The 132,343-nt window shown below is 50.1% G+C and overlaps 3 protein-coding genes across 4 annotated transcripts; all 3 read left to right on the top strand.

Annotated features, from left to right (window-relative positions):
- The first annotated feature begins 18,180 nt into the window (after positions 1 to 18,180).
- On the top strand, positions 18,181 to 60,742 carry SEZ6 (seizure related 6 homolog). Of its 2 annotated transcripts, none has more exons than XM_048518897.1 (15): positions 18,181 to 18,323; positions 28,187 to 28,379; positions 31,140 to 31,325; positions 31,737 to 31,905; positions 36,063 to 36,229; positions 39,300 to 39,494; positions 43,467 to 43,605; positions 47,399 to 47,595; positions 49,066 to 49,260; positions 52,225 to 52,416; positions 56,029 to 56,226; positions 57,476 to 57,514; positions 57,712 to 57,832; positions 58,121 to 58,223; positions 59,769 to 60,742. In XM_048518897.1, the coding sequence occupies exons 2-15, from the start codon at positions 28,280 to 28,282 to the stop codon at positions 59,799 to 59,801; spliced, it is 2,034 nt and encodes a 677-aa protein (XP_048374854.1). In that variant the 5' UTR covers positions 18,181 to 18,323; positions 28,187 to 28,279; the 3' UTR covers positions 59,802 to 60,742. The 2 variants fall into 2 exon arrangements, with proteins under 2 accessions (XP_048374854.1, XP_048374855.1); XM_048518898.1 differs by having other exon boundaries at positions 59,785 to 60,742.
- An 8,849-nt stretch (positions 60,743 to 69,591) lies between these two features.
- PHF12 (PHD finger protein 12) lies at positions 69,592 to 104,424 on the top strand. The gene is given in 19 exon segments (XM_048519073.1): positions 69,592 to 70,984; positions 71,074 to 71,405; positions 85,716 to 85,788; positions 87,881 to 88,041; positions 88,043 to 88,100; positions 88,102 to 88,276; positions 88,552 to 88,675; positions 90,203 to 90,335; positions 90,745 to 90,924; positions 91,335 to 91,496; positions 92,890 to 93,399; positions 93,402 to 93,566; positions 93,569 to 93,647; positions 97,303 to 97,449; positions 99,475 to 99,618; positions 101,227 to 101,325; positions 101,605 to 101,687; positions 102,189 to 102,327; positions 103,176 to 104,424. Coding segments are annotated over 19 exon segments (3,195 nt in total). The 5' UTR covers positions 69,592 to 70,918; the 3' UTR covers positions 103,541 to 104,424.
- Positions 104,425 to 107,593: 3,169 nt separating this feature from the next.
- On the top strand, positions 107,594 to 117,293 carry DHRS13 (dehydrogenase/reductase 13). Its single transcript, XM_048519071.1, has 5 exons — positions 107,594 to 107,794; positions 112,903 to 113,021; positions 115,094 to 115,217; positions 115,429 to 115,740; positions 116,771 to 117,293. The coding sequence occupies exons 1-5, from the start codon at positions 107,671 to 107,673 to the stop codon at positions 117,058 to 117,060; spliced, it is 969 nt and encodes a 322-aa protein (XP_048375028.1). The 5' UTR covers positions 107,594 to 107,670; the 3' UTR covers positions 117,061 to 117,293.
- Positions 117,294 to 132,343: the final 15,050 nt, after the last annotated feature.

The raw sequence follows: 132,343 nt of genomic DNA on the forward strand, positions 1-132,343 counted from the left end.
CTCCTTCCAGATTGCAGACTCTCGGCGGCGTCCGTGTGTCTGCTGCAGTTCAGCGAAAGGAAAAGGGGGAGGGAGAAAGCCGTGGCGGCATTCGGCCCCTTTTGTTGTGCTCTTTCTAAAAAAAAAGGATGAACAAGTTGCCGTCTTTGGTGACAGCTTGCAATCTTCCAAGCCAGACAGGGAGCTGAATCAGATTCCCCGTGATTGAGGTCACGCCCTCGAGCGCTCTGTCCTTCGTACGACTGGCAGCAAACCAACCAGGCGAAAGACGCGGACAAAATTACACCCAATGTTTTGCAATATGAGAATGGAAATATGCAAATTGAATCAACAACAGCAACAACTTGGGATTATGCGGTCTTTGCGTCACGAGGGAAGGGCCCGCAGTTTGTCTTTTCGGTCAGAAGGTAGCAGACAAATGTTTTCAAACCCCTGTTTTCTTCTGACAGTCCCAACGGGCCTGTCAGTCCAGGTCACAGACTGAATCCTCATTGGGCAGGGGTAGGGAACCTGCGGCTCTCCAGATGTTCAGGAACTACAATTCCCATCAGCCTCTACCAGCATGGCCAATTGGCCATGCTGACAGAGGCTGATGGGAATTGTAGTTCCTGAACATCTGGAGAGCCGCAGGTTCCCTACCCCTGCACTAGGGCATGCTGGAGTCAGCGTGGTGTAGTGATTAAGAGCAGGTGGGTTCTAATCTGGAGAGCCGGGTTTGATTCTCCGCTCTGCCACTTGAGTGGCAGAGGCTTATCTGTGCAGATGTGTTTCTGCACTCCTATGTCCCTGCTGGGTGACCTTGGGCAAGTCACAGTTCTCTCAGAACACTCCCAGTCCCACTTCCCTCACAAGGGGTCTGTTGTGGGGAGAGGAAGGGAAAGGAACTTGTTGGCCACCTTGAGTCTCCTTACAGGAGAGAAAGGTGGGCTATAAATCCAAAATCATCATCATCATCATCATCATCATCATCATCTTCTTCTTCTTCTTCTTCTTCTTCTTCTTCTTCTTCTTCTTCTTCTTCTTCTTCTTCTTCTTCTTCTTCTTCTTCTTCTTCTTCTTCTTCTTCTTCTTCTTCTGTTTGCTGAGCTGCAGTATAGAGATGGCCTGACTCCTTTAGTTTAGATCTTTAACAGCTGCAAGGTGTCAGTGCTACACATGGGCAGCCAGAATTGGAAGCAGCTTCCTGTTGAGTGTGCAAAAACCTGGGTTTGTTGCTGGAATGTTTGAAGTGGCACACCACGGACTGGTTTTAGTAGCACCGTCCACCACTTGTGAAACTCCACAGCTCCGAAGTCTCCCTGGCCTGGTCTTCAGACCAACAAAGCAAAACAGAAGGAAGAAGAAGAAGAGTTTGGATTTATACCCCACCTTTCTCTCCTGTAAGGAGACTCAATGTGGCTTACAAGCTCCTTTCCCTTCCTCTCCCCACAACAGGCACCTTGTGAGGCAGGTGGGGCTAGGAGAATTCTGAGAGAACTGTGACTAGCCCAAGGTAGTAGGAGTGCAGGAGTGCAGAAGCACTCCTGTAGGAGTGCGGAAACACATCCGGCTCACCAGATAAGCCTCTGCCACTCAGGTGGAGGAGTGGGGCATCAAACCCGGTTCTCCAGCTTAGAATCCAACTGCTGATGGGAAAGATGGGGTTGTTCAGTGGCTGCATTTGCACATTTCCTTCAGTACTTCAACACACCAAACAAAGCTGAGCTTCATGGATTATGTTCCAACAGTAAGGTTGCCATCCTCCAGGTGACACCTGGAAATGTCCCACTGTTACAGTTGAACTCCAGACGACCAAGATCAGTTCTTCTGGAGAAAATGGCGGCTGTGGAGATTCCTTCCCTCCCCAAATCCAGCCCTCCCCGGATCCAAAATCTACATGTATTTCTCCTCCAGAACTGGCAACCCTATCTGTCAATTCAAGCTATGCCCTTAATAGCCTTTCATCCCCATTGTGGATAATTTGTAAGATGCTGCTTGGCAGGGGGAAAACCAGCAGAATCCACAACGGCGTTTTGGGTTTCCCAAGCTGTGTGGCCATTTTCGCTCCTAGCGTTCTGCCGGCATCTACGACTGGCATCTTCAGAAGTGTGTCACGATAAGATGTGTTCCTCTCCGCAGCACTGTGTGACGTGACGAGGTTCAAAACAAACCAGCCAACGAGCACAATTGTGTAGTTGTTCCTTTTTTAAAAAATTGATCCAGCTTTTAGGAAACATCTCTACAGGTGGGTTGTTTTTCTAGATAGTGTTTGGTTTTATTAGAAAAGGGGGGATTTTTTTCTAATGCTGTCCAGGCTAGCCTGAACATGCCAGATCTTAGAAGGCAAGCAGGGGTGGACCCTTGTTAGTAACTGAATGGGAGGCCATACAGCACAGGTGTCAAACTCGCGGCCCTCCAGATGTTATGGACTACAGTTCCCATCATCCTACAGTTCCCATGATGAATCCAGGGGATGATGGGAACTGTAGTCCATAACATCTGGAGGGCTGCGAGTTTGACACCTATGCCATACAGGAAGATCAGGTTGTTGCGGGTTTTCCGGGTTGTATGGCCATGTTCCAGTAGTATTTTCCCCAGACGTTTCGCCTGCATCTGTGGCTGGGATCAAAGAGTCGCCCTTTGTCCCACCTGTGAAGACTGACCCAAGATCCAGAAGGTCTTTGAAAACCCGAGCACCGGTCTTTGTCAAAGACCCTCTTGACCTTGGGTTGCTCTACGCAGGTAGGAGAACCAAGTGGTACAGTCCTGAAGCGAGCTGACTGGATTGTACCACTTCAGCCCAACTTAGGCATCCTTCTGGGTGGGTAACCAAGTCCAGTGGGGATGTCTCCTTGCCAGCCTCCCCCACCAGCCAACTCCTGACTCGGAAGCTTCCCTTGGGATCAATCCCATCTTTGGATTGTTTCAGGAGCAGAGACTTGTTTCAGGAGCAGAGGCTGCCGCACTGAGCGGTTGTCTGGCCGCTGATTTGTGGCTGCCTTCACCCACGCAGCTGGTGCAGTCTTATTAGTGCCCCCCACTATCACCTGCCCAGCCTGCCGATTTCCTAATGCCTCCTTATTATCCTCCAAATGGGGCCATTGCTTAGCGCCTGCCGGTTGCATCCTGCCCAGACCGAGCAGCTCCCTGGACAGGCGGTGACAATGATGGGTGGCACAGGCCCTCTTCCTCAGAGACAAGCCGGGCAGATTGACTTCAGCATGACGTAGTGGTTAAGAGCAGGTGCACTCTAAGATGGAGAACCGGGTTTGATTCCCCGCTCTGCCACTTGAGCTGTGGAGGCTTATCTGGGGAACTAGATTAGCTTGTGCACTCCAACACATGCCAGCTGGGTGACCTTGGGCTAGTCACAGCTCTTTGGAGCTCTCTCAGCCCCACCCACCTCACAGGGGGTTTGTTGTGGGGAGAGGAAGGGAAAGGAGATTGCAAGTCTGAGAAAGGGGGATATATGGAGAGATACAGGAGAGAAAGGGGGGATATAAATCCAAACTACTACTGCTGCTACTACTCTTCCTCTTCTTCCTCTTCTTCTTCTTCCTCCTCCTCCTCCTCTTCCTCTTCTTCTTCTTCCTCTGGGGCTGATGGGAATTGTAGTCCATGAACATCTGGAGAGCCACAGGTTGCAGACCCCTGAGGCAAACAGGCGAATGCCATGCTCCCCCATCTGTGGCAACGTTTCCCGTACATACTCCCTTGCTTTGAGCGCATTGTCTTCTACCTTTGTCGCCCCCTTTCTGCATTATGGGATGTCAGGCCTCAGACAGGCTGCTTCTTTGTTTATTTGCAAGGCTTTCCAACTATATAATCCCAGTCCTGTGGCAATTGCGCACTGGATATCTTATGATGCCTGACGGATTTTTCCCCCCCTATTCTATAATCTTCCTTATCAGTTGCTGTGCATGAGTGACATAAAAGTGGTGTGACATGACGTCGGAATGGCTTGAAAGAACTTGGAAAATTCACCACGGCAACGAAAACGGGGGGGGGGGATCGTGACCCACAACAAAAGGCCAGCTCCTTCCTAAATAGGAGCTGGTCTTTTGTGGCTGGTATTGCTACCTGGCCGCAGGTATCTCTTTTATATCGTCCAGATTACTCAAATGCCTCTCCTCCCTCAACTCTCTCCCCCCCCCCCACCCCTGTACGAGAACTGGGCTGGGGCCTCTGTCTGAGAAGCAGAGACTCATGCAGAGACCCATTGGGGAGCTTCCCGTGAACACATGAAGCTACCCGACCTAGGCTGAGATTGTCAGGTCTAATTGGAAGCAACACTCAGGCGGAAATCTGTCAGGTCACCTCCTACCTGATCCTTTCTTTCAGCTGACGTGTCCAAGTTTGAACCTGGGTATATATACTCAATGTTTCCTTTATTTGCTTGCCCTGCGCTGTTTAGAATGACAGAATTCTCCCAAACCCTTGCAGGATCCAACCCCCTCTGGAGTGCATTGGTTATACCAGGATGGTTCCTTACACAGGAAGTTATTGCGTGGTCATTATCTCTCTCTCTCTCTCTCTCTCTCTCTCTCTCTCTCTCTCTCTGTCTCCTAAAATCTGATTATGCAAACTGCTAGTTTCCGGGAGCTCCGTTTGCCCTTATCACAAAGGATTTTGCAGCAGAATCTCTTAACTGAAGGAAAGGGAGTGATACTGGTAGAATTCCTAAGGCAAAAGGGTTGTCACCTTTCTTCTAAGTCTTGCTCCAACGCCTTCACCTGCCACCCTCATCCAGAGAGATTAACCTTCTTTCCCACTCTCTGTTCCTTCTTTCTTTTCATGCTTGCTGCCTCTCGGAGTGTTAAAAGCAAAGAGGGAGCCGAGGCTGCTGCCAGTGCGCAGTTTGGAATGTGGTACAGTCATTGACACAACTGTGTGACGCTACCGACTACTCCATCATCCCATTCACTCAGAGGCGGAGTGAGATGCCACACCCATGCCACACCCCTCTCGATGGCCCGGCCACGCCTCTGTTGCTGCTCCATCCGGGGCGTTGCGTCCCCTGCCCCATGGGCGCTATGCCACTGCATTCACTGCATGCCCTGTTTTTTCCCTAGAGAAAGACAAAATGTCCGCACTTGGCCCCCTGTCAAGATGGGGCCTGACGTCAATGAATGGGACTAGGTGCAAAGACTCACACTTGCCTGTGTGTGGGGGGGGAGCTGTCTTCACCTCTGATATGTTGATGGATCTTCCCTGTTCTTTCATTTTCCCATTGATGCTTGTCACTGTAGCTAAACTAGAAGCGACCCTGGTGCCTTCCCAGCAGCGGGAGGCGGCAGATAGCTGAACACGATCGCTGCGCTGTCCTTGAGATGCTCGACTCCCAAACATCTTGCTTTCCGTTGTGAGAATAATTACACATTCCATGGGAAACAGGGAGGGGGTTTATGGCAGGAATTCTAAGCGGAAAAATGTACCTGTGCTTCCATAGCCCAGCCGAACTGGCTTTGCAAAAACCAAGTACTTGCTGTGTCCAATAGAGACTTCTGATCAAGAATCTAGAGTGCGTTTATTGGCTTCAGTCTGAAGTCCTGACACACACACACACACATCCCTCTGCAACTTGTTCAACTTGCAATCTGCGCCACTAGGAAATGCAGGCCATTCTCCTGCTTTCTCTGCCTAAGCAGCTACGTTGGGCTTTCCGTGTTCAGAAGCAGTCTACCTGACTATCAGGTTGCTGCAGTGGGCAGTTCAGAGCCCGCCTGTGCATTTCTCCGGGCTGCGTCCTGCGACAACGAGAGCACTGGACCTTGCAGATCTTTGCAGCCGATCCTGCAAGACCTTCCTGGTCTTTTTAGACACTGCGTTCCTTGCAGCTGGCAGGTCTGGCATGTTTGTTTTCGTGCTGCGCCGTTCGAGCTGCGGCGGCTAATGCTTCTGCGCACATCTGGGTCACGGCGCCATTCTCTCCTGATGGGGCCGTTATTAGTATTTCAATTTATTTACCCGTTCTCCCAGCACACAAGTGCCCATTCAGTAGTTCCATCTCATTATCAGCGCTATCAAGGGAGCAGCGGGGAAAAAGTTATAGCAGTGAGTGATGGGGGGGGGGAGGAGGAGAGGGGAGGCTGCAGAGTTGTGGGGGAAAGGGAAGAATCCCGCACTGGAGGGGGAGGGTATACGTTCCCCAGAGGCCAGCTGTTCTTGGACCCAGATGAACAGGGAAAGCTTTCCTCAGCAGCTGCCAGTGTCTTGCAGATTGATGCCACAGGAGTATGGAAATGGTTAAAAAAAAAACCCGGCACCCCTCCCCCTTACCTGTGCGCCAGGTGTGACTGCCCAGCACCCAGCTCAGCTGAATTTCAGAGATCCCCTTCCGGAGTTTAATTCACACCGTGAGAATGTGCAAACCGTAGCCTCAGAGCTTGGTTTGAACGCCAGGACTAATGTCAGAAGCGGGGACGAAGCCCTCACCAAATTGCCTCAGAGCATGTACAAAGTGCACTCACTTGGCCCACAAGGAGCCGAAACCCAATCCAACACAAGGGTTGTGTGGCTTTTAGACTAGAGGGAGAGTGTATTTTGGGGGAAATGTGTTTTGGGGAGGGGGTATTTAGCCCCTGTGCCTGTCTGTCCCCTGCCCTAGCACATGGACATTTGTTGGGGACTTGCACGAGAGAGAGAGCTGGCAAAACACCCCCCTCCCCCGTTAACAAGCCGGTGGCAGAGTCTGGGACGCTGTGCTAATCCCCTATTAAGACCTTAAAAGGAATGCTGGCGCCTTTCCGTATAAACTCATTAACTTTTATGGGGTAATAAATGGATTCTATTAAAACATAATTCCCTCCATGCTGGGGGCAAGTTAACCTTTTTAAGCATCAACTGCAGAGTGGATTCCTCCCTGTTTCGCGGTCATGCAGGGATGGCTGGCACCATCTTGGTGGCCTCGATGTCTGTGAGCGGCGGTGGCGCCTCTGGCTGCCAACTGAGGTTGCCACCATTTTTGAGCTACTGGCTCCTGCGCCTGAAAATTTTGCAAGGGCAGTTTTTCCTGGCAGGGAAAGGGAAGTCCTGGAAGCCGCTGCACATGTTGCTGCTATGATCCCGTTCTAGAAGGAGCTCTGAGCCGCTCACCTGCCTCTCTCAGGTACACTCTAATCTGGAGAACTGGGTTTGAGTCCCTGCTCTGCCACTTGAGCTGTGGAGCCTTATCTGGTGAACTAGATTAGCTTGTGCACTCCAACACATGCCAGCTGGGTGACCTTGGGCTAGTCACAGCTCTTCCGAGCTCTCTCAGCCCCACCCACCTCACATCGTGTTTGTTGTGGGGGGGGGAGGGAAAGGAGATTGTAAGGCCCTTTGAGTCTCCTTCAGGAGAGATGTGGGGAGGGGATATAAATTCAAACTCTTCTTCTTCTCTGCTTGGAGCAAGGGATGGGCAAATTATTCCGATTTCAAGTTCTCATTTTTGTAGTTTTTCCATTTCCATGGCTCAAGTTCCCAAATAGTGTATTGAAAATAAAAATGAGTTTATTGAGATGCTGACCTACGTGTCAGCACCTCCACACCACAGCAATTGCAGCTGCCTAGCAGCTTTACAACAACTTTTATACACCATCTCCCGCCAGGGAATCCGGGAGGGTACAGGACAACCTACAATCATTCATTCACAAATACATGGGAACCAATCATTCATCTACAAATACATAGGAACCAATTAGAGTCCAGAGGGCAGTCCCTTCTCAAATTTCGCGGCAGAAGCAGGGTGAGGCAATGACGTAGGCACAGGCGGGAAAAACACAAAAGAGTCCTTTGGGTGCTTGGGGCTGGGCAACGAAACCTAATGATGACGGCACTCTTATCTGCCTGCTGGCGGGATTAAGGCAGATGGATGTGCTTCTTCCGGGGTCCCTTTTGTCAATCGTCCATTCATGGTGTTTGCAAATGAAAGGGACATGCCCAGGTGGAGCAGAGGTGGATTCCTGCCTTGAGCAGAGGAGGTTCCATACAGATATAAATACAAAATACAACAGTAATTCCTACATTCTACCTAATACAACTTGTTCCTATCTAACTTATAAAGAAATAAAACATAATTTCACCTTTATTAAAGAGCAAGATCAGAAATGGAATAATTCATTTCTGACTCCACTATCATATGTATGTATGCATGACATGCCAGCTGGCACAAAAGAAATGCATCCATTATACAACTGCAATTTATGCCAGTGAAACATGGAAGATCACCACAAGAATAGCCCCAAAGCTGAACGTGTTCCAGCAGCGTTGCCTTCTCAAGATTCTTGGAATCCCAGTGACCCAATTACAAACGAGGAAATTCTGTGCAGAAGTGGTATATGGAGGCTGCAGGACACTGTGACAGAGAGACGATTGTGTCTTGCTGGGCACATCCTACGCCTGCCAGGTCACCGTCACCCGAAAACAGTGATGCGATGGGTACCATCTGGAGGGAAGTGAAAGCGGGGTAGACCACAGAAGACACAGCGCCAGACCTTCAAAGAACACCTAAACGAGGCTCGCATCTCATGGGACAAAGTTGAACTTGTTGCAGCTGGCCAAATTGTTGGAGCGTGCTTGTTGCCCAATGTGCCCAGTTGCACAGGTGGAATGCAGGTTCTGCAAAGAAGAAGAGTTTGGATTTATACCCCACCTTCTTCTCCTGTAAGGAGACTCGGGGTGGTTCACAAGCTCCTTTCCCTTCCTCTCCCCACAACAGACACCTTGTCAGGTAGGTGGGGCCGAGAGAGTTCAGAGAGAGCTGTGTCTAGGCCAGCAGGAATGTTGGAGTGCGGAAACACATCTAGTTCACCAGATAAGCCTCTGCCACTCAGGTGGAGGAGTGGGGAATCAAACCTGGTCCTCCAGATTACAATCCACCTGCTCTTAACCACTTCACCAAACTGACTCCTGTTCTGTGCATGCAACATGGCCATGGGCGGAGTTATGTTGCCCTTGTCCTCAGTGCACTGCTTTAGAAGTGTCTGGGCCTGAACCTCGGTGGCATCCAAACCAGTGAGCGTGCCCAAGAAGAAGGAAGGCAGGCCAAAGTTCTGTGAGACGTCTACTTCCGAAAGGGATTGTTGAGGAGGACATTCCATCTTGCGGAGGGTCCCCAGGAAAATCTGCAGGCTTGGGTGCCGTCCAAGACATGCAGGTTCTTAAAAAACGTGCGATAAGGGGGAGAAGGAACGCCAGAAGTGGGATGGATCCGTGTTCAGCGGTTAAGCAGTGGAGAGTTCTTGCTGAAACCTTGATATTGTGTGTGAGTATCATGCGATTAATTGACCGTGGGGATTTCGCCATAGGCTAGTTTTTCCTGATCAAATGGCCACCCTGCTTGGAAATCGTATAGGAGATGGAGAGGGTCTCAGTTCCACACATAACTTGATATATACCCTGGGGTTGCAGTGGCTGGAGAGATGCCCCCTACAATCTTTGACCAGGCCCAGGGAACCACATGCAAGCCACATCTGTCAGATATCCCGCAGGGCCCAGCTGTCCGGGCCCTGCGGGACCTTGGTGAGTTCCGCAGGGCCTGTAAGACGAAGCTATTCCACCGGGCCTTTGGAGGGGCTGGCCGCGGTTCTATCGCCCCCCATTGACATTGAGGCTGCCATTTTCTTTCTTGGCTGGGCCCTGACTCCATCCTGGGCCCTGCCCACTCCCTCCCCTTTTTTGGCCTTTAGATCGGGCGCCTGTTTTTAAACAACTTTTAAACAACTTTTGTTGTTTTAACTTATTTAATGTTAATAACTGCTGCTTAAGTTTTAATGGATCTCAGTTTTATGTTGTGTTGGTTGCTGTCTTGGAGAACAGCCATGTTGTGAGCCGCCTCGAGCCCTTTGGGGGTGAGGCGGCCTATAAATTTGATGAATAAATAAATTAATAAATAAACAGGGTTGCCCCTAGTCTGTATTTGGATGGGAGACCATCAAGGAACACCATGAGTCTACGCAGAGGCAGGAAACCACCTCTGTTTGAAACCGCCTCTGAGAGCCAGCGTGGTGTCGTGGTTAAGAGCAGGCAGATTCTAATCTGGAGAACCGGGTTTGATTCCCCACTTCTCCACCTGAGTTGCTTATCTGGTGAACCAGATGTGTTTCTGCACTCCTACATTCCTGCTGGGTGAACAGCCACATTCATGCCTGGTTCAGACATGCGGAGGAATAGGGTTGGGAGAGAATGGGAGAACCTGCTGTATCCCTTAAGACAGGGGTCCCCAACAGGGATTCCCCACATTTGGAATCCTGGCAAGGCAGGGTGGACACAGCACCAAGATGGCTGCCACAAAGTGGCAACTGCGGGAGATGAAGCTGATTGTATTCCAAACAATGATCGCCACGGCTTGATGACAATAACACAATGCAGATCCTTGAATTGTGGTGGTGGATGCCAAAGCAACCTTAAAAGCAATCTGCGCAGCCAATCAAATCTCCGATAGTCAATTGAAACCTTTGATGGATAAAAGTCCTACTCGGCCTCACCCACTTCCTAAGAGCACTGGTGGGTACCACTAAACATGTCAGCGGGACCACGGCACCCATGGAGACCACACTGGGAACCCCTGCCTGCCTCCGATGGAAGACACCAGCTTCGGATACCCCTTCCGGTGACAGAAAAAGGCCCTGCAAACAGAAAACCAGCACAGCAAGGAGGAAAGGACTCCTCCCGCTGTTTGCTTGTAGTACTGGCTTTCCGCTTGCAGGGAGCTTTTTCTACATCCAGAAGAAGAAGAAGAAGAGTTTGGATTTATATCCCCCCTTTCTCTCCTGTAGGAGACTCAAAGGGGCTGACAATCTCCTTGCCCTTCCCCCCTCACAACAAACACCCAGTGAGGTGGGTGGGACTGAGAGAGCTCCGAAAAGCTGTGACTAGCCTAAGGTCACCCAGCTGGCGTGTGTGGGAGTGCACAGCCTAATCTGAATTCCCCAGATGAGCCTCCACAGCTCAAGCGGCAGAGCTGGGAATCAAACCCGGTTCCTCCAGATCAGAGTGCACCTGCTCTTAGCCACTGCTCTTAGCCACTACGCCACTGAAGCATTCTCAAATGTGACCAGTGCTCTCTGAAAGCCACCTCGTTCTCCTGCACGGATGAACCACATCTGGCCAGACTGACTGGAGAGATCCAGTCCCACTAAAGGGGGGTATGGCTAGGGGTCCAAAGGTAGATCTCAACATCTGGAAGCGGGAGGGAATCTAATGCCTTCTACCTTTTCCGTTCTCTTTCCCCCGGTGGTGCCATGCAAACAGCGGGTGCTCCAGCGGCTGGGCCGGGTCAGGTCGGGCATGTCATGGGGCGAGGGTGCCCTGCGGGCTCTCTGCGGCGCCCGCCAATCTGCGAGGCGCAGCACGGCGAAGGAGGCCAACCCACCGGGGAGGCATTTTCGATGGCTCATTAAGGGCTAATGAAAGCAGTCTTCCATTTAGTCTAACAACTCTAAATGGCTCTGTGTGCATAGCTTAGTTAGGAGATAATGTGCCGGGATGAACGGCAGCGGCACCAGGGAATGAGGCTTGACACCAGGCGCAGCCTGCGGAGCGGCGATAAGACGTTTCCCCCCCACCCCCTCCTTCTGTAAGGCGACCCCCTTTGGGGCCACCCTCCCCTCTCCTGCCCTGCCCTGGCGGTTGTCAGATACTTCATTTATGAAAACAGTCTCCTGCACCTTTCCTTTGGGGCTCAAGGCCGTTTTCCATGCCAAGATTAAAACCTCACACAATTTTGGGGGGGGGCAACCTTAACCCCCGCCCCCCAAGAAAAGCCTAGGGCTTAAGCCCCATCAGAGGACTCTGAAAATAAAATCTCTCAGGGTCTTCCGGGTGGAAGTTACTATGGGGAAAGGACTGAGCTTGAATAGCTGGCAAAGAGGCAGCCTGAAATTTCTTGATTTGTTTCTTTGGGAATTTGGGGGGGGGGAAGTTTTGCGGAAACTGCAGGCGCCGTGTGACGTGAGGCGGAGAAAGTTTAGACACGCAGAAATGCATTAAATATGTGTATATTGTCATATTTTGATTTGTAATACCATGTACAAAACATAATTTGTTTTTTTTAAAGTTGAAAGAATAGAGAAAGGAAAATGCAGGCTTATTCTCTGGTACAAAGGGAGGGTCAAATTTTTTTACGCGGATGTCCAGATCGAGGGGGGTGGCTGTGCTCTGAAACCCAGTGATGAGGAAGGGATAACTGTATTTATTGCGTACCCTGCTCTCCCAAATCGGAACCCAAGTGGCTTATATTGGGCTCTTCTCCTCTTGTATTCTCACAGCAACCTGTGAAATGGGTTCCGCAGAGAGTGCGTGTCTGACCCAAGGTCACGGAGCAAATTTCTATGGGGAGGTGTGGGGAGAGGATGGGAAAAGGAGTTTGTAAGCTATCTCAAGTCTCCTTATAGGAAAGAAAGGCAGGGTATATATCCAAACTCCTCCTCCTCTTCAGCATGGTATAGTGGTGAAGAGCAGGTGGATTCTAATCTGGAGAACCGGGTTTGATTCCCCACTCCTCCACCTGAGTGGCAGAGGCTTATCTGGTGAACCAGATGTGTTTTCACATGCCTACATTCCTGCTGGGTGATCTTAGGCTAGTCTCAGCCCACCTACCTGACAAGGGGTCTGTTGTGGGGAGAGGAAGGGAAAGGAGCTTGTAAGCCACCTTGAGTCTCCTTACAGGAGAGAAAGGTGGGGTATTAACTCCAAACTCCTCCTCCTCCTTGTCTTAATTCATCCTCTCTCCTAGTTTAGGACCAGCCTGGTTCTCTTGGGCTACAGCAAATCCCAATGTACTCAGACTGGCTCCTTTTCCACCCAGATCCAACCCATTTTTTTTCTTCACTTAAACAGCAAGGCAAAGAGCTATTTTCTTCACTTAAACAGCAAGGCAAAGAGCTATTTTTCTCCTTTGTGAGTCCCTTAACTATGACCTGTAAGACATCTCTGGACGTTTGTCTTTGTAAGCAGCTGCTTTTGATTACTTAGAACATGGCCCCGTTAGAAAGTTTCAGCCTCGGGGACCACATCTATAGAGAGGCCTGGCCATTTCCCCGAATTATGGTTACAGAGTTGTGCTCAAAGAAATCACTGCTTAATTGCTTATTGAACTTCGGCGTCGGCAGAAGAATGCTTTGTAGAACTGTCAGCATCTGGGCTCTGTGTGTGTGTGTGTGTGTGTGTGTGTGTGTGGGTATGCGCACGTAAATCATGCCCTGTTTGTACCCCCGTTTCAACCTGCTTGTCTCGGTTGTTGTTTTTCCTTGTTCTTTCCCTTTGCCTGATAAATGAGAAAATTATAATTGTTTAAATGGATTCCGCGTCGTGTTCCGGAGCTTACCGACCAGAACAAAAGCTGCATTGTACTAAAATCTGGTGCTGAAGTGTGAAACGGAGCACTGTGGAATCTGTAACAGGTCCTCCCTACATTTTTTTACTCACCACACTAACGGGGCGAGATTTAGTGAGGGCTTTGAGCTTGGAGGGCCTTTTAAAGGGCTCCCGTCTGCTGAGAAAGAGGACTGTGAGCCAGGCAAGTGAAATGTCCATCCGTCTTCGGAGAAGGCCTTTTAGAGATAACCAAACATGGGCTCAGTCATGGTTGGGCTTGCAGCACTCCAAGAGGCATCGGTCTGTCTGTAGATGGGGTCGGGGTGAACCCAAAAAGGCAGTTCTGAAGATAAGACATGTTATGAAGTTAGGGATGCCAGGTCTGGGTTAGGAAATACCTGGAGATCTGGGGAGTTAATGCCTGGGTAGGATGAGATTTGAGCAGGGAAGGGACTTGAGAGCCAGCATGGTGTAGAGGTTAAGAGCAGTGCACTCTAATGTGGAGAACCGGGTTTGACTCCCCACTCTGCCACTTGAACTGAGAAGGCTTATCTGGTGAACCGGATTAGCTTGTGCACTCCAGCATGTGCCAGCTGGGTGACCTGGGGCTAGTCACAGTTCTTCGGCGCTCTCTCAGCCCCACCCACTTCACAGGGGGTTTGCTGTGGGGTGGGGGAGGGAAAGGAGATTGTGAGCCCCTTTGAGTCTCCTTATAGGAGAGAAAGGGGGGATATAAATCCAAACTCTTCTTCTTCTCAGTGTGGTATAAAACCATACAGCCCACCCTTCAAAGCAGTTTTCTTCTCCAGGTGAACTGACCTCGATCATTTGGAGATCAGTTCTAATTTGGGGGGATCTCCAGACAGCACCTGGAGGCTAGCAACCCAGATACAAGAGGAGATGCCAAAAATGGAACCCGGGAGGCAATCACCTGCTCGACCATTGTGCCATGGCCCCTCCTTCTCCCACCTGTTATTTATAGGTGGTCCATTGTGGGGCTAGTGAAATTGGTACTGTTACTTCGCTTAATCCTACTGTATTATAATGTTATTGCTTATTTACTATGTTTTGCACCACCCTGAGCCCTCCGGGGGAGGGCGGTATATAAATTAAATATCTATTTAAAATGTTTCCCCGAAAATAAGACAGTGTCTTATATTAATTTTTGCTCCCAAAGATGCGCTATGTCTTATTTTCAGGGGATGTCTTATTTTTCTGTATTCTGTTCGTCGGGCATGCTTCCAAACAAAAACTTTGCTACGTCTTATTTTCAGGAGATGTCTTATATTTGGGGAAACAGGGTATCTATCTATCTATCATCTATCACCGTGGTGGCGAACCTTTGGTACTCCATATGTTATGGACTACAATTCCCATCAGCCCCTGCCAGCATGGCCAATTGGCCATGCTGGCGAAACTGATAATATGATCCCTGTATCCTGAATACCAAGGACCCTTCCCTGATCTATCTATCTATCTATCTATCTATCTATCTATCTATCGATCGATCTATCTATCTATCTATCTATCTATCTATCTATCTATCTATCTATCTATCTATCTATCTATCTATCTATCTATCTATCTATCTATCTATCATCTCTATTGGCGTCAGTGACTTAACCATGTCTTTCCTTGTTCTAGGCCTCTCCCCTCAGGAGGCTGAGAGATCGCAAAACTCCGAAGCTGATGGGGAGCAGACGGTGCCCCCCACCCCCGACGAGCCGGAGCGCGAAGCCCACTTTGTCACCACAGCCCCCACCCTGAAGCTGCTGAACCACCACCCGCTGCTGGAGGATTTCCTTCATGAAGCGCTCTTGAAGAAAGACTTCCTGCGGCAGATTCCCTTCATGGCGGCCGGCCTGGCCGGCCCTGGGCCCGTCCTGCCCGATGCCGACTTCGCGCTAGCCCCCGCTAACAACATGGCTGGCCCAGACCTCTCGGGCACCACCATGGAGCCCTCTGTGGTATCCATGGTGACGGCGACTACTCTGGCCCCAGCGGGCAAAGCTGGCAAAGGCTGGAATTCCAAGAGGCCCCCAGAGATGGCCAAACCAGCGTTGACAACCGATCTGCTGACCACAGCTATGGGATCTCAGGCTGAACTGGGCCAGGATGCACCCCAGACCAGCCCACTGCTCTCTGAGCATGTGCAGCCCTCTTCCACCCCTGCACTGGTCTTTCCCCAGGGTGGTCTCTCCAACTCGGGCCCAGCCACTGTATCCACAGCCTCTGGTGACAACAGCCGCCCCTCCCCTGCCACCCTCCCGGCACAGCCGAAAGTTGTCATCCTCAATGCTGTAGCTGATGAAAAGGAAAAGAGGGCAGCGACCACCATTTCTACCACAACAGTGATCACCGGTGTCCCTGTGGCAGGTACAGGTGAGCGGGTGGCTCCAGAATCCTGGCAGCCCGGGAGAGGAAAGGGACACGGTGGCCCAGCCAAGCTGATCTTTTCGGTGGGATTACATCTTCCCCTCGTTGAGTCTCTGTGTGCTCCCAAACTACACATCAGAAGCATATTGGGGGGGAAATGGCGCCTGGAGACAAATTTTCTCCAGGCGCACCCCCCGTTCCTGGGGGCAGGGCTCTGCCCCCCCACTGCCACCCGTGCCTGGGGCCACACCCCCACTTTGCCCCCAACCTCAGTGCTTATAAAAGCAGGTCTCAGAGGCCAAGGGACAGCAGAGGGGGGGAGGCCAAGATGGGACGCTGCCAGCTGGGGAGCCCAGCTGGTGAAGGCGGCTTGGCAGAACATGGCAGCCGGGCACTCTCGACCCTGCCCACGTCAATGACAACATGGGCAGGGTCAAGGGTGCCCGAAGACGACGAGGCAGCAGTACTTCCTGCTGCCTTGCTGTCTTCCTGGTCACGTGGGGGGGGGGGGGGATTTTGCACCCCCCACGTGACCAGGTTAGCAGTATCCGGGGACAGAAGGTACTCCTTGTCCCTAGGCAAATACGCCACTGCTACACATTGCTGATAGGGGTTCTTTTGCCAGTTGCAGAGCAAGTTTTTCTTAGCTCTCACCTCCCCTCATTGGGGACTTTAAATTTGACAGATGGTTTGGAAAGGGTCTGGATTTTAAACTGACTAATTCTGAAAAAATCCAGGATCAGCCGTGCGAGTGAGCTGCAGAGCTCTTTGAAACAGCCTCCTCCCTCTCTTTGGTTTTTCTCCCCGTTGGTCTTTCTTTTTCTTTTTTTTTATATTATCGTTATGTTTGTTCTTTGTTCTTGTTTATCTCTCTTTTCATTTGTTAACTCCCTTTTCCTTTCTTGTAATTCCTTGTTGATAAAATAAAAAGTATTCGAAACAAACCAACCAACCTTTGGCTAGACAACTCAGAGCTAGGGTTTTGCCCACTGTGAGCTGTTAAGCAACGTCCTGGTAACTTGCCGCCAGTTTAAGGTTTAGCAGTATAAGGTTAAGGACTAGCAAGTGAAGTCTGGCCAAGCTTTGTTTGTAGGGTTGCTGCCAGTTTCCAAGTGGAATAGAGTTGCAGGGTCCCCATGGCCACTGATGTGATATGGGGAGGGGTAAAGTTGCTAGACCATCTGGCACCCACCCACTTTCTAAAAACACATTTGATTGGCACCCAAAAAGTTGTCCAGTGGACATCATGGTATTCATGGGCACCGTGTTGAAGATCCTTGCTGTAGTGGGTCACAGAAGACATCCTGTGCATGCAGTGGACTGTGAGGAACGCTGAGAAACTGCAGAGCGAAAGTGCTAGTTGTAGAATGCACGTTCCTGAGAATCTTGGCCTTCTTTTCCTTTTAAAAAATACAAGTTGCTAGTCCTCATGGTAGAAAACACGGGCTTTCATTTGTGGGGGTCCTGACCAGATAGGTCTTGGGCAGGAATTTGTAGACAGCTTTTTAATTTCCTTTTGATTTGAACCGTGGATCTGACCTCTTGTCAATAATTTTCAGGAAAATGTCACTCCAAAACCCAGTGAGAAAAAAGGCAGTGGCAGGATTCATAAGTATTGCTGGTGATGAAATCACTCTCTGCTGCTGGGATGGGATCCATTGTCTCCCACACCATGAAACCCCCCCCCCCACTCCTCAGATTGCCCCCCAGGCCCAATGGCACATGGAAATGGGGGCAGACCCACATTTAAAGACAGGGCAGGTGGCCTTCAGTGTTGGGGAGCAGGGCCAAGATATGAAGCAGATCGGTTGCTCAGAGAAGTCAAGGGCATCTATGTGGAGGCCCCATTGTGCAAACGGTGAACGTGGAGGGGTAGGAAAGAGTTTAGGTCCAAGAGCATCTTGCAGTTACATGTGGGGAGGGAGGCTTTATTGATGGTTTCTGAACCAAGCAAAGGAGAGAGCAAGAATTTCAGGGCTTCTTCTGTCTCAGTCCTGTAATTGTCCGGTGGGGAGAGGGAAAATCAGGAGGAAGAGCCCAGAAGCAGCTTGGAGACTAGGCAAAATCCCCCCCCAGTCTTGGGGACTAGGCAAAATCCCGCCCCTGAAAGCTAGTGTAGTGTAGTGGTTAAGACCAAGTGGATTCTAATTTGGAGAACTGTGTTGGATTCCCCACTGCTCCACCTGAGTGGCAGAGGCTTATCTGATTAACCAGATGTGTTTCCACACTCCTACATTCCTGCTGGGTGACCTTGGGCTAGTCACAGTTCTTCGGAACTGTGCCAGGGTCACAATAATTCTTAAGCAGGTCCTGGTGGGACAGCCATTGAATCCTGTTACCCAATGGATATGAAGCCTCCCTTCCTCCCCTCCCTCCCTCCCTTCCTTCCTACCCTCCCTCCCTTCCTTCCTACCTACCTGCCTGCCTACCTACCTACCTACCTACCTACCTACCTACCTACCTGCCTGCCTACCTACCTACCTACCTACCTACCTACCTAACTTGTTATTCTCTCTTTGTTTGCGGGTCCCTTGCGGTTTGGAATCTTACACTGCACAGCCTGAAGGCTCACTGGCCTCCCCATTTACCCTTCCGGCATACCCTCTGAGGGAAACATCCTTGAATGCGCCTACACCATTTCCGTGTATCCTGGCTACGGTGTGGAGATCCGGGTGAGTGACCAATAAAGGGAAACCACATCAGAGGGGGGCAGGATCTGTTGGACAGGCTGCTGAATTTTGCCTGCCGCAAAAGTTAGACTGATTGTAAGAACTGAAAAGTTGAGGTTTAAAGAAAAAATTAAAGGGGGGGGGGGCCTGGGATGTCCTGAGTTCGCAGGAGAAGGATCAGCAAGGGGGAAGAGGCGGAATCATTCGAAAGGGAAAACTGTAGGGCTGACAGTTCTGGATCTTGAGTTCCATGATAGAAGAAAGACAGGATATACATGTAGCTAATCCATATAATCCATATACATGTAATAACTAATCTATCTGCAGGCGATGTCCCAGAGGAGAGCAACCAAAGGAAATGGTAAAGGTCTGGAATCCATGCCCTACAGAAAGAGAGACTGAGGACCTAGGGATGTTTAGTCTGGAGAAGCAAAAGGTTAAGGGGGGGACATGATAGGTATGTTTAAATATTTGAAGGGACGTCATGTGAGAAGAGAGGGGAACAAGCTTGTTTTCTGCTGCCTCAGAGACTAGAGTCATGGAGAATAATGGATTCAAAGGTGTAGGAAAAGAGATTCCACCTGAACATTAGGAAGAACTTTCTGACTGTCAGGGCTGTTCGACAATGGAATCCACTGCCTCGGAGTGTGGTGAAGTCTCCTTCTTGGAGGTTTTTAAGCAGAGGCTGGATGAACATATGTCGGGAGTGCTTTGATTGTGTGTTCCTGCATGGCAGGGGTTGGACTTGATGGCCCTTGGGGTCTCTTTCAACCAGTGATGGGATCCAAACATGTTAGTAACAGGTTCCCATGGTGGTGGGATTCAAACTGTAGCTTAGCGCCAATGGGGCTGGGTGGGGCACGACAGGGGCGTAGCCGGGCATTCTGGGGGCGGCGGGGGCACCTGGCGGGGCGGCACAATGGCAGGGCGCAGCCACTGTGCTGCAGTCATAGGGCGGGAAGCGAATGCAGCACTTAGGCGCCAGGCTGCCAGTGCACCTCCTGCTAGACTGCTTCACAAAGTTCTGCAGCTAGTGCTGAGAGAGGTGGGCGCATTAACTAAGACCAAAAATCGCATTGGCAAAAATCACCAATTAGTAACCCCCTCTCGGCACACAAATAATGAGTAACCTACTCTCGGGAACCTGTGAAAACCTGCTGGATCCCACCTCTGCTTCCAACTCTATGATTCTATGAAAGAGTCAGCATGGTGTAAAGGTTAAGGTGTCAGACTAGGGTCTGGGAAACCCAGTTTTGAACCCCCACTCGCACCATGGAAGTTTACTGAGTGACCTTGGGCCAGTCACATGCTCAGCCTCAACTCTGGCAAGTATTTAGACGGGAGACCTCCAAGGAATACCAGGGTCGCGAGGCAGAGGCAGGCTGTGGCAAACCACCTCTGAAAGTCTCTTGCCTTGAAGATCCTGTGGGGACTTGATGGCTCTTTCTATCAAGAGCAGCAGTGGCGTAGGAGGTTAAGAGCTCGTGTCTCTAATCTGGAGGAACCGGGTTTGATTCCCCGCTCTGCCGCCTGAGCTGTAGGAGGCCCCATCTGGGGAATTCAAGATTAGCCTGTGCACTCCCACACACTGCGTAACTGGGTGACCTTGGAGCTAGTCACAGCTTCTCGAGGCTCTCTCAGCCCCACCTACCTCACAGGGTGTTTGTTGTGAGGGGAAGGGCAAAGGAAGATTGAGCCTGTGGAGTCTCCTGCAGGAGAGAAAGGGGGGATATAAATCCAAACTCCTCCTCCTCCTCTTCTTCCTCTTCCTCCTCTTCCTCCTCTTCCTCCTCCTTCTTCTTCTTCCTCCTCCTCCTCCTCTTCTTCTTCCTCTTCTTCCTCCTCTTCCTCTTCTTCTTCTTCTTCTTCCTCCTCCTCCTCCTCTTCCTCCTCTTCCTCTTCTTTTTCTTCTTCTTCTTCTTCTTCTTCTTCTTCTTCTTCTTCTTCTTCTTCTTCTTCTTCTTCTTCTTCTTCTTCACCAGCAACATTGACTTTTATCAGAAGGGAGAAAAAAATTCCTTTTTAGAGCCGCTTCGTTCAGACTAGCTCGAGTCTGTCAGATCTCCGAAGCCAAGCAGGGTCGGTCCTAGTTAGTTCTTGGATGGGAGACCACCAAGGAAGAACAGGGGCTGTGCTCAGAGGCAGGCAACAGCAAACCACCTGCTAACTTCTTTTGGTTTGAAAACCCTGCAGGGTCATCGTAAGTCAGCTGTGACTTGACAGCAACAAAACAAAAAAAATCCATAGGAGCCGAGAGATAAGAAGGAGACAAAGTCTTGAGGACATGAAAGGAAATGAGTATTTGCTGATGTAGAAGTTGGCAATTTGTGTGTGTGGGGGCAGGGGGGGGGGTTGTTGACCAAAGTGGGGAGGGGAGTCACAAAAATCAAGCCGCTGGTGGAATATTTTGGCACACTTTGGGATGGACTTACATTTTTCTTAAAGAACTAGCAAATGTCAGCCTTCCCAAATGAAGCCCCCCAGCAATATAAGATAAGCACCTTTTGCAGCAACAGCTGTGGGGATGACAGAAGAGGAAGGGGGAAGCATGGGGGCCCTTCTGCCCCCACCCCCACCCCCCACCTGCCGCTGCGAACCGGGGCCTGGCCTGCATTTTAATAAGCACTTACAAATACAGACATCTCATTTCAGGGATGCAGCCAGCCATCCCGTCGCTGAAACACATCACAGCAAATGTCAAATCAATATACGTGGCATTTGGCCGACATTTCCACAATACCTGTTTCCCCGGTTCCCCTGGGGCTTCATTAGGGCTGCTGAGAAGAAGGCTTTGCTCACTCAAGGGCAGGAGCGACAGGGCTCGGGTCAGCAAGATCCACCACTGCTGCCACGTCTGACCCAAAGGCTCCAGGTAGAGCCTCAGGTGAGCCTGGAAGGTGGGTGGCCGAATGCAGCCCTGACAAACTGGGGTTGGCTGTTCCTTGCATTTTCAGCCAAACTTTTGCCTGAAGTCGGCAGATCAAGAGACTCGGGTTGAGACACTTTTTAGCAGCAGTGGCGTAGTGGCTAAGAGCAGTGGCTAAGAGCAGGTGCACTCTGATCTGGAGGAACCGGGTTTGATTCCCCGCTCTGCCGCTTGAGTTGTGGAGGCTTAGCTGGGGAATTCAGATTGGCCTGTACACTCCCACACACACTAGCTGGGTGACCTTGGGCTAGTCACAGTTCTTCTGAGCTCTCTCAGCCCCACCTACCTCACAGGATGTTTGTTGTGAGGGGGGAAGGGCAAGGAGATTGTTAACCCCTTTGAGTCTCCTACAGGAAAGAAAGGGGGGTTATAAATCCAAACTCCTCCTCCTCCTCCTCCTCCTCCTCCTCCTCCTCCTCCTCCTCCTCCTTCTTCTTCTTCTTCTTCTTCTTCTTCTTCTTCTTCTTCTTCTTCTTCTTCTTCTTCATCCCACTGAGAGGCTCTGGAACATCCAAATATCTGTTTTGCAGGACACAATACGTTCCCAAAGCCAGTGAAGAACAAGAGTTGGGTTTTATACCCCACTTTTCTCCACCTTTAAGGAGTCTCAAAGCAGCTTACAATCACCTCCCCCTACCACCACCACCCACACACAGAAACAAGGTCACCCTTGCTTTGAAGGAGCAAGGAATCAAATGCAATTGGGGTCTGCAACCTGCGGCTCTCCAGATGTTCATGGACTACAAATCCCAATAGCTCCTGCCAGCATGGCCAATTGACCATGCTGGCAGGGGCTGACTCAGAACATGTAGTCCATCAGGTATCTGGAAGGCCACCAGTTGCCAGAACAGATCAAAGGCTCTGCTGCTCATGTGGAGCAGTGGGGAATCAAACCCAGTTCTCCAGATTGGAATCCGTGCTCTTGCCCACAATGCCATGCTGGCTCTCTGCCTACTTGCCAGGTTTCCCTAAGTAAACTGTACTCTCTGACAGCCGTGGCCATGGTGATGGGGCAGAGGTAAGGTTGACCGAAGGGACTGTGCCACTTAATCCCTATTCCTGGGGAACAGCAGCATAGGGAGCCTTTGGTGGCCCACCCGGGAGGCATCTAGTGGGAGGAGGAGGAGGAGGAGGAGAAGAAGGAGAAGGAGAAGAAGAAGAAGAGGAGGAGGAGGAGGAGGAGTTGTTGTTCTTCTTGTTGTTGTTGTTGTTTGGATTTATACCCCACCTTTCTCTCCTGTAAAGAGACTCAAGGTGGCTCTTCACTTTTCCTTGTTTACCTGTGAGGAGGTGCCCCATTGCCTTCTGCGTGGCCTGCCTGCCCTCCCTTCTGGTCACTCCCCGTCGATCGCAAGATTGCCAGTGTTTTTTTTTAAGCCCTTTAAATTTTATATTGATATTCTTTGATTTGTATCAATATTCTTCACAGCACTGTTGCAACTCCTCGTTATTATTCATTTTGGGGTTTTTGGAAAAAGCCAGCCATCGATCCCCCGGACATGTCTGCGAGGAGCGGGGAGAGGAGAGACCCAAAGGAGCAGAAACCCCAAAGTCAGGAGAAAATCAGGATTTGCCCACTCTTGGGAATCACAGGGCTTCCAGGATCTGCAGCGCTGTAAGCGTGAGCCCAGCTGCAATGAACACTCTGCCCCAAAGGAAACATACCCTTGCTGCAGGGCAGAGCACCAGTGTATAATTGTCCATTCTCAGTCTCCTAATAATCCCCTGTATTGTCTGGGCCTTTTTTATCCTTGCCACAGGTTTATATTTTCATTGAGCTTTCTGGTGTATTGTGGTACACCACTCTGAGTCCGTTTTACAAGGACAGCAGTTTATCAATCAAAAATAACAATAGAAACAACAGATGACCCCAAGATCCCTTTTGATCTCGGTCTTAGCCAACTCAGACCCCATCTTTGCATATTTAAAGACAGATGTTTTTTGTTCCAATATGCCAGGGGTCTGCAACCTGCGGCTCTCCAGATGCTCATGGACTGCACATCCCATCAGCCCCTGCCAGCATGGCCAATTGATGGAAATTGTAGACCATGAACATCTGGAGAGCTGCAGGTTGCAGACCCCTGCAATATGCATTACCTTACACTTACCCGTAGTGAACTCCGTTCGCCCCATTGCTGCCCGCTCACTCAATTTCCAGAGATGCTCCTGCAGCTGTTCATGATCCGCCTTGGTTTCCAGCATCCTGAATAATTTGGTATCGTCTGCAAACTTGGCCACTGCCCACCTCCAATTCCAGATCGTTTATGAACAAATTAAACAAGTGTCTCTTGTGAGACCCTGCTGCTCATTTCCTTCCATTGCAAAGAATGTCAATTTATTCCTTTCTGCTTCCTGCCATTTAGAAGGACAAGAGTTTGGATTTATATTCCTCCTTTCTCTCCTGTAAGAAGACTCGAAGGGGCTTACAATCGCCTTCCCCTCCCCACCAACAACAACAAACCCCCTGTGAGGGGCTGAGAGAGCTCCGAAGATCTGTGACTAGCTCAAGGTCACCCAGCTGGCACGTGTTGGAGTGCACAGGCTAATCTGATTCACCAGATAAGCTTCCACAGCTCAAGTGGCAGAGCGGGGAATCAAACCCGGTTCTCCAGATTAGAGTGCACCTGCTCTTCACCACTACACCACGCTGGTGGTGAATGTGGGTTTTGCAAGCAGTTTGAGAAATTGTAGCATGCCTTTCTTGCCACCAAATTCTACTGCTGTTTAAAACAATGTGCCCCCCTAAAAAGACCCCTCCCAAATCTTCCAGCGTCCCTGAACAGGAAAAATATTAAGAAGAAGAAGAGTTTGGATTTATATCCCCCCTTTCTCTCCTGTAAGGAGACTCAAAGGGGCCTACAATCACCTTCCCCTCCCCCCACAACAACAAACACCCTGTGAGATGGGTGTGGCTGAGAGAGCTCCGAAGAACTGTGACTAGCCCAAGGTCACCCAGCTGGCACGTGTTAAAGTGCACAAGCTAATCTGGTTCACCAAATAAGCGTTCCACAGCTCAAGTGGCAGAGCGGGGAATCAAACCCGGTTCTCCAGATTAGAGTGCACCTGCTCTTAACCACTACACCACGCTGGTGGTGAATGTGGGTTTTGCAAGCAGTTTGAGAAATCATAGCATGCCTTCCTCACCACCAAATCCCTTTTTGCTTGACCGTTGGGGTGTAGCAACTTACAGCTGTCTGCAGCAAAAGGGAGCCGGGCATGAGCCGTGCAAAAGGTGGGGCACCCATGGCAGCCTCCTCCTCCCTCTCTGAGCTGCCAGCCCATAAATCACACGGCAACCTGAATGATGTGCCCACAGAGATGGATCTCCCGCACCAGCCGGCTCTCCCCATATGGTTCTTTATCCCCCTTCCCCGCATTCACTCTTTCTCCGCTGTACCCATACATCTCTGGCACCTTTGGTGTAATTAACTTGAGGAGGCTCCTGCCTTCAGCCGTTTATCACCTAGCGGTGCTGGTTTAATTACCGTAATTAATATATAATCACCCCTTTAATGAGAGACAGCAGCAGAGGCTCATTTATCAAGATAAGTTACTCCGCTGAAACCGTCGCAGGATGTGGCCGTTCTGGACATTGCTGGGGTAGGAACGAAGTTGCTGCCCAGTCCGACAAGGCCTGGAGCCGAGGCACAATTCTGTGGCATGGGGCCCCAGACAGTCGTCTCTACAGAAGCCAAACACCTTCCCTTCCTCAGGGAGCAATTGCAAACAATCTTCATCAAAGTGCCAAATTATATGGCAGAAACATTCCTCACTCCTCTTAGGTGCTGTGGTAAAGGCAAGAAAGGGAAGGAGGGAGAATTCAAAATGCAGGGATATTTTGGGAGTGGTGCCTGGGGAGGGCGGAGCTTGAATAGGGGAGGGGCCTCAGTGCGGGAGAAAGCCACAGAGTCCATCCTCCCAACCAGCCATCATTTTATCCACAGCAATTTATCCCTGTCATCTGAAGATCGTTTGTAATTCTGGTAGATCTCCAGGTCTTACCTAGAGGTTGGCAGCCCTAGCTCAGCCCTATCAGTTGCCCAAAGGGGGTGCTGTGACTCTGCCCCCAACTGCAGCGTCACCCACAGAGGTTCTGTCCATGCCGGATCCAGCAATCGGCTGCATCTCGTATCCCGGCTGCCCTCCTGAGCTGAGGGTCTCTTGCTTCCTTAATTGGAGATGCCCTCTATGTAGAGGCATACCATGTTTTGTCGAAGGCTTTCACGGCCGGATTCAACTGGTTGTGATGGGCTGTGACACAGTGGGTAACAGACCTCCCTTTGTGATACACCTCTGAAGATGTCAGCCACCACAACCAAGATCTTATATTAATTTTTGTTCCCAAAGATGCGTTAGGGCTTATTTTCAGGGGATGTCTTATTTTTTGCGCTCCGGGGGGGCAGGGCAGGCAGGGGTGTGGCGGGGGCAGGCGGGGGCGCAGGGTGGGGGCTGTGCTGGGGAATCTGTAACTAGGGCTTATTTTTTGAGTAGGGCTTATATTTCAAGCATTCTCCAACAATCCTGAAAAATCATGCTAGGGCTTATTTTTGGGGTAGGTCTTATCTTTGGGGAAACACGGTAGTGGGGGGAATGGTGCCCAGGGCAACACCTGCTCCAGGCGCGCCCCTCCCCCCACACCCCACTTGCTTTAGGGAGCAGCAGTGGCGTAGGAGGTTAAGAGCTTGTGTCTCTAATCTGGAGGAACCGGGTTTGATTCCCAGCTCTGCCGCCTGAGCTGTGGAGGCTTATCTGGGGAATTCAGATCAGCCTGTGCACTCCCACACACGCCAGCTGGGTGACTTTGGGCTAGTCACAGCTTCTCAGAGCTCTCTCAACCCCACCTACCTCACAGGGTGTTTGCTGTGAGGGGGGAAGGGCAAGGAGATTGTAAGCCCCTTTGAGTCTCCTGCAGGAGAGAAAGGGGGGATATAAATCCAAACTCTTCTTCTTCTTCTGCTTTAGCCAGTGCCATCTGGCAATGGCCCAGCCAGGCTGCTTCTTCAACCCACAGAGGCTCGACGGGGCCAAGGGGAGGGGTGTGGGGGGCGATTCTCTGCCCCCCCCACGTGACCAGTTGGCACGCACCCGGGGAAGTGTGACCCCACATGTCCCCATGAGCGCTCCATCCTGCCTCTATGTGTGGCGTGGGCTGGCTACCAAAGATCCTCAGGGGCCCATCCCACATCAGACCAGGGGGAAGAAAGATTCATCTGTGTCCAGAGATGCTCTGACTCTCTGGCAAAGAGGAGGCAAATGGAGGTTCAAATCTTGACCAGGTGCTGAGTCCTAATGGTCAGATCAGCAAAATGGCAGGGGCAAGGTGTCAGCACGGCTCTGCTCCCTCCCTTGCAATTCATTCCTGCTGTCTTTTGCCAGGAGTTTTTAGTGCCATCTCAGAATGTCCCAGGCAGGAAGGATGTACCAGGGGGCTCTTTTCCGTTCCTTTGTCTTTGTACACGTAGCGCCCTGGTGAAGTTTGCGTTGCCTTGTCTGCTGGAGGTCTTGATTCATTTGTTTCCTTCGCGCCATTTTTACAGCATTGATCTGTAATCGACACAGAAGTAAAAGGGAAGATTTCATTGCCGCGCTTTAATGGGAGAAATTCAGCGTGAACAAACAGAAGAGGCCCTGGGAGAAGAAAAGAAGGCTTGCGGGGTGGGGGTGGGGGGTGGCATGAGGGAGAGATGATACGAGAGGGGGAATTTTCAAGCTGAGCCAGCGGAGAGTTAAAAAATGCATCAGCAGCCCGAGCAAAGAAGGGCTGAGGGGACCTCTTAGAAGATCTTTCTTTTCTCTCGCGCGGCTGATCCTAAGCAGCTCCCGCAAATATTTCCCCGTGGCCACAGGAACTGTGATGTCAGTTTAGCCAGCCCTGAGCAGCATAAATACCCCAGCACAGCCTGAACTTGTCAGGTGATGGAAGCGAAGCAGGTTGGGCACAGTTAGTACTGGGGTGACAGGCTACCAGTGTCACTGGGGGGTGGGGGGGAAGCAAGGCCCTGGGAATAAATTCACCAGAGGTGTCCAACTCTGGGGATTCAGAAGTTCATGGACTACAGTTCCCATCAGCCCCTGCTGGCATGGGAAGTGTCGATTGATGGGAATTGTAGTCCATGAACATCTGAAGCACCAATTGGCCATGGCAGCAGGGGCTGATGGGAATTGTAGTTCATGAACATCTGAAGCGCCAGAGTTGGACACTCCTGAAATACACCCTCCCGGTTCAGCCAGTGTGGTTTGAGTATGTGTGAAATGCCAGCACGTCACCGCCACCTTATGGCAACCCCAGCAAAGGGTTTTCAGGGCAAACGAGGAGTAGAGGTAGTTTGCCATTGCCTTCCTCTGCAGAGTCTTCCTTGGTGGCCTCCCTTCCAAGGACTAGCCTTCTTATCTTCTGAGATCTGACGATTGGGCCGTTCCACGCCACCGACCCTCCCAGTGCGTGTCTGTGTGTTTTGCTATCAAGTCACAGCTGACTTACAGCGCCCCCTGGTGGGGTTTTCAAGGCAAGAGACGTTCAGAAGTGGTTTGCCATTGCCGCCTCTGTGTCATGGCCTGGCATTCCTCCGAAGTCTCCCGATTGAATACTTGACAAGGTCAATGCTGCTCGGCTTCTGAGACATGGCAGGAGTGGGCTAACTTGGTCTAGTGTTCCGCTTTTTTCAGGGCTTTCGACGGGTATTGCAAAGCAAAAGTATTTGTTGGCAGTCCAATGTCTGACATAATTTTTTCCAGGAGTTTGGCGTGCCTTTCTCTTGCAGTGATGCTGTTCCTGGCCATTTCCTTTGGTTACGCACCCCCAGAGAGCCTGCTGGTTACGGGAGAAGCTCTCCTGGCCAGGCAGTTCTTGAGCAGGGCAGAGCTCTCCCTCTAGCCCCCTGGCCCCAGACACTCAGAAGTCCATCACTGTGCCAAAGCCACAAGCTTGCTTCCTTTGCAGGTCCAGAATATCAGCCTCGTGGAAGGAGAGACGATCACCGTGGAGACCCTTGGAGGGGTGGAGCCTGTCGCCTTGGCCAATGAGTCGTTCCTGATGCGGGGGCAGGTCATCCGGGGGCCAAACAACCAAGTGGTGGTTCGCTTCCAGAGCCCGGCACCTGCCAACCCCGGCACCTTCCATTTCCATTTTCAAGGTGAGGGGGGGGAAGGCATGTCAGGATCTAGAGCCTGCCTGCAGATCCTTTGGCTTCCACTAGGGGGGGACATTGATCAGACCCTTCGGAATTAGGGGGTGGAGTTGTGTAGTAGGAGGGGCTTAAATGAGCAATTAGCTTATGGAATTCACCTCCACAAGAAGCAAGGAGGCGGTTATCTAATGATAAAAAAGGGCAGGCCATAGTGCTGGGTCAAGCTATGATCATGCAGATCGGGGCTATGTGGGAAGTGGGGGGAAGAAGATTTAACCCCCAATTCCTGCTCTTAGCCTCCCCTCTTGCAGTTCTAGGGCAGAACCCTGCAGAGATGGCAGGAGTAACCTCTGACTCGCCTCCTCACAAACACCCAATTCAAATCAGAGCTGCGCACTAAGTTAAAGATGCTAGAAAAATCTGTGATCAGCATTTGCCTAATTCCTCCCTTAGAGTCTTAAACAAAGAGGGAAAAATTAGACAAATTCATGGTAAACGGTCTATCAAAAGCTGTTAAGCCATGACAGCTTAATAGAGCCTCTGTATTCAGGGGCAGTATACCTCCGTGACTGATATGTGGCACAGGGAAACCTTCCTTCCTTTCCTTTCTGGGCTGGGCTTGTGGGCTTCCCAGAGGCATCTGGATGGAGAAAGAGCCTTCAGTCTAATCCAGGGGTCTGCAACCTGCGGCTCTGAAGATGTTCATGGGCTACAAATCCCACCAGCCCCTGCCAGCATGCCATGCTGGCAGGGGCTGATGGGATTTGTAGTCCATGAACATCTGGAGAGCCGCAGGTTGCAGATCCCTGGTCTAATCCAACAGCTCTCTGCGCTGTTGAGGGGAAGAGATGGGCAAAGGGCTCCCTTCTGCTACGGGCTCCCGCCAGTGCCACAACTATTGTGCCTTCCCCGCCCAGCCAGCACAGGGGCCGCTGCAGCCCCAGAGGTTTCCTTGCAGCTGCAGCACAATTAGCTAATTGGGAGCTTGCTAATCACTGCCGGAGCTAATCGCTGAAGCTGCCAGGTTAAAGCGGGCACCCACCGAAGAGACGCTTAATGGGGAGCTAATTGGTCCCAGCAATTAATGTAATTTGCATGGAGCATGGGCGGGGGCCCTGCTGTCACGTCTCATACCGTGGAGCCTTGCTGGTGTTGGTACCCGCGCACCTTCTCAGCCTTCTTGCCCCCTTGGGTGCCCCCCTGCCAGGCGTGTGCCAGTTCCTAATGCCGGGTGTGGACACAGCCCATGCTTAGAACTCCACCAGGGATCCCGGCAAGGCCTTCCTGTGGAGCACCCCTGGCCCTCCTGCGAACCCACCCAAGGCACAACCTATTGATTGGCTGACTTTGTTTTGAGCCTGTCTTTCTCGCTGGGTCTCAAAGGAGAGGGTCTCGTTTCATTGCCTCTGGGCTGATGCTTCCCTTGGGCTGCCTTAGGGCAGGTTGGGAAATTCCTGGAGATTTGGAGGGGGGGGATCCTAAGGAGGGGAGGGGAGTTCAATGGGTTATAATACCAAAGAATCCACCCTCCAATGCAGCCCCTTTCTCCCGTGAAACTGACGTCTCTCGCCTGGAGATCAGTTGCAATTCCAAGAGATTTCCAGGCCCCACCTGGAGGATGGCAACTTCACTCGTGCCCATATCCCCCTCCCGCTTCATTATCAACCTGTCCCCATTTCATCAGCCTTCATGCTCCCACCGCTGCCCCTGCGCCTTGCTGGCATGTACAGGGGAGTTGGCATTGTGGTGAACAGGGAGCATACTACATCCACATGTGGATAGAATGTAAAAAGGCTAATGTAAAGAGCTCTGCCGCTTGACTTGTGGGGACTTATCTGGGGAATTGAGAGTAGTCTGTGCACTCCAACTCATGCCAGCTGGCTCACCTTGGGCTAGTCACAGTTCTTCGGAGCTCTCTCAGCCCCACCTACCTCACAGGGTGTTTGTTGTGAGGGGGTAAGGAAAGGAGATTGTAAGCCCCTTTGAGTCTCCTATAGGAGAGAAAGGGGAGATATAAATCCAAACTCTTCTTCTTACCTTGCGTGTGTGTAAAGTGCCTTCAAGTCATACCTGGTGTAGTGCTTAAGGCCCTTTCCGCACATGCAGAATGATGCACATTCAGTCCACTTTCAATGCACTTTGCAGCTGGATTTTACTGTGCGGAATCGCATTATTCTGCAGTTTGAAGGGGCCTAAGTGTGGCTGACTCTAATCTGGAGAACCGGGTTTGATTCCCTGCTTTGCCACACAGGGGGCAGACTCTTATCTGGTGAACAGGATTCGTTTTCCCGCTCAACCACATGAAGCCTGCTGGGTGACCTTTGGCCAGTCACAGCTCTCTCAGAACTCTCTCAGCCCCACCTGCCTCCCCAGGTGTCTGTTGTGGAGAGAGAAAGGGAAAGGAGTCCGCAAGCCCCTTTGAGTCTCCTTACAGAAGAGACTCACGTCCAAACTTGTTTTTCCTCTTATGTAAAGACATACCCAAGACAGGCCAACTCAATGCAGTGTTAAGCCTGAAAAATAAAGAATTATTCATTCTTGCCCAGCAGGTGAGTCAAGAGTTTCATGGGAGCGTGGCTCTGGAGATGCAAACAGAAGCCCTCTTGGGGCTTGGCTGTTGCACAGAATCTCCTCAGAGTGAGGCAGCAAAGCCTCTCGGCAGTCAAAACCCCTGAGGCGACTGCTTTCGCCCCCTGGCACATCACATCCCAGTCACATTCCGCTTCTCTACAGCTGCCCGCCTCAATCCTTTCTTCCTCTCTTCAGCCTACCTGCTGAGCTGCGCCTTCCCCACACGTCCAGCCTACGGCGACGTCTCTGTCACCAGCTTGCATTCTGGGGGCAGCGCCTACTTCTCTTGCGCCACTGGCTACCAGCTCATGGGTCCAGCCCGCCTAACCTGTCTCAACGCAACACGCCCCTTCTGGAGCAGCCAGGAGCCAACATGTGTCGGTCAGTGAAGGTTACAGTGGGCCACTCTGTGAGCGGGGTGAGGGAAGGGCTCGGGGGTTTGGAGTCTTCAGCATGGTGTTGTGATTAAGAGCGGGTGGACTCTAATCTGGAGAACCAGGTTTGATTCCCCACTCCTCCTACACGTGAGTGGCTGACTCTTATCTGGTGAACTGGATTCGTTTCCTTGCTCCTCCACATGAAGCCTGCTGGGTGACCTTGGGCTACTCACAGTTAGTTCAGAACTGTCTCAGTCCCACCTACCTCACGAGGTGTCTGTGGGGATAGGAAGGGAAACGAGTTTGTAAGCCCCTCTGAGTCTCCTTACAGGAGAGAAAGGGGGTGTAAATCCAAACTCTTCTTCTCCTTCTTCTTCACCCATCTGTCTTTCTCTCCACCCTCTCGCATTTGCAGCCGCGTGTGGTGGGGTGATCCGGAACGCCACCGTCGGACGCATCGTCTCCCCAGGCTTCCCTGCCAGCTACAGCAACAACCTGACCTGCCATTGGCTGCTGGAGGCACCACCAGGACAGCGGCTACACCTCCATTTTGAGAAGGTTTCATTGGCCGAAGACGATGACAGGCAAGTGTGCCGGGAATCTCCCATTCCCCAGACGGCTATTGCGAGGCCGCCATTTTGAAGCCACTCAGGTGGCAAGATGGCTGCTTGTTCAGTAGGCAGTGGCCTGCTTCTTTGTGTGAGAAGCTGGGGCTCTCCCGCCCCTTCCCAGAGGTGGGATCCAAAAATTTTAGTAACAGGTTCCCATGGGGGTGGGATTCAAACTGTGGCGTAGCGCCAATGGGGCTGGGCGGCGCATGGAGGGGGTGTGGCCGGGCATTCCGGGGGCGGGGCTGTGGCAAGGACGCAGCCGCTGTGCCGGTCCTTGGGCGGGAAACGAATGCACGCAGGCGCAGGCTGCCATGCACACCGGTGGACCTCCTGCTAGACTGCTTCAAGTTCTGCGTGCTACTGCTGAGAGGAGGGGCGTAACTAAGGCAAAAATCACGTGGCAAAATCACCAATTAGTAACCCCCTCTCGGCACACACAATTAGTAACCTCCTCTCGGGAACCTGTGAGAACCTGCTGGATCCCACCTCTGCCCCTTCCCCTTTGCATTTATGTCTGTAGCATCTCTTTATCCTGCTTCTTTGATGCCGTCCATGACCGCACATCTGGACTAAGGACGATACATGCATATTGTCGAAGGCTTTCACAGCTGGAATCAACTGGGTGTTGAGGGTTTTCCAAGCTGGGTGACCGTAGTCTGGTAGTTTTTGCCCCAGCCGCAGGTGTGGGCAAAACGGTAGGATGAGACCTGCCTTTGAAAAAGAAGACTCTGCATACAAGTATATCAGCCCATAAGGACCACTTTCTGTCCTTCTCTTTCAAGGAGGAATTGAAACCCCCACTTTGGATAGTCCCAGCAGGAAGCCGGTGATATGATAGCAGTGTATCCAGAGGTGGGATCGAGCAGGTTCTCATCAGTTCCCGAGAGTGGGTTACTAATTATTTGTGTGTGCCGAGAGGGGGTTACTAATTGGGTCTGCTTTTCCATTAGGAATTCCATTAGGTCCAAACATCATAAAGCCCTGTTGTTTCCTATGTGGCTGGTTAGCGAAGGTAGAAAACGGGATAATTCTCCCTGTTGGGCTATTTTAAAAACATGTTTTAGAAATATGGTAAAGTTCCTTGTTTAAGGAAAGTCTCCTTCTTTTAATTTCTAGAAACAAAATTAAGTATTTGAAAGTATTAAGTATGTGACAGGCAGTCAATTCGAGGAGAAGTAGTTGTTTCTGTTGGCAGTAGACGATAGGACTTGCTATAATGAGTTTAAATGATGGACAGAAAGTTACCAGCTGGAAATTAGGAACTTTTTTTTTACAGTAAGAGTTTTTTACAGTAACAAATAAATTATAAATGCCCCGCCCCTGAAATGCCCGGCCACGCCCCCGTCATGCCCCGCCCAGCCCCATTGGTGCTACGCAATTGTTTGAATCCCACCCCCATGGGAACCTGTTACTAAAATTTTTGGATCCCACCACTGAGTGTATCCCCATCTTACCTCTGTTTCATTCTTGGAATGTATAGACAAAGATGTTAGATGATTCTGGGACTGTCTTGTGCAAGATAAAAGTAGAAACAGGCTCTGAATGGAAGCAAGGCCAGAGAGAGGATTGAAGGCCACCCCATGTCTCTGTTCCTTTGCTCCCCATGGCACAAGAGGTTCAGTATGGGGGCATAGTTGGGTTGCAATTAACAATAAACAAAAAAACACCACCACTCCTGCTGCTTAAGAACACAAACACACACAATTGAAAAGTGAAAATAAATGCACTATTGCCTAAACCAGCGATGAACATAAATACAAAAAGTTACAAAAAATACAAACCACTAACAGTATACACATACGGAAAATACAGTGGAACCTCAGTTTTCATTGCCTTCGGTTTTCATCGGTTTCAGTTTTCATCGATTTTTTCAGTGAAAAATTTGTCTCAGTTTTCATTGATTTGCCCCGGTTTTCATCGATCTGCAGTAAAGTGCAGGGGTTTGTGGAGAAAAATCACCCGGACAAAGCTGTTGCAGGCCGTGTCTGCAACTTGTTGAATGACAATGTCTTTCAGACAAATCTTAAAGAGGCGTCAGACACAGACCTCTTTGGACAGCTTTCTGATGCGACATTGGTCCACTGGCTCTGAAGCTGGTCCTAGTGTTATTGTTTGTTACTGTTTTCAGCATTAAACACTATGTTTATTCACCAAAAAATGTGTTTTTGGTATTTTTTTGGAGTGCCTAGAACGGATTAATTGGATTTACATTGATTCCTAAGGAGAAGTTTGCCTCTGTTTTCATCGGTTTTGGTTTTCATCGATTCTTTTCGGATGGATTACCAACGAAAACCGAGGTTCCACTGCACAATTGTATACATAGGAACAATTATGATCTATGAATTCTTTTTGTTTTGGGGTGCTGTGTGGTTTCCGGGCTGTGTGGTCATGTTCTAGCAGCATTCTCTCCTGACGTTTCGCCTGCATCTGTGGCTGGCATCTTCAGAGGATCTATCAATTATGATCTATGAATTCTTTTTGTTTTGCTGTGTAATGAAACACAGATTGAATTTAAAGATACAGTCCTTTACTGTCAGCATACAGGAAGGACTCAGTGGTTGCAGTAGCTGTACACCTTCTTTAGGAGTGCAAAAATATCCAGAATAAGGCATTCTAAAACACCATTCGGGATAATGAGACGTTTTCGTGAGCTCTTCCTCAGTAGACTGCTGTGACCATTATGTACAGTAGTAGTTCTCTGCAATTAGATAATTCAGCGCCACATCAACGCAGCAACTTCCAACAGTTCCTAAAGCACTGAATACAGGACACAATCAGCTGTAGCACAGTGGCAGAGTTGGGTTCCCACCATTAACACCATGCACTGTTGAACAGGCAGCTTGGATTCCCTGAAGTGACAAAAGACGACGTCAATTATCTTGCTCCAGCTGTCAAGTGTCTTTGTGTGAGGTCACCACAAAGAATTGCTGCTAGACTGCCCCTTTTTCCTAGCCCTGTCAAGAGGAGGCTGGGATATAAAACAGCAGCTTCTGGAACTTTCCTTGTGTCGAGGCACAGGGAAGACTTAAAGAATTGTTAGAATTGCCTCCTACGCTCCAACGTAGCTCGACCCACAACTTGGCTATAATTTGTGCTGGTGAGATCGGACCTTCCTCGACTCTGAAGTCTCTAGCCCTTTCTTTCCTGTCTGACAACAGTATTTTAACTTCCTTCCAGCCTCAATACATTACTGGCTTTTCTTTTTAGCCCAGGTAAATGCATCACCTTGGGCAGAAACAGTGGGCTGGCTGTGGTGCCGGAGTCCCTCTAGCCCCGAGTTCGTGCCCTCACAGAAGAGCTGACATTGAATCATTAACTCATTTTCCCCCCTTCCGTTGTGATTGATATTCCACTCAGAGGGCTGGTTTTTATAACACCTTTTGCTGTTAAATTTCCTGTCTGCCTGCATGATTTTCACCTTCCACTTCTTTTGATTGGTAGTGAGAAGAGAATTACACTCCCCGGAGTTAAATTTATTCTTTCTGCTCTTAAAATTAGGAGCTGATATGTATTATCTAAACCCAGGGGTTGAACATTTTTATTAAACGTTTAATAAATTGGGCCTTGTTTTTTGACTCGCCCAAGTTCTTTGGCACACGGGTGCTTGAATTTCGGAACAGGAACAGGCTCTAACGTTCCCCTTCTAAGCTTCTGGATTTTGTAACTATCACTTCTTCCCTTGCCGGCACACTTGCCAAGCATCTACCTACCCTGAACCGAGTCCCATTCAGCTAGGTTTTCCTCTCTAGCACACTGCTCTCCTGACTGCCTATGTCCCTGTGTAAAAATCCCCGCCAGTCCTGTCCAGCCCCCCGCTGAGCCATCCTTTCTCCCAGCGTGGTGTAGTGGTTAAGAACTGGTGGATTCTAATCCGGAGAACCGGGTTTAATTCCCCACTCCTCCACCTGAGTGGCAGAGGCTTATCTGGTGAACCAGATGTGTTTCTGCATACATTCCTGCTGGGTGACCTTGGGCTAGTCACAGTTCTTCGGAACTCTCTCAGCCCCACCAACCTCACAAGGTGTCTGTTGTGGGGAAGGAAGGGAAAGGAGCTTGTAAGCCACCTTCAGTCTCCTTAAAGGAGAGGAAAGTGGCGTATAAATCCAAACTCTTCTTCTTCTTCCTTGCAGGCTGATCATTCGGAACGGAAATGACATCGAAGCTCCCCCTGTGTATGATTCTTATGAGGTGGAATACTTGCCGATCGAGGGGCTGGTCAGCACGGCACGCGGCTTCTTCATTGAGCTGACCACAGACAGCAGCGGCGTAGCTGCTGGCATGGCGTTGCGATATGAAGGTGAGTTGGGAGGATGGTTGGGAAAGTTGTTGGCAGACGAAACTCCAAGATTTGGGGAGGTTTCAGTCAGAAGAACAGGGTGCTAGAGAGGGAAACCTAGTTGAATGGGGCTTGAGATTCAGAAGAGTATTAGGCAAATAACAACGAAATGTGCACTAACGAAGGGGAGAAGTGATAGCCTCTGGCATAACCGGGACCAGCTATTTGGTTTGCTTATGAGACAGCACATGGGTGCACACACAGTTCATGTGTCCAGTATCCTATGAGATGACAAACATCAGGCTATGGCAGAGAGTATGTGGGGAAAATGTAGCCTGGTGCAAAATCTGAGTTTTCTGCCCCCACCCCCACCCCCCACACATCCCTGTATGGGTGGCTCCAGTGGTGGGATCCAAAAATTTTAGTAACAGGTTCCCATGGTGGTGGGATTCAAACTGTGGCGTAGTGCCAATGGGGCTGGGCGGGGCGTGACCGGGCATTCCAGGGGCAGGGCATTCCTGGGCAGGGCTGTGGCAAGGACGCAGCCGCTGCGCCGGTCCTTGGGCGGGAATCAAATGCACGCAGGCGCAGGCTGCCACGCACACTGGTGCACCTCCTGCTAGACTGCTTCAAGTTCTGCGCGCTACTGCTGAGAGGAGGGGTGTAACTAAGGCAAAAAACACGTGGCAAAATCACCAATTAGTAACCCCCTCTTGGCACACACAAATAATTAGTAACCTACTCTCAGGAACCTGTGAGAACCTGCTGGATCCCACCTCTGGGTGGCTCCCTCCCCCACCATAACCAAACAACTTTTTTGTGCACCAGGTCATCTCAAAGTCCCTATCACATTATAGAACCCAGGGGGGAGGAGGAGGGGGCTGGGGGGCAATTTTCCACCCCCACCCCCACATAACTAGATGGCCGCATCCCAGGGACATTTGACCCCATATGTCCCCCTGGGTGGTATGCCCCTGGGCTATGGTTAAGGAGGAGGTGCCCTGGATGTTTTAATTTTTTTTAATGCATGTGTTGCTGTTGTCGCTACTTTTGGTTTTTGTTGCTGTGGCCAGTAGTTCTTTTTATGCCACTAAGACCCCACCGATGCAACAATCATGCTGAAAAACATGCAAAGTTTAACTAGAAATTATTGGCGCAAGAAAAGTGAAGCCGGTGCAGAAATTAAGGCCGGCAAGGTTGTTTCTTGTGAAGGGGAAGCAAAATCAGAACAGGGAGGCTCGAGCTGGACCGGACACATGTCTTCAAAAATCAAACCTTTTATTGGCATAATAAACAGTACAGATTAGTAGTGATCACAGAGTAAAACAATTATAATTGCAACTTAATGACATAGCACAGGTACTTAGCCACCGTTTCAGAGATAACAGAAGAATCATTGTTTAAAAGATTTTTTTTTAATTGTTGATCTGATAGACCTTCTTTATTAGTGAGTAGAGGGGTCAGCAAGTTGGACCTGATTGTCTAATAAAATGGGCAATATAGAAGCCAATGAATTACAGATTCAGTCTGCTTCATGCTGCAATCGCAGTTTCCGTCCTGGTAGGGAATTTTTAGATGTTGTTACAGCTGAAGGAAGCATATTGTAACAATCTGAGCCCATACAATAGAATCTTCTTTGAAAACAGAAATATCTTTATTAATATGGCTAGATTCATTCAGAGCCCTTGCGAGAACTGAAGATCAAAGTACAGACAGACTTCAAGAGAACTCTGGCCCGGCCCACTCAGACATGTTCACATGCCAGGCCAGGCCAGCCTGGGAAAAGCGCCAAGCAAAGATAACACAAAACAGAACAGTGAAAACCTCAACAGGTGTCTGTACTGTCAGCATTCCAATCTCCTCCTTACACGTATTGCACCTTGCCAAAGAGAGAGCTCTTCGCTGGTTGGGTAAGGTTAATTGACTCAGGTACTTGGCCTCCCCAGCTATATTAAAGGGCATTCCTTTAAAAAAGGGGGTGGGAGAGCAGGACTTATTTGCTGCACTGCTGAGATACTGGAATTCCTGATCAATTAATCTTTGCTTTAAGGAATGAAAGATTTAACAGGTAGACACATGTCTTGTGCTAAGCAGCCACCATAGTGAGGGCCAGGAAGCCAAGGATGCAGGCGCCATCTTGGTAGAGACATCCACCAACCCACAGTGGTGCACTAGCCCCTCTGCTGACTAGGTGAAGAAAGAAGGAGGGGCTCTGAGTATTTATATAGGGCTTGGCCAATCCAGACGCTTCATGCTTCCTGCCAATCACACAGCTCGATGTTGCAAGCTGCTGTTCCTTTTTGTGCCTGAAGAGGGCTCTAAGCAAGCTCTGACCCTGATTACCCTCCTGTTGGGCCAAAAGGGTCAAGCTCTCAAGCCATTGAGACCAGTAAGGAAGACAAAGGCTGAGGGTTTGGACACCAGGCTGCCCCTTGCTGTCTCTCGCTACATGCCTATGGCCAGATCTCCCATTCCCCACACCTGATACTAGTATTAAGATAAAAAGATGCTTGACGGAACAGACGAAAGGTCCATCTAGTGCAGCATCATTGTTGGCACAGAAGACAACTAGAAGGCTCACAGCCAGGAAGCTAAAACTGTCCCTTGTTTTTATCCCTGTCCCAGCAACTGGCATTTAGAGATAAACAGGTTCCATTTGTCCGCTGTGGTTAGTAGTTTTTGACCGACCTCTGCTTCTCTGTGAACTTGCTCCATCCCAACATATTGTTGAAGGCTTTCCTGGCTGGATTCAACTGGTTGTTGTGGGTTTCCCAGGCTGTGGGGCCGTGGTCTGGTAGATCTTGGTCCTAACGTTCGCCTGCATCTGTGGCTGGCTTCTTCAGAGGTGTATCACAGAGAGAATCCCCTCTGAAGATGCCGGCCACAGATGCAGGCAAAACATTAGGAATAAGATCTACCAGGCCATGGCCACTCAGCCCAGAAAACCCACAGTTGCTTAATCCCTTTTCCAAGCCATCAAAGCTAGTGGCAATGAGTCCTGCAGGTCCACTGCACGTTGCGAGAAGGTCCTTTTCTTTTCTTTTTTCTCCCTGTCCTATTCCCTTTCTCCCTTCTATTCTTCCCACTGTAGCCTTTGAACCGGGGCATTGCTATGAGCCGTTCGTCAAGTACGGGAACTTCACCACCAGCGATGCAACCTACGCTCTGGGCGCCACCGTGGAGTTTGCCTGTGAGGCCGGCTACACTCTGGAGCAAGGCTCCGTCATCATCGAGTGCATCGACCCCACCAACCCTCAATGGAACGAGACTGAGCCGGCCTGCCGAGGTAAGTCGGCGGAGGTCCCTGACTCGGGAGGAGGTTTGGTGAGCCTTCAGGGGATTTATTTTGAGAATGGGATGCTGCCTCTCCAGAATCCTCCTAAAGGGGGCTAACAGGATAAAAAGCAATTCAACAATAAAAGCATAAAAACATACTTCTCAAATCTATCCATGAAACTATTGGTAAAAATGAGTAGGGTTTCCAGTCACCCAGTGAGGGCTGGAGTTCCCCCAGAATTATCCAGACCCCAGAGATTTACAAGTACCTTGTATACTCGCATATAAGTCTACTTTTTCAGCACATTTTTTTTGTGCTGAAAAAGCCCCCCTCGACTTAAACGCGAGTGAGGGTCCCACTTAATTCTTGTGCGGCGTTCCCCCCGTCTTTGCTCTCTCCTGCCTTCTTCTCTGCCTTCCCCCTTCCAGCCGCTTTCTCTGCCTCTGCTTCGCTCTCCTCTGCCTTCTTCTCTGCCTCCCCCCTTTCAGCCGCTTCCTCTGCCTCTGCCTTTTTCTCGGCGGCTGCCGGTCCCTGGCTCTCGGTGGGTGACAGCCAGTCGACCTGGGTGAGCTGGACAAGCTGCGGGATGGAGAGGTCGGTGGCAGAGACCTTGGGATTGGTGAGATGGTGGGGTCAGTGGCAGAGACCCCCAAATAGTGCCCGACCATATCTATTTTTATTTTTGAAATTTACCTGTAGCTGCTGCATTTCCCACCCTAGATTTATACTCAAGTCAATAAGTTTTCCCAGTTTTGTGTGGTAAAATTAGGTGCCTCGACTTATATTCGGGTCGACTTTTACACAAGTATATACGGTATGTCTTTCATGCTCAGTAGAGATGCCAACCTCCAGATGGGACCTGGGGACCCCCCAGAATTGCAGCTCATCTCCAGACTACAGATATCAGTTTTCTTGGAGGAAATGGATGCATTGGAAGGTGGACTGTTTGGCATGGCACCCCACTGAGGCCCCTGTCTGCCCCAGAGTCCAGCCCCAAATCTCAGGAGTTTCCCAACCTGAATCTAGCAACCCTACCCCTCATCCGCTGCTGGTGGCCAGGGTAGACCTGGCAGCCCAATGGCGAAGAGGGGTTGGCTCGCCTCACACCACAACGTGATTTAAGAGCCAAAGTTGGTGTCGTCATCTTATGATTATTGATGTTTTAATTGGGATTTTAATGTGATATTTTATTGTTTTAATTATTGTACACCTCCCAGAGCCCTTTGGGGATGGGGCGGTATATCAAATTTGATGAATGAATGAATGAATGAATGAATGAATGAATGAATGAATGAATGAATGAATGAATGAATGAATGAATGAATGAATGAATGAATGAATGAATGAATGAATGAATGAATGAAGTGGAAGGATATCTCACTTTAATATGCAACTTATCCTTGAAATCAGGCTCCATCCCTGAAGACTGGAAGATGGCCAATGTCACACCAATCTTTAAGAAAGGATCTAGGGGGGACCCGGGAAATTACAGGCCAGTCAGTTTGACATCTGTTCCTGGTAAATTAGTAGAATCTGTCATTAAAGATAAAATTATAAAACATGTACAAAAGCAAAACCTGCTGAGAAAGAGTCAGCATGGCTTTTGCAGAGGCAAATCCTGTCTTACAAACTTACTAGAGTTCTTTGAGGGATGTAAATAGGCATGTGGATAAAGGGGGGAACCAGTGGACATTGTCTGCTTGGATTTCCAAAAGGCTTTTGACAAAGTTCCCTCACCAGAGACTGTAGAAAACTCAGCAATGAAAGGGGAATAAGAGGGGGGAAGTCCCTCCCTATGGATTAAAAACTGGTTGAGAAACAGGAAGCAAAAGAGTGTGGGTGTAAATGGGAAATTCTCACAATGGAGAGATGTGGGGAGTGGGTGTCCCCAAGGATCCGATATTGGGACCCGGTGCTCTTTAACCTATTCATAAATGACCTGGAAGTAGGGGTGGGTAGCGTGGTGGCCAGAAGTTTGCAGATGATACCAAATTATGTGAGGGTGAGGTGAGAACCACAAAAGGATTCTACAGGAGCTCCCAAAGCGGATTGCTTGATAAATTAGGTGAGTGGAGGCTAAGAAATGGCAAATGCTCTGCAGTTCAATGTAGCAAAATGCAAAGTTGATGCACATAGGGGCAAAAAATCCAAACTTCACATACTGCGCTACAGGGAGTCCAGTGCTATCAGTCACAGACCAGGAAAGGGATTTGAAGTCTTAGGTGATAGTTCCATTGGAATGTCAACTCCATGTATGGCAGCTGTGAAAGAGGCAAGCTCTATGCTGGGGGTAATTCGGAAAGGAATTAATAAAACTGCAAAGATTGTCATGCCCTTATATACAGCAGTGCTGCGCCCACACTTGGTGTACTGCTTGCAGTTCTGGTCACCACATCTCAAACAGGATATTATGAGAAGAGATAGAAAAAGTGCAGAGAAGGGCAACGAGGATGATTGAGGGACTGGAGCACCTTCCCCTGAGGAGAGGCTGCAGCGTTTTGGACGCTTTAGTTTGGATATGAGGCGTCTGAGGGGGGATATGATTGAAGTCTATAAAATTATGCATGGGGTAGAAAATGTTGACAGAGAGAAATATATCTCTCTTTCTCACAATACTAGAACCAGGGGGCATTCATTGAAAATGCTGGGGGGAAGAATTAGAACTAATAAAAGGAAACACTTCTTCACGCAACGTGTGATTGGTGTTTGGAATATGCTGCCACAGGAGGTGGTGATGGCCACTAACCTGGATAGCTTTAAAAGGGGCTTGGACAGATTTATGGAGGAGAAGTCAATTTATGGCTACCAATCTTGATCCTCTTTGATCTGAGATTGCAAATGCCTTAACAGTCCAGGTGCTTGGGAGCAACAGCCGCAGAAGGCCATTGCTTTCACATCCTACATGTGAACTCCCAAAGGCACCTGGTGGGCCACTGCGAGTAGCAGAGAGCTGGACTAGATGGACTTTGGTCTGATCCAGCTGGCTTGTTCTTATGTTCTTAAGGATGTTCTTGGCACGCAGAAGGCCACAATCCCTGACATTCGCCAGCACCCATTCCCAATCCTGCCTGCCTCTCTGGGATACCATGTTTGATGGCATTGAAGCAACGGAAAGATCCTTCTCCTAGTGCAGAATGTCAATCATGGCAACAAAAGGATTCACACACACCCCAACCAGCTCTGGGGCTGAATTCAAATTGAAACAGGTCTCAAAACGGCCTGAAGCAGAGTGGCCGTCACTCGCTCGAGCGCCCTGCCCAAGAACGAAATGTTGGCCAGCAGGCATAGCTGTTTTGGCCATTCAGGTCCAAAGAGTCCCTCTGCAGGGGAAGGCGTTTCAGAAGGCTTCCGAAACAAGCTGCGACGTTAGACCTCTTCTTAGGTTGTCTTTGGGGCTTGCACACGCGCTGAACAATGCGCTTTTGATCCACTGTCAACACCAGCGGATTTTGCCAATTCTGCAAAGCGAAATGCAGTGGCAGAGTGCCTTGAAAGTGGATTGAAGGAACGCTGTTCGGCGTGCGAGGGAAGTGAGCAATTGTCGACCTATGTCCACTCTCCCCTTCCTGAGCAAGGTGACTGAGCAGCTGGAGCCAGAGCAGCTGTGCCCATTTCTGGACAAAACACCTGCCCTTGCCCTGGCATCTGGCCAGGATTCGGGGCCAAAGCGGCATGAATGGCCTTTTGCTCACACGGCTGCTGATGCTGCTAGACCCGTCAGCAGCATTCGAGACGGGTGACCTCGATATTTAGGTGAATTGACTGAGTCAGTATTCGGGATACAAGAGACAGGCCCCTCTGTTGGTTTTGTTCTTTTTTTGCTGGCACGAAGCAAAGCGTTTCCAGAGGACACGCAGAATCTTCTAGTTGGCGCTGGCTGTGTGGGGCGCCCAAAGGGACATCTGTAAACCCGTTCTTACACAACCCCTTGCCTCGCTGCTGTCCTGACCCCTTCTGACCCCTCTTTTCTGCGTCTCACAGCTGTGTGCAGTGGGGAGATCACGGATGCAGCTGGCGTGGTGCTTTCTCCGAACTGGCCAGAGCCCTATGGGAAGGGTCAGGATTGCATCTGGGGGTTGCACGTGGAAGAGGACAAGCGCATCATGCTGGATATCCAAGTGTGAGTATACTGCCGATGCGATGCTATGTGCTGTACCAAGAAGAAACACAGATGCCGTGGCAAGCGAATCCATGACCACAAATGTTAGAGAAATCGGGGATCTGTTTGTGAAAACACTCCACGCTGAACGTTTTTAACCCTCCTTTTCCTTTGGTGTTGGAAAGTGCAGCCGATTAATAGCGACCCTGTCGGGCAGTGGTGGCGAACCTGTGGCACGCGTGCCAGAGGTGGCACTCAGAGCCCTCTCTGAGGGCACGTGCACACAGAGTTTGTCATGTGGGGGGAGTGGAAAATCACCCCCCCACACACACACACACATCTAGGCTGGCCTTGCTTCTGAGTAAACCCTCCTAGGGTCGTGATTCACCCATTCAAAGCGTTGCACGGTTGCTTCACCAAGCTTACTCCCGAGTAACATGCGCCTCGGAGCCAACCGTTTTTTCTAAACGAAAACTTCAGTATTCAGGTTAAATTGCCATGTTGGCACTTCATGATAAATAAGTGGGTTTTGGGGTGCAATTTGGGCACTCGGTCTCGAAAAGGTTCGCCATCACTGCTGTAGGGTTTTCAAAGCAAGAGACCAGCAGAGATGGTTCACCACCTTTTTCTTGGTTGATCCCCCAATCCAAGTACTAACCAAGGCCCATCCGGCTAAGTTTTTTACGGATCTGATGACCTCGAGCTATCCTGGGCCATCAGATCAGGGTGGAAACATGCTCCTTATCTAGTATTAGCTTAAGCAGGCACAGAAAGAGATATATTTGACAATGGCTACATTTTAATGTTGGGGAAAACATTGCATGAAATGGTATTAAGGATTAGAGTTGGTTTCCCCTTATGGGATGGCGTCTGGTGTTCACTCCCAGGTTGGCCAGCAGACTCCTAATATATTGTCGAAGGCTTTCACGGCTGGATTCAACTGGTTGTGGTGGGTTTTCCGGGCTGCGTGGCCGTGGTCTGGTGGATCTTGTTCCTAACGTTTCGCCTGCATCTGTGGCTGGCATCTTCAGAGGTATATCACAGGGGGAAGTCTTTTACATAGTGCCACACAGCCCGGAAAACCCACAACCACCAAACTCCTAATATTTGATATACAGTCCAGCCCTATGCAGACTTACTCCAGTCTAATCCATTTATTTCAGTTGGCTTAGACCACAGGTGTCAAACTCGCGGCCCTCCAGATGTTATGGACTAGAGTTCCCATCATCCCCTGCCAGCATGGATGCTGGCAGGGGATGATGGGAACTGTAGTCCATAACATCTGGAGGGCCGCGAGTTTGACACCTGTGGCTTAGACTGAAGTAACTGCACAGGGGTTGTACTGTTTGGCACCTTTTCCCCCTATCAGGTCAACATTTCCAATATGTGGGGTGGCTCAGCCTGGATGTATCGGGCAGCCCCATCTAAACGACAGGGCGCTTGGACGTGGCACTGCAGCCCCATCTCTCCCCAGTGGGCTTTCTGGCATTGAGGGGAAACTAAAAACCTTCCTGCTGCTGGAAAGTCCTCATTGGGCTTAATGGACTTACACCACTGAAAAGGTGACGTGTGCGAAGCCCCCGCTGCCGGAGCAATGAGGCAATGGCTGGGAGGAAACTGACTAGCATTGGCTCCTCCCCCGGCCATGCCCCTGGATTGCCACCACTGCTCCAGTGGGGGTGCAGGGATGCAGGGGTGTAACGAGGCAAACTGTAGCCCTGGACAAAACCTGAGTTGGATGCCCCCTCCCCCATGGGCGGCCACTCCACCACAACCAAACAATGGGGAATGGGGCACCCCCTTTGGGAGTCCATAACTTTGGACTCCCTGAACCAAACCTCACCAAACTTGGGGGGTAGCATAAGGACAGTCTCCTGATGATACGCTGAAATTTTGGTGCTGCTAGCCTAAAAACTGCACCCCCTGCAGGCCAAAAATGGAAAACTACTAAAAATACCCAAAAACGAACCCTGCATTTTGATGCCCCCCACAAGGTGGTGCCCTGGGCAGCTGCCCACCTTGCCCAATGGGCATTACGCCCCTGCAGGGATGCTGCTGGGATGTCCCACTGTCCCACTAACCACCCACAGACGGATTTGCCACTGTGCCAGGGCAAGTGCCCCAGGGAAGGCAAATCCTCCAGAGTGGTCCTGCACCGCTCCCAACACTGGATCCCACCCCCCACCCCCTTTGGTTGGGGCCATAAAGCATTCCCACATACTGAGCCCATGATTTGAATCGTCACAATTTAAAGATTTCAGCTCAGATCTGAATTAGGGAAAGCTCTGCCAACTCTTACAAACGTGTGGGCAGTTTCATCAGGGGCAGAGTCGAAAATCGTGTCATGCTGGCTAGCCACGTGTGAAAAATACTGTGAAAAAACATTGAGTCGTCGTTATCAGATCTCACTGAGGGGTTTTTTCACGCCTTCAAATATAGATGTTTTGAGATTGTGCCACAGACCCCCCCAAATGTAGCGCCCAGTTTTGGACCCATCACCAGCTGCCCGATAAATGTGGGAAGGCTTTCTTACAAGCAAGCTACAAAGGGAGCGGCCATCTTCTCCCCCTGTGTGTCCCTAGCTCTGACAAGTGGGCGCATCTTGAATGCAGAGGTTCTGTTTCATTGCATTGGCAGCCAGACTTTGATGTACTTCTTGGTGAACAATGCCCGGTTCTTTTTTTAACCCAGTGGTTGCCATCAAAGCTTGTGGTAAAGAGTTCTGTCTTAATGCAGGACCCTTCAATGGGGTGTCTGTGCAGTGCTGGATTTACCTATAGTCTTGGCAGGGCGAAGCCTAGGGCCTCAAAATCTAGGGGATTTCCTTCTTGTATATGTGTACTGCTGCAAGGACGTTGTACATGCAGAAATGGAGAGAGGAAAAATGACCAACAAAGGAAGATTCGATACAGAAGGTCACAGAATATTCAGAAATGGCAAAATTAACAGCCTTATTAAAGGACAGTAATACAGAGAAGTTTGCAGAAAACTGGTAACCTTTTACGGTCTACCTATTGAAAACGTATGGTAGAAGAGAAACAATTGCGGGATTTGAGATTTGAAAGAAAACAGCAGACTAAAATAGAATATTGGAAAAGATCTGATAAACTGTTTCATTTTAGTTAGATGCAGGAAATGATAAATGATAAAGTGTGTATCTGATAAATTGTTTCATTTTAGTTAGATGCAATAGTGAGATAGCGGGAAGTCATTATTTGGTTATTTTCCTTTTTTGTTTTTGTTTTGTATTGATGTGACGGTGTGAAAGTGTTTGTGTTTGTTTTTTGTTCCTGTGAATGTTGAGAATCTTTTTTCAATGGGGAACAAAATCTAGGGGGCCCCCGGCCAAGGAGTATAATATTTTTGACACTGTCATGGTTTTTTCTTACACACGCTGTCATAATGCACTTTAGTCTCTAAACAACACTTCAGTAATTTTCCTTTTTGTCACTGTCCACCACTGCTTGGAAAGTGATCACAGAGCCACCCAGATCTCCCATTCTTTGCTGACAGAGCCAGCGAGGTTAAGAGCAGGTGGATTCTAAACTGGAGAACGGGGTTTGATTCCTCACTCCTCCACCTGAGTGGCGGAGGCTTATCTGGTGAACCAGCTGTGTTTCCACACTCCTACGTTCCTGCTAAGTGACCTTGGGCTAGTCACAGTTCTCTCTGAACTCTCTCAGCCCCACCTACCTCACAAGGTGTTTGTTGTGGGAAGAGGCGGGGAAAGGAGCTTGTAAGGCACCTTGAGTCTCCTTACAGGGAGAGAAAGGTGGGGTATAAATCCAAACTCCTCTTCTTCTTCGTCCTTCAGGTTGCGCCTGGGCAAAGGGGACGTGCTGACCTTCTATGACGGAGACGACTTGACCGCACGCATCCTGGGCCAGTACTCCGGCCTCAACCGGCGCTTCAAGCTCTTCACCTCAACAGCTGACGTCACCATCCAGTTTCAGTCTGACCCTGGCAGCAGCGGCCTGGGCTACCAGCAGGGATTCATTGTCCACTTTACAGGTTTGCATCTCCCAGACGTTTGGAAGGCAGGAGCTCTGTGGCAAAATGCCCCAGCTTCTTCTCTGCTTCATTTTTCTTTCAGGAAGAGGTTAGCCAAAGAGAAATCCAGAAACAATTTTCAGTGTTCACTTGGAGCATGTGTGCTTTGCTTGGTTTTGTGCAGGATTTGACAACAGAAGCAGAATAGAGCCCCCGAACCGTTAAAGCTTTCATTGTATTGTCGAAGACTTTCACGGCCGGAATCACTGGGGTGCTGTGTGGTTTCTGGGCTGTATGGCCGTGTTCTAGCAGCATTCTCTCCTGACGTTTCGCCTGCATCTGTGGCTGGCATCTTCAGAGGATCTGATGGTAGGAATGGAAAGCAAGTGGAGTATATATACTGTGAGGTCGTTAGAGAACTGGCCGTGAAAGCCTTCAACAATACATTGAACATCTCTACGGGGAGAAATTGTTCCAAGACACTTGGAAATTGGAAAAACTACGGCTCAGGAAAGCACACCTACTGTGTTCTCTAACGACCTCACAGTATATATACTCCACTTGCTTTCCATTCCTACCATCAGATCCTCTGAAGAGGCCAGCCACAGATGCAGGCAAAACGTCATGAGAGAATGCTGCTAGAACATGGCCAAACAGCCCGGAAACTGCACAGCACCCCAAAGCTTTCATTGTTGCGAAAAAGCTAGTCAAGGTGCAGTTAGATCAGATGCCCGGGTTGAGTGCTGCCGCTCTGACTTCTAGTTCGGGTACAGTTAGATCACGGCTGTTTCCGCACGGCACAATCACACCTGGTCACAATTGGTTTCTTATAATCCGGGTCTGTTGTATCCCAGTTTCTCCCTTCACGTGGCTGCCCATTTTGTGAAGGAATCTAGTGAAGACCAGGAGGAAACACTCCAGTTTGTTTCGCATGAGCCCGGGTCTTTTGCCTTTACATTGCAAGCATATCTGAGCATGCCCGGTGTCCCTCGTTCTGATTGGCTGTTGTGGGAGCTTGAATGAATGTCAGGCAGGGAGATCAAGGGGGAGATCAGGCAGCTGGGCAGGAAAAATAAACTGGTTCTGCTCCCGTGGTGTTTGTACGGTAGCAGGCTCACCCTGGGATTTTGGAAAATAATCGCCCATTTGGTGATTTTTTAATACCCTGGGATGAGGGAAATATCGGGGGGCAAACCCGCTTGAGGACTGGGAACCATGCAAAATTCTTGTACGGAACGGGGTATTTCTCTTGCTCAACGCAGGATATTTGGACCGTGCGGAAACAGCCCATGCATCCAACACGTAGTTGTGCTGAAATCAGCACCTCTGGGTTGGATTCTCCTTCTCTGTGAATCTTACACTGAAATAACAGTACTGTGCATTTCCCTGTAGGGAGGGCAGGGAGGCGTGCAGGGGTTCCTGCGGCCGGGCAGGGGGCTGGCCGGTCTGATTTTCCATCTCTCTGATCAACGTGTGCCCTTTCCCTCTCAGAGGTACCCCGCAACGACACTTGCCCGGAGCTGCCGGAGATCCCCAACGGCTGGAAGACTGTGTCCCACCCAGAACTGATCCATGGCACTGTGGTTACCTACCACTGCTACCCTGGCTATGAATTGGTGGGCACCGAGCTCCTGATGTGCCACTGGGACTTGACCTGGAGTGGGGACCTGCCCTCTTGCCAGCGAGGTGAGTGAGTACGCGGAGGGGAGTACATGGAAGCCTCTCTCGTTTCCTATGTATTTTCCTCCGTTTCCTACCTATTTTATTCCTCCGCTGCCTGGACTGCTGCTGTTTATCTGGACCCACACGGGAAGCAAAGCGATTGCTCAAGAACAGGGTTTTGTGTGTGTGCTTGCATTGAAACTGAAGTCACGTCTCCTTCTGAATACACAATAAGCACATAAATATTTTGAAGATCAGGTCTTGGAAGAATGGGCAGGCATCGATCTTCCTTAAAGATACCTGCCTCCAGGTGGGGCCACCTGGGGACCCCCCAGAATTACAGCTCATTTTCAGACTACTGAGATCAGTTCCCTTGGAGAAAGGGGATGTTTTGGAGCGTGGATTCCGTGGCATTGTATCCCACTGAGGTCCATCCCCAAATTTCCAAGAGTACCCCAACTTGGATTGTGTGTGTATGTGCGTGCGTGCGTGCTTGCGTGCGTGCGTCCCACTGATGGCCAGGCAGGATAGCCCAGGGATAGCCCAGTGAATTATTCCCCTTGGTGTCTCATCCACCCCTTTGGCAAGTCATTGAGATTCTGGGAAGAAACAGAGCTTTCTCGGCTTCCCCTTGAGGTATCAGCAATGGCATGTGCTAGATCAGAGCTCAATACTGCATGGGGTCTCCTTGCTCTGATTAACGTAACCGAGGCACATGCAGAATGAGGCACTTTGAATCCACTTTCAGTGCACTCTGCAACTGGATTTTCTGTGCGGAATAGCAACATCCACTTGCAAACAATGATGAAAGTGGACTGAAAGTGCATTATTCTGCATGTTCAGAAGGGGCCAGAGTGTGTGCGTTCAACAGATGTCAGAGGCGTAGCTCCAAGGGGACACGGGGTGCAATGCACCAGGTGCGCACCCCTGTGGGAGTGTGGCGAGGCACGGTGGGGGCGTGGCGTGGCAGGGGCAGAGGACACACCGGTGCACTGGGTGCTTTTCCCCCTCGCTACGCCTCTGACAGATGTGTATGTGGTTCCCCTGCCACTAAGGGAACTATTGGGCAGATTTGCACGGGTCCCTTTGTCTGAGACAGTTTGTGATTGTAAATCTTGAAAATGTAGACCCAATCTGGCCTTTCCTTATTGACTTTAATTCGCTGCAGTTTGAGATAAGAGGCTCACAATGAACATTGATAAATGGATCCCAGCTAGGGTTGCTGGCTTCAGGTTGGGAAATACCTGGAGATTTTGGGGGTGGAGTCTGAGAGGGCTGTTTCGGGATGGGGGGGAACTTCGATTGGATATGATTCCATAGAGCCCACCTTCCAAAGTGGTCTCTGGTACCTGGAGATCGGTCATAACAGCAGGAAATCAGCCACCACCTGGAGATTAGCCACCCTAACCCCAACTCTAGAGGTGGAGATTGTAGCTAAATTGTTAGCTGATATTGATCCTCACGTGACTCTGTGACAGTAGCAGAGTCCCTGTCCGTGGCATTTAGTAATAGCGATGACGTCTCGCAAGGTAACAATATCATTTTTAGTTAAGTATCTGTTTTCTCCTCTATTTGCTTATGGCCACTTGGTCTGTGAGCATAAACAAAGACGGGAAGAAGCGCAAGAGAGGCCCTTTGGCCTCTCTCCGACACATGTATTGCTTTCGTACACAATCTGAGCACGGCTGGGAATGGAACCGGACATTAAAGTTTTGGTTATGCCAAGAGCTCCCCCTGCTGGCACTTCACAGACCTTGCTGAGCTCGTTCACGCACAGCGGGTGGCATTCTGTCCAAGGACTGGGGAGTTGGATTCTTTTAAAAATGAATAGGAGACGCAGGATTTAGAAGAAAACCCCTTCTCATGCAAATTATCTTGCCAAAAAAAAAGTCATTTTCCAAGAAGGTGTTGCAACCTAATTGGAAAGTCTTTTTTTTAAGGGGGGGTGTACCGGGCAAATACTGGGATGAATATAAACATTTTAAATGGGTGCAGGAGGTGCGGTTGATAGACTGGAATTCAATAATATTGCCTTCAAACATATTGCGAAAACTGAAGATTTGTTGAATTCGGAAATGTTGCTAATTTTTGCAAAATTTCTCACCAGTTTACGGAACGTATGTATGTTTGACTTGTTATTCATCCCAAGCTCCACTATAATGGGGAGATATAAATCTAAATACCGAGAGAGAGAGAGACCTAGACCCATTCCAGTGCTTTCCACAAGCTATGCATAACTGAATTATTAAAGAGGGATTCTCTACACAGGCAATAATCTTTCACTGCACTAAGTGATCCTCAAAATTACTTAGAAAAATTATTTAGGACTGTGGTCTATACCAGGGGTCTGCAACCTGCCGCTCTCCAGATGTTCATGGACTACAATTCCCATCAGCCCCTCCCAGAATGGCCAAATTGGTTGCTAAAAGCCCCCCTGTTCTCTCTACCCTGGGAGAGGGAGCAACGCTGGGGCTTTTAGCACCAGCCCAGGGTGGGGAGGAGGCGGAAGCAGCCAGCAGCAAGCCACGCCCCCGCCAGATGCTGCGGCCCTGCCTCCTCCCTTGATGGAGGTTGAGTGAAGGGGTGGCAGCCGGTTCTGATTGAGCGGGCGGGGGCAGCACCCCCATTCAACCAGAACCTGTCGTTAAATTTTTTGAATCCCACCATTGATTACAAAGCTTTGAACACAGAGCCTTCAGTATGCATGTTCTACCAGACCCCTTCCCTCCTTGGCAAATTAATACTTGATCATTATTGCTGGGGGGGAAAATAACTCATTGGCTAGGCTTGAAGAACTGGTTCTGTTGGTTGTATTGCTGAAGTCTGAATTTCAGGTGTTTATTTTCCATTTTTTTTCTGCATTCTGCATTGTTTTGCAAAGAAATAGCCCTCCTGCCAGGCATTGAAGAGTGGGTGATGCTCCAGGGAGAATGAACAGAGCCAGTGGGTAACAGCTCTCCCAAGCTGTCCTCTTCCTTCTCTCTGTAGTGACCACGTGCCGGGACCCTGGAGATGTGGATCACAGCCGCCGCATGGTCTCCAGCGGCAAATTCCCTGTGGGCGCCACCATCCAGTTCGTCTGTGACAAAGGCTACGCGCTGGCTGGGAGCGGTGTAATCACCTGTCATGACCGACAAGCCGGAGATCCCAAGTGGAGCGATCGTCTTCCCAAATGCATCCGTAAGTCACTTGGGTTCGCAGGCTTGATGCGGACGGGGGCTCTGAACCAGGATCAGGTTCACAACTTCCACAACTGGCGAACTTCTCTCTCTCTCTCTCTCCCCCTCTCTCTCTCTTTCTGACCCCTTCCGCACATGCAGAATCATGCGCTTTCAATCCACTTTCAATGCACTTTGCAGCTGTGCGGAATAGCAAAATCCACTTGCAAACAATTGTGAAAGTGGATTGAAGGTGTATTATCCTGCATGTGCGGAAGGTGCCTCTCTCTCTCTCTGCCTGAGGCTTGGGGCAAGGGATAGAGAAGCGCTCTCATTATCTTGTGTTCCAGAGGCATCTCCTAGTCCTGAGGATAGAGCCCTCTGCTTTTGATGAAAAAGTAAAAGTTATAAGGCTTTTCAAGTTTGTAAAAAATCACCAAAGGAAGGTCTATAAAATGAGAGCGATAAAGTAGGCATAGGGGAGAAAAAGTAGAGATTTTTTTTCCTTCCTCTCGAAATAGCAGCACATAGGAGCACCCAACGAAGTTGATGGGCAGTAGATTCCATTCAGACAAAAAAGTTTCCTTAAACAAGGGATAGGCTCAGAACAACAAAACAACAAAAGTTGTTCAGAACAACTTTCTCAGAACAACAAAAGAACTTGTTTCTTTAAACAAGATATGCTCAGAACAACAAAATGGGTTTCTGACAAATATGTTCCAAATATGAGTATGGAAATAGCAGAATGGCTTCTCAGTCAGTTTGGAGAGAGAGAGAGAGAGAGAGAGAGAGAGAGAGCATGTCCAACGCACTCCATCAAGTTTCAGCTGACTTATGGCGACCCCATAGCAATTTCTAGGCAAGAGATGTTTGGAGGTGACTTGCCACTGCCTGGCTCCATGTGGACTGAGAGAGTTCTAAGAGAACTGGGGCTGGCCCACGATCATGCAGCAGGTTTCATGTGGAGAAGCAGGGAATCGAACCCAGTTCTCCGGATTAGAGTCTTCTGCTCTTAAACCATCTGCCACTCCAGCTCACCTGGTGAAATGTCAGTCAGTGACAAAGGGGAGTGCTCAAGTCTTGCTTCACCTTCCTCTTCGCCCAGAAAAAAATGTGCAATCTAACAAAAATAGCATCAGTGGCCAGGGGACAGGATTACAGCTCCAAGTGATAAGGAGTGGGTCAGAAAACACCCGGCTAAAGCTGAAATGAGTTTAAGTCTTTTAGCATGGATGAATTACATCTGGGATGCTAAAGGAACTTGCTGATAGCCTCTCTGTCCTCCAGGGCAGTCCTAGTGATTCTAAGGCCTTGGGCAAAAGTTCAGGATGAAGAAGAAGAAGAGTTTGGATTTATATCCCCCTTTCTCTCCTGTAAGGAGACTCAAAAAAAGGTTTATAATCTCCTTTCCCTTCCCCCCGCCCCCACAACAAACACCCTGTGAGGTGGGTGGAGCTGAGAGCTCCGAAGAACGGTGACCAGCCCAAGGTCACCCAGCTGGCATGTGTTGGAGTGCACAAGCTAATCTGGTTCACCAGATAAGCCTCCACAGCTCAAGTGGCAGAGCAGGGAATCAAACCCGGTTCTCCAGATTAGAGTGCACCTGCTCTTAACCACTACACCATGCTGGCAGCTCTCTGCAGGACAGGGCTCGAGAATCACTGTCCACCCGACCCATCCTCCAGGCTCAAGAAAGGCCTTCCCCCAGTAAAGCAGGCAGGTAAATTCTGCCACTGCTAAGCTAGCCGCTGTCTGAGCCCCAGAGGGGGCAGAGGTGCATGGCCAGCATCAAGCCAGCTACCTGATAACTAGAGGGGGGCACGTGACCCTGCTTCCTCTTCTTTCCCACCTTGCTGAAGGGCAGGGCCTTGGGCACCCAGGGGGGCACCCAGCCAGCTGCTTCAGATGCCCTGTGGCTAAGATTGCCCGTGCCATCTTCTTGGAGGACCTGTGCAATGCCACCAGAATGAAGCAAGACAAACGCTGCGCTGACATTCAATGAGGAAAATTACAGGGAAATGACTGAATCATCAGTTTCAATACGATACCAGAACAGATTATAAAGCAGTCTATCTACAAGCCTCTCGGAAACGCTGCAGAGATCAATAGAAGCCAGGGCGGATTTGTTAAGAATAAATCTCGTTACATTAATCTCGTCATGCTTTTTGACGGGTTTACTTGCTGAGCGGATCCTGGGAATGTAGTTAGTGTGATGTGCCCAGACTTCTCCAAGGTGTTTCACAAAGGACCCCCCTGATATCTTGGTGAGCAACATGATTTAAATGCGGGTCATATGACCAGGCCATCAAGTGGATTTACAGCAGGTAGGAGAACTGTAGGGCTTCAAAGAAGGGCTTCCCAGTGGTATTTTGACCGATTGGAGGGCAGTCTCAAGGGCCACACTGCAGGGCTCCGTTGAGCCCAATACTAACAGTCAAGTGCTGAAAGTGTGGGGTATAAGGGTTAATATTCGGTGCAGAGGAAACTGGACGTCTACGAAATAAGAACTTTATCATTTGATCAATTTTTTGTTGTTAGGTATGTTTTGGATTCTGAGTCGAAAGTACAAATAAAAATCGTTGTACCAAAAAAACCCCCCGCAAAACATCGGGATGACACGAAGGGGTGGAAGAGGGAGGTCCGATAAAGGCTGCTAGCCACCATGGCTAACTGGACCTCCATGCTCCAAAACGGCATACTCTGGGTGTCTAACTGCAGACATTCGAACAGGTGGAGGCTTGGGGGCTCTGGAGAACTTCTTGGGTGTCTGGGTGGCCACCCTAGACCAGATGGCTGATGCGTCTGGTCCCGTGGGGCAATTCATAATTAAGCCCATCTAACTCAGAATCGGTCAATGAAATGGAACTGCTCTGGGCAACGATTGGAAAACATGCTCTACACGATTCCTCAATTAAGAAGAAGAGTTTGGATTTATACCCCACCTTTCTCTCCTGTAAGGAGAATCAAGGTGGCTTGCAAGCTCCTTTCCCTTCCTCTCCCCACAACCAGGGACATAGGTAAAGTGGGGCGGGGGTTCACAGGTTCAAACCCCTCCCATTATATATCCGGCTTGCTTGAAACAATGTATAGGACGGCCCAGCTGGAAAGTCAGCTCAGTCACTGAACCCACCCCGTTAAAAAATCTATACCTACGTCACTGCCCACAACAGACACCTTGTGAGGTCGGTGGGGCTGAGAGAGTCCCGAAGAACTGTGACTAGCCCAAGGTCACCCAGCAGGAATGTAGGAGTATAGAAACACACCTGGTTCACCAGATAAGCCTCTGCCACTCAGGTGGAGGAGTGGGGAATCAAACCCGGTTCTCCAGATTAGAATCCACCTGCTCTTCACCAATCTGGCTCCTATTAGCTTGTCCCAACATACAGCGTTAGCTGGCAATTATCTTAACCATATCACAAAAGGATGGAACAAACTCTCATGGGCTTCCTGGTGCAAGTTCGAGAGGTTCTGGGCTCACGCTGGGCTTTTAACGAGTGGTCCAAAGGCCACACTGGGCACGGAGGGGCCTTTGCTGGGTGCTTCAAAGAGCCCTCTGGCTCTTAGTTTGAAGAAATGAATGGTCAGCCCCAAAGACCTTCACTGGACTCCCTTCTGGTTGTTCTTCTTTTCGTAGCGGAGGTGTACGAACCCTGCCTCAACCCTGGCGTCCCTGACCACGGATCTCAGAACCCAGAGAAGAGAGTGTACCAGGCGGGCACACTGCTGCGGTTCTCCTGCACAGCAGGCTATACACTGCTAGGTGATGCCACCCTACGTTGCGTGCCAGGTCACCCTTCCCAATGGAATGGCACTCCACCTTTCTGCAAGACAAGTAAGTCTGTTGGGGGGTGCATTAGCCATAGCGTACCGCTGACTATATCCATTGCCCCAGTACAACGTGTTTTATTTTTCTGCTTGTTCTATGCTGAGATTCAGGCCAAGTTCTAGCACTGAGAGCGGACTCTTCTGTTGTAGCTTTCACATCTTTCTCATTAAATAGCCCTTCTGCCGATCTGTGCGAGAGGGTAGGAAGGACATCTGCACGAGAGGGTAGCCAGTTTCATACAGGTGGCTGTAAACCTTTGCCTTGTTAGGAACAAGTGTCAATTTTAGGTACCATAAAATTATAACATATGCATTTTTATAATGTTGTTTCTTCAGAGGCGTAACTCCAAGGGGGAAGTGGGGTGCGCAACTCACCGGGCGCGCACCCCTGTGGGGTCGTGGCGGGGGGGTTCCTGGGCGGGACGGGGGCAGAGGACACACCGCTTTTCCCCCTTGCTGCGCCTTTGTGTTTCTTCTATGTTTTGTATTGCTTTTTAACGCTAAACAACTGTGACTCCTTTTAATTATGATACTGGGTTGTACTTTGGATGCCAATGAAGGCTCATGTATATGTATATCCATCGCCCATCCATGTGGGGCGGATGCAGAACCAAGAATAGCAATATTTAGCTCTGTGGCAAGGTCGACCATATTCTGGAAGCTCCATGAATTATTCAAAGACATTTTCTTGCTTACAAAATGTATTCAGGTTCCGCTACTCAAAGGTAGGGTGAGAAAGCGTGCCGAATCCTCGCTTTAGCCTTTGTGATCTCCGCACTAAGCGAGCATCGCTTTGCAGCCATGAGGACTGGAAACTTTAGCAGAAGGGGGGGTGAGGGGAGTCATGCTTACGCCACAGGATCGCAGATATAGGAAATGCCCACGGCTTGAAGAGGGTTACCAGCATGCCGAAGCACCTGAGCCAGAGGTGGGATCCAACCAGTTCTCACCACTTCTCTAGAAGTGGTTACTAATTTTTTCTGAGTGCCGAGAAGTGGTTACTAAAGCAACCTCCCTGCCCAATAGGGACTGGAGGTGCGTGTGTCCAGCGGCGCCACTGTTTGAATCCCACCACCATCGGAACCTGTTATTAAAATGTTTGGATCCCACCACTGACCTGAGCCCTGAGGGATAGGGCAGGATTGAAATCAAATAAAATAAATAGTGGATTAAATAGGTTCACAGGGCTCTGGAAGGTTTGTGCCTGCGTTGGAGGCCTGGGGTCTCACAGCCTCCTGCTTTTATTTCTTTGGCAGCCTCCTCCAAGGAGTTCTACACCAATCGCAACCTGGACGGTAAGAAGGCGGGCCACTATCCCTCCCTTGATCAGGTTTTCCTGCTGGGGAGGGAGGCGGTGCAGGCTTCACCCTGTAACTGGGCTCGTGTGCCCTTCTCCTTCCCTGGGGCCGGACTGCGTGCCCTTTGGCAGTCTCCATTTGGCCCCTCGGCCCATCCCATTTCTTCCCCTCACCTCTTTCTTCTCCCCCACAAGCTGTGGCAAAAATGGCCCCCGCCGGAGACGTCCTGCAAGGCTCGAACGTGGCCTTTGCCATCTTCCTGCCCGTGGCTGCTGTGGGATTTCTCCTGGGCACCGTTTACCTGTACATCTCCAGGTGAGTCCCTGCTTCAGTGGCTCAAGCCGCACGCAGCCCTTTGAAAGGGGGATGCCTTGAGCTAGGGTTGCCAACCTCCAGGTGTGACCTGGAACTCACCTGCTTTTACAACTGATCTCTGGGCTACGGAGATCATTTTCCCTGGAGAAAACGGCAGCTTTGACAGGTGGGTTGTATGGCTCCCCTCTGAAACCCTGGCTTCTCCAGGCGCCACCCCCCAAATCCCCAGGTATTTTCCCAACCCGAAGTTGGCAACCCTACCTGGAGCGTCTTTGTGCTTCCTCGCAGGCACCAAGGAAAACCGTCGCTGCAGCTGCCCCTGTCGGGTTCCCACCCCTACGATCACATCACCGTGGATTCAGCCTTTGACAACCCTACCTATGAAACCGGAGTAAGTGTCAACTCCCTCCCATGGCCCAGGGGTGTAGATACCATGGGGACATGTGGGGACAAATGTCCCAGGCCGCCACCATTTGATCACGTGGGGGGCAGAAAAATTTGGGTTCGTTTCTAATTTTTAGTATTTTTAGTTTAATTACATTGTCGGCCAGCAGGGGGCACAGTTTTCAGGCTATCGTCAGATGACACTTCTGCTGATACCACACAGATTTGGTGAAGTTTGGTTCAGGGGGTCCAAAGTTATGGACCCCCAAAGGGGATGCCCCCATCCCCCATTGTTTCCAATGGAAACTAATAGTAGATGGGGCTACCCTTTTGAGGGTCTGTAACTTTGGACCCCCTGAACCAAACTTCACTAAACCGAGGTGGTATCATCATGATAGTCCCCTGCTGATACAACCCAAGTTTGGTGAAGTTTGGTTCAGGGGGTCCAAAGCTATGGACCCCCAAAGTGGGTGCCCCATCCCCCATTCAATGGGAGCTGATAGTAGATGGGGCTACTCTTTTGAGGGTCCATAACCTTGGACCCCCTGAACCAAACTTCACCTGAGTCAGAGCATCGAAACCATCTGCCTGATCTCTGATTGCCTCGCCAGGGACTCAGACAGAGATAGACCTTTCCCAGCCCTGCTGCCCAAGACACCAAGACTTATGAAGCCATGGGCTTACTGCCTGGGTTTAGTCCTTCGCTGGCTTGCGGAAGGACATGGGACAGCTTTACAAAACAATTTTGTGTTGACGCCAAGATGGTTGGGGAGCAGATGGGCTGCCTGGATGTTGTAGGCTGCTTGGATGGATGGATGGATGGATGGATGGATGGATGGATGGATGGATGGATGGATGGATGGATGGATGGATGGATGGATGGATGGATGGATGGATGGATGGATGGATGGATGGATGGATGGATGGATGGATGATGGATGGATGGATGGATGGATGGATGGATGGATGGATGGATGGATGGATGGATGGATGGATGGATGGATGGATGGATGGATGGATGGATGGATGGATGGATGGATGGATGGATGGATGGATGGATGGATGGATGGATGGATGGATGGATGGATTAGCCCTCTGCTGACTAGGGTTGCCAATCTCCAGGTGGTAGCTGGAGATATCCCACTATTACAACTGATCTCCAGGCGACAGAGATCAATTGCCCTGGAGAAAATGATCACCTTGAAAAGTGGACTTTCGTGGCATTTTGCCCCATTAAAGTCTCTCCTCTCCCCAAACCCCACCTTCCTTAGGCTCCACCCCCAACATCTCCAGGTATTTCCTACCCTGGAGCAGGCAAGAGGTATAGTGGAATACACGTATTTTAATTAATAAACAAACAAAATGTAATGTTGCCTGCTCTGTATGGCATGGAATTGAGTGGAGTTGTGTATGGTATGGAGGTCAGGGTTGGAGGGCTGCAACAGGGTTGGGAGAACTGCCCAGGGTGGGCTAGAGCCAGGTAGATTTGGAGGGGGCGTTGTGTTGGGTGGGAGGGGGGTGGATTCTTTGCCAAGCAGCCAACCTCCTGCAGGCTTTTTTCTCTCCAGGAGACGCAGGAGTATGAAGTTTCCATCTAGGGCGGTGCCACCCTCGAGGTGGGAGCCAGAGGGGCAGGCCCCGCTCCTGATCCGTGCTGCCCTCCACCCTCTCCACGCGCCAACGACTGACTCGGAGGTCGGCTGACCACCTGCAGTGGCAAGGACCAGTGAAGACCTCCCACCCATCCCTCAAGACGGACCTTCTGGGGAGACAAATTAGAACTTGATACCAGCAGCTGGTGGCAGCCCTAGCCCTTTTTGTCTCCGAGACTTCCCCCCTTTCAGTCCTAGCTCCAATATGGGGTCAGCTCTGTGCCCGGTGCGGCAGATTTCCCTCGTGTGCTTCCACTCGCATCTCACCCACTGTTTCCTTTGGAACTCTCGACAGCATCCCGATCAGCTACTACCTGGCAGAAGCGTACTGGGGGATATGGCACCCGGGGCAACACCTGCTCCAGGCGCCCCTCTCCCCAAAGGAGCATCCAGGCCCCCATGTGATCTAATGGGGCGCCTGGGGACAATTGTCCCCCTTGTCCCCCTGGCAGATACGCCACTGCCGCCTAGTCCCTGCTTCCTCTCTGCCGAACCACCCTTCAAGGCCTCTCCCCCCTTGGCCCAAAGGCTTTCCTGAGTCCAGAGACTTCTGAACTTGTACAGGGAAGAAGCTTCAGGATCAGGACACTTCCCCAGGTGGGAGTTTGCTGACAACCTGCAACTCGAGCCAGTTGCTTACTCCCTTGTTCTCTTAGCCCACGACGGCCCACCTTGGAACCCCATGCTGAATTAGATTGCCCACCAAGCACGGAAGGTCTTGCGCAAGCAAAAAACAATAATGGTAGTGTGGAGGAATGTGGTTAAGAGCAGGCGCACTCTAATCTGGAGAACCGGGTTTGATTCCCCACTCTGCCGCTTGAGCTGTGGAGGCTTATCTGGTGAACCAGATTAGTTTGTGCACTCCCACACATGCCAACTGGGTGCCCTCAGCCCCACCCACCTCACAGGGTGTTTGTTGTGGGGGGAAGGGAAAGGAGATTATAAGCCCCTTGGGGTCTCCTTACAGGAAAGAAAGCAGGGATATAAATTCAAATTCTTCTTCTTCTACTACTAGTATGGAAGCTAAGGAGAATGTGGATGTCTTCCCTCATGAGCTAGGGAGGCACCCCCATTCGGCTGCCAGGAATTTTCCCCTTGGGTATCGGAAGCGTCAGATGAGGGTTTACGGTGGCACCATCCACACCCAAGTGTTGTACCTCCAAAATGTGATGCGTGCACATACACACCCCCAAAGTGTACCCTGACACTGCACACCTTCACCCATGGTAGTCCGTGAAGAGGCTCCCTTGTGTGTTTCCAAAAGAAGAGCGACTCAGAAGATGAGGAAATGCCTCCCCCAAACACAAGCATGTTGCGTTGATCTTTTAGATGGGGGAGGAGCCCTTTCTGCTTCCGGTTCCACACAAGTTCAGATACCCAAACTTGACATCTTCCAGTCCAGAGTACCAGACTCAGAACCCCCGCCCCCTTCTCCAACCAGCTCCAGCCTACATGATGGATGCCCCACCAAACAGGACACAACCAAACTGCCCAAGCATAGCCTGTACCTTGGTCTCATCCCTCTCCGCTCCCTGTGGCTTTCCTAGCAAGTTCACTGGGCATTCAGGCTGCTTTTGCTAGGATCCCTTGATTCCAGTTTCTACGAAGGATCTTCCAAAATCAGCCCATGAGGTTTCTGCAAGACTTGAGCTAGAAAATTCCAGATGATTATCGTGGAGCCTGAGCCATCGGGAGCTTCTGCTGTACAACCCTCACTGAAATAAGCAGGAACTACACAAGAGCATTACATTTAGGGGGAAAGTCCTGGAGGACTATAGCACACACATACACACCCTGCCTGCCCAGTTGGATCTGTCCAATTCCTATCTTATCACCCTAAAAGATGCTCCAAATCCAGGTGGGCTGCCCCTGCCTCCGGGCAAGATTTCCCCCTTGAAGGGGGGCTTCAGTTTGACTTCTCTGATCGCAACTTCTTTCTGCATCAGAGAGGAACCAGTTTCTTTTAAAACTTTTCCCCGTAACGTTAACATCAACATGGATTTCTGATCCTGGCAAAGTTTCCTTATCATCACCAGCAAACTTGTGGCGGAAAGGAAAGTTGGACTGTCGAAGGCTTTCACGGCCGGATTCAACGGGTTCTGGTGGGTTTTCCGGGCTGTGTGGCCGTGGTCTGGTGCATCTTGTTCCTCACGTTTCGCCTGCATCTGTGGCTGGCCTCTTCAGAGGTGTATCACAGAGGGAAGTCTGTTACACACTGAAGATGCCAGCCACAAATGCAGGTGAAACATCAGGAGAAAATGCTACCGGAACACGGCCATACAGCCCGGAAACTCCACAACACTCCTGTCCTTTAAACGTGAAACTGTCTCACTCCATCCCTCACACTTCAGTAGGGCTGCCTTGCCAGCTCCAAGTCGGGAAATAGCTGGAGATTTGGAGGGCAGAGCTTGAAGAGGGAGGGGTTTGGTGAGGGAGGGGCTCCAATGGGGTGAGATGCCATAGAGTCCTCCTTTCAGAGCGGCCATTTTCTCCAGGGGAACTCACCTCCGTCGCCAGGAGATTGGTTGTAATAGTGGGAGATCTCCAGCCACCTCCTGGAGGGTGGCAACCCTTGTATTTAGCCAGTTCTGGCACCTCCATAATTAGGGACAGCCTCTCCCGCCTCACCAGTGGCTTTCATGTAACCTTCCGCACGTTCCTCGGAGGCCGACGTTACCGGCAGGGGTGACAGAAGAAGCGGCCGCTGCTTCTGCCCTGCCGCATGTGCTCAGCCAGAAATATGGCTGCTCCCCTTCTCTGTGAGAAGGGGGCCACCCTAGTTGGGCTCTCTGTGGTTCTGTGAGGGGGGGGGCTGATCAGGAGGGGGCGTCACGTGGGCGTATTTTTATCTGTAAAGTGTAACATAGAGTCGAATTCTGAGCTGCTCCGACTGTTCCGAGGGGGCGGCGGGGGGTGGAAGCAACCTTTTGGATTGTTTCATGAATAAAGTGGTGTTTTAGAAAAAAATAACAACAACCTTGCTACACTGTGGTGATTTGTGTTCTGGGGCCAGAAAGAACCCGCAGAGCGACAGTTTTTCCCGTTATTTTTGGCAGGCCGCCTGCTGCGTTGCCTTAGATTGGGAAGCTTCCGAGAGGTAGTGCGATACGGTAGTTAGAGAACTGGGTCGGCTTTACATCCTTGCCCTGCCATGGGACTCTTCAGCAACCCGGGACCAGACATTCTTTCTCACCCTAGCCTACCTCGCAAGTTGGTCGTGATGATGAAACAGAGCAGGCAGGAATGACATCATTCCCCACTGGGAAGAAAAGGTGGGTATAAATAAATAGCTAGAACTGTTTGACAAGCGGGTTCGTGCGGCAGCCAAGAGTACATTCTATCAACTGCGTTCCGTTTGCCAACTCTGGCCTTTCCTAGACTGAGCTGATCTGGCTGTAACACTATGGTTGGACTACTATAATGAGCTTGGCGTTGGGCTGCCCTTGAAGACAGGTCAGAAGCAGCAGCCGGCCCAGAACAGAGCAACCCAGCTCTTGTCGCAGTCTGGCCAATGGGGACATCTCTCACCCATCTTCAAACAGCTTCGCTGCCTGTCAGTTTGCTTGTGAATCGAAGTCAAAATGCTGGTGATGACCTTTCGAGCTCTTCAGGGCCTAGGACCCACATCAGTGGGGTGTAATGGTTGAGAGTGGTGGGTTTGATTCCCCACTCTTCCGCACGATCAGCAGACTCTAATCTGATGAGCTGGATTTGTTTCCTTGCTCCTCCACATGAAGCCTGCTGGGTGACCTTGGGCCAGTCACTGTTCATAGAATCATACAGTTGGAAGAGACCACAAGGACCATCAAGTCCAACCCCCTGCCATGCAGGAACACACAATCAAAGCACTCCTGACATATGCTCATCCAGCCTCTGTTTAAAGACCTCCAAAGAAGGAGACTCCACCACTCTCCGAGGCAGTGAATTCCACTGTCGAACAGCCCTGATGGTCAGGAAGTTCTTCCTAATGTTTAAATGGAATCTCTTTTCCTTCACCTTGAATCCATTAGTCCGTGTCCTAGTCTCTGAGGCTAGTCTCTTCAAACTCTCAGCCCCACCTGCCTACAAGGCGTCTGTTGTAGGGAGGGGAAGGGAAGGAGTTTGTAAGCTGCTTTGAAACTCCTTACAGTTGAGAAAAGCGAGGTATCGAGTCAAATAATTTTATGACGGCCACAAGGCCAGCAAAAAGAAAACAAAAGCAGATTCAAATGTATACATGTGTACGAAAATCCATAACGTAATACCCATACCCCAAAGAAGCATCAACTTACAACATTATTACAGACACCATCATCTGGTACTGCTCCCTGTCTTAACATAGATCTAATATACACAATTGGACTACCTGCAGAGATATAAAAGAAACCCGGTCTTCCAATAAAATTCTTGTAAGAGCTAAATCAGAATCAACTGCGATTGGATTACCGGTAATTGGTATAAATCCAAACTCTTCTTCACCATCAGGGGTCATTTCTTCAGAGGTGGGATCCAGCAGGTTCTCACAGGTTCCCGAGAGTAGGTTACTAATTATTTGTGTGTGCCGAGTGGGGGTTACTAATGGGTGATTTTGCCACGTGATTTTTGCCTTAGTTACGCCCCTCCTCTCAGCAGTAGTGGGCAGAACTTGAAGCAGTCTAGCAGGAGGTGCACTTCAGTGTTAACGTGGCAGCTCATGCTCGCGTGCATCTCGCTTTCACACTAAAAGGACCAGCGCAGCGGCTGTGTCCTTGCCACAGCCCCGCCCAGGAATGCCCCGCCCCGTTGTGCCCCGCCCAGCCCCATTGGCGCTACGCCACTGTTTGAATCCCACCACCATGGGAACCTGTTACTAAAATTTTTGGATCCCATCACTGCATTTCTTCCCATATGCCCCTGTGTATCAGAAGTAGTCTACAGGTTGCCAACTGCTAGCTGTCTCCGCTGCTTAGGGCAGCTCATCCTGCACTGACCAGCACCCATGCCTTTTTGTTGTGTGCGCAATAAAAATGCAGAGACAGCTGCTTGCTGAAAATAAAGTTTACTAGCTATTAAAACGGGGAAGGGTAACTTAGATAGAAAACAAGAAAATATATTTCCAACTAGCTAGCTTTGGATTTATATCCCCTTTTCCCCTTCTGTAAGGAGACTCAAAGGGGCTTACAATCTCCTTTCCCTTCCCCCCCCCCCCACACAAGCACCCTGTGAGGTGGGTGGGGCTGAGAGAGCTCCAAAGAACTGCAACTAGCCCAAGGTCACCCAGCTGGCGTGTTTTGGCGCACACAAGCTAATCTGGTTCCCCAGATAATCCTCCACAGCTCCGGTGGCAGAGCGGGGAATCAAACCCAGTTCTCCAGATTAGAGTGCACCTGCTCTTAACCACTACACCATGCTGACAGAACAAAGCTAAGGCTGGGGTCCCACCGTCTCACAGAGGCCTCAAAGTCTCACAATATGCCCCCTCTGCAGGCTAGGGTTGCTAGCTCCGGGTTGGAAAATACCTGGAGATTTGGGAGCTGGTACCAGCGGGGGTGGGGTTCGGAGGGAAAAGGGACTTCTATAATGCCATAGAGTACACCTTCCAAAGTGGTCATTCTCTCCAGGTGAAGGGATCTCCGTTGCCTGGGGATCAGTTGTAATAGTGAGAGATCTGGAGCTACCCTAACGCAGGCTAACCTCAGCTACTGAGCCTGACACGAAGGGGGCTAATTTGAGGTTGTAATTCAGACCAAGTGCGACAGAGCAGAGTCTTCTGCCAAAATCTCCAGGGAGGAAGAAATAGGATGAGGCACACAGGCTGACCAGAAAGCAGCACAAGGTCCAGCGACAGCATTCAGCCGCCTGCCGGCCTTAGCAGAGGCCCCCACTGACTCTCGTTTTGCCAGCCACCTAAAGGCCACCCTGCCAAGTTTCTGGTTACTGTCCCCAGTAAACACTGTATTTTTCCCCCCGAATCAAATACCTTTAATGGCATATAAATAATTCAACATCAACATGAACATCAACACCACAAGGTAACAACAGCCTGTACAACTTTGGGCGAGTTAACATAACGGCATTAAAAAATTTAGCCACAGCTTCCAACAACTCGTAGCTGTGGCTATTTAAAAGATATATCACCTTCTGGTTATCTGTAATAGCTTCATTCCCCTGCAAGAAAGGAATTACGTGCTTCTTCCTCTCTATCTCATAGAAGGGACAATTCAACAGCATATGAGATACTGTTTCCACAGAGCCCTTACATTTCCTGTCTTTATGTGGAATTCCAAGGTGGCGTCCTGTCTTTATGTGGAATTCCAAGGTGGCGTCCAAGACTAAGGGATTGTAAAGGGTGTGAGAGGGTAGGGAAAGAAGAGAGGGGCAGGGACCCCCCACTGCACAGGTACACAGCTCAGAATCTCGGCCCCTGATCTATCCTGAGATAGCAACAACACTGTGAGAGGTGGTGAGAAGGCTTAGCTCCCATCAGCGACATGCAGGCTGCATTATCTGCTGGAAAGGGAGGGAGAATTGGAATAACCCAAACGTTTGTAGAGAAACAGCATCCACTTTCTGAACGCAAGGGTGGTGGAATGCAGTTGCCAACCTTGTTGCTCCACACACACACACACACACACACACACACATGCTCGCCCTTGTGGCTGCAAAAGCTGGAAGCAGACACCAGAGGGAGGCATCCCCTACCATCACGTCCCTGGGATGCCTCTAGTCCAGGGAACTCATGTTTTCCGATAGCCTGGTCTTCATCAGCTTTTCAGCATGGCCACTGGCCACAGCTGAAAGCGGGGCTGATGGGAATCTCGTAGTTCCTGAACATCTGAGAGCCGCAGGTTCCCTACCCCTGCTCTAGGTCAGGGGTAGGAACCTCTTGACTCTCAGATGTTCCGGGAACTACAATTCCCCATCAGCCTTTCAGCATGGCCCAATTGGCCCGTGCTGAAACAATTTATCCTGTGGGATACCCTGCTTCCTGAGTCAGAGCTGTTCTGCTGCCGCCTGCTGAGCAGCTTTCAAAAACACAGTGGTCCAGCTTCAGACAACAGGCGGCCACCCAGGGTGTGAAGGCTGGCAGTGTTGTTGTGGTTACCTAGCAACCCCCACAAAGGCAGCTGAGATCTCCTAGGGCGTTTACACCATGATGATCAGGAGCCTGAAGCCCTATGAGGAAAGGCTGAGGAACTTGGGGATGTTTACTTTGGAGAAAATGAGATTGTAGGGTGGGGGCGGGTAGGGGGACATGATTGCTCTCTTTAAGTATTTGGTGGACTGTTACTTATAGGAGGGCAGGAAGCTGCTCCTGTTTGCAGTGGAGGATCGAACTCGCAATAATGGGTATAAATTATGGGGGGAAAGGTTTTGACTAAAGATTAGGAAAAAATGTTTGCAGTAAGAGTTGTGCAATAGTGGAGCCAGGTCCCTAGGGAAATGGTGAGCTTCCCCTCAATGGCAGTCTTTAAGCAATGGCTGGACAAACACTAGTCTGTGACGCTAGTCTAGGCTGAGCAGGGGTTGAATTAGATGGCCTGTGTAGCCCTTTCCAAGTCCGTGATTCTATGATCCCAGAGAATGCCAGTGACCTGATGGACATTCCTAGGTGGGGCTACTACCCAGAGAAAGCTGTCCGAGTGCACAGGAATATCCAGGAAAGCTAGCTAGTGTGCAGGAAAGGCCAGGGAGATACAGCTTAATAAGTTAAGTATGAAGGGTTTTGATTGGGAAGGGCTTTAAAGATGATATGTAGTTTTAATTGGGTCCAGAAACAGATTGCCACCCCTCCTCCAAATAATAGAAGCAGCACCTGAATCCAATGGTGGGATCCAAAAATTTTAGTAACAGGTTCCCATGGTGGTGGGATTCAAACAGTGATGTAGCGCCAATGGGGCTGGGCGGGGCACGACGGGGGCGTGACCGGGCATTCCAAGGGTGGGGCATTAATAATTTCTCTGTTACTGTAAAAAACTCTCACTGTAAAAAAAAAGTTCCCAAATTCCAGCTTGCATCTTTCTGTCCATAATTTAAACTCATTATAGCAAGTCCTATCATCTACTGCCAACAGAAACAACTACTTCTCCTCTAACTGACTGCCTGTCAAATACTTAATACTTTCAAATACTTAATTTTGTTTCTAGAAATCAAAAGAAGGATACTTTCCTTAAACAAGGAACTTTACCATATTTCTAAAACATGATGTTTTTAAAACAGCCCAACAGGGAGAATTATCCCGTTTTCTACCTTCGCTAACCAGCCACATAGGAAACAACAACAGGACCTTTTTTATCGGGGATTTTTGGACCCGAGATGGGAATTTCTAACTTGGGAAGAAAGCAGACCCAATTAGTAACCCCATCTCGGCACACACAAATAATTAGCAACCCACTCAGGAACTGGTGAGAACCTGCTGGATCCCACCTCTGCCTGTATCTTTAAGAAATGAATGCCCTCTGAGATCTCAGTGGCCATTGTAGGGAATGCTAGCCAACAGCAGTCATTGCCAGTTCTTGAAACCTTGGCTTGTGTTAGTAAAAGGCATCAGAGGGGGCTGGCTTTCCAGGACTATTTTGGCCTCCCAGCTGCCCTCCCTCCTGCCCCGACGGGAGAACTTATTGGACCCAGGCCCAACAGCAACTACTGGGCAACTTGATCATGCAGTTTATTCGTACACAACTCATCTGAACAACTTGAAAGGACTTTTGCAAGCTTGCTAGACTTTTCCCAGGGAGAGGCTGCCATGTCAGGGTCTCCCACATCCAGGTCAGCTGAAAGGTGAGGGGAGGGTGGGGTGGGGATTTTTGATGATGTTTTCATTTACTGTTTTTAAAGGATGTTTTTATGATAGTTTTTAATGTTTATGTTTTAACGGGGCTTTTAATCCCATTATGTAAGCTGCCCTGAGACTTTGGAGCCCCCTGGGGACGGGGCAGTATAAAAGCTTAAAGTATCAATAAAAATAAATAAATAAAATAGATACGTAAATAAATGGAAAGCCCAGGTGGTGCAGCAGTTTCTGTCAAACTTGGGTCTAGGATACACATATTCAAATCCCACTCTGCCATGGTAGCTTACTGGGTGATTCTGGACTCACTGGGTGACATTGGCCCTTTCCGCACAATACAAATAAAATGTTTTCAGGCAGGAAATAAAATGTTTCCTCCAAGGAGTTCCACGTGGATTTTAGCTCAAAACATTTTATTTCCAGCCTGAAGACGTTTTATTTGCATGCTGTTCCCAAACTATTCTTTTGTGAAAATGGGGTGGGGGGTGTGTGTGCGTGTGAAAACGTTTCCCACGTCTCCCGGACTTCCTTGTCAGCATCATTTTCTGACCATCTAGCCAGCAATGTATTTTATTCAGTTTTTTAATGTTATTTCCGGGGGTCGTGCCTTCAAAGCTTCAAAGACACGGCTCCTAGAGAATCACAGGCCAAAGTGTCGAAGCCTCGTACCATCAATCCGCAGAGTTTTAAAAAAGGAACGGCACAACCACAAGATGGCAGCAAGGAATTGATTCGAGGGGGTGAGTGTGGACAAAGGGGTTTTGAAAACGTTTTCAGGGGCATGTGCGGAAATGGCTCTCAGCTTGAACCGCTTCGCAGCACTGGATGAAACAAGAGGAGATACAGTTGCAGATTCTGGGATGGAAAATCTCTTAACGGTTTGGGGGCGGAGTCTAGGAGAGGTGGGGCTTGGGGAGACCTCCGTGGGTTATAATGCCATAGAGTTCACCCATCAAAAGCAGCCATTTTCTCCGTGGGACCTGATCCCTGTAATCTGGAGATCAAGTGTAATTCCCGCTTTTCCGGAGATCCTTGCAATCCCCCGAAGAGAGAACAATGTAAGATGCTTTGGGGGTGAATGAAGTAAATAAATGATACATAAAACAGTAGATGGAGAGGCAGGTAAAAGAAAGGTTGGTTTGTAGATGGGTGGGGGAGCAGGAACGTGGGAAAGGAGAGAGCATATGATAAGGGTGTTGCGAGATGAAATAATGTCAGGAAGAGGGTACGGAGGGACTTAAACGATCCGTGCATGTCCTTGCGGGTTCCACATTTGTCAATATATATGCATTTTCAAGGCATACGTTTCCGGGCTGTCGGATGCCATTCTTGCTAGATGCTCCGCCGCCAAAGTTGCTACGGCAGAAGAAAGTCTCCTCCACCCACAGTCATCTTGCTTGGACAATTTATTCTTCCCATTGTAGCGCAAGGACGCATTTGAGGGATTGCATTGGTAAAAAGTCACCTAGGACGAGCTGCGAGTTGGCAAAATCAGGAGCTTTTTGTTTGCATCTATTTTACTGCACTGATTTGTTTGCTCACTTATTAGGAGAAGGCTGTTATCCGATTAATTCAATGATAAAAGAGCATCCTATTCAGCGAAGAGCTTCCACTCTGCGGCTTCCAACATAACCCGGAAATCTGGTCAGCAGACAAAAGAATCTCCCCCTTTTTTCCAACACCTTCCTTCGGCAGCTGGCCTGTGTCGCGCGTGCGCAGCTTCACTACCCTGGCGCCAGGGGCGGAAACGGGCAACGACCGTTGCAAGGAGGCCGCCGAAGTCCGTCAGTGCAACACGCACGCGCAGTGCGAGACGCGCCTGCGTCGAAGCGGACTTGGAAAGGAGGGAGCGGCGCCTGCGCAGAGTAACGGGGAGGGGGGGGAAGCGGGCGGAGAGAACTAGCAATTGATTCCAGCCGTGTTGGTGGTCTTTCGTACGCATGCGCGCCGGAGCGGGCTGCTTTGCGCATGCTCCTCATGCTAAGGGGAGGGCGCTCTGCGCCTGCGCGGGGAGCGCTGTGGCGGCGGGGCCCTGTGTCTGAGGCGGCGGCGTCCGACCGAGCCCGCCCGTTCCGTTAGCGGAGGCAGCGCGGGTCCCGCCCCCTGTCATGGCAGCCGCGGCCTCCGACTACCCGGGCCCCTGCGGGCGCTTCCTGCGCAGGCCGACGCCGACCAAGCTCGTCGGGTAGGCCGAGCGCGAACGAGCGAGCGACAAGAGGCAGGCGGCCGCCCCCCCCCCCTCCTTCAAAGGCACCCGCCGAAGCGAGCCCTGCGCAGCCCCTCCGCCGGGGCCGCCCTTGGATGTGGGACAGGATGGAGGCCAAGACGGTGGTCTACGACCTGGACACCTCGGGGGGCCTGATGGAGGTGAGCGGCGGCCCTCCCCCCTCCCTGCCCCCTTTCCTCCCCCTCCCCCACACCCAGCTCACCCTCTCTCTGCTTCCTCCCCCCCCCAGCAAATCCAGGCGCTGCTGGCGCCCCCGCGGAGCGACGAGAGCGTCGGCGAGAAGCGGAGCCGGCGGCCGGACCGGGGCGAGCCGCACCCGTCGGGCCCCCACGGGCAGCACCACGCGCACCACCCGCACCACTCGACCCCCGGCGCCGCGCACCACCACCACCACCCGGCCCACCACCGCGACCCGGCCCATCACCGCGACCCGGCCGCCGCCGCCGCGCAGCACCGGCGGAGCGGCCGCGCCACCAACCACGACAGCTGCGACAGCTGCAAGGAAGGCGGCGACCTGCTCTGCTGCGACCACTGCCCCGCCGCCTTCCACCTCCAGTGCTGGTGAGTCGCCCGCCCGCCCGCCCCGGGTCCTTGACAGGCCGCTCGGGATCCACCTCCTCGGGGCCGCCTGCCTGCCTGCCTGCCCGCCCGCCCGAGGCCCGTTAGACTGGAGCGGAAACGCGCCTCCGCCGCTTCTGCTGGGCCGGCCTCCTTCCTCCGCTCCCTCCCCGCGCTCTCCCAGCCGGGCCCCGCTCGCGCCTGGCAACATGGCGACCTGCCTGAAATGGTGATATTTTATTCCCAGCGCCATTTTGCCCGGATCGGCTCTTCGGGCCGCCCCCTCCCCCGACCTCCCCCCCCCCCAAGCCCCCCTGCCGTCGCTCGGGCCGCCGCCCCCGCGCCGTTTCCGGACGTGGCAGCCGGCGATGGCCGCCGCTTGGCAGGAGACGCCCGGGGGTCACCGGGCGGGGGGAGGAGGGAGTCGATGGCAGGAAAGACGGCCTCTTCTTCCGTGGCTGGCTGCGCTCACCTCTTTCCCGAGTCGAAGCGCGCAGGATCGGGGCTCGCTTTCCTTCCAGATAGGGCGGGTTTTTTGTGCTTCCCTCCCCCCCCCCCGGGGGGTGATCCGGATTGCCGTCGATCCGCATCGCTTCTGTGCCCCGTGGGAAGGCTTTTCTGGAGTGGCCCATTGTTCCGCCTATGGGCATCTATGCGCGCTCCTTCTTGTGGCTGGCTGCCCGAGTGGGCCTGCATTTGTTTTTCCCGGCTTAGGAGAAGGCGTGTGGACTGTTTAGCTCGGCCTTGCTTCGGAGCAAAGGGGTTCAGAGGTGGGGGGAGAAGGGCAGTGAAGGTGCTGCGGTCTAGCAGCCTTTGGAAAGGGAAGTGCCTGCAAAATGGAGCTGCTGTCGTTGCAGGGATGCTGCCCTCGCACCTGTGTCCGAAATCTCGCTTGTGAGCCAGACCTTGAAGAAACCGGGGGACCCAGGAGGGAGGGGTGGAAACCCAGGAGTCCCCTGGTGTCTCTTTCTGTGTGTAAACTGATTCCGTAGAGCTGCGGTGGCTCAGTTGTGTGGCGACTAGGCTGGTCGGGAAGAGGCGGCAGCGCGCAAGCGTCACGGCTCCACTCTTGGAGTTGGCTCACAAGAGGAAGGCTGTGGCTGTGTCCAGCTGGGAGGTTTCTGGAGCGTGTGGCTTGGCTCTCCCATTTGTTGGGCCTTTTGTCGCTTGGTATCAAAGCAAGGGAGGAGGAAGGTGGCACTGACTACAGAACCTTCTTTGTAGTCGGAGGCTGGATCTTGCAGTTTTGTACGTAGTCGAAGTGTGAATGTTTCCCAGAGGCCTGGTGGGAGAATGCCTGCCTGCTTTCCTCCAGGAAATGCAGAGCCTGAGGCGCAACTTGAGACTTGGTTGGGCCTCTCCTGCAACCGCCTGCAAATCGGCCATTTTGCCTCCCAGCAGGCAAGACCCTTTGGGGTCTGGGTATCTCATATCTGCTACGTTATAGCCACCTCGCTGCAATGTGAACAGTTACACCGGTAGAGATTGGTTTGTTACCCTTTTTGGGTGATGAGAGAGTCTAGAGCTGCCAGCTTCTCTCTCAAGGATGGCTGATAAGTAAACTGCAATTAAGTAAGATAAACAATTAAGTGAGAAAGAGTCAGCCTAAAGCACAACAGAATCAGTGAAGGCCCATGATATGAATCAACACAGTAAGAAAACCCAATTAAAGTTTCTAAACATTATAATTAAAAAAATATAATATGGGTTCTATTTAAGGCAGAATGGCAGGTGTTTAATTTCTGGATGAGTTCTAATTCAGAACTTTCATGTTGTATATTCCCTTTAAAGTTTGACTGTTTGTGGGGCAGCCGCTTCCAGATCTGGAATAGTATGCCCTTCCCTTATACAGATAATCACACCTGAAAATTTTAGGATGGGATTCACAGTAAGCCTTTCTCTACCCCAGTTTCTTGCTTCTCCCCCTTCCGTAGTTTTCATTACAAAACTGTGGCAAATGGTTTCTACTTCTTAGCTGAAGAAAGCGAGCTCTGACTCATGAACACTCATGTTTGAATGAATGATAGCCTTTAAGGGGTTGCTAGATTTTTATCTTGTTTGGCAATAATGTACACAGCTACCACTTGAGAATCATCCATTAAAATTGGCCATGAGACCTAGTTGCCAGTGGTGTGTGGTATCTCATGGAAGCTGGTTTGCACTTTTGTTAAGCCCTCTCTTCTGTTCAAACTTCCCTTACTTTTAGACGCTCTTCAGTTGGTCCTTTGTTTACTTGTAGCCCTGCTTTGGGTGGAGTCAGTTTCCTGTGTTCTTAATTCATACATCTCTTCTTGGCTCAGATGCAAATGAAATTTACTCACCATACCTCTACGCCGCTTGTCCTTGTTTCGTAAAGTGGTTTGCTGTAAAACAAGCAAGTTAAAACTTACCAGAGACCTGACATGTTAGAATATTAGCACAATTAAATGCAGTTAAAACCCAAGCGAGCAAAAAGCCCACTTAGACAGTACAGCCTTATACTGCCGCCTCAACTGGATGAGAGAAGAAACAGTCCTCACTTCAGCTGGTACCCCCTCCCATAAGGATGAGGTGATAACCCTTTTGCCCCAGAATCAAGGATCTTACCTCCCTTAAGAAGGAAGGAGAGAGCTAACCTTGTGGTGAGGATCTTAAGGTTTTCTCAGGCTTTCTTGGGGAGAGGCAGCCTTTTAAGTACGTGGGAGTTAACCCATAAAGGGCACTAAAGGTCAATAACAGCACTTTGCATTGGATCTGGAGGCACGCAGGGAGTCAGCGCATACTACTGTCATGTGGGTGGTCTGGCTAGCGCCTGTTACTAAACAGACTGCTGCATTCTGGATCAGTTTGCAGTTTCCAAGTCTTCGGGGGCAGTCCCACATAGAGCCCATTATGGTATTCTGATCTCAAGGTTACAGTAGCATGATTTAGGGTTGCCAGATAAGCTTGTCCAGAAATGGGCCAATTACCTGTCCAGGTGCAGGTGAAAGAAGCCACTCCTGGCAACCGTGCTGACATTCTTGTCCATTGATAACACTGCATCAAGGAGTACCCCAAAGCTCTTTACTGAATCCACCAGCTTCCCCGTCCCCTCCCCCCCATATCTAACACAGGCAACCGAAGTCCTTTCAGGACCTTAACTTTTCTAGGCAACATCACCTCAGTTTTATTTGGATTGAACTTCAGCTTGCTCATCTTTTGCAACTTGATCATAGCCTTGAGGCAGCGGCCGAGAACCGAGACTGTGGCATCTGGTGGCTTGCGCAAAAAGACATACCTCGGCGTTATCAGCACACTGATGCGCCCAACCCTAAAGCTATGGACAACTTCTCCTAATGGTCTTACGCAAATGTCAAACAGCACAGAAGAGAGGACATATCCTTGAGACTCCCCACATGTCACTTTCCAGGAAATAAATTCCATATCTCATTTCACCGACTGCACCTTATAATTAGTTGCCTCTTTTGGCTGGTTTGTTTTCAAGCAAAATCTTTGTGCCTGAAGACTTTTTTGGAGAAAGGCGGGGCAGAAGTACCATCAAATAAACACGATTAACTGTAGAGGATAAATGCCTGCTGTTGCTTTAGGCGTTTTCATGTGGCAGCTGGGTGCAAAATACAGCAGGGTTTAAGATACACACAGTTCTGAGGAGAGACTCAGGAATACACCTGGGAAAATAACCCTCCATAGGACCTGAGAGCTTAGTAAAAACCTTGAGGCATCTGATGGTCATAGGTGCGTAATTTTGGGCTGGTCTGGGTAACCAGCTAAAATGCGTAGTTGCCCTAATCCTGCCTTGGAGAAGGAGAGGCAGATCTCTGCTGCTGTATCGAACTTTGGAAGCATTCAGAATGTCCCTGAAATACAGTGTAAGGTTAGCAAACCTCTTTGCCCTACTTTCCTGTCCAGCTCCAAGCTTGAGGGGTGGGCTGGAGCTTGCCTATACTGGTCTGTATTTCGTGCCTTGGGTACCCAGCAGAGCCCTTCTCCTGAGCTGGGAAGCGGGGAGGGCCGTGGAAGGGATTGTTAGTTTCCGTTGTTCTTCCAAAGTGTGTCACAGCCAGGTGCGGCATCATTGTAGCTGGGTGAAGGAGAGTACGACACTTGGTTGACCTGTAGGGAGATGTTTACAAGGCAAATGGGTGCATCCCTTTTCTTTTTTTGCTACATCTTCAAAGCTGCCATATCTGTATGTGATGCTGTTGAAACAGAGTGGTGATTCTGAGCTCTAATTGCTTGATATTAGCCCTTGGGCCAGTCAGCCTGACCTCACAAAGCTGTTGTGTGGATAAAGCAGAGGAGATGAGAATAATGTGAACCCCTTTGGGGTGAAAGGTGGGACATAAATAAAGTCAAATAAAAATAGAGAAGCTTCCTCATTTCATTTTCCAGCTGTTCCTTCCCTTGGGATTCATGGGGCTGGGTCCAGGCTTTACTGGGGCACCAGGTCTTCCTGGAGTGCATCAGTTTATACCAGAGAAGTTACAGTTGTGGGGGAAGTTCATTGCAGGCTGCCTCCTTCTCTGTTTCTGCACTGCTTGTTCAGAATGCCGTTACAACATATCAAATTGCAGAGGATTGCTTCTGTAATATTGCTCATAACGTTTTCGCTGGGCTTCTGTCTCGGCAACAAGCCTGCGACATAGGCCACGCATAGGTGTCAAACTCGCGGCCCTCCAGATATTATGGACTACAGTCCTCATCATCCCCTGCCAGCATTATGAGTTTGAGACCTGTGGGCCAGGCCGAAAGAGAAGTCCCATTTGTTCAGTGGCTCTCAGGAATTTGAAATAACTGAGGTTGCCTGATGGCTCAAAGTTTGTGTACTTGGAACACATTGCCCCCATTTAAGTGGAAGTTTGGCATAGGCATCTCTGCCAGCGTGCTTGCCGCGGCAGTGATTTCATAAAGAATGCCAACCAAAACTGAAGCGGGTTCATACATAATTAGCAATTCAGTGTTGGTTTGGGTTTATGGCTGTCCATAAAGAATACGACATGAACTTAAGCAGCAGATCAAAGCAGTTTACCTTGCAACTGCGACTGGGAGGGATAAACTTTTTTTAAAAAAACTGTTTTTAGAAAACCCAGAAGGCGTTTCTTACTTTGTTTCCTTCTTCTGCATCTTTTTACCAGCAGGGACTGGTTGATACAGTGTCTTTTCTCCCCCTTTAAAAGCAAGAATATGTGCAGGCACAGACCCTGTCCCCTAATAAAACCTCTCTCTTTTGTGTTCCCCAAATGCATTTATCACCTTGCAAGTGAGCTCAGTCCACTAAAGGCCACGTTGCCTCGCACGCACACAGCTTTCGCAGAGGAATTAAAAGAATGTTGGGGGAAGGCATGCACTGTGTAAAACAGGTATCCGACAAGGAGAAAAGTCAGTTGCAGAACATACAGCAGGTGAACTAGCTTTTCTCCTGAGTAAAAAAAAACAACCCAGCCTCCTTTGAACTCAGAACTATGGTATAGTTGTGGTCAAATCCCATTTACAGCTTCCTGTTTGGCTGTCAAGTTGAGGTCACTGTTGCAACAAAACCACTTAATTTCCTTCAAAAGAAAATCAGGTCCTTGTAAGAGAACTTGTCTTTTGCACCCAACTTCTGACCCACTGCGGAGGTGTTTTAAAAGTGTCCTTAAGTTGTCTCTCCAACCCAGGCTGCTCCCGCGATTGGTTCTGCCTCTTCTGAGGACTGCTTGGTTGCCTCTGAGGTTACTGGTCTGCGTGATTGACTCAGACTCCTCTGTCTAATGTTTCGGCACACCCCTGTCCATATAGTTCCATGTTTCAGAGTTGCAGCGAGTGCACAAAATGAGCTGGCAGAGGCTTGTGGGGTCAAGTGGGTTTATTTATTTCTTTTGCCACACAGGATGGGAATTCTCTGTGCCTCTTTCAGTTAGGTCTGGATATTATTGCCTGTGTTTTTCTCCTCCTCGGCCTTAATCCCCATCCCCCACCACTGCTACGGTTCCACTTGGTTCTGCATCCAAAATTTGGAGGTTGTATACACTTTCTTCTGCCTTCTGCATCTAGACTGTCTAGAAGAAAGGTTGAAAGGCTTTTCAATAACGTCTGCCTGGGCTGGCGGCTGGGTTGCCAGCTTTTGAGTTAGGAAATACCTGGAGATTTTGGGGGTGAGCCTGAAGAGGACGGGGTTCAGGGAGGGTGCTCAGCAAGGCGTCATGCCATAGAGTCCACCTTCCAACGCTGTCGTTTTCTCAAGGAAAACTGATCTTGATCACCTGGAGATCAATTGGAACAGCAGAGCTCCAAGTGCCACGTGGACGTTGCCAACCCTATCTAGCAGAGGCCATATTATTTATTTGTTTGTTTATTAGATTTAATGAACCGCCCACCCCCGAAGGGCTCTGGGCGGTGTACAGCAAAGCAATAGTAAGACAATAATACGCAATAAATAAATAATTAAAATTCACAAGTTAACTATAAAACACAGCAGCTGCATTACATATCCAGTGAATAATAGCGGTGGTGCCCGATCCCAAGGCTGGAGGGGACAGGCAGTGCCGAATAGATGTTATATCGGCTGTGCCAATGATGGCCTAGCACGCAACATGGGGGCATCCAAGGGGGGAAATCCGCAGCCGACCTCCCCAAAAGCCCGGTGGAACAATTCGGTTTTACAGGCCCTGCTGAATTCACTAAGATCCCACAGGGCGGTCCGCACAGCTGATGGAAGTGTGTTCCCACCAGGCAGGGGCCTGGACTGTGAAAGCCCTGGCCTGGGTAGAGGCCAGCCGCAATCATGGAGGGGCCGGAGACCGTTAGTAAGGCAATCTTCAGAGGCCTACCTGGGACATATGGGGTGAGACGTCACGAAGGTATGAGGGCCCCAAGCCGCGAGGGCCCTGTGATGTAGAAATTAACGGAGGATAAGACTGCGGGGTGTTGGGATGTTGCAGCCGCTAAATTAATGTGAAAATTGCCTTGGCAGCAGGGGCTGTGACATCTGGGTTGAACCCAGAGCCTCTGTGGTCACGCTCCGTGATTTCAATTTGCTTGAATGTTTTATTATTAATCATTCTTTCAGTAATGGCTGCTGATGGGTTGCAGATGGTGGGGGATGCCTTCCATGCAGGAAGATTCCAGGTCCAGTCTCTCGTTAAAGCTTCTTGGGTCTAAGAAGGACCTCTGGCAAGGCCTCGGAGAGCTGCCGCTGGTCACGACCGATAGCCTTGGGCTGGGTGAAATGCTTTGACTGGGGAATAAGGCAGTTTAACATCATCAGTGTTGCTTTTGCCATGACAGTGGCTGACTAGAATGAATGTGCTCTGGGATTGCACAGAGGTTGGCTGAGCTGCCTAGTGCCCCAGAGACCATGGGAGGTAGAGGAATCTCTGGGTGTTCATTGGCTGAGATGGTTACATTCCAGATCTCTGGCTGCCAGATCTCTGGCTGAGTGAGGCGCGAGAAGGAAGAAACAGGGGTCTGAGTGAAGATGAGGCAGTGGGCCAAAGGAAACAGGAAGGGCTGGGAAAGGAGACCTGTGATTGGCCTATTCGCCTTGTCACTCTCAACCAGCTGAGTGTTTCATGTAATTGCCCGGAGTCTCATCTTGACTTCAGTTAGATTTTTGCTTGCAACTTCTCTAGCTTATCTGTCACTGCTAGGCTTACATTCCCCCCCCCCCCCCCAACAACAGGTCAGCCTTGACTTGGTCTGCTGGCATAGAATGGTTTAGAGAGAAATGGGAAGTTCAATTAATATGTGAGTGTGAATGCTGTGGAAATAAAAACACTAATACTGTGGGAGAGAAGGAAAGGCATTTGTGAATCCAGTCATTGTTCACTGGTGTGGGGTTTATACTTCCACCCCCATCCCTAGTGCTGGAGCGGATGCTATTCACTTTCTTGTCTGAAGCCCTTGAAGGGCGTGTTGAATGCCTGCAGCAGATACACAGAGTTTATAGGAAGGTCTTTAAAGGAAAGAAGGAGGGTTTTTCTCCCCTGAAAACTGGTTATCAGGAAGGAAATATCAGTCCTCAAGCTGCAGCCTTTAAACATGACTAATAAAGCCAAACTGGTAATTTCAGAAACCTTTTACAGGAGCTAAAGTTTTCACAAATAGCCCTGTCTCAGGCCGGACAATCGGATAAACACCCAGGTCGGTCTTGTGGCGCCAGTGTGCACCTTGGCCTCTGGAAGCGAGTGGTTGTAATTAAGAATCTGGGTTTATTGTAATTTGAGCCTAACTTCTCCCAAGCTTGACTGCCTTTCTCATGGGAGGCCAGGATTCCACTCCGTCTGCGGTGCAGCCAGTGCTGTGCCGCTTAAAGTGCTGTTGTGGTTTTAAGGCCCTCCTGATTGTTGAGTTTCCTTTAAAAAATATTCTGAAGCGCATGCTGGCATATATGAATGAACAGACTCTTGGGGAAGAGCACGGCTTATTGGGAAATGCATGTTATGCTGGAATCTTGGGATCATGTTAAAGGCTGTTGAGTGGCAAGACTCCCACCGCTGGTCAGGGTGGTCCATTTACTTCCAACATCTCACTTTTCTGCTCAATCAGGGCCTTCAAGGTAGTTTTGCGTGTGTAAAGTTCCATCAAGTCACAGCTGATGTCTTGGGTCTCTGCAGGGTTTTCTGGGCAGGAGGCTGAAAGAAGTGGCTTGCCATTGCATAGTGACCCTGGTCTCCCATCCAGGGTCTCCCATCCAAACACCAACCAGGGCCAACCCAAGGTTACTACCACTGAATTAACTTGGTATAGGGATGTTTCTAGATATGTCATCCTATTACCTATTCTGGTGGACTAGTAAACACTGCCACGATAGGCAATGATGCGTCAAGTGGATGCGGTTTCAGAATTAAGATCTCTTATCCTGCTTGTCTTGGATTCTGTTTTTAGAGTTTAGAGAATAACAGAGGCCTGCTCGCCTTGATCTGGATGGCCCCAAGCTAGCCTGATCTCATCGCCTCTCAGAAACTAAGCAGGGCTGGGCCATGGAGGCGGACAATGGAAAACCACCTCTGAACATCTCTTGCCTACTGGATTGTCCTATGTCAGTTGTGACTTGACAGCAAAAAAAAAACTGGGCGGGGGAGGGGAGAGGCTGCTCGGAGAGTGTTGGCAAGTAACTTCCTGGAAAACATTGGGAGAAGTCAGAAGGAGGCAGACTTGAACGCCAGCTTTGGCAAACTGGACTGATGGCCCATCTGGGCTTAACAAACCCGTAATTTAGAAGATGCATCAGAATGTATAATCTCAGGCCGAGAATACCGGTCCGGAATGGTGGCTGCTCTGAGCACAGGATTCCTGCCACGTTGAGCTCTTGGCTAGGCCTCCCGGATCGTTGTGAAAGGAGGCTTGGAATTTGCTTTGATTTGGTAATTTGGCAGGGCCACTTTAGTTCAGCAACTTGGCTTTCTGCTGCAGCTCCCTCAGTGCCGTTTGTGTGGCTTCCTCTGTGGGTTCTTTTGCAGCAAGAGGAGCTGTTGCAAATTAGGAAGCCGAAGAAAAGCCTTGCTTGGAAAAGACGGCTTAATGGAGCTTGAATCAGATGTGACAGGAGTCCCCCCCCCCTTTCGCTGTGCAAACAGTTCTGTTTATAAAGAGTTTGCCGAGGGTGAGGAAGAGAAAACACTAAAGTTCCTGAGAAACATTCAGCATGCTCAGTCTTAAGCATGCAAAATACACACAAACCAGGCGAATCTTTTAGCAGTCAGCCAGGAGGAAGTCACGTATCCTGATCTGCCCAGGAACTCTTCATGCACAGCAGGGCGGAACTGAGAACTCAGCTATGCGCCACACTAAGAAATGCACAGGCAAGGAGACCCATCCTTTTTTCCACTTCAATTTTCAGATTGTGTGACCCTGGTTTTAAGAAGAAGAGTTTGGATTTATAGCCCACCTTTCTCTCCTGTAAGGAGCCTCAAGATGGCTTACAAGCTCCTTTCCCTTCCTCTCCCCACAACAGACACCTTGTGAGGTAGGTGGGGCTCAGAGAGTTCCAAGAGAACTGTGACTAGCCCACGGTCACCCAGCAGGAATGTAGGAGTGCGGAAACACATCTGGTTCACCAGATAAGCCTCCACCACTCAGGTGGAGGAGTGGGGAATCAAGACCAGGTCTCCGGCTTAGAATCTACCTGTTCTTAACCACGACACCACGCTGGCTGTCAGATCAGTGCCTCAGCATGAGGGATGGCCTTTCCCATCTGTGTCTTTTCCCCTTATCTGAAACGGTTCCAGGAAGGGACTCTGCATCTCATGAGGCCATTTCATGTCAGGAGAACAGTGTGAGCTCGAGAGGCATACCCTTCCTCATGTTGGTTTGTCTCAATTCAGGCTCCAGAAAATTAGATTTTAAAAACTATGTGGAGCTCTGGCTGCAGAACTCCCACTTGCATTGCATGTGGAAAAACACTAAGCTGGAAGCTGCAGTCTGCAGGGTTTCAGTTTAGCTGTGGCCTGAGGACAGGAGCTTTGCAACTCAAGCAAAACCCAAACCATCCCTGACTGTTTTCATTGCAAAACGCTTCTCTGATCGTAGAAGTGATAGGATGTTGAGAGCAGGTGCTCCAGGAATTCTGTGTAGGTGTGACAGGGGAGGGAAGAAGGGCTTGTATGGGAGGAGGGATAAAAGGCCAAGCCCTCCTAGAAGAAGCCCTTGTCATTGAAAATTTGGTGACTTACTGAAAAGATTGGGAGGATCGGTAAACACTGAGGGAGAGTACATTGCAACGTAGAAACATATTTTTTTTGCGGTAAGGTTTAAATGATTGGGTATTTGGTTCTGAGTAGTGTTCTGCTGCCATGAAGTGGGGTGTGAGTTTGCAGAAGCACAAAGGGTCTGCAACGAAACAGCCCGCTGGCTTTGCGCTTCTGAGAGACTTGTCGTTTTTGGGAGGCGAAGGCGGCCCTTGTGTATTGTGTTTCATGTAAATATCAGCTTTCATCCCGAAAGGATTTCAGATGAGTTTGCAACCTATATATAGAATTCAGAAGGCGGCTGTATCGGGAATGAAGCACAGCCCCTTCCAGCTCCCAGGAGTTCCCACCTCACCTAGTCAAGCCATAGGAGTCAAGCATATGAGAACGCCAGATAAACAGGTACTGACTATGGGCCAGATTGGGTCAGCAGGAAAGCCACCACAGAGAGGTGATATCTTAGAAGGCTTGCAGCTAACGCTTTGGATGGGTGTGGCCACACAGTTCCCACAATCTCTCCCTTGCCTTTGTTCCTTCCACCTGGAAAGGGATGAATGGCAAATGCTGGTTTCTGAATGGCATAACTTGTTCCAAAGGCAGGTGGATTTTTAGTGATCCGGTTGGAGCAAGAAGCTCTTGTGATGGCTGTTCTCTTCTTTCCTTGCTTCCCCCTGCTGGCAGGACCTTAACAAAGAGCTCCACTGTGTGGAGGGAAGGGAGCCATTTCCTGATCACTAATCTGTCTGTTGGAAAAGATGAGCTGTTTCCATTGCTCTGGTTGTGGCCAACGGCAGGGAGCTGTTGTTGCTTGGGGGAAATGCCTGCTAGGGAAAGCAAGTGGTCCGGCTGCTATTCCTATGTGGCAGGAACAGGCCATAGCCAAGACAGTTGACATGCGGATCATTGCTCTGTGTAGGTGGATCTTGGTAGCCACATACACTCCTGGAGGAGAGTAGCAGGAGTTGGGGGATTGAAGCACCTTCCTTATGAGGAGAGGCTGCAGCGTTTGGGACTCTTCAGTTTGGAGAGGAGACGTCTGAGGGGAGCATATGATTGAAGTCTATAAAATTATGCATGGGGTAGAAAATGTTGACAGAGAGAATTTTTTCTCTCTTTCTCACAATACTAAAACCAGAGGGCATACATTGGAAATGCTGGGGGGAAGAATTAGGGCTAATAAAAGGAAACATTTCTTCACACAACGGGTGATTGGTGTTTGGAATATGCTGCCACAGGAGGTGGTGATGGCCATTAACCTGGATAGCTTTCAAAGGGGCTTGGACAGATTTTATGGAGGAGAAGTCGATCTATGGCTACCAATCTTGATTCTTCTCCTTGATCTGACATTGCAAATGCCTTAGCAGACCAGGTGCCCAGCAGCAGCAGCAGCAGCAGCAGCAGCAGCAGAAGGCCATTGCTTTCACATCCTGCATGTGAGCTCCCAAAGGCATCTGGTGGGCCACTGTGAGTAGCAGAGTGCTGGACTAGATGGACTCTGGTCTGATCCAGCAGACTCTTTCTTATGTTCTTAGCAGCACTTCCTGATAAATATGATCAGAATCACAAATATGGAAACTTCTACAAATGCTGCTCCTGTGGATGGCAAAGTCAGATTTCTGGCGGGATTAGGCTTTTTTACTCATTGCTGGATCGGGAGTTGGGAGGGAATGCTTTGAGGCACCAAAACTGGTCTGAGTGATGAAGGGCAGTAGGCTTGTGAGAATGACCAGGTTGCTCTGTATAAAGAGACCTTTTGTCTGACGTCTGCGTGGACTGGGTGCTTGTAGACCTTTTGCAACTGAGTCTGGATGTGTTGCCGCATATCACCTTATGGTGCAGGCTGGATCCTGCCTTTTCTTGTTCTGATCTCCAGAATGTTATCATTATACCCCCCAGGTATCTCCAGCATTGCTGACACCCTCCCCATTAGATTTATAAAACAAATCTGTTGATACTTTCAATTTCCTCAAGACTCAGAGAGCATCTGTTGAGCAGATGAATGAAATGCTAATACTAGAACCAGGGGGCATACATTGAAAATGCTGGGGGGGAGAATTAGGACTAATAAAAGGAAACATTTCTTCTTGCAACGTGTGATTGGTGTTTGGAATATGTTGCCACAGGAGGTGGTGATGGGCACTAACCTGGATAGTTTTCAAAGGGGCTTGGGCAGATTTATGGAGGAGCGGTCGATCTTTGGCTACCAATCTTGATCCTCCTTGATTTGAGATTGCAAATGCCTGAGCAGACCAGGTGCTCGGGGGCAGCAGCAGCAGCGGAAGGCCCTTGCTTTCACATCCTGCTTGTGAGCTCCCAAAGGCATCTGGTGGGCCACTGCGAGTAGCAGGGTGCAGGACTAGATGGACTCTGGTCTGATCCAGCAGGCTCTTTCTCATGTTCTTAGGAGCATCAAAGGAAGAGAAGCAGCTGTCCCTTGGGAGGAGTTCCCTCTGGGATCCAGCATCTAGTCCTTGCTCCATTTTCTTTCGTTTCTCTGGCTTCCTTGTTGTGTTGCTTAGATTGGCCTTCTGCACATGCTAGACTTTCCCCTTTTCTCTGACTGTGTGGCTCTCTTCTTTACTTCCTGCCTTTTCTCTAAACCGCAGCAACAGGGAGTGGGAGGCAGTGCCCACTAGTGCAACCCATGTAAAACCTGGTTGCAATCTTCAAGGGCCCCTGTGCAAGATCCCTCTTTGCTGAGAAGGGGAGGTTTGGCAGAGTTATTGTTGTTATTACATTTAATATGGATAAAATACAATTTATAAAAATAATAAAATACAGTTATAAAACTCATATAAAGGTGGAGCTAAAACAAATCAGAGTAGGCTAATATAACACACACACACACCGATTTAACAATGGAAAGGGGGGGGGGGCGGCATGAGGGAGGAAAATCAGCCGCGTTGTGTTCTTCCCAGCAAGGTACAGCCATGAGTTCTCAAGAAAGTGTCCTCAAGAAAGAGCCAGCGTGATGTAGTGGTTAAGAGCAGGTGCACTGTAATCTGGAGAACCGGGTTTGATTCCCTGCTCTGCCACTTGAGCCGTGGAGGTTTAACTGATGAACCAAATTATCTCGAGCACTCCCAACACACGCCAGCTGGGTGTCCTTGTGCTAGCCACAGTTCTTCAGAGCTCTCTCAGTCCCACCCACCTCACAGGATATTTGTTGTGGGCAGGGTGTGTGTGAGGGGAAGGAGCGTGTAAGCCACCTTGAGTCTCCTTACAGGAGAGAAAGGGGGAATATAAATTCGAACTCTAATAACAAGAACAACAATAATACTGGACCCGCCTTCCTCTTTGCAAAACTTTTGTGCACTTGTACAAGAACAGCTGCCCTGTCCGTAAATTTAAGGTATGTGATTCTGGATAGATTCTCCTTAAGCTCCATGAAAAAGAAGCTTGAATTGGGGGGTGCGGGGCGCCAGGGCCAGCACCTTTGTGCTCCGTGAACTCTTCATAAAAGCAGAGGATGAGGATGACAAGCAGCCTCCAGGTCATCAGTCAAAGAGGCTGGCAGGTAAGGTCTCGGCCGGAAGGCACCATCCCGAACGAGGGCGAGGAACGTGTTGCAGTGAGTCTCCTCACAATTCTGCCTTGAAATGGATGTATGTCCAGGTCACGTGCCAGAGCTGAAGAGTAACCGTCTGCCTCTTGTCTCTTCCCATAGTAACCCTCCATTAAGCGAGGAGATGCTGCCTCCAGGGGAGTGGATGTGTCATCGCTGCACTGTGCGTCGAAAGGTAAAGACAAAACAATTTCCCAAATTGAACCTCCTGGGCTCCAGATATCAATCTCTGCACTTCTATAGCTGGAAACAACCCAACGGAGCTGGCAGGGTTGGGGGGAAAAAAAAACAATGTGGAAGAAAGCAGCTTGCAGGCAGAAAAAGATTCTTGTCAATCCCAGTGTGTTTGTTTCAGATGGCAGCCGACTTCAGTCAAGGAAAAACGACTCCCTCAGTCTGTGAATTAAGTAAGATGAATTAAATCACAGGGTACCTTTGATGAATAAACCACCTGAGTCCCTGCTGCTCCTGAACGCGTCCATCCATCCACTCTGAGTTGCTGTCCTAGTTCAGCGTGGCTGCAACTGCCCCCCTCTGCTGCCTCCTCAAACAGCTGTATTGCGAGTAGGTTGCAGCTGTGAAAAGGGAGCGGTTGCTGCCTACTCTGGCACAGGCCTCTGCCCCTTTCAGGCTGGCAGCTCGGATTGCCAAGCTGCCCAGTTCCTTCCGGCTAGCTTCGGAAGAATGAAGCGACCTCCTGTTGTTGCCATAGCAGCGAAAGGGGAAATGAGCTCGCGTGTGGGAAACGGGGGCGAGGGAGAGGATTGGGCCGGGTTCTGGCTTGTCGTCAGAGATGGCTGCCCTGCCTGCTGCAACCAACAAGCCAGCTCAGCTGAATGCAAATATTGACTCCCGGGGCTGCTAGCTTGAAGGTGTGCCTGAAGAGCAAGGGAGCTGCAAAAATATTTCCGTCTCTTGAGACGCTAGAGATTTCTGGAGCTCCACTCAAGTGACGGCTTTTCCTCATTTGCTGCCTTGCGTCGGGAGAGACGCCCTGTGTTTGTGTGTTGCCCTTTCAGACTTGCTTAAAAACTGCTCGGTGCAAACACAAATAGTGCTCGGCCTATGTATTGTCGAAGGCTTTCATGGCCGGAATCACTTGGGTGCTGTGTGGTTTCCGGGCTGTATGGCCGTGTTCTAGCAGCATTCTCTCCTGACGTTTCGCCTGCATCTGTGGCTGGCATTCCTCTGAAGATGCCAGCCACAGATGCAGGCGAAACGTCAGGAGAGAATGCTGCTAGAACACGGCCATACAGCCCGGAAACGGCTACATTGGCACCCAAGTAAGCCTCGCCCGTATTTTTCAAGCACCCTGTGCCGGAATTCATCTCATCCCCCCAGGCGTATACTGGTGGTATCAAACAGTACGGCAGATTGCTTTAATGGAGAAACATGCCCGCCCAAATTAAACTGTCCAAAGAGTTAGTCAAACGAGGCATTCGTCAAGGGCTGGCATTTTTCCGAAAGTCAAGAATTGCTCGGCGAAATGCAAAGCCATCGTCTTGTCAGGAGTCCATGTTGATGAAAAACGGCAATTGTATTGCTTGTATTGTGCTGATGTGTCTTAGTAACTAGGATGTGTCTTTGTAAACTAGGAGAGGTAACTAAAAGGTATGTGAGACAGTGCCTTATACTAATGTGGATGATGGATGTTAATGATGGAACCAGCGTATTATTATTCATTGGTGCTTGATGTGTAGTTAACTTAATTAATGCTTAGCAGGAGGGTTTTGCGTTTGTTTTTGTAAAGAAAAGTCTGGCCTCAGCCGAGCTCAGACTGAAGCCGGCTGCTCTTAAACCCTCTGTTTGGCTCCCCAGGCTCCAAGCACCCAACCTGAGATTAGAGCCAGGGTGGATCAACAGAATTAAACTAGAGACTCCAGAGCAGCTGGCTTCAGTCCAAGCATGGCTGCTGCCAGGCTTGGATCCAGTTCTAAGCCTTCATCTTGAAGTTGGCTCCAAGCCTGGCCCCAAACAGCCCCTGCTGCTCCCCCGCTCATGTAGAGGTGTGGTGGGGGGCCAGTCCCACACTCGACCTCCACATGGAGAGAGGACTGGAGTGAGCCGGCTTGTCCCATTCACCCTACTCCACACAGCCTCCATGTTGAGGGGTGGGGGTAGAGCAATGTGGCTTACCCCATTCACCTGTGCAACAGGTAGAAACACCCCTGCTGGCCATTGTACCTTTTCTGGTACTGAGGAATTTGGCATGCGTTTCCCTCTTCAGCCTGCTGTGTTAAGTCTGGCTGTCTGGTTGTGTCTTGCAGAAGCGAGAGCAGAAGAAGGAACTGGGTCACGTGAATGGCTTGGTGGACAAGTCTGGGAAGAGGACCACGTCTCCCACCAGCGACGCGGACTTCTTGGACCGGTCGAGTGGGGGCAGCCTCCGGGCGCTCTCTCACACTCGGCTCTTGGAGCGCAGGGCGGCCGCCTGGCACACCTCACGCCCAATGCACCAGCACTGAAACGCCCAACTCGGAGCAGAATAGAGGTGGACGAGGACATCATCGACGTGGACGAAGACTCTGCCCCCATGACAGAAACGGACTGCGGGCAGCCCCACCTGAAGCGCCCTTTTGAGCTGCTCATCGCCGCTGCCATGGAACGGAACCCAACCCAGTTCCAGCTGCCCAACGAACTGACATGCACCACAGCACTTCCAGGCGAGTGGAGCGCCATCCTTTGCGCGCTTCGTGTTCCTGAGCTGCCGTCTTGTTTCTCGCGATTTGCTGAGAATGGCTGTGCAAGGCGGTTGCAGGCCTGAACCGACCCTCTTGTTCTCTGGGAAGTTCTGGGGAATGGAGGCACCCATCATAGGCAGGGCACTTGGAGCTGGAGTGTTTAGTTCTTCTTCTAATGTCCACGTGGTTTCTCCTTTCCTGTATCTTGGCAGGCCATTTCCAGAGGTAATGAAGGAGCTGTTTCTCCTTTAAGGCAGGTACTGCAAGTAAGAGAAGAAGGAAGGAGGAAACCAGCGGAAAGAATGTCAAGAAAGCACAGCACGAGTTGGACCACAATGGGTTGGTTCCCTTGCCGGTGAAAGTCTGCTTCACATGCAGCAGGTATCCATGTATGAAGGAGGCGAAGCTGTCAGGGGTGGTGTGTGATTCCCAAAGTGCCTGGCGAGTGGGAGTTTCAGGCCTGATCTCTGGAGATGGGAGGGGTGGTCTAGGAGTCTCAGCAGGTCTGCTGGTGGGTGGCATCAAAGAGGCTGGTTGCTATTCACTGTGCTGCAAATTCTCTTGGAGGCTCGGGGCATCTTGGTGGGTGATTCTCTCACCCCATTTCAGGGAGGCAGGAACAAGAATTTCGTCACTTCCTGTCTAGGCTTGGCATCCATTTTAGCCAGTATTTTTTCCTGCCTAGACAGGGAGCGCACGGAATTCTTGGCTGGTTGCTATTCGCTGTGCCCAAATTCCCTCTTGCAAAATAAATGGCTGTTGAGACGAGGAAAGTGCATCCCTCTCCCCTCCCCCTCCCCCACCTCTTCCTGGAAATTGCTGAGCACCTGAAAGAGCAGGAGCCACCCAACTTCCCGGTTCCGGGGTCCAAATCTTACCTCAGCCGACAGTGTCCCTGCCCCGGTCCCTCATTTGCAAAACAGACAGTGTTGTGGCCTTCTGTGATACGTATGAATCAGCGATGTGAGGATGAACTGGCTTCATCTTTACATGGTGCTGTCTGAATTGTGTTGGGAGAAATTCTAGCGGCTGAACAGCTGCTGCTGGTGCTCAGGGGTTTTTGCGGCGTTGCTCCTATCTGAATAGTCATGAGCCAAAGTCCTGGGGGAATTCCAGAGTGGTTTGGTGTGTCAGAGGTATCTCCTCAGCCATTCATTCCAACTCATCAGTTCCTTGCTGTAATTGGGGGGGAGAGAGAGCGTCCATGTATGTATGTGTGTGTGTGTGTGTGTGTGTGTGTGTGTCTGTGTCCCGCCTGGAACTGTCTGGGTACATCTCTGGGGTAGCCTGCTGCTTTCCACCCTTCAGCAGCTCCTGTCAGGGCTGGCTCATCTCCCATCTGGAGTCTCTTTTCTGGGAAGTACATTAGTGGGGACACTTGGAATTTGCCATTTCTCCACGTCTAGTGCTATGGAGCCCAGGTCCTACCATGTTTCCCCCAAAATAAGACAGGGTCTTATATTAATGTTTGCACCAAAAGATGCATTAGGGCTTATTTTGGGGGTAGGACTTATTTTAGCGGAAATACGGTACCTTCACAATTCATAAAGGTGGGCTTTTGGCAGCCCCATTGCTTCCCCATCAGGTGTGATGCAAGCTGCATCCTCCTCCAAAAATCCTGAAAAATCATGATAGGGCTTATTTTCAGGGTAGGGTTTGTTTTCGGAGAAACACGGTATGTGCTGCAGCCCAGCTCTCCCCCTCCCTACAGCAAGCAGTGCAGAGACTTTGCCCGAGGACCTTGTCTTGGGCCTTTACTCCCTTGGAGCTGGCATTGCTTTCTCTTGGTGCTCTTGAGCTGCAGGACTTCCCTGCTTCTACTATTGCTGCTTCTACTATTGCTGCTTCTACTATTCTTCTCCCTCACCCTCCACCCCACCCCATGTAACATTCCCTCCTCCTTTCCAGGAGCTGTCGAGTGGCCCCTCTCATCCAGTGTGACTATTGCCCGCTTCTGTTTCATATGGATTGTCTGGAGCCTCCACTCACAGCCATGCCCTTAGGCAGGTGGATGTGTCCAAACCACATTGAGCATGTTGTGGTAAGCCAAGCCCCCTCCCTTGCCAGACTGGCAGTTGTTTTAACCGTGAGTTTTCTTCCTCCTTGCTGCAAGTCACGCAGTTTCCCTTGTGGGGGGGTGCAACGTGGCACCGCCTCTCCTAAAGGAGCTGCAGTGATGTAGTGGCTAAGAACAGGTGTACTCTAATCTGGAGGAACCGGGTTTGATTCCCCGCTCCCCCGCCTGGGGAATTCAGATTAGCCTGTGCACTCCAATACACGCCAACTGGGTGACCTTGGGCTAGTCACAGTTCTTTTGAGCTCTCTCAGCCCCACCTAATTTCACAGGGTGTTTGTTATGAGGGGGGAAGGGAAAGGAGTTTGTAAGCTGCTTTGAGTATCCTTGCAGGAGAGAAAGGGGGGATTTAAATCCAACTCTTCTTCTCTTGCAGCTGAACCAGAAGAACATGACCCTGAGCAACCGGTGCCGGTGACTGCATCGACCTTCAAGACACCATCTCCCAGACATCGCGGTCAAGGTGGGATTTCCTGGAACCGTGATCTCACATTGAAGAAGCATCCACTTAAATCGACCCGGGGTGGTGCAGTCGACGAAGAGAAGGGGCTTGAAGGTAGAGACAGCGTTGCTGAAGGGCGGCCAGCAAGGAGGAGAGGGGCCAGAGCTCACTCTGTATCTCATTATGGAGGAGGCTGGGTTGTGTATCTGGTTGCCTTCTAGTCTCGCAGCTTTGCCAACAGAGACGCTGGTTGGTTTTGGGAGGAGGTGATGCCCTCTCCAATAGATAAGGTCGTTTCCCTTCTGGAAGTCACAGTCCTGGTTACTGCTCCTCATACTGTTTCCCTCCTGCCACATTTGTTTGCTGTGAAACCAGACATGCGGGGCAGAAGTACTGTGCTGTAAGAAAATAGTTCAGAAAGATACTATGGTCAAGGGATAGGCACTGTAGACCACACTGCTGTGCACTGTCTCTTCCTGTAAGAATGCTCCTCCTCAGTAATATTGATGCTCTCCTCCTTACAGGTTCCTGATGCTATAAAATCCCAGTATCGGGTTCCGCCACCATTGCTAGCACCCGCAGCCATCAGGGACGGGGAGCTCATCTGTAACGGGGTCCCCGAAGAGTCCATTCACAAGCACCTTTGGAATTCGGAGCACTTAGCCACCCAGACGGAGCAACAAGAGGTAAGTGCAGAGAGGTGTTGTCTGCGGGTTCCGGAGGGCTGCTTTCTCGCCATTTGGTCGGGCTTCTTTTTCTAGGAAGGGATCCTCCCCAGTCAAGCCTTTGGCATTGGGCTGTGGTGACAGCTGGCTCTTGCACATTGCCTTTCCCACAACACCCAACAGCTGGTGTTGGTGTGCTTAAGTTTAAAAGCACTCCCTCAGACAGCCCAGTGGGAGTCCCCCAGTAAAGGCAACAGCATCTATATTACCCCCTCCTCCCATAACAAAATGAATCGCTAGTGTGAGCTGCACTGGGCTACCAAATGGTAGGGCAAGAGCCAGTAGAAGTTGGTTGGGGGTATCAGGAGTCCTGTTGTACCTGCTGGGCCATCAGCTCACCTTTCCAGCACTAGAAAAAGAAGCCCGACCAAATGAGGCTTCATGTGCAAGGACAGCCCTTAAGTCCAGCTCTTCCTACCAAGCGCCGTTCTGGAGGCGCCAGTAACTTCCTCTTTAACTTGCATTTTGTTGTTGTTTTAATTTTATTTATGGGTTTTCTGGGCTGGGCTTGGGGTGGCTTACGACAAAGGTTACGCAACCTCGTAAAAACACCCTATTCTAAAACCTGTAAATCTCATGGATTCCCACAACGCATATACTCAGGTGCCATTACATTTCAAAATTAATTCAAATTGGAGAGCCAGTGGGGTGTAGTGGTTAAGAGCAGGTGCACTCTAATCTGGAGGAACCGAGTTTCATTCCCCACTCTGCCACTTGAGCTGTGAAGGTTTATCTGGGGAACCAGATTAGCTTGTGCAACACATGCCAGCTGGGTGACCTTGGGCTAGTCACAGTTCTTCGGAGCTCTCTCAGCCCCACCCACCTCACAGGGTGTTTGTTGGGGAGTGGAAAGGAGATTGTAAGCCCCTTTGAGTCTCCTTACAGGAGAGAAAGGGGAGGGGGTATAAATACAAACTCTTCTTCTACCATCTCCATTCATCATATTGGGGAAGGGGAGAAGGGAAAAGAAAGGGGAGAGGCCTGTAAGATAGAAACCTTCTCAATCTAAGGCCCAGTTGAACAGCTCCATCTTACAGGCCCTGCACAATTGCAGCTGTTCTCTGAGCTTGTTGCTGGAGCTAAAGGGGCTTCTACTGTAGGAAAAATCTCCAGATCACCCACTTCGTTGCGTAATACGTGGCCACATGGAGGTCCTGTTGAATTCCACTGCTTCCTTGATCTCCATTAGCTCCAGTCCCCACATTTTGCCTGCGAGTCTGTTGTTCTGTCCGTCCTTGTACCTGCTGCGGGATCCCGGCGAGCCAGCTCTGAAAGCAGGGCTGCAGGGTTGAGCGGGCGCAGGACAGTGGGGGTCCTCTTTCTTCGTGTGTGACCTTCGTGTCTCTGCTTTCAGTGGTTGTGCAGTGTCATTGCCCTGCAGTGCAGCATCTTGAAACACTTGTCTGCTAAGCAGATGCCTTCACTTTGGGACTCTGAACAAGCAGAAACAGCCGATGTGAAACCAGCAATCGCGGCCGACTGCTCCCTCGCCGGTCCGTACCAGGCAGCTGACAAGGCCAACGTCCCTTCCATCTACCCGGCATCCTGTGGCCCTGGGATAACTGCCCAGAACTCCTTGGACTCCCTGCAGGAGGAAGCCCACTACCCCCCGTGTCCAGACAGAACCAAGAAGGCATCGCCTTGCGGGACATCCAATGGCCCCAGCCCAGCCTCAGACGTGAAAGTCAACGGCCCCCATTTCTACAGTGACTCCTCAGCACACTTGACTGACTCTCCGAGGCTGAGCGGGCAGGCCAACGTGATCTCTCCCGGCGTGTCTCATCGGCAGCTGTGGCCCCGGCCCTCCACGCCTCCTGCGGCTTGCGGGCTCCTCAACCACATGGCGGGAGCTGTTGTAAAGACTTCGAGAATGCGGTTGGGCCTGTTTCTTGCGTGCACCGGGGTTCCGTGCCAGTCGCGGGCATGCCGGCTTCCATCCTCAGCTCGTGCGCCAGCTTGGAAGCGGCCAGCACTTTGCAGAGGAAGAACGCACAGACGCAGATTTCAGCGCTCGCTAGCCAGAGGCTTGGGGCGATGGATTCTCTCCTTCGATCGCCACCTCGGCACTCACTCCTCCCAGCCGATGCGTGGAGGAGCGGGATCTCACCGGCTGTCTGGTCGGGCCACACGAGATTTTTTTTTGCTCCCCAGCCCCGCCTCCAGGTGAGCGGGGTGGTGGAATACTGAAACGTTTAGGAGAATTCCTTAGGGATACTACCCTCTGCTCAGTGTGGGGTGGCCAAAAGAGCACTCTGGGGATCCTTTGGGGAGGAACTGTGGGTCACAGCACCTGCTTTGTATGCAGAAGATATTGGGTGCAATCTGGTGGTATAACTCTGGGGGAAATACCTTTTATCTTCTCCTTCGGCAATCGGGATCCAGCTTTCTTTAAGGCAGCTTCATCTGTTTTTGTACTTTTTCACCCAAAACTCTATTCCGTTTTTCCTTTGGCAGTTTGAACTAGTTCAAGGGTGTAGTAAGGGCAGGTCCTATATGGTGCTCGTCAGGGAAGATTTGCTCATCCCTGCTGTCATGGTGCCTTCTGTTGCCTTCTGCTTTGGCTCTAGGGTCCTCTTGCCTGTTTTCTGTGACCAGAGTGTGGGGTTTGAGCAACAATCCTGTGTGTCTCCTTCTGCAAAGGAGGGTACACTCCCTGCCCCCTTTGCAATCTTACTTGTTGCATCATGTGGGGGAAATGGATCACAGTCTGTCTGAAATGACATGGTTGGTGACTGGAGTCAGACAGTTTTGCACCAGCACCAAACTTGTGCAGATCACGCCGTTTCCATTAGCTTGCTGCTCTGTACTGGCTGATTTCAGACCCAAGGGTTTGGGTGGGCATTTTTGGCAGGTCAGAGTACTGCCTTCCTCACCAATGCCCACCATGTGCCACAGAGCTCCTTGTCAAAGGGCCCCCCAAGCAACAGCTGCCCTATAGAGACTTCCGTCGTCTTGTGTTGTCAGGACAATACAGTGAGAACCATGTCAGTTGTGTTTCACAAGCACGCTTTAAATAAAACATTTTGCGTTATCGTTGCAAGGTAATGCGTAGCTGATTCTGTTGGACCACAACTCCTGAGCCCTGGTCCGAATTCTGACCAATCTCATTAATTGATTGGAAGGTGCTTTCTGCCAGAGGCCTCAAGAAACTTCTGGGAATGGGTGGGAAGCAACATTCCCCGTGAGCCACGCAGGCATCATACTGGTGCCGTGCAGGTGTGTGGCTGCCCAGGTAGAAGGAGCTCTTGCTGTCAGCTCAGTTCCACTCAGCGAGAGCAGGCTTCTACACAGCAGTATGGAAGCCTTAGAGGGACTATTGGTGGGAAAGCACTTTGAAAAATTCTGAACTGCTTACAGTAATGGAGAAAGAGCAGCATCACACACAACTGAACTCACAAAAACCCATTTGCTGTTGTTTTTGATGGATACCGGAGTACCAGTCTCTATGGTGAAATCCTTAGCATTAGAAAACTCGAGTGAAGGATCAGTTCCCGTTTAAAGTACCTGAAAGCAACTAAGATGACTACGTCACCGCTATTGCCTTGGCTCAGTTTGGCCAGTTATAGTTTCTAGGGTTGAGCTGTTGGATCCGAGCAACCAGTCCGCAAGCATTCCAGTTTGTGCTGTGAGATGATCTGGAAGTTAAGTGACTGCAGGCAGCAGTGGCTGTACAATACCCTCCTCCTTGAAATGGGGTGTGTGTGTGCCCATTTCCTCCTCCTCTGCCCTCACTCTTATTCCGAGAAAGTGGATTTCCCCTCCCTTGCATGCCACCCCCTTCATCCTCCTCCACTAGGTGGATGGGCCAAACCAGATTCCGTCCCTCCTCCCTTGTATGCCACCCCTCCCTCCTGCCCCTCCCTTGCATGCCACTCCCCACCCTCACTCAACTCCCCTCCCTTGCATGCCACTCCTTACTACCTCCCCTCCCTCACTTCCCTTCCCTTGCATGCCACCCCTTACTCCCTCACTCCCCTTACCTTGTATGCCACCCCTCCCTCTCCCTCTGCTAGGGTTCCGCTTAACATGATTTCCAAAGCAGCATAGGATGAGATTGTGTTCTATCCTTACAGAGGACACGGGGGGCCCCACTTTGAGAGAAACAGCAATTGCAATACTGCTTTTCAGGGAAACAGTCCTATTAAAAAAGGAACACTGGCTCTCAAAAGCTTATGCTGTAGAAATGTTGGTCCTTAAGGTGCTGTTGCGTTCAAGGCTTGCTGTTCTACTGCAGCAACCAACGCAGCCGGCATTCTTAAGAGAGCTTTTGGTGTCTCTTTATAGGTATTGTACTCTAGCGGTTCTTTGGGGTAGGGAGTCTCTTGTGGATGTCTTTTGCCGGCAGTTTAGCTAGTTTGTCTTAGATTTATGTGGTTTTTAATCATGGAAAATCTGTTTTCCACCTTGGGGGGGAAGGCAGACTTAAAATATATGCGATAAAATAAATCTGGCTATTATGGGGGGAAAGGAGCTGGGCTTGATGGGTCATTGGTCCAATCGGGCAGGACTGTCCTGATCTTTGTGGTCCAGGAGTTTGTACTTTAGCCATGGTGGCACCATCCAGGAGCAGCAGTGGCGTAGTGGTTAAGAACAGGTGTACTCTAATCTGGAGGAACTTGGTTTGATTCCCTGCTCTGCCGCCTGAGCTGTGGAGGCTTATCTGGGGAATCCAGATTAACCTGTGCACTCCAACACACGCCACAGTTCTTCTCTCAGCCCTACCTACTTTCAGGGTGTTTGGGGGGGGGGAAGGGAAAGGACCCTTTGAGTCTCCTATAGGAGAGAAAGGGGGTATATAAATCCAACTCTTCTTCTTCATCCAGGGAAGGCTTAGAAAGTGGGGAAGGGATAATTTGGGCAAGTAGAAGATCTGAACATCTTAGTTCCAGGTTTCCCTTACCTCACCTAGGGCTGCTCACTTCAATTTTAGCTATTCCATTTAAAAACCTGCCTCTCACCTTATTTCCTGAAACAAACACCCAAGATTGGCTTTCATGTTTATACTAAATTGCTAAGAGGCATCATTGAAAAGCCTCAATAATACTTATCTGCCCACATAAAAATGAAATTGGTTCTGGTGGGTTTTCCGGGCTGTGTGGCCGTGGTCTGGTGGATCTTGTTCCTAACATTTCACCTGCATCTGTGGCTGGCATCTTCAGAGGTGTATCACAGAGGGTGTATCTTCAGAGGTGTATCACCCTCTGTGATACACCTCTGAAGAAGCCAGCCACAGATGCAGGTGAAACGTTAGGAACAAGATCCACCAGACCATGGCCACACAGCCCGGAAAACCCACCAGAACCAGTTGAATCCGGCTGTGAAAGCCTTCGACAATACAAAAATGAAATTGTTGTACTCTACCCAAAAGGAAACTATACCATGTGCTTAATTCCAGGAGCTCTGTTGAAACTGGAGAGAGAGGATCTAAGGGTTTGTTGGTGCTAGAAAGGACTTTTTGAGTTGGATTTTAGGCCATGGTGCTTCTCTCTGTCTCTTTCTGTTTGTGGATCTCACTGGATGTTCTGGGGCTGCGAACAATTGTCACTGTAGATTACGGTGAATAGCTGTGTTGGTCTGAAGCAGCAGAAAAAATGAGTCTAGTGGCACCTTTCAGACCAACAAAGCACCACTCTTGGTATAAAACTTTTGTGTGCACGCCCCTAAGAGTTTATACCAAGGATAAAATTTTGTTGGTCTTAAGGGTCCCGTTGGACTCAAATTGTCCCCAGGAAGCATTTTGCAAACCTGCTTAGCAAGCAGCTGCGAGGTCATAGCTTCTGGTTCTCTCCCCTTCCTTCTCCAGACGGCAAGGTCAGCCCAAGCGTTTTTACGGCGCCTTCAGTGCCGCCCCCCAACTCTGCAGCGCCCCTGGACCTCACCTGTTCCTTGAAAGCATTAATGGATGGCAACGGAGGTGAGTCCCAGTTTCTTTCTGTTTCTTGCTTCCAAAAAACGGCATGCTGGTCTGCAGGCTGCAAGTCACTTGCATGTTGACCTTGCTTGCTGCTGGGGCAGCAGTGGCCATGTGACCCGGCATGATCTCTTCCTACTGTGGGCTGGCATTGACACCCAAACTCTCCAAGGTAGAGATTTAACATTTCCCAAATGTTTTAAGTGAAGGGGGGGGGGGGGGGATGAAATTTTGAAGAGCTGAAATATTTATAACGTTGTACTATCAAGACCAAACTTATTTTACTGATTTAACAATAAAATCTTATCATTTATTGCTCAGCATATCAAATTATATTATTTGGCATATTTATGGAATTTTAAAAGCATAAATGTCTTAATTTTCCATAAGGAATGTCAGAAAGTCAACATGATGTAGTGATTAAGAGTGGTGGACTTTAATGCAGAGAACTGGGCTCGATTCCCCACTCCTCCACATGAGCAGCGAACTCTGATCTGGTGAACCAGGCTTGTTTCCCTGCTCTTCCACATGAAGCCTGCTGGGTGACCTTGGACCAGTCACAGTTTTCTCCAAACTCTCTCAACCCCACCTTCCTCACAAAGTATCTGTTTGGAGTTTGTAAGCCGCTTTGAGACTCCTTCCAGGAGAGTAAAGTGGGGCATAAATCCAAATTCTTCTTCTACACAAAACTAGCTCTTTGTGCTTTGATATGATAAGATAAGATAAACTTTAACGTCATTGTGCACGCACAACAAAAATACAAACATCCCCCGATGCACATTTGTGTAGTCCTCACACCCTATTTTCCACAATCCCCTTCCAACCATCCTTACACAGTACCTATGTCTTCAATTTTTGCTCTCTGAAAGGTGGGGAACAATTAAAATCAAAGGTAGAAATTCATTCTGTAGCAAATAAAAAACAAATGTGTCATTTAGACCGAAATGGTCTTTTGCAGCCACCAGGTGCAAGACTGCCAGTATATTTGGATATCAGATTATATGTAATATTGAGAACACTGATCTCTTTGAAGAATGTATTTTATCATTAAAAGACATAACGGGGTATCTACTGTTGCCAAAATTAGTGTTTAAAACAGTAAACACATTCTGGAAAATACATTGTCAGTATAAGTACAGTTATCCAACACTAGATTTTTCGTGTTTTGAATGGAATTTGCCTTTAAAAAACTCTTCACTCATTCCCAAAAGAAAAAAAATTATTCAGAGATTTTTTTTTTCAGTGCCGTCCCCAAATTTTGCAATTTTTCTGCTGGGCAAATTGAACAGAGTCCTGAGAGTTTTTCATGCTACACATTTTAAAGTGAGGAAAAAACCCCTCTCTTGAGAGCCATTCCGCTCATTCCAAAGAAGAAAATAGTTCACAGCAGTTATTTTAGCCTCAGGCTTCTCAAAAAAATTCCTGCTTTTTTTCAGAACTTCCTCTTTTTTTGTTGGACCTTCATTAGGAATGTTGTAACTGCTGCAGGAGGAGCCACATGGCTCAGTGGTTAAGTGCTTGCACTCACACGGTCAGGAGTTCGAGCCCCCTGTGGGTCAGATATCCTGGCAGCTGGCTCATGGTCAACTCGGCTATCCATCCATTTCTTGGATGGTAAATGAGTACCTAGCTCATAGCTGGGGGGTAAAGACTAACTAGGAAAAGCAATGGAATACTACCCCACAAAAGTGGCTTGCCTATGAAATCACTGCTTGCAGTGGTACCCCAGGGTCAGATACGACTGAAGGGGAAACTGTCTCCTATCGCTTGCCATCCCCCTAAAAAAAGAAGAAGGCAAAGACAGTTAAGCCAGAGGCGAGACTCAGAGGATGAACTGTATTTGTTTTGACCCTGGGATGTCAGGAGATTGGGCTGACCCTGTCTGATCACGTCTGCTGCTGCTGTTTCCTGCTATGGGAGCAGTGTTTGCTTTAGGAAGGGACGCTTTGCTTCTCGTAGCTCAGCTCGGCGCTCACGCTCACAACCCCCCCTCCCCCCTCGCTAAGCAGTCTTCTTTTCTTCCTGCAGAAATAGAGATTAGCATGCTGGACGAGAAGTTGATCAAGTTCCTGGCCTTGCAGAGAATCCACCAGCTCTTTGCTTCCAAAGTTCAACCCCTCATAGGCAGCGCTGGTGCTGCCCCGCCCAGCCCCGTGGGCAGTCAGACCGAAGGTAGGTACCAGCAGAACACTGGCGTCTTCTTCTCTTGGGCATTGGTCCTGCCCAGCGTCTGCCCCCGTGTGCGCTCTGTAGGCGGGGAGGAGTACCAAAGTGTTTGGTTGAGCTACGTTGTCAGCCACAGGCCTGATCGTCCAAAGTTAGTGGTGAGGGGAGTGAACCGCAAGATCTGGGAGCAGCAGTCCCACTCTGAGATGTTCTCCAGACCTCATCAACAGCTTGTTGGCTTTTCTCTGTTGCGGTTTCCCAACTTCTGTCATGCAGAAAGAGTGATCTTGTTGAGGCTGGATTGGCTGGTGGGAGCCTGGCTGGGGCTGATCTTTCCTCCTCTGAACTGCTGGTTTTCTCTCAGGGCTCCATTTGGGTGCTGCACAGGAGGAAGAAAGAAAAGGGTGGGATGCCAGATGTGAGGGGGAGGGGGCTCAGGGGTCTGTAACCTGCGGCTCTCCAGATGTTCATGGACTACAATTCCCATCAACCAATTGGCCATGCTGGCAGGGGCTGATGGGATTTGTAGTCCATGAACATCTGGAGAACCACAGGTGTAGACCATGGGGCTAGGTGGAGACAAGGAACTTCTTCCCAGCCAAGGATGTGTTGGTTTGAATCTCTTGTGTTTTTAGCAATTGCAACAAAAGACGTACGTGTTTTAAAGATAACATTTTCCCTTATTAAAAATGTTATTGGTACTTAAGCAGCCTTACGCTACCAGAGATACTTTAAAAAAATTCACAAAAAGTGCCTTTCCCATAAGGACTCTCTGTTTCATCTGGAGCGAGTGTCAACATTAAAAAATATTCTTTGCCACTTGCTCTTTATAAACACCCAGGTAAAATTGGATCTTTAGAGCTACTACTTATAAATCACACTCGCTCTGCTGTATCTCTAACTTCAAAACCACTAATCATCAATTTGGTTTTTTTTTTTCTATTTTATCCAAATACTCTATCAAGGGTTTCTAATTGTCCAGAAACTTAACTTAAGTCCTTTTTTTAAAGTAACAAAGTTAGATTGGCCCTCTCTGCCAACTGGAATATTTCCCCCACCATTCCTCATTTGTAGCCATATTATTTCCAACCAGGTTGGGATGGTCCACTTCTTATCTTTTAAGGGTGTGTTCCAACTGGAGGTGTGCTTGGGGCCAAATAAGACACTATAACAGGGTGGCCAACCTATGGCACTCCAGATATTCATGCTGGCAGGGACCAATGGGAATTGTAGTCCATGAACATCTGGAGTGCCATAGGTTGGCCACCCCTGCTGACTATATTAAATACCACACCTTGGTGTAGTCACAGCTCTCTCTGAATTCTCTCAGCCCCACCTTCCTCACAAGTTTTCTGTTGTGGGGAAAGGAAGGGAATAGGAGTTGGAAGACCCTTCAAGTCAGGAGAGAAAGGTGGGGTACAAATCCAAACTCTTCTTCTTCTTCTTCTTCTCCCTGCTCCTCTCTTTGTTTTTAGGGGGCTGAGATGTATGTTCTGCTCCTGGCATCTAATGAGGCCCTCTGCTCTACCATCACAGGGGGTGTTGAGGTGGATTTCTCTCTCTCTCTCTCTCTTTGGGGGCACTTGCTATTGAGATCAACTTTCTGTCTTGCAGGGCAGAGGAAGGAGGTGCAGGCCCGGGCTGTCTTCTACCCTCTGCTGGGAATGGGTAGCGCCGTGAACATGTGCTACAGAACCCTCTACATTGGGACAGGCAAGGGCCCACTTATTGCATGGCTCACGTCTCCCAGTCCGCCTTGAATCCCCTGTGGGCTTTGCAGAAGCCCCATATGACCACACTGCAGGCCTTTCCGTTCCCAAGTCAGTTGGGAAAGGGGTTGTCTTGGAGGCTTCTAACTAGCAGTTGGGGTGGGGCTTCCCCTTAATGGGAGGGGGGAGTGAGCTTCCTTCCTGGTCCCAGTTGGCAGTTGCCCTCTACCTGCATCCAGGCTGCCTGCGAGCCAGAGCCTCATCCCTCTGTTTCCTTTGGCAGGAGCTGACATGGACGTGTGCCTTACAAACTACGGTCACTGCAACTACGTGTCTGGCAAGCACGCCTGCATTTTCTATGATGAGGTGCGTTGCAGGCCATGAGCCCCCCTGCACAAAGGAGCTTCGTGATGCTACCTGGGAAGGGAGATAAATTAAATGCATGCAGCAGTGGCGTAGTGGTTAAGAGCAGGTGTACTCTAGTCTGGAGGAACTGGGTTTGATTTCCTGCTCTGCCACCTGAGCTCTGGAGGCTTATCTGGGGAATTCAGATTAGCCTATGCACTCCAACACATGCCAGCTGGGTGACCTTGGGCTAATCACAGTTCTTTGGAGCTCTCTGAGCCCCATCTACCTCACAGGGTGTTTGTTGTGAGCGGGAAGGGGCAAGGAGTTTGTTAGCCCCTTTGAGTCTCCTACAGGAGAGAAAAGGAGGATATAAATCCAACTCTTCTGGGGGGGGGGGAGTTAGGTCATGTCTCTCCTCAGTAGGGTTACCCAGAGGGGTCGGGCCTCCTTGCCGACTCTTCCAGCCTTGCCATCTTGGTTGTTTCCTCAGTGAGTGGATTTCCTTTCCCTCCTCCCCAGAACACCAAGCACTACGAGCTGCTCAATTACAGCGAGCATGGCACCACGGTCGACAACGTCCTGTACTCGTGTGACTTCTCCGAGAAGACAGCCCTCACCCCTCCCAGCAGCATGGTTGCCAAAGTGCAGAGTGTGATCAGTAAGTTCTCGATGCCCACACCTCTTTGGCAAGAGAAGCGCCGGGCTCACTCCTGCCACCCTGTGATATGTGCCAGAACCCACAGCAGTCGGTGTGATGTGAAGACTCGTCAAAAATCTTTACGCACCTTGCGCTCTGCCACATACGTGAGCAGCCTGCAAAGAGAACCTAGCACGTGGCTGTCGTGGGTTTTCTGGGCTGTGTGGTCATGGAGAGGAACACATCTTACCGTGACATGCCCCTGAATGTGCCAGCCATGGATGTGAGCAAAATGTTGGGAGAAAATACTACCAGACAACGGCCATAGAGCCCCGGAAAACCCACAACATCTAGTTGATTCCGGCTGTGAAAGCTTTTGACCATGCATAGAACCTAGCATCTCTGACCTCCCCTCTCTGTCTCGTCTGTTTGCGTTTGTGTGTGTAAACTGCCATCAGGTCGCATTCAACTTAAGGCAGATTTATAGGGGTTTTCAAGGCAAGAGACTAATTGAGGTGGTTTGCCATTGCCTTCCTCCACAATCATAGGGGCCAAACTCGTGGCCCTCCAGATGTTATGGACTACAGTTCCCATCATCCCCTGCCAGCATGATCCTCTGCCAGCATGATATAAATCCAAACTCCTTTTCTTCTTCTTGCAAGCTCCATTTAGAGTGGCCTCCGAGTGCTGAAGTTTCCTTATCCATCCCACCCCCATCTCCACAAAACCCACATCACTGGCCCTGTGCCCTTGCTTTTCCCTGAACTAGCTGATCCAGAACAAAATAGGCTGTCCTGTTCGTTCTAGAAATTTCAGGCAGTTCTCCTCCCTGTCCTGGTCCTGTCCTAACCTGCGTCTTCTCTTTCCAGAGCGCCACAAGAACCGGAAGCAGGAGGAGGAGCACCAGCAACAACAGCAGCAGCCACCGCCACCAAGCAAAGAGGCGGCCCTAATGAGGTCCCAGGCACAAGGCCCGCTCCGGAAGCCCTGCAGCTGCAAAGCCAGCAGCTCCAGCTTGATCGGGGGCAGTGGGGCCGGCTGGGAGGGGACGGCCCTCCTGCACCACGGCAGCTACATCAAGCTGGGCTGCCTGCAGTTCGTCTTCAGCATTACCGAGTTTGCGACCAAACAGCCCAAAGGAGATGCTGCCTTAGCACAAGACACGGACTTGGCCGAGAAGCTGTCCGTCAAGCCTCACCAGGTCCCCGTGCTGCGCTCCAATTCGGTGCCCTAGGAGCGGAGGGGCGGGGGGAGAGGCCTCCTTCCAGATCAAGGCAAATCCATTGACTTGCAAACCGCGCCTTCTGGGTTTTGTTTCCCCTCCGCGGGCCACGGGACTGTTGCCACCCTTTGCATGAAGTGAAGAACTTTTACTTTTTTTTATTGTTTGCTCAAGTTTTAGGGGCATTTGCACATATATTTGTACTATACATTTCATTTAAAAAAAAAACAAAAAGGAAACTGCAGCGCACGGGGGCCACGCCGGGTGGAGACCGGCGACGGCAGCCGGCTTGTGGACGCCGCCGGGCTGAGCGCTCCCGTGCCGTTGTAAAATAATCGAAAACTTGTTCTATTTTGTGCCAGTGACAATAGTTTTATATTAAAAAGAGAAATACAGTTTTCATACAGCAAAATCTCTATACAATTATCACTGTTTTATTTAATGTAAAGACGTGCTACTCTCCTGCCAGTTTCTCCCCCCCCCCCCCCCCCGCCCAGCCTCTGGTGCCCCCCCCTCCCTGTTACAGTTGCACTAGGTGGGTTGTGGGCAACGAGAACAGAGGTCTGATTTTTTTTCCAGCGGCCATCCTCTCTTTTTCTTTCGGGATAATAAGGAGAAGTATTAGAGGTTCTGTGTAAATACATCCAGTGACGGCATTGTTCCGTGTTTTTTAAGCTGTGTACAGTGCTACATGTTGGTATGACGTTGCCTCCGGTTGTCTATTGTAGCAAAGCGTTTCTTTGTCGTAAGCCTGTTTTGTCCTTTTGTTCCACCCCCTCCCCCACCCCCCGCCGCCCTGTTCCTGAGTTCTGATGTACAGAAGTAATTGCAATGTTTTAGGCTTTACAGAAACTTTTTTTCCCTGTATTCTGTATATAAAACAACAAAATCTGTCACTCGCTGGTTTCTGCCTGTCTGTCCAGACGCCGGGCTGGCCTTGCCTCGGTCATCCAGCAGCCCTGTCCACTAGGAGCGTGCTGGAGGCGGGTCTTTCGTTGTGCCGTCGCCCTCCAGGTGTGCTGCCAATATCAACAGGAGCCAAAGGCTTCCCCAGGTGAAGATTTGGTCTCTGGGGCCTGAGCGGGGCTGCTTCTTCCTTTTCCTGCTTTAGCATTAGAACAAGCCTGCTGGATCAGACCGGAGCTACTTGCAGTGGCCCACCAGATGCCTTTGGGAGCTCACAGGCAGGATGGGAAAGCAATGGCCTGCTGCTGCTTCCGCTCTCGAGCACCTGGTCTGCTAAGGCATTGCAGAGGATTGGCCAGCAGCTCCACTCCACAGGCTCGATCTGTGCGAAAGCTCGGCCTGCCTCTTAGCTCTGCCACTCGCTTGACCCTGGAGGTAAGTCTGGCCAAGTTTCAAATGGTCCTGACCTGGAGATTCTTACCTTTTTGGGGGGGGGTGTGACACCCTTTAAGATTTTATGACTGTTCCAGTGGCGTTAAGTCTGTATTAATAATAAACTCACCTGCTACAATTTTCAAAGCGCACAGCTGGGTTAGGCCTGCGCCGTTCTTTTGTTTTGCTCTTCTTGGCCACCCCCAAAGACCCCAGCCCTGCCTCTCCTGTGACTTCACCCCAGAGGCACTCAAAAGTAGAGTGTATGTTTTGTCGAGAACTTTTGTGGCCAGAAGCACTAGGGTGTCGTGGTTTTTCCAGGCTGTACAGCCGTGTTCCGGTAGCGTTTTCTCCTGATGTTTCGCCGGCATCTGTGGCTGGCATCTTCAGAGGATCCTCTGAAGATGCCAGCCTCAGATGCAGGCGAAACGTCAGGAGAAAATGCTACCGGAATACAGCCATGCAATCTGGAAAACCCACAATGCCCTAGAGCATAGGTGTCAAAATTGCAGCCCTCCAGATGTTATGGACTACAGTTCCCATCATCCCCTGCCAGCATGATGGGAACTGTTGTCCATAACATCTGGAGGGCCACGGGTTTGACACCTGTGCCCTAGAGTATATGTTTTGTCTGCACTTCGGCATTTCTAGTTCTACAGATCTGCAGGACTGAGCCACAGCTTTGCTCTGCCACCGCCAGCCAGTGTGAACGGGGCAGACCAACGATGTGAATTTGTGTGAAACTCCCTGTTGTGCTCCTGCTGCTGGAAAAACGGCAGCCTCCTGGCTGTTGATCGTGGGGGTGCCGAAAGCACGCCAGACAACTTCCTTCCATTTCTCACCACGGCTGATTGGGACAGGGGCATTCAGCTGCTCCCCTAGAGCCGAGGCCATGGCCAAGTGCCAAAGGGAGAACAGATCCGTGTGCCGCCTGAATGTCTGGCAACGTAGAAGAGCAGTGGATTAATGTGAGCGAATAACTATTGCCGTGCGCTTTGGTAGAGAAGGAACGGAAGGGATGAATACAAGGCGGTGCATCAGCGGAGGTCAACTTCTTGAGGGTTCCTGTGTGCAGGAGCTGTGTGGGAGTAGAGTTTAGATTTATACCCTGCCTTTCCTGTAAGGAGACTCACAGTGGCTTACAAGCTCCTTTCCCTTCCTCTCCCCACAACAGGCACCTTGTGAGGTAGGCAGGCTGAACGAGTTCCAAAGAGTTCCTGAATTTTGGCACACCTTCCGCCTGCAGCTGCTGGCCTCTTTTATTCTTCTGAGCTGCAGCCGATGTCCCTTCTGTCCTGCGAACAGGCATGATGAGCTGTGATTCTGATGTTTATTCAGGAGGCAGCCCAGTGGAGGACGTTCGGGCGCCTTTCCCAGACACACTCGCTGCATGTAGGCCGTAGGAAGGGAATCTGCCCGTCGGGAAGCCAGGCTCAATTTTCCTTGAAGCCCTACAATTTGCACAAATCTCTCGGACCGTGAAGCTACCACAGGTCATGGTCATAGTTAACAGGCCCCACAGTTCCCTTCGGCAGACACCTGTGTGCTGTAAAACAGCTATAAAATAGCACAGGGTATAAATATGCTGTGGGGCACACGGGCAGGCGGCTGTGCAGGCTCTGTGTCTGTGTCCGTGCTTCCCACCAAAAACAGCTTGCTTCTGAGACTTCTGAACCATGCATGCTTTGGAATCCCCCTACTTGTTCATCAGCGTGGTCTCTGCAGCCCCACAGGGTGCGCCAGCCCAGTCCCAAACGTGGGGCTGCATGGGGTGCCACTCAATGAACAACACCTACAGGTGAGTGCAAGCGTGTTCTTCCCAGCAGTAGTGTTGTCCTTTTATTTCCAACAGCCAGCTTCCTTGGGAAGCCCAACATGAAGAGACGGGGCATATCCATGGGGCCTTGCAGCTCGGGATGCTCAGAGCCTGCCTGCCTCTGCAGAAGACTCCCTGCGGAGGATCCAGCAGTGGTGTGGGGAGTATCAGTGGTGTAGTAGTTAAGAGCAAGTGCGCTCTAATCTGGAGAACTGGGTTTGATTCCCCGCTCTGGCAGGGTTTGAGCTGTGGAGGCTTATCTGGTGAACCAGATAAGTGTGTGCACTCCAATACATGCCAGCTGGATGACCTTGGGCTCGTCATCGCTCCTTGGAGCTCTGCCAGCCCCACCCACCTCACAGGGGGTTTGTTGTGTGGGGGGGAGGGAGGAAGGGAAAAGAGATTGTAAGCCCCTTTGAGTCTCCTTACAGGAGAGAAAGGGGTGTCGGAGATATAAATCCAAACTCTTCATCGTAGTTGGCATCTCTGGCAAGCTGTCTTCCTTGACTTGACAGCAAGAAGATTTCCTACCCCATTGGGGGAGGGGGGGGGGTAATCTAGTTGTTTCCACTCAAACCAACTCAGCCGAGAGCACACAATGAGAAGCCCAGCTCTGCAGCACCACCTACCCCCCCGCCCAGCACCCTTCCAGCAGCTCAGCTCCGGGTCTCCTCAAAGCTGCGTCTGGGGCGCCCATTGCTCCAGATGGGGCGGGGCCCTTCTGCACCGCCTGCCCCCAGGGACCCACCTCCCCCCGCGGATTGCAAAAGTCTGCTGGGACCGTACAGGGAGGGCGCAGGCGGGGGCTCGGCGCTGGGACTGGGCGGTTGCCAACTCCACGCTGGGAGCTCCCTGGGAGTCTGGAGGGGGCGGAGCCTGAGGAGGGCGGAGTTCGGGGCGGGGCCGGACTCCAGTGGAGTGTTTTTTCCCCTCGAAGCCATTTTTTCCCGGGTACCAGATCTGGGCGCGGGCAGAGGGGCCGGCAGGCATGATGGCGGTGCTGATGCTGACCGGGCTGGCGGGCTTCTACGTGTGGCTCTACTACAACTTCCTGCAAGCCGCCAAGTGCCTCAACCGGAGGAGCCTGCGCGGCAAGACGGTCCTGATCACAGGTGAGCCGGAGCGGAAACGCCTGGACTGCCAGCGTGGGGGGCCACCGCGGGGAAGGCCGGTCTGCTCGGCTTGCAGTCGCTCCCCTCGGTAGGCAGCCTGGCCCGCTCTTTGGTGCACCCGGCCATTGGCCAGGCAGGTGGCGGCCACCTGGAAGCAGCACCCTGTGAGCTTCGTCCCTTGGGTGCTCCTGGGACCCAAGGCGCCCTGCGATCGGGATCTAGCTCATTGGACCTTGGCCTTGGGTTCCCAGCCCTGTTCGTGTTTGGCAGTCTGTTGCAAGCCAGCAAAAACGAGCAGGACTTTTGTGGCGCTTCCGAAACTTCTCTAATTAGGCCCCTTCCGCACATGCAGAATAATGCACTTTCAATCCACTTTCAGAAGTGGATGTGGGTATTCCGCACAGCTGCAAAGTGGATTGAAAGTACATTATTCTGCATGTGCGGCACTAAGCTAAAACCTATCCTCAGCTTTGTGAGTTTCTCTTGAAAGTGTCCTGAGATCACTTTTGGGTGAACCAGGGAGAAAAGCTTGGATGGAGCTGTGAGAAACCGACTATATGCCATAATCTGAAAGGCTTGGAATAAGCAAGAGAAGAGACCCAGAATGGGAAAGCAGGTTTTTTAACCAGTCGCACCCCACTCTACTGGCATCTTCTTATTGTACCAGATGCTTTACAACAACCCTGCAAAGCAGGCTGGGAGAAGACAGAGAGAGAAAGTAGCAGCAATTTATCCAGAGTAATAAAAAGTATCGTCGAGGGCTTTCATGGTCAGAATCAGCTGGCTGTTGTGAGTTTTCTGGGCTGTGTGGTCTTTTGGTCTGGTAGCTTTTGCTCCTAATATTTTGTCTGCATCTATGGCTGGCATTTGAGATGCCAGCCATAGATGCAGGCAAAATGTTAGGAGCAAAAGCTACCAGACCAAGGCCACACAGCTCGGAAAAGTTCCATAATGGAAAGGCTTCAACTGACTGCCTTCTTGGGGTGTTGTGGGGTTTCCAGTCTGTCTGGCTGTGTTCCAGTAGCATTTTCTCCTGACCTTTTGCCTGCATCCGTGGCTTCAGGGGATCTGACTGCCTTCTTCTCCAGCGGGGTATGGGGTTTCAGTGAACCAGTCCGTGATGGGCTTTGCTAGCAATAAGAATTCATTTCCATCGAGGCTTGACAGTATGGTCTCTGGGCCAGAGCCACACTTTCCTGCAAGCTATGATTGGATGTAGCCCACATATACTACATCTGGTTCCAGTTCAGCTGGTTTGCTGGGATCCTCTGGGCCTGGGGTGAGCTAAGACTCATAACTGGAAAAGCACTTGCTTCTCTTTGATTAGGAATGTTTTGTGAGTGCATTTTGTTTCAGTTGTACTGGTCTCTCAGTACAGGAGGTTCTAATAACTAATAAGAACATAAGAAAGAGCCTGCTGGATCAGACCAGAGTCCATCTAGTCCAGCACTCTGCTACTCGCAGTGGCCCACCAGGTGCCTTTGGGAGCTCACCTGCAGGATGTGAAAGCAATGGCCTGCTGCTGCTGCTCCTGAGCACCTGGTCTGCTAAGGCATTTGCAGTCTCAGATCAAGGAGGATCAAGATTGGTAGCCATGGCATAGATCGACTTCTCCTTCATAAATCTGTCCAAGCTCCTTTTAAAGCTATCCAGGTTATTGGCCTCTCAATATCAGTCTCTCAATACAGGAGGTTCTAATTAATTATTAATAATGACTAATAATAATATTAATTATAATAATGGAAATATATCACGTAGAAAAATCTGGGTCCTCTCTGAGTTGCCTCTCTTCACGTGCACTGATCCTGCTAGTAAGCACAAGTATGAATACCTTTATCGGCATAAAATTAAAATAGGCATGCAGTCAGAAACATTGATAAGGCGGTAAAAGTTGTGGTTAAAATTGATGCAACAAAAAAGATAAAAATTGGTGATTACGTTGTATCCCATTCGTGATTCATACAAGTCCTTAAAATGTTAAAGACTTAATCATGACATTTTTCAGTTTTAAAACCTGTGAAAAATATTGTGCTACCAAGCTTGTAAGTTGTGGGTCTCTGTCCCGCAGGAGGGGAGCGAGTTGTTTCTTTTGGCTTTGAGTTGTATTGACCTGAGCCACCGAGGCAGTAAGTTTCTCCTTATAAAGCTTTCAGTCAAAGAGTACGTGGGATGTAGAGTCTGGCTTTTATCCCCGCGTGCACAAAGTCACACGGAGGAATCTCACAGAAAGGACAGATGACCATCATAAGGGCACATCTGTGTGTAGCTGATTCTAGACACTGATCCTTCTGGCATCTGAACAACGTCTGGCCCTCTGGACAGATGTGGGCAGACTTCTTAAATCTACCATGCTGACTTATGAAGAGGAACGTTCGCCCATCTTCAGCCAAGGAAGAAATCACAATTCAAGAAGGATATTGACAGGCTGGAACGGGTCCAGAGGAGGGCAACCGAAATGGTAAAAGATCTGGAGCCATGCCCTACGAAGAGAGACTTAGGGAGCTGGGGATGTTTAGTCTGGAGAAGCGAAGGTTAAGGGGGGACATGATAGCTATGTTTAAATATTTGAAGGGATGCCATGTCAAAGAGGGAGCAAGCTTGTTTTCTGCTGCCTCAGAGACTAGAACACGAAGTAATGGATTCAAGGTGCAGGAAAAGAGATTCCACTTAAACATTAGGAAGAACTTCTTGACTGTCAGGGCTGTTTGTCTTGTTTTTCTTTAAACAGTCAAAGGGAACTAATAGTCAACACGGTATATCCTATATATATCCTAACCCTAACACCTCCCTGAGCCCTCTGGGGGAGGGCGGTATAAAAATGCAACAATAAAATAAATAAATAAATAAATAAATAATTGTAAAGCCATTTTATATCCAAATACCTATTTTGTTTAGAGAGGACCTTCTCCCGACTGTTTACTTTCCTATCAAGGCTAAACTTATTTTACTGTTTTAACAACATCAAATGCAACTTTTTAATTAGTTCAGTAACTTAGCATATCCAGATTTGAGTCCATTAGTATCTTATTGGCCAACCACAAATTGAAAATGAGTCAGCAGCGTGATGTGGCAGCCAAGAAAGCCAATGCAATTCTGGGCTGTATCAATAGGAGTATATGTAATTGTACCTCACTGTTCTGCATTGGTTAGACCTCACCTGGAATATTGTGTACAGTTCTGGGCACCGCAATTCAGGAAGCATATTGACAAGCTGGAACAGGTCCAGAGGAAGGCAACCAAAATGGTAAAAGGTCTGGAATCCATGCCCTATGAGGAGAGACTTAGGCAGCTGGGGATGTTTAGTTTGGTGAAGAGAAGGTTGAGAGGTGACATGATAGCCATGTTTGGATATTTGAAGGGATGTCATGTTCGTGAGGGAGCAAGAGTGGATTGGGAGGCCAAAAGAGACCTGGAGAGCTTCCCCAGCCTTTTACTTACAGAAACCAAGGGCTGAAAGCTGGCACTATTGTTCTGGACATCTAGTAACCACCACAATGTCCACTGAGTCTCAGAGAACAATTTCTTAAAGCTACAGGTGATGCTTCTTGTATTGTGCGGGGTCAGATTTCAATGCAAGCCTGGAACTTTTCTCAAATTTGTAGCAAAATCTGTCTTGTCTGTTCATAGCCCTAATCTGTGAATTTAAGAATCCACATCTAGAGCCAGGATGAGAATTACATTCAGTGGACGTTAATGGCATTAGTTTTCCCCAAGCAAATTCATGACCATGCCTAAGATTTAAAGAGCAAGTGAGCTGCAAACTGCTGTACTCTATGCTTTTTCAGCAGATTATTCTTATCAACCCTAGAGGTTTGTCCAACCCTGTCTGACCCTTTGCAATCTGGGGGAGGGGGGTAGTTAAAAAACAGAAATATAAATTTTTAGCAAAGAATAGTGCGTCGTTTGGACAGAAACTGTCTCATCCAGTCATCATAGAACTGTCTATCTGAATATTAAGAAACTTCATAACATTGAAAGCACTGAGCATTTCAATAATGTGTTATCATCATACACAATATATCCTATTAATTGTGGACCAAATTAGTCACACAATAAGCAAATCCTTGAACATATTATGTGCATATACAGGATACATAGAAACCCTCCTTCCCTAATGCTGAAGACTGTAATACACACAAAAAAATCTTCAGACTATACATTTTAAGAAGCCTTTCAAGTCCTTTCAAACAAGAAAGTATTTCATAAAGCGTTTGTTTTTTAGCACCCACCCAACTTTCCAAATTTTTCTGCTGGAAAAAGTTGAACAAAAGGTGTTAATAAAAAAAAAGTGGGGAAATCGGCAAAGAGGGATCATCTATGGAAGCCATTCATCAAACATGGTTAAGGAGGGTTGTGATAGTATACACTGACTAGGAAGTAACTGTTCTCTTGTGTGCCTCACAGGAATTACTTCCAGATGACTGGGGAATGGAATTTAAACACAGGCAACTGCTTGCTTTTCTAGGCCTTTTTCAAAAGTTGTGTGTGGGGGAATTTAAAATGATTTGATTTTTGTATGCACCAGCCGTACAGATACATTTTGCTCTGTATGGCAGAGCAGCAGTGGTGTAGTGGTTAAGAGCAGTGCACTCTGATCTGCAGGAACCGGGTTTGATTCCCAGCTCTGCCGCCTGAGCTGTGGAGGCTTATCTGGGGAATTCAGATTAGCCTGTGCACTCCCACACACGCCAGCTGGGTGACCTTAGGCTAGTCACAGCTTTCCGGAGCTCTCTCAGCCCCACCTACCTCACAGGGTGTTTGTTGTGAGGGGGGAAGGGCAAGGAGATTGTAAGCCCCTTTGAGTCTCCTGCAGGAGAGAAAGGGGGGATATAAATCCAAACTCCTCTCCTTCTCCAGATTCAGGTTCCTTATCAGTTTGTGGCAGCTCCTTAAGGACTGTATGGAAAGCTTTAGGAAAGGAAGATTGTTCGTGTTCTGCTTCCGTACCGCTTGAGCTGGTTGCAAACCCATGCTGTGATGTTTTAAGAGGTTTTTACACCCAGCCTAGTGTTGGAAACTGAGACAGATGTGTGCTGGCCCCTGCTGCAGAGGCTGAGCGGCCCTAGTTCGTCTTTCAGCAACATCATCTCTCCGCTGGCCTTTTCCAGGTGCAAACAGAGGAATTGGGGAAGAAACGGCGCTGGATCTAGCCCGGAGAGGAGCTCGTATCATCCTAGCCTGCCGGAACAAAGCACAAGCAGAATCAGTGGCCTCTAACATCCGCATGGTGAGAGCTCCTGGCCTTCCTTAAAAGGGTGTCGTTTCACTTACTGAATCTTGCCAGGCGGGAAGTTGGAGTATCAGGGTTGATAGAAGACCTGAAACTTATCCAGTTCCCAGCAGAGTGAAACACAGCCGAGTTGTAAAAAGAAGTTCTTCTTGAATAAAATGCTGAATATAAAAAGTTAGGCTACAAAAACATACTGAGCAAAAAAAGGAAGGGGAAAAAATAGCCATGTGCCAAAAGCACCGGCAGGCAGACTAGCTTACACAATAGTCAAACAAGGAAAACCGCATTCAGTAACACACCATAAGGACAAGGAAGAGAGTAAAAAGAAAGGAAGGAAGTATGTACACCATGATATGCAGACAATGAAGGTGACCCTCATTCAACCAATCAACTGCTCACCTGCCCTGGATAAACATACAGCAAACCAAATGGTGCAACTCTCATGCTCCTGCAATAACTTCTACAAGAGGTGCCAAATATTCTAACAAGGGTTACTCCGTGACGGGAGCATGATGGGCAGCTGCCCTGCATCAGGGTATGCTGATACCAACACAGACCTGAATTCACAGGAGATCTGCCAGCATGGTGTAGTGGTTAAGAGCAGGTAGATTCTAATCTGGAGAACCGGGTTTGGCTCCCCACTCCTGAGTGGCGGAGGCTTGTCTGGTGAACCAGGTGTGTTTCCGCACTCCTACATTCCTGCTGGGTGACCTTGGGCTAGTCTCAGTTCTCTCTGAACTCTCTCAGCCCCACCTACCTCACAAGGTGCCTGTTGTGGGGAGAGGAAGGAGGTTGTTGGCCACCTTGAGTCTCCTTACAGGAGAGAAAAATGGGAAATAAACCCAAACTCTTCTTCTTTTCAGTGTAGGTTCTTGCCAAGGCTGACATTTATTGACATAACTGAGAGTAGCCTGGCTTTGGTTTGTCATTAAACTCCTACTATCAAGGGCTTTTTGCACACGTTTGGTCTCTTTGGATCCAGCTTTTTTACCTTTGGGTCGGATTCTCGATTGTGCACGTGTTTCGTTCTGACTCAGCCACAGAACAGAGAAGCCCCGCAGTTTCCAAGAGCAGGCAAAGTGTGATGTTTTCCTAGCCTGTGTAAGGAAAGCGAAGCACACCCATGCGTATTCTGCTTTGTTCAGCTTTTCCGCTCCTCCCTGCCTTCTCCCACTCACACAGGAGCAGTTCCACCCACTCTCTCACCAGCATTTTCAGGGGATCAGTGGGGCTTCTTTTAAAAAAATAGCCACCTGAAAAAACCCCAAAAGAGGCAGTGAACAACTTCCTGCTGCTTAAAGAAAGCTCAGAAAATTCCCGCTGCTTAAAGAAAGCTCAGAATATTCCGAAAGACCCGTCTCACCCTGCATACTCTTTTTTTTTTAATATTACCATCTGGCAGACGATATAGGATCATAAAAACAAGGACAACTAGGCTAAGGCCCCTTCCGCACACGCAAAATAATGCGTTTCCAAACCACTTTCACAACTGTTTGCAAGTGGATTTTGCCATTCCGCACCGCTTCAAAGAGCACTGAAAGCAGTTTGAAAGTGCATTATTCTGCATGTGCGGAATGAGCTCTAGAGACAGCTTCTATTCTAGATCTGTGGCTATGCTGAACTCCATGGTATCGTGTTGACGTGGCTGTGTAGGGATTGTGGAAGATGGGGTGTGAGGGCTGCAGAAATGTGCATCGGGGGATGTTTGTATTTTCGTTGTGTGTGCACAATGACATTAAAGTTTATCTTATCTGGCCCAGAAGCAGGGTTTAGGCAAGATGGTGGTTAGCCTGGAGGGAAGCAGCAGGGCACCCCTTCACGTGTAAACAAGGAAGTGCGGGGAGGCCCCATTGCGAAGCCCAGAGCACAAACTGGAAGGGCACAAAGGGCCAAGGAGCAGCTTTCCCACCAACCAACCTGGGGGTCTTCATGCTTCCATTTTGCCCTCATTCCAGTTCTGATTGCTGCTGTGTGAGTGTAGAGAAACTTTATCTCCTTTGGTTTCTGTGTCATTGAATCCACTACCAGCAGTGTCCCCCCCCCCCCCCCCGGTTTTTCTCTGCCTGCAGGAAACTGGGAACAGTGAGGTTTTCACCATGCGTTTGGATCTGGCCGACCTGAGCTCCGTGCGAGCTTTTGCGGATGAGTTCCTGAGATCTGAGCCTCGCCTTGACATTCTGATCAACAATGCAGGTGAGAATGGAGTCTCGAGGCAGAGATGGGCAGGTGGGGGCAGTTTCCTGCTCATTACGAAACACTGATTAGGAACGCCTGAAGAGGATGTGGTGGCGGTTCCCGAGAGATCCCGTTATTGCTCCCTAACTGTGGCTTGTGAAGTTCCTTCCGGCAAGAAAGACCTCGGTGTACCGTTGCGATTGCTCAATGCTGCTGAATTCCCCAACAGGTATTCAAGATGGGGGCAGGAGTGCCGACGGCTTCAATTTGACTTTCCAGGTGAACCACCTGAGCCACTTCCTGCTGACCCACCTCCTGTTGGATCGACTGAAATGCTGCGCTCCTAGCCGCGTGGTGGTGTTGGCATCAAGTGCACATCAGGCAGGAAAGATCGACTTTAAGAACATCCACAAACCAGTGCATGGGTTTCTGAAATATTTCCAGGCCTACTGCCACAGCAAACTGGCCAACATTCTGTTTACTCGAGAGCTGGCTAACAGGCTGGAAGGGACCAATGTTACCTGCTATGCTGTTCATCCAGGTGGGTGAACTTGGCTCTTGTAGAGTGAAAGAAACCCTTGAGATCCATCCAGGACCCCGGGATGCAAACTGCTTCCTTTGGCACAGTGGTTACAACTAACTCTCAACTCTGATTTCTACCTGTGGCTGGCTGGCATGGTGTAGTGGTTAAGAGTAGGTGCACTCTCATCTGGAGAACCGGGTTTGATTCCCCGCTCTGCCACTTGAGCTGGGGAGGCTTATCTGGGAAACCAGATTAGCTTGTGCACTCCAACACATGCCAGCTGGGTGGCCTTGGGCTAGTCACAGTTCTTCGGAGCTCTTTCAGCCCCACCTACCTCACAGGGTGTTGGGGGGGGGGGTAGGGAGATTGTAACCCCTTTGAGTCTCCTTACAGGGGAGAAAGGGGGGTATAAATCCAAACTCTTCTTCTTCTATAGTGGTCTTCTATAGTGGATTTTAATCTGGAGAACCAGGTTTGATTCCCCACTCCTCCACATGAGTGACTGACTCTTATCTGGTGAATTGGGTTTGTTTCCCTGCTCCTCCACATGAAGCCTGTTGGGTGACCTTGGGCCAGTCACAGATTACATCAAATCCAACAAGTAACTGAATTTATTATTATCATTAATTAGATTTCTACACCACTCCTCCCCTTTCGCTTAACCTTTTTTGTAGATCACTGGCTATTCACCAACTTTCAAATCAAAGATTCTGTGACTGTCAAATGAATGTACTTGATTCACCTGTACATGTGTTTTTGATTGTCCTAAGTAGGAAGCTGAAAGGGAAAAAGTTTCTGATTAAATGGATAGATAAATTTGCCCCTTTTCCAAATATTGCAAAAGGTTGTTTTTAAATGATCGACATCAAAACTGTGTCGTGGAGATGGCAAAATTCTGTTTTGCAGTTTGTTGTAAAAGTTTTTTTTTTAAATGGCCTATGGGCTTTAAACTCAAATAAACTATGGACTCTACCTCCCAGGGAAAAGAACCCCTCTCCTCCCCGACCCATCTAGCTCCACAAGAATGACGGTTTTCTTTGATTTTCAGGCTTAGTTGCCACAGAAATTATGTGCAAACGTCGTGTCTGGATGAAACCGCTTGTCTTTCTTGCTCGGTTCTTCATCCGTGATGCTGTGGAAGGCGCTCAGACATCGATCTATTGCGCTACTCAGGATGGGATTGAGAAGTACAGCGGCCACTATTTTGCTGACTGCAAGCCAGAAGAACCATATCCCCAAGCCCGAGACGATGCCGTGGCCAAGAAGCTTTGGGCATTCAGCGAGAAACTGTTGGGGCTGGCCGAGCAAACTCCTCCAGAACAGCACTGGGGCGACTAGGGAGGGTGAACTCTGTTATCTTTGTGAAGCGGCCGTGAACGGTTGCTAAAAAGCAAATGGCTTTGGACAACAGAAGCACAGTTCTCAGGCCCTTTCGGAATTGGGTCTGAAGCCGTGGGGGTTCCAATTGCTGGTCTCTTTGGGGTCTTCCTGCTACTTTCCCTGCTTTATTAGGCTACACCTCCTGCAAAGAACAGAAAGGATGATTTCTAATAAAATCTACTCCAGTGGGACGTCTGTTTCTTCCTGTCTGCTTTCAGATACAAGCAGGTCTTCAGTTTTCCTACGTGGAATTTCTTTTGTGCTCCTCTCCCATATCTGGATGAGGATCTGACCTGTAATTTGCAGAGGGTGCTGCTGTGCTGGCTGGCCAAGAGCTGATGGGCTGTGAACTAGGACAGCCAGCTCCAGGTTGGGAAATCCCTGGATATTTAAAGGCTGGAAACTGAGAAATGTGGGGTTTGGAGAGGGGCCCCCCTCAATCAGATGTAATGCCACAGAGTCCACCCTACAAAGCAGCCATTTTTTTTCCAGGTGGGGCACACCTGGGAAAAATGGTCGACCTCACCTGGAATATTGTGTTCAGTTCTGGGCACCACAATTTAAGTAGGAGATTGACAGGCTGGAACAGGTCCAGAGGAGGGCAACCAGAATGGTAAAACGTCTGGAGTCCATGCCCTACAAAGAGAGGCTTAGGGAGCTGGGGGTGTTTAGTCTGGAGAAGCGAAGGTTAAGGGGAGACATGATAGCCATGTTTAAATATCTGAAGTCATGTCATGTCAAAGAGGGAGCAAGCTTGTTTTCTGCTGTCTCAGAGACTAGGACACGGAGTAATGGATTCAAGGGGAAGGAAAAGAGATTCCACCTAAACATTAGGAAGAAATTCCTGACCGTAGGGGTTGTTCAACAGTGGAATTCACTGCCTCGGAGAGTTGCTAATGCTAATAATCAAGCCCAGCGGCCCAGGCCAGCCTAGATGTTTGTGTGGAGGGGGACTCTGTTTGCGCGTGCCCACAGAGAGGGCTCTGAGTGCCACCTCTGGCACCTGTGCCATAGGTTCGCCACCACTGGCTTATATGTATGGGACATCTGATTCAGTGGAAATTCCTGGAGGGTGTTTGTATCTAAAGTCCGGTGAGGGTTTCTGAGGGCTGCTTATCTGCTGTTTATTTTTGTTTGTGCTCTCTGGCAGCCCTCAATATGCCATCACCAAAGTCCCGATTTGTGTGCTCCCAGGTGTCCAGAAATGGTGTGTGGCACAGTGACGTAGCCTTATTGTCACATGTGCTCCTAGAGCTGCAATGTGATTAGTTGCTTATGCTCCCATGTACTGGGGAAAGGCCAGGCGGTCACATGGGGGTCTTGGTGTCAACCCCCTCAATGGGAGAGCTTAAAACCATATTTCTCTGGTAGGTATGTCATGAAGGCAGGATCAGCTTCTGAGCAAGTATAGCATCCTCACGTTGCTTTTCTCCTTCTTTGCTACACCCCCCCCAAATCCTGGAATCCTAGAGTTGGAAGAGACCACAACACCACCAAGTCCAAACCCCTGCCACGCAGGAAGACAGTCAAAGCACTCCTGACAGATAGCCATCCAGCTTCTGCTTAAAAAACTCAAAAGGAGACTCCACCACATTCCAGGGCAGTATATTCCACTGTTAAACAGCCCTTACTGTCAGGAAGTTCTTTCTAATATTTCCTGTATCTTGACTCTGTTACTCTCTGTCCTAGTCTCTGGAGCAGCAGAAAACAAGCTTGCTCCATCTTCAACATGACATCCCTTCAAATATTTAAATATGGCTATCATGACCCCCTTTATTGTCTTCAGACTAAACATACCCTAAGTCTCTCCTCATAGGGCATAGATTCCAGACCTTTTACTATTTTGGTCCCTTTCCTCTGGACCCGTTCCAGCTTGCCAATATCCTTGAATTGTGGTGCCTCCTGTGCGGACATTCTCTTGGGATAGAGTACTGCTACACTGGTGCAACTGCTGGCAAATGTCTGTGGGCAGTGGAATTTGGATGTGATCCTACGTTCTCATGCAAAAAAGATAAAGATAGCAAGGTTAGCATATGTCATATTAATAAGATATTTTATTATATAATTTGTTGCAGTAGGAAGGGGGAAATATATCTTTCCTTCCTAGGAAACTCGCTTAAACCAAAGGTTCCATGGAAAACCTGGCCACACACACCACCACTCAGGAAACCTCTGGACGAACCTGCTGAGATTTTGGTCTTCAGTGGAAACTGGGTTAACAGAAAGTTGGGTAGGTGTTAAGGACTCCTTCAACTTCTTGTTCCCACAAGGAAGTCTGCTCAAGTTTACTTTGCTCACAGAGATAGGATGTAAATATTTAAAATGGGTCTGTTTCTCCCAGTGGCTTCCGGTTATCTGCAAAATAGCTCATCATCCTGGGGGTCTAAATGGTGCATTTTTCTTGGAACACTCCTTTGGAATCGGCGATTCAGGCAGCTGGTGCCATCTCAGATGCCTCCCCCCCTCTACTGCTATGCCGTCGTGTACACTCCCAGTGTGGGCTCTCCTGGTCTTGTGCAAAATTAGTTTTGTCCCAGGCCACCATGTGCCCCCTTAAGAGCATTTTGTAAGGATCTACCTCTAGTTTTCTTTTTTATTATTCTGGAAAAGTGCAAAAAACTCCACAGGGTTATGTTTTCTTCACAGTTTTTAATTATTATTATTTTGCTGTTGGCTTATGGCAAACCCTGGTCGAGTTTTCAAGGTAAGAGCCATTCAGAGAATGGCTGACTCTCTGGCACAACCCTGGCATTCCCTGAAGGCCTTCCATTCAAGTTCTAGCCAGGACTGGCCCTGCTTCCCTTCAGAGATCAGAGGAGATCAGGCTAGCCCTGGGGCTATGCAGGTCTAGGCGTTTCCATAGCGATGACAGTGAACAATCTTGCATCACAATACTTCTGTTGGGTCATCCTCACTGGCCATTTGGTCTGGTTACAACTGTCCTTGTTGTTTATTTGAGCTCATCATGGCAGGTAGGAAAGTTGTTCAAGGACCTCTCTGCCCTTCCTGCAGAGTCCCTCTGCCGTTGGGGGTGGAAGCAGCCAGAGACACAAATCCAGCATTCCTCCTTGTATGGGATTATGACTTTTTTATAGAAAGCAAGGTGATCAGGGAGACCCATGTTTGCCTGCTGTATTGTTTTCCCCTGCTTTGTTGATAGCTGGTTGTTGATCCTTTCCAGGCCAACGCTTTCTAACTTTACCTCCTTCAGACCTGAGTCAGTCCTGATTTCTCAAAGTATTGGCTTTTTGGGCTTCCACCTCATCTTAATACATCAGCATTTGTTTTGGTGTTGTTTGAGGATGAATCACCGTCATTGAGATTCTCTGGATGTCATTGGAAGAAAGCCACACGCAGTCCTATGGCTCGTTTAGCCTTTAGAGTGACCGTGGCCAAGTGAACTAAGGGAGAGCAGCTGCCATGGGACTCGAGCTTTGTTGAGTGGGCACACCAGGAAAGGGGCTGGAGGAGTCACGGGAAAGGAAAAGGGGAGTTTATAAATTGGAGACTGAGCGGGCAGAAAGGCTTAGCTTGAGTTGCTTTGAGCAAATGGACGTTAGCAGCAAGTGCTCCAGCCTCTGGGTCTCGTGGCGCGTCACAGGGGGTGAACCACATGAGCCAAATCTGACAAGGCTGCTGTGGGGGTCAAGCTGAGAGTGCCCTCCCGACTGAAAGGGATTCAGGCCCCGTGGTGTTTATCTGTCAGCTGAGGGCTTGCCTAGGGTCCTCTGAAGGTTCACCACCTCAGTGTCTCATCCATTCATTATCTTTTCTCTTTATAGATGAAGTGATTAGAAAAGCCCGGGAAGAATTTGAGGCAAGAATGAATAGAAGACCCCTGAGGGTCCAACAAAACAACTCTTTCCCACCTCATATGGCCCAGATACTTTGGAAAGGCCCAGCTGTCCCTCCCTCATATTAACATTAGGGATGGAGGGCCCCAAGCTCCCTCCCACCCACTACCTTAGAGGAGGGAGCCTAGAGGTGAGGGCAGGTGGAAGCTGAGCTACAAGCCACAGGCTGTGGCTGTGTGCAGTCGTCAGGGGGGGCCTGCACACAGGAAACACCTTCCCAGGCTTGCCCCTGGAGCTCCTTCCCCACATTGGTCAAGGCAAATCACCACAACTGGCCCTCACCCAGGGGAAGGCCATTAAAAACGGAAGAGATTTTTAAAAAAAACACTTCAATCAACAGCCAGGAAGGCCCCAGAACAACATGGTGCAGGGGGGGAAACACCAATTAAGGTAGACAGGCCATGCGCACTGGAGCCCCTCCCGGTGTGCCACGTGTGCCAGCTACCCCTGGAGGCTGAAGAGAAGATGCCCCTGCACCAAAGGGCCACTGGCTGGTTCCTTCCCAAGAGCAGCAGTGGCTGGGCCTGAGTCGCCACTGACATCTTGGGGAGCGCCAAAATATCTCCCCCCTTTGGCTGTGGTGGGGAAAACTGCTGGCCTCAATAAAAAACATCATAAATAAGGTCCAGGAACCTCCAGCCCTGAGCTTGGTGTTTATCTATCCGCTGAGTGCTTGCTTAGGGGCCTCTGAAGGTTCACCACCCCAGTGTCTCATCCACTCATTTCCTTTTCTCTTTACAGATTAAGGGACGCAAAAAGCGAGGCAATTTCTGCAGGTGGCAGGAGGACGCTCTTACCTCTACCATCCCACAATTCTCACTCATCTTCTATTGGAGCAGAGTCGCCTTAAGACCCAGCTGACGCTCCCTCACATAAACTTGGATGCCAACGTTCCAAGCCACACGCTGCACCTGTGTGCAGTCGTCGGGGGGGCCTGCACACAGGGAACACCTTCCCACGCTTGTCCCTGGAGCCCCTTCCCCACTTTGGTCAGGGCAAACCACAACAACTGGCCCTCACCCAGGGGAAGGGGCAGGCCATTAAAAACGGAAGAGATAAAAAAAAAATTCAAGCAACAGCCAGGAAGGCCCCGGAAGAACATGGTGCAGGGGGGAAACACCAATGAAGGTAGACAGGCCACACGCACTGGAGCCCCTCCCGGTGTGCCACGTGCGCCAGCTCTCCCTGGAGGTTGAAGTGAAGTTGAGTAACAACAAATTCGCCCCAGGGAAGCCCGTGTCTGCCTTTGGCAACGCAGCTCGTTCATCGCTGCCTTGCCCCTGCACCAAAGGCCACTGGCTGGTTCCTTCCCAAGAGCAGCGGCGGCTGGGCCTGAGCCACCACTGACACCTCGGTGAACGCCAAAATATCTCCCTCCTTTGGCTGTGGTGGGGAAAACTGCTGGCCTCAATAAAAAAAACATCATAAATAAGCTCCAGGAACCTCCAGCCCTGAGCTTGGTGTTTATCTATCCGCTGAGTGCTTGCTTAGGGGCCTCTGAAGGTTCACCACCTCAGTGTCTCATCCACTCATTTCCTTTTCTCTTTACAGATGAAGAGACGCAAAAAGCAAGGCAATTTCTGCAGGCGGCAGGAGGACGCTCTTACCACTACCATCCCATAATTCTCACTCATCTTCTATTGGAGCAGAGTCGCCTTAAAACCCAGCTGACGCTCCCTCACATAAACTTGGATGCCAACGTTCCAAGCCACATGCTGCACCTGTGTGCAGTCGTCAGGGGGGGCCTGCACACAGGAAACACCTTCCCAGGCTTGTCCCTGGAGCCCCTTCCCCACTTTGGTCAGGGCAAACCACCACAACTGGCCCTCACCCAGGGGAAGGGGCAGGCCATTAAAAAGGAAGGCCCCAGAACAACATGGTGCAGGGGGGAAACACCAACGAAGGTAGACATGCCATGCGCACTGGAGCCCCTCCTGGTGTGCTACGTGTGCCTGCTATCCCTGGAGGCTGAAGAGAAGATCAGTACCAACAACTTCACCCCAAGGAAGCCAGTGTCTGCCTTTGTCAAGGCAGCTCTTCCATCGCTACCTTGCCCCTGCACCAAAGGGACACTGGCTGGTTCCTTCCCAAGAGCAGCGGCGGCTGGGCCTGAGCCGCCACCGACACCTCGGCGAACGCCAAAATATCTCCCCCCGTTGGCTGTGGTGGGGAAAGCTGCTGGTCTCAATAAATAAAAATCATAAATAAGCTCCAGGAACCTCCAGCCCTGAGCTTGGTGTTTATCTATCCGCTGAGTGCTTGCTTAGGGGCCTCTGAAGGTTCCCCACCTCAGTGTCTCATCCACTCATTTCCTTTTCTCTTTACAGATTAAGGGACGCAAAAAGCGAGGCAATTTCTGCAGGCGGCAGGAGGACGCGCTTACCTCTACCATCCCACAATTCTCACTCATCTTCTATTGGAGCAGAGTCGCCTTAAGACCCAGCTGACGCTCCCTCACATAAACGTGGATGCCAATGTGCCCCAGCCTCCCTCCCAGCCACCGAAGGCATTGAAGAGCAGGCAGCAACGTGTGAGGGAGCCTTCCAAGCCACACGCTGCACCTGTGTGCAGTTGTCAGGGGGGCCTGCACACAGGAAACACCTTCCCAGGCTTGCCCCTGGAGCCCCTTCCCCACATTGGTCAAGGCAAACCACCACAACTGGCCCTCACCCAGGGGAAGGGGCAGGCCATTAAAAACGGAAGGAAGAGACGAATGGAAGCAACAGCCAGGAAGGCCCCAGAACAACATGGGGCAGGGGGGAAACACCAACGAAGGTAGACAGGCCACGCGCACCGGAGCCCCTGGTTCCTTCCCCAGAGCTGCGGCGGCTGGGCATGAGCCGCCACTGACACCTCGGCGAACGCCAAAATATCTCCCCCCTTTGGCTGTGGTGGGGAAAGCTGCTGGTCTCAGTAAAAAACATCATAAATAAGCTCCAGGAACATCCACCCCTGAGCCTCCTTGAGTCCTTCGTGTGGCTGTGGCAAATAAAAACCACTCCTACCGGTAGCCAGCACAGTTCTATAGTAGTAAAATCTCAACCCTCAGGGCTGCAGGAGGCCAGCAGGCCATACTTCTGCCAAGACGCACCAGGCAGCGGCCCTTGCTGACCTGGCTACTCAAAACCAGACCCTGCAGATGTGTCACCCGCAACAGGACCTGCTATCGGTGGTTGAGCACACAGCAGAGTTCCAGTCCTCGGGCCAAGACTTGGAATGGAATTATGTCGCCATTCTCGACCAATATCTGGAAGGGCTCAATGAGAACATTTTAGATGCTGTCGCCAGGGTGGACCCCGCCATGAATCTGGCCTCCCTGACTCATTTGTGTTTACACATTGTTCGGCGGCTGGAAGACACTCGTCGCAACAAGGAAGGGAGTCGACGCTGGGCCTGGAGCAAGCTCCCCCTGGTGCCACCCCAGACCGCCCCAAGATCAACTAGTGACCAAGTCGAGCCCATGCAGGTCGGGGCAGTCTGGCCTCCCCTCACCCCTGAAGAATGGCCAATCTGTGCTCCTATTGTGGGGGTGCAGTCTGGCCTCCCCTCACCCCTGAAGAATGGCCAACCTGTACTTCTACTGTAGGAGTGCAGTCTAACATCGCCTCAGCCCTGAAGAATGGCCAATCTGTGCTCCTATTGTGGGGGAGCAGTCTGGCCTCCCCTCACCCCTGAAGAATGGCCAACCTGTACTTCTACTGTAGGAGTGCAGTCTAACATCGCCTCAGCCCTGAAGAATGGCCAACCTGTACTACTATTGTGGGGGTGCAGTCTGGCCTCCCCTCACCCCTGAAGAATTAAAAATCTGGCCTGGGTCAAGCCTGGGAAAGGAAGGAACCGCCAGGAAGGCCCAACAACAACATGGTGCAGGGAGAAAGCACCAAAAAAAGTGGACAGGCCACGCACACTGGAACCCCTCCCAGTGTGCCACATGTGCGCCAGCTATCCCCGGAGGCTGATGCAAAGATCCAAACCAACAACTTCGCCCCAGGGAAGCCGGTGTCCACCTTCGTCAAGGCAGCTCCTCCACCGCTGCCTTGCCCCTGCACCAAAGCAGCAAGATCTGGGCCTGAGCCGCCACCATCACCTCAGCGTCCTCCAAAATGTTGTCCCCTGTGGAGGGGAAAGCCAGCTGCCTTAATAAAAGGCTCCAGGAACATCCGAGTTAACTGAGAGATGCCAGCGGAATCAGCAGAGCCTTTACCAGCACAGGCTTCTGGTTGCAAACTGGATTCCAGCTGACCTTGTCTGCACACCACTGCTGTCTCCAAACCTGACGAATTACGGACCGGCTTCTGATACTGATTCCTGGATTTCTCCTGATTATTGTATGTATTCCTGGCAATTGGCTCCTGGCCTGGCTGACTTCTCTTTGGACTCTCCCCTGGACTTGGTAACCTTGGACTTTATTCTTTGCTGAACTGCCAGCGGCCCAGCCCTGAGCCTCCTCAGTACTTCTCCTCAAAACTGGAGAAATGTGTCTTCCACGTAACCACTGTTAACTTCTTAGGGCACCAGCTCTCTCCATCGGGAATTCAGATATATTCCGACAAGGTCCAAGACATATTGCAGTGACAAGCACCAAGAAACCGGAAAGAGCTACAGCCGTTCATAGACTTCATGAGCCTTCATCAGGCAGTGCACGGAGTTTGCGGACTTGGACCATATTCCTTGTTGAACTGCCAGCAGCCCAGCCCTGAGCCTCCTGGGTCCTGCGTGTTGCTATGGCAGCAAACCAGCCCCGCCCAGCCAGCACAGGTTGCAACCATCCCTCAGGGATGCAGGTGGCCAGCAGCAGCGTTGCCGGTGGGTCGTCTGAATTCTCTCTCTGAGCCAGAACAGGCTGCTCTCCAAGAAGTCCTGGAAAAGAACCTCTGGTGGGGGCTCGTCTGACCATCCACTTCACCCACCTCAGCACCAGTTCTGTTAGTGAAGAAAAAAATGGGGTGAATTGAGGCTCCGTAATTATTACCAGGCATTGAACCACATCATCACTTGTGACCAGTACCCCCTGCCACTAATCTCTGACCTCCTGCATAACGTCAAAGGGGCCACCACCTTTGCCACGTTGGACCTCCATGGCGCCTACAACTTGGTCAGAATTCGTGCTGGAGAGGAGTGGAAGACAGCATTTGGGACCCAGTACAGCCAGTATGAATACCTGGTCATGCTGTTTGGTTTCTCCAACCCCAGCTGTGTTCCAGGACATGCTAGACCAGCTCATCATCATCTATCTGGATAACATCTTGATATTTTCCCATCACCCCTTGCAACATCGCCAATGCGTCCAGACGGCGCGTCAACGATTGCAGCAGCACCAATCGTATACAAAACTGGAGAAATGTGTCTTCCATCTAACCACTGTCACCTTCTTAGGACACCTGCTCTCTCCATCGGGAATTCAGATATATTCCGACAAGGTCCAAGACATATTGCAGTGGCAAGCACCAAGAAACCGAAAAGAGCTACAGCCATTCATAGGCTTCATGAATTACTACAGAGCCTTCATCAGGCAGTGCACGGAATTCGCGGACTTGGTAAACTTGGACCATATTGTTGAACTGCCAGCAGCCCAGCCCTGAGCCTCCTGAGTCCTTCGTGTGGCTGTGGCAACAAACCACCCCACCCAGCCAGCACAGTTTGCAACCAACCCTCAGGGCTGCAGGAGGCCAGCAGGCCATACTTCTGCCAAGATGCACCAGGCAGTGGCTGATGCCCTTGCTGACCTGGCTACTCAAAACCAGACCCTGCAGATGCGTCGCCTGCAACACGACATGCTATCGGTGGCTGAGCATACAGCAGAGTTCCAGTCCTCAGGCCAAGACTTGGGAGTGGAGTGACCTCGCCTCACCCCTGAAGAATGGCTAACCTGTGCTTCTATTGTGGGGGTGCAGTCTGACCTTGCCTCAGCCCTGAAGAATGGCCAACCTGCGCTTCTATTGTGGCGGTGAAGGTCATTACTACCGAGCCTTTATCCGGCAGTTTGCAGAATTAGCCTACCCGTTGACCCAGCTCTTGCGGCCCAAAATGCCATACCACTGGACAAAAGACACCCAGAAGGCATTCAGGCCCTCAAAGCCCGCTTCACCCTAGATCCAATTTTGACCCATCGTGATCCAATGCATCCATTCTTAGTGCAAGCCAATGCATCCCTGGGGCCATCTTGTCCCAACCCACTGAGGGAATGGAAGAGCCACGGCCTCTCTGTGTCATGGGTCAGCCCCTGGGTCAGTGGTGGGATTCTAATTTTTTAAGAACCAGTTTGGCCCAGCCACACCCCTCCCCCTGCGACCGGCCACTTACCTGGCTGCTGCGCCCCCTTTTCAATGTTGGGGGGAGGGAAGACAGGTGAGGAAAGGCGGCAGCTGCTGAAGGGGCCACGTGGCTGGGCTGGAGTCCTCCCAGCCGCTGCCCTAGCCCAAGAAGGCCACAGTACATTATAGTATAGTGACTCTGTGCAGAAAGGTTTGGAGGGACACCAGTTTCCTGTGCTGGATGTACAAAAGTTCATCCCACGTCAACCACCTGGACGTTGGACTGACCTGGACATGCCTTGAGCTCTGCTTTCATCCACTCACATAGCGGCGCCTTAGAGGGAATCAAACCGCTGGCCCATTCAAGTCAGCCTTGACTACTCTGAGTGGCAACAGCTCTCCAGGGTGTCAGGCAAAGGTCTTTCACATCACATCACTGATGACCGGATTCTTTACTGGAGGTGCCATGGGATTGAACCGGGAACTTCTGTGTGCCAAGCAGTGAACTCCCCATCCTGAGTCAAAGAGAGACTGGATCAGCATTAATAATAACCTGATACATTTTTGTCTTTTTGAGTAGAAACTCTTAGACTCCATTGCCATTGCTTTCCCCGGCTATTCTTTACCCCCCCAGCTATGAGCTAGGTACTGCTTAAAGCTACAGATCAATGCTGCTAAAAGATATATGTAACCAGCCCACTATATGTTACTACTGCCATCTGGGGAATTCTTTTCTTGATCTGTACTTTATGGCTTCACATGCTTTGTAGATAACTAGGCTTCCCCTGCACCCTGGTCCCATGTGAAACAGAGTTGCATCACAAGACACAGTGTGTAACAGACTTCTCTCTGTGCTACACCTCTGAAGATGCCAGCCACAGATGCAGGCAAGACCCACCAGAACCAGTTGAATCCGGCCGTGAAAGCCTTCGACAATACAGAGTTGCATCCGTTATCTCGTGGGGGCAGGAAGCCAGGTGGCTTTCTCTTACTATTTGTCACACCGACCTTGGGGTGCCTCAGCTCCGGGGACTGTTTTTTACAACTCCTTGGGAAAGCCGGAGGAGGGACTTGCAATGTGATAAAGGAGATGGCAAAGACCAGGTTTGTCAGAACTGGCTCTGCCAAGCTTTGGTGCTTCAATGCCTCATCAATAAATGCTACTGAACAACACTACAGAGCCTGTTTATTGGCTTAAGGTTCAAGACCTAACAGCTATTCACTGCCATTGCCTTCCACAGTCTTGATTCCTCAAGAGTGTGCTTCATGTGATTTAAAGCATAATCTACAGCTCACCCGCTCACATAGCCCATAGTGCACTTGGAGTCTTGTTTGGCTCAGACCTCTGTGTCAATTTGACTGGTCCTAACAAAAGGTACCATACAGATTTTATTGTTAGTTTTGAAGTTTGGGTGGACCAATAGGCTGTGCAACTTTTTCTACTGAAGCAATTCCTGATTTCAAAAGAATGAATGCCGATCTGGAGTGGGGAAATCTGTTATGAACACAAAGTAATACCACTCAAGTTAGCTTTAATTAATTCTATTACTTACTGCATTATCTTACATTTATCTCAGATTTTGCAAATATAGAGACTACAGGGGGCTTTCCATTGCTCACCCTGCAAAGGAACTGTGTGTGTCTCATTTGACATTTGAGATGATTTGGGATGAACTTTGCCCGCTTTCTGTATTTCAGTGAATGATCAAAGAGCAGACGTCATGGAATGAATTCTGCTTCCTAGAGAATGTGCTGTAACCTAACACCAGCAATAAAATTAAACTGTTTTCCTGCCTGCATCTGACAGAGGATGTCCTAACACTGTGGCATGATAAATATTCTCAGGCTGAAGAAGAGTTCTGGCGAGCTCAAAAGCTTGCACAATATTTGGTGTTGATTTGATTGGTCCAAACAAAATACGATAAATAAGATTTTATCGTTTTTTAAATTTTGCATAGACCAATATGACTGTATATCTTTATAAAGGCTGACCAAGGAAAAGAGGTCAGCTCCAACTGGTCCCCCAAAGTTAGGCTTGCAAACTCTGGCTTTCAAAATTCCTGGAGGTTTGGGGGCTGTATATGAAGAGGGAATTCTGTTTCTCTTCGACTCTGTGGTATACCATAGAGTCTGACCTCTGAAGTGAAACAGACCTCTTTGGACAGCTTTCTGGTGCGATGTTGGTCCACTGGCTCTGAAGTTGGTCCTAGTGTTATTGTTTGTTACTGTTTTCAGCATTAAACACTATGTTTATTCACCAAAAATGTGTTTTTGGTATGTTTTTTGGAGTGCCTAGAACAGATTAATTGGATTTACATTGATTCTTATGGAAAAGTTTGGCTCGGTTTTCATCGGTTTCAGTTTTCATCCATTCTTTTCGGACGGATTACCAACGAAAACCAAGGTTCCACTGTATAATGTATCTAGGCATCAATATACGTGTGTGTATATGTATTTTATTTATTTATTTATTTATTTATTAGGTTTATAAACCGCCCTCCCCCGAAGGGCTCAGGGCGGTGAACAGTATAAAGAGCACCATCAATTAAAATACAATGTAATATAAATAAGGATGGCTCCGGTAAAAATAAACCTTACTCTATTAAAATGCAGCATTAATACTTTAGATCCAGATGGCGCCTACTATCATTCCCACAGAAGCCACAGGGTGGGATTTATAGGTCTTCATAAGGAAGAACAAGAAGGGAGGGAGGGAGGGAGGGGGCCCCTATCAACGGCTAGTCTCCCCAAAGGCCCGGTGGAACAGCTCAGTCTTGCAGGCCCTGCAGAACTCAGCAAGGTCCCGCAGGGCCCGGACAGCTGGAGGTAGAGCGTTCCACCAGGCTGGGGCCAGAGCTGTAAAGGCTCTGGCCCGGGTGGAGGCCAGCCGTATCATGGAGGGGCCAGGGATCACCAGTAAATTGGCCTCTGCCGAACGCAGAGACCGGTTCGGGACATATGGGGTCAGACAGTCCCGTAGGTACGGAGGCCCCAGGCCGCGTAAGGCCTTAAAGGTTAACACCAACACCTTGAAAATGATTCGGTATTCAATTGGCAACCAGTGCAAGCGGCGTAGCATAGGTGTAATATGCTCTCCCATGGCACCTCCCATAAGCATGCGCGCCGCTGCATTCTGGACCATCTTTAATCTCCGAATCAGACGCAAGGGAAGGCCCGCGTAGAGCGAGTTGCAATAGTCCAACCTGGAGGTGACCGTTGCATGGACCACAGTGGCCAAGTCAGCGCGGGAGAGGAAGGGAGCCAGCCGTCGGGCCTGCCGAAGATGGTAAAACGCGACCCGGGTTATATGGGCCACCTGGGTCTCCATTGAAAGAGACGAATCCAGGTGGACCCCCAGGTCGCGGACAGAGGGGGCTGGTGCCAATAAAGCCCCCTCCCACACCGGCGGCTGGAAATTCCCAACCTCCCCTCACGTCTCAGCCAGAGGATCTCCGTCTTCGATGGATTCAGTTTCAGCCTGCTCTGTTTCAACCAACCAGCCACGGCCCCCAAACAATGCTGGAGAGCCGCAGAGGCGGCGACATCCCCCCTCCATCAACAGGATGAGCTGAGTTTCATCGGAATATTGATGACAGGCCAGCACAAAGCTCCGCACCAATTGAGCAAGGGGTCGCATATAGATGTTAAATAATAGCGGAGACAGCAGCGCTCCCTGAGGCACCCCACAATGAAGTGAGCACCTCTGGGATGCTTGGTCCCCACACAACACTTGCTGCGTCCGCTCCCGGAGAAACGAGGCAATCCATTCAAGGACAGTGCCTCGCACCCCGGAAACGGCAAGGCAGTGGGTCAAAAGGTCGTGATCGACCACATCAAACACTGTGGTTAGATCTAGCAAAACCAGCAGCGCCGATCCGCCTTGGTCTAGTTGTAAGCGGAGCAAATCTGTGACGGCGACGAGAACAGTCTCCGTCCCATGCCCAGCGCGGAAACCGGATTGGAAGGGATCAAAAGCCGATGTGTCCTCCAGGAAACCCCGAAGCTGCTCCAACACCACTCTCTCAATTACCTTCCCCAGAAACGAAAGATTCGAAACGGGGCGGTAATTGGCCAGATCACCAGGATCTAACGATGGTCTTTTCAAGAGTGGGCGGACCACTGCCTCTTTCAACCCACCAGGGAAAACTCCTTGCTCAAGGGAGCTATTGATGATACTCAACAGGTGGGGTCGTAGCTCCGCCTGGCACGCTTTAATAAGCCAGGAGGGGCACGGATCCAGAGGACAGGTAGTAGGTCTAACAGCAGCCAGGGCCCTGTCAACAGCGGCTTCCGAGAGCAGGGAGAACTGGGCCAAGCAAGGGCCAGAAGACGGCAAGGGAGCCTCCAGCTATGTATTGGGGCCTTTTATATGTGTGTGTATGTGTATACACATGCACGCACACAAACACACATATGTGCGTGATTGTATGTGTATTTATATGTATGTGTGTATATATGTATCCATGCATGCAGTGGTGGGATTCAAATAATTTAACAAGCGGTTCCGGTGGGGGGATTCAAATCATTTAACAACTGGTTGTTTACAAGCACCATTTTAACAACCGGTTCTGCCGAGGTGGTGCGAACCTGCTGAATCCCACCACTGCATGTATGAATCTATGTATCTACCGGTATGTTTGTGTATCTATGTTTATATGCGTGTTAGAGTGTCACATATGGACTCACATATCATTGTGCAATAAAAAACATTTCTATTTATTGCACCCTTTTCTGTATTCAAGGGAGGGGGGAAAACTGTATAATGTATACAGTTTCACTGTATAATGTATCTAGGTATCAATATGTGTGTATGTATATGTATTGGGGCCTTTTATATATGTGTGTATGTGTATATACATGCACACACACAAACACACATGTGTGTGCGTGTATGTGTATTTATATGTATGTGTGTATATATGTATCCATGTATGAATCTATGTATCTACTGGTATGTTTGTGTGTGTATCTATGTTTATATGCGTGTTAGAGCATCCCATATCCATCTTATGGACTCACATATCATTGTGCGATAAAATATTTCTATTTATTGCACCCTTTTCTGTATTCAAGGGAGGGGGAAAAACTGTACAATGTATAGTTTCACTGTATAAAGTATCTAGGTATCAATAT

This window comes from Sphaerodactylus townsendi, linkage group LG16, assembly GCF_021028975.2.
Source record: "Sphaerodactylus townsendi isolate TG3544 linkage group LG16, MPM_Stown_v2.3, whole genome shotgun sequence".
NCBI lineage: Eukaryota > Metazoa > Chordata > Lepidosauria > Squamata > Sphaerodactylidae > Sphaerodactylus > Sphaerodactylus townsendi.

Excerpts from the sequence above, each read along its gene's own strand:
- DHRS13 (XM_048519071.1), top strand. The coding sequence starts at position 107,671 with ATGATGGCGGTGCTGATGCTGACCGGGCTGGCGGGCTTCTACGTGTGG. Across the intron at positions 107,795-112,902 it reads CAAGACGGTCCTGATCACAG|GTGCAAACAGAGGAATTGGG; the intron begins GTGAGCCGGAGC and ends GGCCTTTTCCAG. Across the intron at positions 115,218-115,428 it reads CATTCTGATCAACAATGCAG|GTATTCAAGATGGGGGCAGG; the intron begins GTGAGAATGGAG and ends ATTCCCCAACAG.
- SEZ6 (XM_048518897.1), top strand. The coding sequence starts at position 28,280 with ATGCGGGGGCAGGTCATCCGGGGGCCAAACAACCAAGTGGTGGTTCGC. Across the intron at positions 52,417-56,028 it reads TCGTCTTCCCAAATGCATCC|CGGAGGTGTACGAACCCTGC; the intron begins GTAAGTCACTTG and ends TTCTTTTCGTAG. Across the intron at positions 57,515-57,711 it reads CACCAATCGCAACCTGGACG|CTGTGGCAAAAATGGCCCCC; the intron begins GTAAGAAGGCGG and ends CTCCCCCACAAG.